Below are 144,179 nucleotides of genomic sequence, written 5' to 3' on the forward strand. Positions count from 1 at the left end.
GAAGTAGATGAATAGATGAATGGAATTAGTCTTATCAATTTTCTCTTTACAAAGGACAGAATTCTGGCTATCATACTTAGTTTTCAAAACATTTCTACCCCGTTAGCTATTGCAAATACCTCAATGAGAATAATTGTGGTCTGACACACCTAGGATCTGATTAACGCTTGTCTATATTATTATATATTTTCTTGATTAAATTACAGCCAAATATGTCTTATCACCTATTTCATTGACAGATATTAACTTGGTGATGATAGTAGCTGTAGATCTATAGTAGGCATCATTGTCATCATTTATTTGGGTATAAGTGTAAGGATTGTTATGACCAAACCATTCCCTTCTGCTATTTCTTCAACTGGCAAAGTTGTACTTACCCTTCTAGGTACAGTTAAAATGTATCTCCTATGTGAAGCCTTCTTCAGTTCATTTAGGCAAAATTGTTTCTTTCCTTGGGCTTTTATACCTCTTTTTGTGCCATTCATACATATAACATTTATTATATATGTTTTATATAGTACATACAGATTATATATTAATAACATATTAGATATTATATAGATATCTCTAGAATTTAGAAATTTGTATTACATTTGTTTAATATTATCTCATTCTCTCTCTCAGTACCTACATACACAGGTCATACCCAAAGACATACACTGTGAGCCCTTTAACGACAAAGACCGTGCCTTAGTTTTAACTTGTCCTGCTGACGTGTGAAGAGCAAGTTTTCTCATTAGACATCTGCCAGATAATATTTTGCATCTCAGGGCCTAGCATAGTGCTTATCGCATATACAGGCAGTAAAGGTTTGATGATTTTAATTAAACCAAGCCCTCAGTACATAGTATTAAGCAGGGACTGACTAATCCCTTTATTTTTGTTTTTTTTTTTTCCCTTTTTTTGAATGTAAAATCATGTACTCTGAGGTTTATGGTTTTTGTTGTTTTTAAACTAAAATTGACCTTCCAGGCCATTGGTTTTCAGCGTAGGGGCTTATATATTATAAAGCATTGGATTCTGGTTGTTTCTGTCAGACTAATGGATCCAAGTGGTTCATGCTGTGCCTGTCTCTTGGGTGATGAGAAGTCTGCAGTAGTCATTCTGGATCCCTGCCTGGTCCTGACAAAGATATCAAGTAAACTTCAAAGAATTAAGGTCCAAAGAATTTGTCAAGAAGCTGCTTTCTGGACTTCCCTGGTGGCACAGTGGTTAAGAATCTGTCTGCCGATGCAGGGAACACGGGTTCAATCCCTGGTCTGGGAAGATCCCACATGCCGCGGAGCAACTAAGCCCGTGGACCACAACTACTGAGTCTGCGCTCTAGAGCCCGTGCTCTACAAGAAGAGAAGCCACTGCAATGAGAAGCCCGCGCACAGCAACGAAGAGTAGCCCCTGCTCACCGCAACTAGAGAAAGCCCGCATACAGCAACGAAGACCCAACGCAGCCAGAAATAAATAAAATAAATAAATTTAAAAGAAAGAAAAAGAAGCTGCTTTCTTTGCTTACCCACAGACACTATTTTAACTGCCAGATTCTATAAACAACTGGCATCCTTTGTTTTTGCCTGGTTCGCATGCTTTTGACAAGACCTTTTTGCATTTACAGCCATGGAGGTGGTCAAACCCTGTAACGCCAAGTGATCTATACTGAGTTATTTGTATTTAAAGAACCTGTTTTTTAGGAGGAAGTGGCTATTTTTTTCCCATCTACTATGGGCAGAGATTATCTGAAGCCACATAAGTTCTTGCTAACTCCTGTAAGCCTGTGATGTTTGGAGAACAGCATCCCCCTGCCCCATCCCGGGAATTTTTAAGGATCCCAGCTTTGTTTTCCACAGAAAGCTAGGAACAAAAATCAAAGCAAACATAAAACTGTAAAGATTTCAAAGCTGACACTCTCCTTGGAAATGTTTAGGAAGATGTCTTGCACCATTGTCTTTGTGGAAGAAATATGGCAAATTGTCATATCATGTATTTTTCAGTGAGTTGGTCTGAATGCTGGGGGCCAGATTTCTTCTGTCCATCCTAGTGGGAGAGATGCCCCCACTGGATACACACTTCGCAGGAGCACAGGCAATTAATAAATAAAGCATGGGAAATACTCACCTGTGATGTTTACCCCTTTTGCAAAGACGTTACTAAATATAATTGTGGATATTCACTTTCTGACTTACCTTTGTGTAAGAAGGGAATCTTTCTCAAGCTCTCAGATGAAGGGAAGTACAATCTGTTCCCAAGGCTCTGGGTAAAAATGACTAGTTTTTGTTTAGGCCCTATTATGTACCAGGTGTTTTGAAAGTTACTTTACATGTATTATTTCATTTACCCTTAGAAAAACAGTGAGAGGTAGGTCTTATAACCCCCATTTTATTGATAGTCTTTTGAGGTTTAGTGAAGTTCCAAAGTTTTCCAAGAACACATGGCTGGTGGTGGAGGAGCTAGGATATGAACTGTCTGCCTGCAAAGCCAGTTCCCTCTTTCTTATTCCTGACTGCTTTCTCTTTATCCAGTTTTGAAAGTAGAAGGAGGGTAAGCTCATGGTTTTGAAGCTGGTGGGTAAATTTCCGTGCTAGGATATTAACTCTCTTACTGCAACTCTCTAGGGGTACAGATAATCAAGAATTGGCTGCAATATGGTTTTCCTATAGATGAGAGCTGTGTGTTTCCTTAGCACTGCAGTTTCCACATTCAAGAGACGTTTTGTGTCTTGAAACAGTGGCAAAGTCTGAGGGAGGCCTTTGGTTTAGTGACTCAAATTTCCTGCTTTACCTACACCTTTCTCAGATACCTGCATTACTCTCACTGTTTCGTACCTAGAAGAATGATTCTTTTTCTACCCTCTCCGTTTTCTTTTCTTGGCCTACTTAGAAAATTACTTCATTCCAATCAGACATCTTACATATATTTTTAGTACTTTTTTACCCTACATTTTCAAGGCACTCTTCTGAAAGAAAACGTTGCCAGACAGAAAAGTAAAGGTAATCTCTTGCTTTTGGAGGAGGTGAAGGAACCTCTTTCACCCATGGAAATGCTCACACAGATATGAAGTTGTCTTTCTTCTGAATCAGGTTGAGTTAGGTAAAACAGTGAGAGAGGCCTAAAGTGTGCAAATGGGCCTCCTATAAAACACCCTTGGCTCCCAGGTTTTAGAAATTGTCTTCAGAAACTCAGAAATCGTCTTCTGAGATTTAATATAACTGCATCTGTACTTGCAGTAGGCCAGCTGGGGAGGAAGCAAACACTCAGCCTTTAGAAACAGGCAGATTAGGTTAAAATTCCTGATTTATTGATACTATTTACTAGCTTGGTATCTCTGGGCAAGAAACTGACACTTTGAGCTTATTTGCTCATTTATAAAACGGGAATGCTTAGCAACACTTGTGTGAGTGGTTATAAGAATTTGAAGTAACATATATAAACTACCTGGCACAATGTCTGGATAGGACTTTGAAGTAGGGCTTTAAAACCTGGTTGCTCTTATGGTCTTGGCATATTTAAGAAAAAACTGACATTGCCTTATAAGAAGCAGCCTTCTATGCCCATTGGCTTTAAAGATAGTTTTTTGCTGTTTTACTGAGTAGTGAAAGATAAGTTGAGAGCTCTGTAAGCCTATTCATCTACAGAGAAGTTTTAACCTAAAAAACAAGCAAAAAACCCAAAGTGACCAGTGCTTTAAATTGGTTCTCAAGGTATAGGCGAGACTGCTACTTTACAAGAGATAAAATTTTTCCAGATTCAGAGAACCATTCTTTCAGATTTGAGGGACTAACAACTATAGAAAAAATTTTACAGTGTACAATGTGATTTTACTAACCTACATTATGATTTTTTTTTTTTTCTGCAAGCAAAATCTATTTTGTCCCTTAGCATTGCAGGTGAGCAAATCAAGGTAACACACCTGGGAAGTGTAGAGCCAGTTCATCAGACTCTACAGCCTGTGCTTCAGCTGCTTTTATATAATGATTAAAACTGCTCTTTCTGTTTCTCAGGGAAGAAGTTACAGAAGCTGTATTAGTTGTTTTCAGAATTCAGAGGTTTCCTTTAGAAAGTTACAGCTTCAGTGAATTTACTAAAAGAGCCCAGTTCCTGAGCTGGCCTGCCCAGAAAGACTGCTTCTGCAACCCAGCCACCTCGCATCCTGGCCCTCAAGTAACTAACAGAGCCTCAGAAGTGCCAGCTGTGTACCCAGAGATACCCAGAGAATCTACCTTCAAATGTGTTTAATAGATGTATACGTGGTGATGGAAAAGGAATCAATTTAACTGTGGCCAGAGCTTGAAGAGAGTGGAATTAAGTTTAGAATGCAGGATATTTTACTCTCTTTAACTACTAGCTTAGACAGTCTTCCTGGAGAGAAACAATTGCTGTAGCATTATTTAAAATACTCTTCTTCTTCATGAAAGTCATTTCTTTGGATTCTTTTTAAATAGCTAAATCAATCTGCAAGTACTCTCTGGGTTTTTTGATAGAAAATGAAAAGACTGTGTCTTTACTTTTCTTCGTATCATTTCTCAGGTCTATTACAAAGTTGCACACATTTACCAGTAGTTCAGTGTACATTGTGTTTGAAAAAGAAAAGCACCAAGTCTCTCCCTCTCCCTCATTCCAGCAAGACTTCCTGTAGAGTGGGGGCCAGTGACTGTACAGTGAGGGCCAGTCATGGTTTGCAGGTGGCACAGCAAGCAGGTGTGTGGCCTCTCTCCTGCTTTATTGCTGGTGGACCCTATTATTGTTTAACCCTATTGGCCTACCCTTTTGATGGTAAGCAACAGAAAGGCAGGTATTCTCTATTGTTCTCCCATTGTTCACCCAGAACTTAACACACTGTTTGGTACATAGTAGGTACTCAGAATGAAATTTTTAAAATCTCTGAATGATTGCAGAAATTCACTTAAAGTGCATATCTTTCTATCATCTTATAAAAGTTCTCATTATATTGAAACATATTTATTTTGACTTGGTTTATACCCTATATATATATTGGTATAAATATATTCCTATGCAATTTAAGTAGGAAAAGTTTTATATATACAAAGTTACAGGAGTTGGGTTTAATTTACTATAAGAATTATTTTTCAGGACTTTGCCACATTAATTGATTGAGTGAATATGACTACTGTTAATTTGAAATTCATTGAAGAAAGTTTAGTAGTAAATTAGGAGTAAATCTTTACAGTTCAAGTTCTTATAACAACCTGAAAAGGAATCAATCCTTCTTAACACCCCTACCCCACAATTTCATTCTTTGACAAAAAATGACATTTCTACTTCACCTAATTGGAGTTGGTATTTATTTAACCAACTCACTTAGAATTTGTTATTTGCAAGTAATGCTCTAAGAATTTTATGAATACTGAACAATTTAATCCTCATAATAACCCTATGAGTTTGGTACTTTCATTACGAATAGCAAGATTAATCCCTTGCCCGAGGTCATCCAGGTAAGAAGAAGTAGAATGGAGTTTCCAACCAGGCAATCTGACTCTAGAACCTTTTAAAATATGCTGCCTCACTGAAAAAGCACCCAGGAGGGATAAGTCAAGGTGAGGCTAATGTGCAGGGTACACCAACTCCGGAGCACTTGAGACTTGCTGGCTCCCTTGCAGTTTGGAGCACTTGCAGTTTGCTTCATCATTAGGCTTTGAACAGGTTTAAGGATGGATTCAGAAGATCAAAGTAAAGAGCAGCTGAGAAGAGCATCTCAGAGAGGAATCAATAGTAGCTAATACAAGCTAGCAGTTATTGAGTGCTCACTACGGGTTAGGCACTATTCTAAATACTTGTGTGAATTAACTTATTTCATCTTCAATATAACTCTTTAAAAAAGGTATTATCATTATCTTCATTTTACATATGGTGAAGTTGAGGCACAGAGAAGCTCAATAATTTGCTGAAGAATGGGCAGCTGAGAGGCAGAAACTGGTGTTCAAATTCAGGGAGCCCTTAAGACCTCATCCAGCTCTGCCAGTTCAACCTGTTTGTTATCTTGGTTCCCCTACCTGTTTTCCCACAGAGAAGAGTGATCACAAGTAAAAGTCTTGGAATTTTTTTTGAAATTTGTAAACTTTTTCAAATTTTATTTTTTATTGAATTATAATTGATTTACAATGTTGTGTGAGTTTTAGGTGTGCAGCAAAGTGATTCAGATATATATATTCTTATATATATATATATTCTTTTTCATTTTTGGATTCTTTTTCTTTTTTAGATTCTTTTCCCTTATAGGTTATTACAAGATATTGAGTATAGTTCCCTGTGCTATACAGTGAAACTCTTAGAATTAAAAGAGCTCATAGGCTTATCTTCAGGAAACTAATAGAATGAGAGGTGATGCGGGATGTCAGGCTGGAGGGAAGGGGAAACCCAAGGAGGACGTGTAGTGAGCTCCCTGGGAGAGAGAGTTACACTGATTCCAGGAAGGGAGTGAATGTATCCAGATGAAAGAGCTCAGAAAGCTCTGGTTCTGGGGAAGAACACTGGCATTGAGCAACCAAAGGCCCACCTGCAGCCTCGAGTAGCCGACAGACATTAGCCTACAAGTCCAGGAGCATGGGGTTGGAGTGTTAGTAGTGAGCCCCATGACTTCATTGTTACCTTGGAAATGATTTGTCAAATGCTTCCACATACAGTTTAAAACCTTGGGGTCAAGTGAACCTTTATAGTAAATATTAAAATTGTCAATATTGAAAGTTAACAACAGCTGTTATTTGTTTATACTTTATTTATAGAAGGCTTAATGATTCCTTGGTTTTACAAAATAAACATAATCAAAAGGTCACTTTTTAGCCGGAAACAGATATTTGGAATATGCCACAATCATATTGTCATTTTCAAAACATGAAAAAATATGTTCAGCCCAAAAAAATATCAATGAAGCAAAAAATTATGGCTAGTTGAACAATTTCCAAAACTGATATTCTTTCTTAGATTTACTCTAATATCAGAATAAAGTGTCAAAATGAGCAACTTTTTCCAAACACTAGGGTCTGGGATACAGTCATTACAATATTGGTTTATTAAAGGAGGAAGCTCAAAGGAATAAGAAAGGACTCATAACATGCTTGATAGAATAACTAAATTAAAAGCTCAAAGAGAGCTAAAACCTAAAGCTGACTATATTCATGCAGATGCCATCTAAGATCACACTGGGTAGTTTCAGATTTTATCAGTGGTCCTCAGGTTGGATATGCCTGTGCAGTAATGGAGGTCCTTGAGTTAGCATCAATATTTCAATATAAATATGCTGGTGGTAACATCCAGCCAAGCTAATGAAGGCATCATGTTTTATCTTGGAATTCCATTAGTAGAAAGCTGATGACACGCTGATCAGAAACTCTTAAGTTGCTGAACACATACACACAGACACACATGTACATGCACAAATATGAAAACAAATTATTTCTCAAGATAATAGAAGTTCTATCTTGTGATAAATTATGAAGTCTCTAAAATTTTTGATTTCCTCTGTCCCTTCTAGTTCATACTATAGTTCTATGATTTAATTTAAGCTAAATTTTGTTATGGGTAAAGTATAGACATTGGAGCCAGATAGACAAAGGGGTATATGTGCCATCATTTTGTTGTTTTTTTACCTTAAGTGATCGCTCATCTTAACTTCTTTGAGTCTGAACTTCTTCCCTTGCAAAAATGAGAATGATGCTTATTTTGTCACGTTGCTGTGGGATAGTGCCTGGCACGTAGTAGATACACTCAAAATACTGATTTCATTTCTTCTTCCCATCCTTTCAGTGGTGCTAATAACCACTGAATTTTAGTGAAAGTAAAATTATCTATGTATATTTCTTTTTCACTTTTCAGCTGGGGCCAAGGACATACCTGGACTATGTAGGAGGTTAAACAAAGGTCACAACTGATGTTCTGTTCATTTTTATTACTCTTGTTGAAATTGCTTATTCGTAATCTGGCAGGATTTCAAGACGATGGATTGAACAAGCACATCTAATAGTGAATCAAAATGAAAGTGGAGGTTAAAGCTATTAAAGATGAAATCATCCAACCAGGCAAAGAGATTTCCATTCTAGTCCTCTAAGGCAAACATAAGATTGAGAAACTAGGTAGAACACAGTGTAGTTAAGAAAGGCATTGATGTCATTACCAGAGGCTAAAGGAGCTTCATATGGACATGTCTTAAATTTTTAACTTTTTCTAAACCTCACAAAAATTTGGAGTTTTTCTAGGAAATACGATAAGAATAAAATTTGTACCTCTTCCTGTCCGTGCTCTGAAGAGCCTGCATTATAAACCAGAAGTTTCACACTAAAGTCATCTTGGGCCATGGACCTCAGATCTAAACCAGAGTAGAATCACTGGCCACAGAGAGAGGTGAGGTGTCTGGAGAGTAGTGTCTCGCACTTTTTCCTTCGGCATTTCTTTCCTTTGAACCCAAATTTCCTTCAACAAGAAGAGATGAAATCATCTTTTTCTGAGTGTTGTCTCCCTTAGATCCCAAGCAGCTGGCCTTACCCCTGCCCCTGCAGTGTCGGGTTTTAGTTTCTCATGCTGTTTAAGCACCTGCACTTCCAGAGATCCATGTGAATTCAGCTCAGTTCCTCTGGGCATTTATCAAGCCCCTTCTCTGTGTTAGACCCTATGGGAGATACTGAAAATTCATTAGTCAGTGTTATAGCCACTGCTCTTAAGTTGCTCACTGTCTAGCATCAGAGCCAGGTAATTAAACAGTCATTCAGTTCAATATGAACCATATTGGGATAGAGCTATAAACCACATACTGGGTTCCAAGGAAAGAATTATCACATAGCCTGGGGATTTGGGGAACTCTTTATAACCTCCTTTGTAATGCTTGTAGGTGAAACTCTTTGAAACCTTCTCCAGGTGGCCTTCTCTGACTCCCCTTGTGGCCTGTCCTTTGACCTTCAAAGCCCACTGGAGCTCTCTCTGTTTGAGCACTTACTATACTTCTGTTAATTTGTCCATTCAAGTGGGCACCCCTTGAGATTAGGAACCCATGCATGTGTCCATGCATGTCTTGGATATCATTTGGAGTACAATTTTGCTAATCCTTGTGGTTGTAATTATTTCTGGGCTACTTTCCCTAAAGGCTCAAAAGTTGTATCTGAATCTTTGATTTTCACACACATACATTGACACAGGCAACTCACTTAGTTGTTCAGCAAATGCCAGCATAGTTCTTCCCATGCCTTTAGTCCCATCTTAGGGGGAGTTACTTACCCCCCTCAGCTTCAGTTTCCTCATCTGTAAAATGAGGGAGATGATGGAGTTCATAAAGGAATTAAGTGAAATAATGTGGGTGAAGACTTACTTTAATGTCTGGAATACAGTAAGTGCCTTTATCTTTGTTTTTAACTATCAAGTTAAGGTTCTATACAAAATAATGAGAGAAGTGTATAGTTGGAGGGAAAGAAGAGAAATAGTCTGTCCTTGTATATTTATAATTCAAATCATCTGTGTAACTAACAAATATGTATTCGGTATTGATTGTGAGCAAGGTGCTCAAAGTTCTAAATGCTTCAGTTTTCCATGAATGCTTGTACATTCTTCACATTCCTCTTTAAGCATTTGCTAGGCAAGAAATTAAGACCACAGTGGATGTGGGGTTTTCAGGTTAAAGGTCAGATGTGGCAAAGTGTATCACTGTTGACCCCAGAGGAGGGTGGGTGTAGAACAGAGAATGGCTCGCTGTGCAGCCCTCATGAGAGAGGTTAGCACTGGGCTTTCTGCAAGCAGCTGCCCGATAGTCCTTTTCATACAGGCTACATCCAGGCTGTGGGTTTTGAGACTGAATATGCTGATCTGTGTCTTCAATTTCTGCTTCCTGGGAAGAGCCAGAGAAAAGTTTTTTTGTATTTATTTTCTCTGAAGAACTTATTAAGAAAACTAAAGCTTTGTTTTCTTCAAAGGATCAGCTTCTCGCTCTGTGCAGAGGTCCCCATTCCCATCTTCCCCTCCAGTGGTTCCTTGAATTGTTATGACCCTCCTGTGAGCCTCTGGATGGCTCCTGTAATCTTCATCTATCACCTTTTCATGTCCTTGTTGGTTTTGAGGTTTTTCAGCATTTCTCCATTTTCTACTCTGATGCTGTTTCATTAAAGGGCCTGTGTAAGCGGATTGAGAAAAGAGTGGGTTCTGCTAAAACTCTTAATGCTGGTGAGACATAACCTTAGCTTGTAGCTCACTCTGCAAAACTCAAAAAGCAGCCAGGGAAGGAGATCGCCATTCATTCATTTATTCATTTGACACATATTTTTAATACTTTCTGTGTGTCAGGTGCTCTCCCAGCAAACGGTATCGAAAGAGAGCAAATTTTTAAACCAAAAAGGATGTCAGAGATCATCCGAGAGGAAGAGAGAACCAGGGAGAGGAAGTGGCTCATCCAGGGCCACGCAGTTGACTAGAAGCAAAGCTAAGTCTCAAACCCAGGTTTCTGAATTCAGATCTCCTGACACACTCTTCATAGGTGTTTTAATGATTAAGCTGCAAAAAATGCCTTAAGTGCAAATAGGGCAGTTGTGCAGAGCTTTTTTGTTTTATCTATCTATCTATCTATCTATCTTTCTATCTACATTTCTTTAAGAGAATATGGCTAAATGTGCCAGTGAGCTGGGCCTCCCCACTACACTACTTCAGTTTCTGTGGTGAGGCAGCACACTGCTCTAAGGTGACTTGCTTTCCTTTTTAGAGTTGCTTTTGTTATCCCACTTGATCCAGATCCACTGGGACCACAACAGTTGAGACAAGGCCAGTGTGTGTATGATTTACTCAGCTCCTGTGTACTAAAGGTGGCCCTAAAGTTGTATGTTTCTAGTAAATAAGCCTGATCCAGAACCAAACATCCATCCATCCATCATTCAACAGTAACAATGAAAACGTAATGAGCATCTACTAAGTAACAGTTTCTATGTAAATATATAATGAAGAATAAGGTACAGAACCTACCTTTAAGGAACTTATTTCTTAACAGATAATTACAATATAGGGTGAAAAAAATGCTATGATAAACTTTTACGCAATGTTGTAGGAGACTAGAGGACAGGCCCCCCTATTGGTATCTGGGGAGAGAGGAAGAAAAGGTGGACAGGAGTATTTTCTGAAGTAATGAATGAGCTGTATCTTAATAGATGAATAGGAGATACTTAGACTAAAAAAAGAAAAATGTGTAGCTGTGAGTTGGGATGGTGGGCAGAGGAAGAATATCCCGGAGAGAGGGAGAAAGATGGAAAAAGGCACACAGCAGAGTCATGGTAATGACCAGTAGTTAAGTGTGGCTAAAATAAGTGATCCAGGAAAAGAGGAAGCATTGCAGATGTTGTTGGGACCAGATCAAGAAGAGCTTTGTATAATATGCTGAGAACTCTGAATTTTATTCTAAAAACAAAGATGAGCTACTGAAGGATTTCAAACAGGGGAGTAATTCAGTCAATTATACATTTTAGAAAAATTATTCAAGCTGCAGTATGGAGAATTGATTGGAAGGAGTTCAGAATGATGACTGTTAAGTAGTCCCAGACTTTCTCTAAGTGGATGCACTGTTCATGTATGTGCATCATAAACATTATTTGAATTCTGCACAGCCAGACCGTCTTTCCACCTCAAGAGTAGAGTCCCATTTAAGGCTTAGGAGCTTGCCCAAGGGTGGAGCTGTGGAATTGCTAAAAAATATTTCATAGTTGCTGGTTTTTGAACAAAGTGTACATTTATTCTGTTGTTTTATTTGTAAATCAAGATAGATTTTTATTATCCAGATAGGAATCACCTGAAATAAAACTGAAAGAAGTGAAAATTTGGGAGTGTTGTCTTTTCTGAGCTAGAAGAAACTTTAAAATATGGCCAGATTTCTAGTGGCATCTAAAAAGGTTAAAGGAAAAGCCCAAGCCACAAAGCCTAAAGCTTGAGTTATTAAATAATTTCAACATTTACCTTCAAGGATGGCTTAACTGGGTTAGAAGAATGATCTGAAAATTTGCTTGGATGATCTGTCCTCACTGCTAGACATGATTCACTTAGTAGAAGTGGAGCACTTCATTAACATTTTAAAAAGTTTGTTTTATTCAAATAGAGTTGATTTACAATGTGTTAATTTCTACTGTACAGCAAAGTGATTCGGTTACATATATATATATATATATATATATATATGTATATACACACACACATATATATATATGCCTTCTTGTTCATATTCTTTTCTATGATGGTTTATCATAGGATATTGAATATAGTTCCCTGAGCTATACAGTAGGATCTTGCTGTTTATCCATTCTATATATAATGGTTTGTATCTGCTAATCCCAAACTCCTAATCCATCTTTCCACCTCCCAGCCCCTTGGCAGCCACAAGTCTGATCTCTATGTCTGTGAGTCTGTTTTGTAGATAAATTCATGTGTCATAGTTTAGATTCCACAAATAAGTGATATCATACGGTATTTGTCTTTGTCTGACTTATTTCACTTAGTATGATAATCTCTAGGTCCATCCATGTTGCTGCAAATAGCATTATTTCATTCTTTTTTATGGCTGAGTAGTATTCCATTGTACATACGTACCACATCTTCTTTATCCACTCATCTGTCGATGGACATTTAAGTTGTTTCCATGTCTTGGCTATTGTGAACAGTGCTGCTATTAATTTAGGGGTGTGTGTATCGTTTTGAATGTTAGTAGTTTTGTCTGAACATATGCCCAGAAGTGGGATTGTTGGATCATATGGCAACTCTATTTTTAGTTTATTGAGTAACCTCCATGCTGTTTTTTCTTTAGTGGCTGCACCAATTTACATTCCCACCGGAAGCTGGAGCACTTCAGATTGAAATCTGACTTCAGGCCTTATTATTGTAAACGTTCCTCTTAGCAACATTTGTAAAACATATTCCAGGGTATGTCTTCCTTTTCAGAGAGCTTCACCTTACTCTGAAAGGGAGAACTCTTTTTTTCTAGGTCAGTTGACTTCAAAACCAGAAGAGTCCGTTGAGGCTCGTATTTCTAATATTTTTTTCCTTCAAACATGATAAAATAACCTGTAATTTTAAAGATATTATTTGAGAGAGTTAGAGCTACCTCTGTGGAATGTCTTGAAAAAGACTTTGATATGGATGTTGGTAGGATTTCCTGAGTCTCTGCTGTTCTCGATGACAAGTGCTAAGCTTTTGATAGACTGAACTCCGAGTTCCTGTATTTGAAGTCTGGTATAAATATTTCAACAGCAAACTTCTGTTTGGCAAGTTGGCATTCAAGTCTGATAGTGGGCAAGGCTTTAGGCAAAATTGTTGAATATGAATAATATACTCCTGTCACTGGTTCAGATAGGGACTGGGGTGTGACATCAAGGAAGGGTAAGTGAAATAATATCTATTGAACACCTAGTATGCCAGGGCAGTTACCTCTTCTTTTCTTTTTTTAATATTTGAATTTTATTTTATTTTTTTATATAGCACGTTCTTATTAGTTATCAATTACCCCTTCTTTAATTTAATTGTCATAATAATACTAAGGAGCATAAGTTGTTAAAAAGAATTTTATCAAAGGAAAAAGTGTGTCAGAAAAGCAACTTGTCTAAAATTATACAGCAAAGAAGTGACAGAACCAAACCGTGTGCCCAGGTCAATCTCCCAATCCGTCTTCTTTTTACTATTTCATGCTGCCTGAAATAGTACCAGCTGATACCTCATCTTCCTGGCACCCATTTAAAAACTTTCTTTTCAGTGAAGTTATTTTTTTAAATTGTAATTGCTGTCTTTTTATGTGTACGTGTTGCGACTGGGAGCAGGGCGGTTGGTAATGAAGCACGTCCTATTGTAACATAAACTTCGAACTTGCAATTGGTTATGGTCTCCTGAGGCCCTGGGATACCTTGAAGTTCTCGGTTTCTCTCATATACTAAGCTATCACCTCATTTGATCACTGTAACAAATCTATGAGGACACTTAGTTACTGTGACTCTTTCACAGACAAGAAAGCAGGATCAGTAAAGTTGTATTGCTATGGTACATATTAAAGTGGATCTCTGACTAAATCCTACATTGTTTTCTCTATAGTATATTTCATTCTTCCCCAAACTAACGTAACTAGGTCAGAAAATGTTATTATTTTATGTCCCGTCTCCTTAACTGCCTTTTTTACGTTCATTCACTTCAGTTTCATTCATTCAACAGGCATTTATTGATGAATTGAATGTCTTTTATAGGCCAATTGCTGGTTTTGGCCTGAGACAAATAAGAATGAAAAAGATAGAGAGTTCCTACCCTACAATGAACACACGCAACTTAGTGGATTATTTGCAGTATGCAACCTGCAGTTACTTTTGGTAGCCTTGATACTCCATGAAGATAACTCATAGGAGAAACAAAACATGTTTTTGTGAGAGGAAAGCATTTGAGAAACACCCAGACTGAGTTCACAGGATTGGCCCCATATTTCCTAAATCCAACAGACAAATCAAACAAATGATAAGGTAGCACTTGTGACTGGCTGTCACCCTATATCAAGAGAAGAAGGAACAGTGAGTGCAGGTGTTGAAGAGAACAGACAGTGAAGCCAACCGCTGGAGACCCAGAGCTTTCTTCACTCCCTTCCTCCTGACCCAGAAATTGCTAGAACATGGAGAGTTAAGCCAGCAGAGTTATATTGAGGTGAATCTTTAATGAAAGAAAATTTTCATAATATATCATTCAGTTAAAAATAGCAGGTTAGAAACTATGTACATCATCTTATTCTCAAGACAATCAATATATGTCTCAGGGTATATAAGAAAGACTAATATAGTATTAGTGACTATCTTTCAAAGATAAGATTTTGGATTTATTTTTTTTAATTCTCTTTTTTTGTGAAGTTTCTATAATAAAGTCATTGCTTTTGTCATATAACAAATGCACTTTATTATAGTTTAAAAATTGTTATAAAAATAAAAGCCATGCAGTTAAAAGTTCTGCAAATTCCAAAGTAAAATGTACCTGGATTGAAAATTAGACTGAAAATCATAGTAACAGCAAGAGCTATCCAAAACCTAATCTCTGGGCTTAGAAAGGCAGTGAAGAAACTCTTCCAAACAGTTTTTAAAGGAACCTGCTGCTACTTCGAATTATTTACTCAGACCCTGGTTCTTACAGTCCTTGCCCCTGCTCTGTGGACTGTAAGGATAGTCCTGGGTCTGCCTAGGCTGAATAGATGATGTGAGCATATACCATGGCTATATGGTCATGGCGTGGCACTAAGGATGTCTTGATGGGTCAGTAAGGGAAAGGGTTGAGGGTTATCACTCATTCCCTGAGGCTGATAGCCTTCTCAGATAGGACAAGACACCTTGAATGTGTCACTTTCTATATGACTCCAGTTGCCCTAGGAGACAGCAACGGTCTGAGAGGGAACTTTGTCCTCACAGTAACTGTAAGTGGTTTGAACTTGTTTTGTTTTATTTTTAAGACTCTGTGTCTTGTAAGGTTATGGGGAAAAGGTGTGAGGAACTTGATCTCCCTTTACTCTTCCTCTTTGTCTCCCTCCATTTTTCTTCCACCTCTCCCTGTCTCCCCCTCAGCAGCTCTCCCTGTAACTTTCTCTCTCTCTCTGTTTTTCCTCCTTTTCCTTTCTCTTTCTCAACCATGCCCTTCCCTCCTTCTTTCCACATGCCTTTTTTTCTTTCTTTTTTTTATTTTTGTGAGCACCTACTTTGTCAAGTTCTGTTAGGTACCAGGGACACCAGTGAATAAGACAGGCCCAGTATCTCTCCATAAAAAATAGAGAATGACAAAAGGGTTGTCAGAACACTTGCAAAATTTTAAAACCCGAGAAAGAATTTGAAATCTTCAAAATTTTTTGCACGAAGAACAGAAACTTTTCCCAGGCACTTCTGCCAGTGTGATCAAATGAAGTCAGCTGTTGAATCTCTCAGTTGGCTTCTAGGAGCTGTCGGCTTTAAGAGCTTGAAGATGCTTCTTCTCCCCAGTGACAGCTCCTAGCATTCTCACAGCTGCTCCCCAAAGCAGGCCGGTTTTTACTATCCCATGTGAATAAGGAACAAAGGGGAGTATTTTTTTACTCTGAAATAATTTTTTAATAATGTTATAGTACCTTTGAACTCTAGTCAGACTCCTCTGGTTTTTTAAATAGTTTTTACAAAAGGGTTGGGGCAGAGGGACTTGCTTTTAAAGGTCAGAATATCCTGTGTCTCAGGAATTAGGAGATTCAGGAAAAGACAGAGGAAAGGTGACACTATAATTAACAGGCAGTTGCAGGAAAGGAAGGATTCATGCTGTGCAGTATGTAATTTGGAAACCAAATGTTCTTGTCAGAGAAACCTGGCCTTGTGCAGAAAGCCAGGAGGGCTGTTCCAGACAAATGGGCTGAGAAAACCTGCTTCGTGTGCTGGCGAACCCCAGTCACCGGTTCCCTTTTCTGGACAACCAGGCCATTCATTATTAAATTCAACTCTTCATTTAATAATTATCGATCATGATCTATTCACCAGACACGCTGCTGAGTATAGAAACACAAAGATAAATCATAAAAAAATCCTTGCCATCAAGTAGGTCTTTATTTTATAGAGGAGACTGACAAGCATACTGACGTCCTCCTCTCCCACCACCAATCAAGTGACTTCTGAGACAGAAACTTATACAGGTAACCACAAAAGCAGGGAGGTAGAGCTCTTCAAATTGCCCAAGAGTTTGGAGAAAGCTCCTGAGAAAGACTTGAAGTATATCCAGGAAGACTTCCCCAGGTGAACCTGGAGGGGAGAAACATTCTAAGCAAAAGATGTAGCATATGCAAAGTCAGGAAGATGAGCAAGTACTCATAAAATTCAAGGAAATCTACGCAGTTTGTACAATAAGAGTGCATGATAGAGCCAAGAATGGTAGAAGATGGAGCAAGAGATATTTCAGGACAAACTGGAATACAGCCAAGTTAATTAACTTCTATATTGAAAGACTTTTAAATCAACAATTTGTTCACAGGTCAATTTTGTTAAGAAGGGTATAGTCGAAATCCCTCAAGGGCAGAGATTATATAATATTTTCTTTGCATAGCCAGCATGTAATGTAGTGCTTGACATATCGCACTCAGTAAATGAAGACCTTGGGATAATCAGAGCGTAATCCTTGGCAATGTTGAATTATTGATTCTAAAGGAGAGAGGGAGAGAGAAAGAGGGATATTGAGTTCTTACTGTAGGCCAGGCCCTGTGTTAGGAGCTTTACATATATTTTGCTAATTAATATTCACAATAGTCTCATGAGGTTTTTCATATATATATGCATCTATATGTATATACGTATATACACACATATATCTCGCCATTTTTCAGAATAGGCATTTGAAGCTTTGGGAAGTCAAGTAATTTACCATGGTGCCATAGCTAATGTATAACTAGAGGCACGATTCAAACTTAGGTCTGTCTTTCTCTACAGCCTACATTTCTACTTTGAGGTGCAAACCTTTACTGAAATTTCTACTACCATGCTTTGGGGAGAGTGCTGCAAAACGTGCTCATTTATAATAATGAATAATGCGAACTTACACAACCAGTTGATAATTTAATTTTTCTAGTAAATGTAAATTCTGTAGAAGTTCAGAGAAATGGAGTTGAAAATTAGCTTTTTTCCCCTGTATTTTGTAGGTTCGAGAAGCTTTATATTTAACGTACTACTGGTAAATGATACATGAAACAAAATAAATGAATAACAAATGAGACTGTTGAATAAACGACTGTGCATAGCCCTGTGTTTAAAGCAAATGCTTCCGAAGTTGCCAATGTTAGATTGCTTGATGTACTGTGTTCTGGATATGTTAACTGTGTAGTTGATGACTCATTTGGCCTCCAAAGAGAGTGAGAGCATAAATATAACAAATGTGGAGGAGAGAGCGCTTCTAGAACACTGCTTGGAAAACCTTGGGTAGTACTAGCTTGGGCTTACTGCCCTGGTAGCTGCCCCCCTCCCATAGCTCCTTTCCTGCCAGTGTAGTGCTGGCCTCCTATTTCCACACCCTGCAGCTTGTTGCTGGTTTTCTAAGCAGCATCTTTTTCAAGTTTTAGGGTTTATAAGGATGTGATCTTTTTTTCCTTCCTTTTGCTCTCAGTTCAGGCCAAACGATTTTTTTCAGCCTTACCTGTCACAAAGCTCTGCTGCCTTCAGACCTCTGACTCGTGGGCAGGGACTGACTCCACCAGCTTTCCGCCCCAGGTCCCACATGCTTCCAAAAGTGCACATTTGCTGGATGAATCAATGGTGTGGAGGAGGATTCCAGATAGAGTGGACCTTCCCACTGCTGCGCGGGCTGCCCACGGCTTCTCTCCCACCCCAGTCTTCAAGGTCCTGAAGTGTGGTATTTCGAAGTGAAGAGAAATCCTGCCCAGGACTTTGTTGCCAGCGGTGCCAGAGAGAAGGGCTCCCCACAGAAAATAATCTGCCTGCTACTCCCCACCATGTAAATTTGGAAACAGTGATGAATTATACATGTGTTCTTTTAAGACCTCCTGGTATAGTTGAAAGAGGGACAATATTTAATATGGGGGCAACACACCTGCCTTCTATATTCATAGTCCTAAAATTAATGCATCTAAATCACCCAAACTAGTCCCAAAATAATTCATCCCCAATAAGCAATAGCACTTACCATTGTAATTATTATAAAACGGATGATGGTAATGAAGACAAAGTAGAGTATATTCTGTGTTTGACATCTAATTCTTTATCCCTGCCCTAAAGCTTTTACTAAATTTCACATTTAAAATGGAAGGGAAAAGAGAATATATTGATATGATTAGTAGATTTTGCGGTAACGCAGCTGTGATTATTCTCTTATAATCTAAATCAGTATGTAGCCTTTCCAAATTGCATGATTTTCTTCCACATGTTAAGCTATGGTCTGGCCCATCATGGGAAAAACACAGGGTTTAATGAATTAAGAAAAATAGTCAAAACTTTGGATCATCTCAGACTTCAAATTGTCTATGTACTGATATTTTTAGGCAAATGTCTGCCATTTGAGCCTTAAGTGAAGGTAATCTAGGCCAAATGTGTTTCTGTCTGAAGTTTTAGTACTTTTATAATTTCCTTCCAAAAGAAATGGGGTCTGGCTTTCAGCTGGAAGATCTATTTTGTGGATTATAAGATTGTATTCTCAGAGTACCTGGAAGTTATGAGCAGATGTTCTGAGAAGAAACCCCAGGCTTGATTTGACTTCTAGGTGACACTTACAGAGTAACCTTGAGTAGGGAAACTACATAATTAGCCCAGTCTTGATGGGAAGTAGGCATAAGTAATACAGAAACAGCTTGTACAGAAAAATTGGAGCAGACAGTTTTGTAATTCAGCCCAGTTGCTGCTTCCTGTTTCTAGTGCAGTTGCCAGGAATGAATAAAGTAGACTCTGGTAAAGAGTGATTTGTGTGGAGTGGTGTCTTGGCGACATGTAGTGGCTTTGGGGGTGTGGGGGTGATATTAAACTTTAGATTTATAATTCTCAAAATTGTTAAGGGCTTTTGCCTTGGATGAAACATGGATCCCTTCTGGGGGGGGGGAAACTACATTGCTTGAGGATTTTATTATGATATTCTTAAGATGGGGCAGTGGTGTGAGTCAGAGGGGAGTACATGTACTATTTGAACTATGACGGTCCTTGGAAATGCTTACGATGAATAAGAGGCAGGATGCCACAGGGAGGATCTTGATGAGCAAATCTTGAGTCCTTACTTTCTGTCTCTGTTAAATGGGAATGGCAATGAGAACCTTGTGGGATTATTGTGAGGAATAACAATAATGGATATGATAGATCTCATACAATGTCTGAGCAATACGTGTTCAATACACGGCAACTCATGGTAGGAGTGATAGCTACAGTGGTCACATTCTGATAGTTGTTCTAATAGTGATAATAAAAATAATAGAAATAAAATAAGAGCAATCAATTGTTCTGTGTTTGCTAAGTTGGAGGCAGTGTGTTAAAGCTTTATATCCATTATTTTAATTATGGAAATAGCCCTTTGAAGTACGATGCTGTTATCATCCCATTTTAGAATTACTTGTAGACATAGTGGTGGTAGGGATGGTGGTAGTAGTAATAATAAGAATGTCCTAATAGAATTTCTATCACCTCGGTGGTATAGACATAGGCACAGTATAAATAACAAGACTATATGCACACCAAACTTTCCCAAGCTCTTTCAACAGCAGTACAGTTCTTAGAACCTCGATGTTGTCTCCTGATCTCTTTACCAAATCTTTGACCCAAGTAGAAGAACTGCACATGTGAATGTCTGGTCATAGTCACATTTTTCAAAGGTTATCTATCAGACTTCACCATTCTAGTAAGCATCTCAACTAATGCTCCTTAAGTGTCTACTGTGTGCAAGCACTCAGTATACGGTGGTGGTTGGGAAAAAGCCAGAATTTATTTCAGATTAGTCATTTGAAATAGGTATATTAGCAGGACATTTGTTTATTAAATACTATGTGTATGCATTGCGTTAAAAACAGATAATCAAGATAATAATCATCAGAACAATGTATGTAGGGAAAATTCCTAAGGATTTTCTGGATGAGAATTACATATGGGGTTTAGAACGTGATATTTGGAGTCCAAAGTTCCATGATTAACACTAAGTCACTAAAACTCTGATTTTCTATTTCCTCATCTGTCAAAATGTAATAATATTCCTACTCTACCTTTGCCATACTCTCACAGATTTAAGTGCTACATAAATTATAAAATGCTATGTTAACTTGCAAGTACTATACAAACACTAGGTGTTTTTATTATATGTATCTGGAAAGATGAGGGAAGATTTCATGGAAAGATTTTTCCTTAAACTGAGCTTTAATGATAGGATTTGGATATGGAGAGGAAGAGCTTATGTTGGGGAGATAAGAAAGCATTCCAACTCCTTCTCTTGCAAAGGGATAGGGTCGTCACAGTGATTCTTCTCCACATGGTGAAGGGAACGGCATAAGTAAATACAGGTAAATAGGAAAGCTTAGGATTAAGTTAGTTGGGATATGTCTAGTCATCAGTAGGAAGCCATTCAACAGCAGGCAAAAGAGTAACATAACCAAAGAGCTGTGTTTTGGAGAATATTCTGTCTGTAGTTGATAGGATGCTCTGAAAATCAGAGAAACAAAAATACAGAGTGAGTTAGAAGGCTGGAGTTAATAAGAGCCTGAACTTGGTTAGAGGCTGTAGGAGTAGAAAGGAGGAAGTGGATATAAGAGATAGTACAGTGATTGACCATCAGAGATTGTTTTATCGCTCAGACTCCTCTGATAGACCACCGTGGCCAACACTGATTTGAAAGCGCTTTTGAGGAAGTATCATAGTGGCTGATATCCTCCATTTCCTGCAAAATAGAGCTAGAGCATGACATTCAAATCTTTCCAAGTTCAGGCCTTGGTGTGCCATTTTGACCTTTTAATTAATTGTACGCTATTGCCGTAGTAAATTGTCCGTTCCTCATTCGATGACCCAGTCTGATATCTTTCTTATGCTCTCTCCTCTGCCTGTAACACCAATTCCAACACACGTTGGAATGCTCTCATCCTTCAGTTGGAAGCTAAATAGTCATCTTCCCTGGTATATGCTCCCCGCCTCCACCCCCAGCAGTTAGAATTCCTGTCTCCCTCCTTGAAGCAGCGAACATGTTGCTACCTTCACTGGCCAGAATCAATGTATGCAAAAGTTAGGTTTTACTCTGTAATCAGTACTGATGTTTAAAGTTTTCAATCCATTGTGGGATCAGATTCTTATGAAGGAATCTGATAGCTTTTGGGTTCCATATTCCAGAACCCTTGTGATCAGACCGATCCCACTTATGATACCTAATATCCGTGAGCCAGTGCTGTTGTCGGAGCATGCTGTTCAATCACACAGTCCTGTCAAGAAAGACTATTTCTGGTGACAGACTGAAAATTATACCAAATTATCTATCAAAGTTGTTAGACAAGAAAAAAGTCATTCAGAATAAAGTTACCTTCAAAATACCAATGTTTTTCTCTGACACAAAGGAAGGCACTTCTCTGCCCTCAATCATGCTGGCTTTTCCAAAGGTTGCTTTTGTAGCAAAGTCCCTAAATACAAAGCAGCCCATTCTCTGAAGATAAACCAGTAAGTGGCAAATTATATCAAACAATGCCCTCTGATGTATAACAGGGGAAAGAGGGGTCCCTACCTTTTCACTTACTGTTGGACTTTTAAGAGTCTAATAACAGCTTTAAAAAATCGTTCTATTAATGCAAAATTTCAACAAGCAACTTCCTATGTTATGGGCTCCTCATGCTTCCTGGTAGGTAATTAGGATTGTTTTCTACCACTATATGTTGATAGCTTTTGGCTTGGCAGTTTTCTAATCAGACACCCCCTTCCCCCCCCCCCCCCCATTATCCCACATGCACACACTGTCTCTCCTTCCCTGTTCCTAGGACACAGTTACCACCCGTACTGGTGAGTGTAAGGTCTGCAGCTGCCCACTTAGACTGACTTTCACTTTTGTCCAGCTAATTGCAAATGCTTATTAGTACGAACTGACCAACTGGGCAGTGAGTCAGCCAGCAGCCCCTGCTTTCAGTGCTCTTCCAAATTTCTTGTGTACTTATTTCCCATTTAGCAGGTGTAAAATGTCATTGAGCATTTTGCTTTACTTACTTTGTGTTTTCTGGATGAAGAGTAGTATTGAGGATCTTTTAATATGTTTATTTAGCATTCATGTTTCTGTTTCTGGGAAGTGACCGTTCAATGCTGTTTGCCTATATTTTATTACATTGCCTTTTGTCTTATTGATTTATAGGAGTATTTGATACCTTGTACTGATTCACTATTGATATAAGTGTTGTGGATAGCTTCTCCCACTTTGTAGATTAAGCTCTTGATTTTAATGTAGTCCGATATATCAATTCTTTCTTTATAGTTGGCACTTTCTCTGTCTTGTTTTAAAAACATCTTCCTACCCCAAGATCATAAGGTTATCAAGCTATAACTTTTGTCTTTTATATACTTAAGTATTTCATCAATCTGGTTTTGATTCTTGTGTATTCTTTTTCACAGATAAATAAATAGTTGTCAAAGCGCTATTTATTAAATAGTCTTCCTTCCTTTTCCCTCTAGTTATCTGCACTACTCACTCTGACCTATATTATATTTCTATACTATGTGGGCCTCTTTCTGTGTTATCTATTCTGTTTCATTGGTCAATTTGTGTATCCCTGTGCAAAATCCACATTATCTTAATTAAGATTCTTTATAATTAATCGTGATGTCTAATAGATCAAATTCTTCTACCTTGTTTTGCTTCAGGAGTGTCTTGGCTTTGTTTAGGTTTTACTCTTTCATGTGAATTTTAGAATGAACTTGGAAAGTCCCACAGAAATCTTTTTTGAGGTTACCACTGGAATTGCCTGAACCTCTAAGTCAATTTAGGAAGATTGATCTTTGTCTGATATTGAGTCTTCCTTCTATAAATTTGGATTATTTTGCATTTATTTGGATCTTTTGTGTCTTTCAATAAAGTGTTATAATTTTCTCCATAAATATCTTACATTAAAAAAATATCATTAACTTTGAAAAACTTTTGTAAGATTTTTCATCAGGTTCCTTTATTGTTACTGATAGTATCTCTCCCCCACCCCTTATCTATTGAAAGGAGCATATAATTTTTCTCCCTTACCCTGTTCAAGTGACTAATTACATTGACTGAGTTATAAGAGTTCAACCAACTTTGTATCCCTGGTGTAAGATGTTTTCCTTTTCTTTCTCCCTTCCTTCCTCCTTTCCTTTTTTATTTCTTCCTCTTTTTCTATTTTTGCTTTAATTTCATAATTCTGCTCTTACTATTATCATTTTTCTTCTGCCTTATTTTAGGTTTACTCTGTTCTTATCTTTGTGAATGCCTAAGATGGATGATTAGCTCACCGAATCAGCCCTTTTCTTTCATATTAGCATTAAATACATTTTCCTCAAAATATTTTAGGTACATTGGCATCCCATCACATTTGATATGCAGTATTTTTATTAACATTCAAATAAAACTTTTTATAAAAATTTATTTTATGATTTCTTTGAGCCAAGAGTTATTTAGAAGTTTTTTTTTTCCTTTAATTTTCAAAAATATGGGGATTTTTTTCCTTTCTATTATTGATTTCTAATTTGATAAAATAATGTCCAGGAAAAATTGTATAAATAAATAAATATTCTTTTAAATTTATTTTAGCCTAAAATGTGGCCAACATTTTGCCAGTGTTCTCTCTTTACCTGGAAAAATGTGTTTTCTAATTGTTGGATGTAGGTTTCTAACTATATTCAGTAGGTCAGGTTTGCTAGTTATGTTTTTCAAATCTTCTATACCTTTGCTAAATGTTTCCGTATATACCCTATCAATAAGTCAATGTGATCAGCTTATAATCTCCCTCTTGGATAGTGGATTTGTGAATGTTCTACAATATCTTCTTGTGTTTCTTTAAACTTTTCACATAGTCATTTTAAGTTATGTATCTGATAATCTTAATATCTGAAGTCCTTGTAAGTCTAAATCTGTTCTTGTTTCTCATGGTGGTCTGTTTCATTATGTCTCCTTAATTGTGACTTTATATTTTTGCTGAACTTAAATAATGGGAATTCTGAGGGTCAAAACTGGGGGGTATTTTCTTCCAGAAAGGATTAGACTTTGCTTTTCAGTAGAGCCAAAGAATTCTTTGGAATTGGGAGTACTTTGGTTTCTTTTGAGGGTTCTTTTAATTTTAGATTTTCATGTTCTGTGATCTCAGACCTGAAAACATTATTTTTCCTCAGGCATCCCTGGCTTTCATTTTCCTACAGCCCACTTTTCTGGTTTTGGTTGACAGGATTTTACTTGATGCTTTGTTATTTGTTTTGGTCTTGCTGATTATTCTCACATTCTTGTGTGTCTGTGATTCATTTAACGTGTGATGGTTAGAATTTATTAGACACAAATGCATTGCAGCAGGAGGCCCACTAGAGTGAGTGCCTTGTGTACAATACTGATGGAAGTGGGAACATTTTAATGCAGATTTTGATCGCATTGATTTCCTGCTTAAAATCCTCCAGTAACCTTCAGGTTTAAGTACAATCTCTTTAGCAAAAACATTAAGGCCCCAAGGTCATCTCTCTCCCCACCTCTCTTATCGTCTTTCCTTTTACTTACCCATATGAACCTGTACTCTTCTATACCAACATCTTCATAATTTCCTGAATATGACACACTTTTTAAAGACTCTTTCTGCTGCTTCAGAGGCTTTTTACTATTTATCTATCAGGATACTTCAGCTTTTGAGTTTCAGTGCACAGATCACATCCTTTTTTAAGTGTTTTCTAAACCCAAAGACTAGTTGAAGTGTCCCTCTTCCAAATTCCCATAACCTTTATTTTAGCTTTTCACACTTTTTTTTTTTTTTTTTTTTTTTTTTTTTTGCGGTGCGCGGGCCTCTCACTGCTGTGGCCTCTCCCGTTGCGGAGCACAGGCTCCGGACGCAGGCTCAGAGGCCGTGGCTCATGGGCCTAGCCGCTCCGCAGTGTGCGGAATCTTCCCAGACCGGGGCACGGACCCGCGTCCCCTGCATCGGCAGGCAGACTCTCAACCACTGTGCCACCAGGGAAGCCCCTATTTTAGCTTTTATAGCACTACATTACTTTCATTGCTTATTTTTTCTATTTTTTCCATTAAGCTCTGAGAGAAAAGGCTGTTTCTTGTTTATTCCTCTATTTCCAGTACATAATATTTAAGGTGATCAAATACGCTAATCTCTTAGTTCTGACAGCTATTACAGAATACCATAGACTGGGTGGCATATAAACAAAAGAAATTTATTTCTCACAGTTCTGGAGTCTGGAAAGTCCAACGTCAAGGCACCAACAGATTCACTGCCTGGTGAGAGTCTGCTTCCTCTTTTATGGATAGCAGTCTTTTTATTGTGTCCTCACATGGCAGAAGGGGCAGGGGATCTCTTCGAGGGTTCTTTTATAAAGGCACTAAACCTATTCATAAGGGCTCCACCCTCATGACCTTATCACCTCCCCAAATCCTCACCTCCAAATACCATTACATTGGGGATTCAGTTTCAACATACGCATTTTGGAGGAATGTAAATATTCCATCTGTGGCAGCTAGGTTACCCAAAAAAATCCTGGCTTTCATCTCTGGTTTTCCCAGGGTAATGATTAATAGTACTCACTTTGGTTTTTGAAAGTGCCCACTTTGGGTGTGGAATTATATTTTTATCCTAATAATATCGTTGTTGAACGAATGAAAATATAAAAGAAAGGGAAGGAAGGAGGGATACTTAGAACTGGGCAATGAGATCTGACTCACCTTTCTAGCTACATTTCTTTGTAAAAGTTCTTTAACTCCTTTGTGCTTTCATTTACTCATCTGCAAAAAAGGGGAAAATATCCCCCATCAACTTCAAAGTGAAGCTAACAATAATAAAAACTCTAATGTCTTAAACTTATGTAGTTATTTAAGATTTACTAAGTACCTTCACAAATGTAATTTCATTTTTCTTCTAATGATAGTGCTAGATAGTGAACATTTCCATACTTCCTGAACTAACACTTAAGGTGACCAAGAGCAGTAGTTAGTGGGTGTTCGACGGTTCTGATGACTCCATTTGCTTTCAATCTGCATTTATTGAGAGTCTACTATGTGTAAGGTGCCTGTGCTAGGTACAGAGCTATTGAACTCATCTAAGGAAACTAAAGCTACACTTATTTTTCATTGGTCTCTCCACCCCAGAATTACAATCATGACGCCTAACACCTTCCATGTTATGTAACTCTCACTCAGAGCAATTAGAAATGACAGAACTAATCAATGGGGAAATATTCCATTGAACTGTATCATCCTTATGAGTTGGGTGCTTGCTCGAGTGCTTGGTTGAGTAAGTGTGGCTTTCACTTAAGAGTTCAATCAGTTATGTTTATTTTCTTCTTATTGGATTAACTCATGAAAAATTAAGAATCATGGCAGGGCTCCTATGGCTACTTTGAAAGTCCTGTAAAACAGCAAATGTACATTATAGCACAATAGATTTAACCCCTGTAGCCGAACTGATTGTCCAGAAGGTGAAAATGACAAGACAGAATAACAGTGATCATTATACATCTCGCATTATGTGGTGTTCTTCATCTTATAAAACTTCCACTCACATACTCTCAAGATGATTAAACTTGTTAAGTAGACAGGAAGGTATTTTAGAGATAAGGAAAGAAAAAAATTATTAGTTAGCACTTGTCTGAGTCCAAGCTAAATGGTCTCCCTGACGACAGTTTACTGACACGAGATTATTCTAAATGCAAATTTAACCTGCTTTCTCTATTATATAAAACCAATTTCTCTACATTGTTATGAGTTAAAATTCCAACACTGTAACATTTGTCTACAGGCATCTCATGATCTAGCTCCTCCTTGCCTCGCCAGCCTTAATTTTAATCTAATTTAACTTTTTCTTTCACCCGTTATTCCTTTTTACCCCCCACGAGTGTGTCTGTCAGGCTTCCACACCTTCCGTCTTTACTCACACTCTTTCTACTGCTTGCTTATGTTCAGTATCAGCTCAAAACATTACCTGCTTTTTTAAAGCATCTGCTGACTTTCCTTGCTTTTCCCCAAAGAACTTTTTTCTGTGGTCTCCACAGTCTCTATAGTTCTCTATCAAAAGATAGCACTTACCTTTTTATAAATCTGCTTCTCTTAGCTGGACTCAGTGCCCATTTGTTTCTGTTTTTCTAGCATCTGGCAGAGTTTCAGGCATATAATAGGCACTCAACACATATTTATTGAAAAAATTAATACATGAATGAATAATATATAACGCTATTTACGCTACCTCACTTTATCTGAAACCACTGTTACATATTCATAGTTCTTCACAGTTGATCAAAAGTGTTCATGCCTCTCATTCCATCACAGAAATAACATGAGATGCATAGGCAGGCGAGGGCCTAATTTACAGCTGTGAATAGGGAGGCTCAGGAAAGATAAATGTCTGCCTCCCACTTGGTGACCATATGATGTCACTTCAACCTGAGAATGTATTCTTGCTGCGAGTGCTCTAAATCTGACCATTTTAGCTGTTCTTGGGCAAGGGATTTCCACCATTGATTTAAATGACCGGAGGTAGGAAAGCTTAGAATAGCAGGTTCTAAAAAATCTTGAAGAATTCCAGAGAAGGATTAAAAGCTTTTATTCTGTACTCTTCTCAGCTCATCATTTTATCTGGGCATTTAGGCATTGAGTCTATGGCATTGACGAAAAGCATCAAAAACAATTGCAGAAGCAATAAGAGCAGTTGTTATTCACTTACTTTCTGCAGGGCATCATGCCGACTGTTACATGCCTTTTCTCAACTCTCAAAACCAATTCTTTTCATAGGTACCCTTTTCCTCGCTTTACAGTTGAAGAAGTCGAATCTCAGAGTGAATCCAATACCTTGCCCAAGCCAAATAGCTGGTGAATGGCAGAGCCAGAACTCTCCCCTCTGAAGGGAGCTGGCTAACATCGTTAGCCTAGTATGAAATTTTAGAGGTTACTTGCCAAGAACTGAGCTTCTCTTTGATGACTTAGATCACAGAGAGTCTTTTCCTAGCCTGACTTTGATGAACTGCTATCTGGTGTTTGTAAGCTGCCTAATAGTATATATCAGATATAAAATACCAATATTTCCTTCCTGATTTGGTTACCCTGAACATTGTGTGAAGTCTTGGTACCTCAAGAGAGATCAGTTGTCCTGATAGTGTTGCTTGGAGGAATTCAAATTAGATCAAGCCAGTCCCCAGCGTGTCGCACTGCTCCTATTCAGCCTGGCTGCCCCACAGAACACTGCAGTGCAAACTTGTTCAACAGAATCTCATCACCTTGTACTTGCATTCAGGAATTCATAATGTTCCATCTGTGTCCTCCGTTTTATAAAGATATATGATCTGGTATACATGATTAAGGATTTGAAAGGACAAGACTTTGTAGCCAGATAGTTTTGGGCTCAAATCACAGTCCTGCCACTTACCAGCTATGGAGTATTAGGCAAATAACTTAATCTTTCTATGCCTCAGTTGATTCATCTGTGAAACTGAGCCGATATAATTATCTCATGAAGTCACTGTAAAGACAAAGTAGTGTAGATACGGATATAGATCTATCTCTCTCTATATATATATTCCCACATATAGTGGGTGTTTAACAAATATCACTACTCCTCCCCTTTGTTTAAAAATATTTTAAACAATATGAAAATATTAGAAAACTTTTACAAATGAGAAAAGAAAATATATTACCTATAGTCCCACCACACAAATTAAAAAGCCACTCTAAGTTTTAGTGTATTTTGTCATTACACTAAATTTTCTTGTCATTTTTCATATGGCTATGTTTAAATCCTGCCTTTTCACTTAGTATTACATTATACGCACTTTCACAGACATCATCTACTAAGCAACTCAGTCATTCCACTCCTACGTATTTACTGAAGAGAAGTGAAGCCATATGTTATATAAGTCCATAAAGACTTGTACTCTAATGTTTATAGCAGCTTTATTTTTAATAGCAAAATTGTGCAGATACCCAGATATCCATCAACAGGAAAATGGATAAAGACATTATGACATATCCGTACAATGTTATACTACTCAGCAACAGAAAGGAATAAACTATTGATACATGCAGTAATGTGCGTAAATCTCAAAATAAGTACTGTATGCTAAATGAAAGAATCAGACAAATAAGAGTGCTTACTAGGCAATCCCACTGATAGGAAATTCTAGACAACTCAAATCAGTCTTCAGTGAAAGAAAGCAGAAAAGTGATTGCTTAGGAATAAGAAGAGGTGGAAGGGAAAGATTACAAAGGTGCACCAGGAAACTTTTTGGAGTGATGGATATGTTCAATATCTTAACCGAGCTGATAGTTTCACAGGAATTTATGTAGCTCAAAAGTTATAAAATTGTATACTTTAAATATGTGTAGTTTAGGGGCTTCCCTGGTGGCACAGTGGTTGAGAGTCCACCTGCCGATGCAGGGGACACGGGTTCATGCCCTGGTCCAGGAGGATCCCGCATGCCGCGGAGCAGCTGGGCCCGTGAGCCATGGCCGCTGAGCCTGCACGTCCGGAGCCTGTGCTCTGCAACGGGAGAGGCCACAACAGTGAGAGGCCCGCATACCGCCGAAAAACAAATAAATAAATAAAAATAATAAATATGTGTAGTTTATTATAAGTCCGTTCATACTTTAAAAAAACTGTAAAAATAAAAATTATATATCTTGGGGGAAATCACAGTATAATAGTGAGACTATCCCCACTCATTTATGTTCAGATGGCTTCCAGGATTTTGCTGTTAAAAACAAAATTGCAATGAAAATCTTTGGCATAAAGCTATTATACATTATTTGCTTTCTCTTAGAATCAACTAATGGCAAAATCATCTTTCATTGGGTGAGAATGACACATAAAAATCTTTGTAGTTCACTCCTCATTAGTGTAGGTGTTCTCATGAGGGAGTTACGTGTACAGTAGATTCACTAGCTACTTTGTTTTTTAATGATTGTTATCACTGGTTTCCAGGTACCACCACTTGGGCCACTGATAAAAATAGAAGCATAAGGGCACACAGGTTACAATTAGAGTTGTAAAACGAGGAGTCTCAGTCAGGAGACCAGTTGTGATGGAATTTTGAGTTTCTCTAAGCATCTGAGCCCCTCAGGATTTCAGGGGCCTCATCAACTATCCCTATTGATCTGTATATACTACCAACCATTCTGTTCAATAGTCAACTACTCTGATCTCATCCAGTCACTTCTAGGTGCTTACTTTCCTTGTTAGTCAGTGGTGTTTTCTCTATAGGGAATGTATAAAGGTGCTGCAAGGACCTTTTACTTCAACATTGACCATTCATTTATTCATACAAAAAAAAATTGCTGAGCTTGAACTACTTACCAAACATTGGATTCATACTGAGGAAAAAACTATGAATAATATATAATTCCTGGCTTCAAAAGCTTATAGTAATTTTTGAGAAACCAGTAAGTAAATAATAAATTAGAATACAGGGCGATTGGCCCAACCCGAGGCATAAGCCATTGGGGAACATCTAGCAGATACATGTATCCCAGCCTAAAGCATTAGGATAGACTTTCTAGAAGAAGTGACACCTCGGCTGGTAACTGGAAAAGGAAGAGTCAGGCAGAGAAACTTAGGGAGAGAGGGAGGAGGATGTTTTAGGCAGAATAAACAGCATGTAGAAGATACTAGAGGAAGAGGAGGTCTGACAGTACTCTGTGGGTATGTCTATGACTCTGATGCTGGTGTGGTAGTGAATGACCAGGGCTACATACTCGAGCTGCTGCCCTTGTCCTAGGCTGCCCTATTCAGAAGAGATTGGCAGGTGACGCTATAAAGGCAAGATTGGCAAGATTAGGGAAGTTAGAGTAAGGATTGCAAGGGCATTGTCATCAGGCCTGGGGCCAGGCCAGAAAAGAGTTTGCCACTGACCCTGTGGCTCAGGCCTCCCACCACCAGCTGACCTCTTCCTCCCTTCCCTTCTTCATCAATAGTGGAGTAGATTTCATGTCTTTTAGTTCAGAGCCTAACAAGCCACCTGACTTTTCCCCCAGGTTAGTTCTGGTTTGGGTCACTATCTGGGACCTGTCATGAACTTATGATGATGACCACATTGGTAAAAGGTTTTGGTTTTTGGTTTTTGGTTTTTTAATGTGTGCTTCCTATGAAGGACTTGTAAGAAGTATCAGGGGTAAAAAAATACTACTAAAATATTCTGTAAAGCATTTGTTTTCTGATTACAAAGGTAATAGATGCTCATTATAGGATAATTATTATTATCAATTATGACTTTTAATATGTGTATTATAGAAAAGTTGGAAATCACAAAAGCATAAGGAAGAAAACAAACATTACTGAAATATTCAGAGGTGGCATAGTTTAAAATTTTTCCTTTTAGTATTATCTATCTGCACATCTCATTGTATCTAAACCCTTATGTATTTAAAATACATAAATACTGTTAAGTAATGGGTCTGATAAATAATGGGTAAATAATGGGTCACTACTGATAATCGGTCACTCCAGCTTTTTCCCTTTACAATTACGACATGATAAATCATATATATTAGCATATAAGATTTAGTGACATAAAATAAATTTATAAAGGTGTAATTGTTGGGATATAAGGCAAATGTTATAATTTTAAAGGAGTGCATAAAATAACATATAGTTGATGCATTTAACTACCCTGCCTCCTATTACTGGACATTTTGATAGTCTCCAAATTTTATTCTCATAAATAAGTTAAAAAATATCCTTAAGCCCTTAGGTGTCTTTGGGCCTGTCAATTAAATGCTGCCAGTCATGACACGTTTCAGGTTGGTAAGAATGCTGGAGTCTGGTAAAATCACTCAGTGTCCTCCAGTAGTATAGCCCGTCATACATATAAAGGGAAGGCAGGGACTCTGGTAATTTTATTTGCGTATTGGCCAGGTTTCGGTTTCCATAGTTTTATACACATTATCTCACTTAATTTTCACCTCAACTGTGTCAGGTGTGTGTTAACCCATTCTACAGATGAAGAAACTAAGGCTCAGGGTGATTAAGTGACTCTCCCAAGTTTTGGGGCTGAGTTGGAGGTGAGACTTTAACCAGAGTCTATCACATTACCAAAGATCATATTCTTCCATCTATACGTGTCTTCTCACAAAAATCAATGAGAATTATGGTGTTTCTTTTGTAACCCAGAAGCAAGAGAGTATCTCTTTTTTTTTTTTTGATAGACGATAATAGTTAATCCTTGATCGTTACTATGTGCCAAATACTGTTCTGAGTGCTTTATAGGTGTTAACTTATTTAATCCTCCAAACTGAATGACATAGGGTCTATTATTATACCCAATATACAGATGAGGAAACTGAGGCACAGAGAGATTAACTACGTTGCCCAGAATACTTGGTTTATGGGCATATAATTCAGGATTCAAGCCAAGCAGTCTTCTCTGGAGTCAGCATTCTGAACCTCCACTGCATTGCCTCTCAGAAACAATTGTCAGTTTCTGCCAGAAACCAAACAATAGATGTCGTCTTACTATATGTAGTAACATTACATCACATTAAAAGGCAGTGTGAGGATCAAGAGCACAGATTTTTGGAACCAAACTACCTCTGTTTGCATCCAGGATCTGCCACTTACTAGCTTCATTGCCTTGTGGCAAGATACTTAAACTCTCTATTTCTGAGTTCTTCATCCATAAAATGGAGACAATAATAGTCAGCATCTTATAAGGTTGTTATGGGAATAAACATTTGTACTATACTTTACATAGTGCTTGGCATATACTTACCACTATTTGAGTGTTGTTAAATAGGTTGTAGTTTTTATTTCTTCCCTTCTGATTCCTCTCTCACAAACCACACTCTAGTAAACGGTGATCTCAATAGCAAAGTGAGGTGACCAGACACATCCACGGCGTCTGGCTTTTTCAAAGGCCTTTCCCACTATTGATGGCCCAGCAAAGATCTGGGCCCCGAGGCTGCATAGTATCTTATGTTTCTGTGAGATCTGTTTTAAAGGGAAGAATCAGCCTTGCCAACTTTCCAAATTTAGCCATAACTGGGTCACCTAAAAAAGTAGTGCACTGTTCCCTCGAGTAACCTTTTGCTTATGTTAATTTTATATGAAGCGTTTCTCACCAAATCTTAGCACGTTCTCAATTTCATGAGTCACTGCTTTGGCAGATAAGTGTGTGAAGAATGCCTTTTCAGGACTGTTAGCAGATGTGGTAAAGCTTGCTTCTGCCCTTGGTCATGTCTGTATCTCTAGGGACTGCTACTGTGGGTGAAAACAAATGAACAAACAGACAGGATCAGGTATGATTATTTTATTTTGGTCTTTCATACTGTAAATTCTCCAAGAAGGAATTTTGCTTTGAATGCGTTAAACTGAATCCCTAATATTGCTCCCTGGCTGGTGCTGGGCTCTGTGCTAGGCTCTGAGTACAAACAAGAATTTGATCCTGGTCCTGCCTTTAAAGACAGCACAGTCTCCTGTTGATCAGTCTCTAGAGAAATGCTTCTGAGGAACTGTCTTCAGTTTGAGTAAGAGGTTGATTTTTCCCAAGCCTAACTTGACATAATCACACGAATCATTATCTGACAGAGGGCCCTCTCCTTATACCTGCTGACTGGGGGAAAAAAAAAAGGTGTTCAGAGAGCTCAGCGCTTTGAGTCACATGAAAAGTCTGCAGTGAAGAACTATTCTCTTCCCAGTGGAGAAAGGATGTGTGAGAGGAAGTCCACTAACACTTTGAGACAGCTTATCATAGACCAGGACCCATGTTAGAGATACGGTTATCTTAAACCTTAAGTCAACCCTGTGGGGCGATTGTGTCTTTCAGCAGATGTGGGAACTGATGCTTATTAATAAACTCAGGTTAGAATAACCTGATAGGTCCAGAGCTAGGAAGAAGTAGAGCCCAGAATTTGACCTTAGATCTGTCTGGCTCTAGAGTCCATGTATTTCCCACTCTAGGCATTATTTCCTTAGAGGGATCATTTTAAAGAAAAAACTTGAATTCAGTATCTTAGAAATCCTAACCAGATTCTTTCTTTAATAGAGACAGTGCCAGAGTGAGGGATTTTAAAAGTCCACTGGCATCACCTTCCTGAAGAAATGGCCTCTCTTCTTTTATCATCAAATAATCTTACTCACACCTTTCCTTCTGAGTGCATTGCTATAGCCTATTTAGTTCAGCGAGGTTATGCATCAAGAAGTTGAGACTTTTATTTGCCTGTCTCAAGGGGACAGGGTGGAAGAAAGGAGCTTTGGAGGCTTACTGAGCTGAATTCTATCTGTATACCTGCTGCTGACTCTCAAATGGAGAGCATGATTTGTTTGTGAGGTTTGTGAGGTTGGCATGACATATAAAATCATTATTGTTAATCAGCTAGACTATAGTCATGGCTTAATAAATTCTAGTCCCCTTCATAATGAGACATTTTGATTACTCACTGTCTGGGTGAAAGAAGCTCTTCTGAAGATATTTGCTGTGCACCCACAGTGTCTTACTGTTTTAGGTGATTGGAGAACTAAAAGTCTAAATGTCCTACCCTTGATGCCCTTGGGTCCTGGATATAAAGAAAGGATAAAAAGTAGAAATAATTTAGAGACAAATTAAATGCTTTACAATGTGACATTTGCAGTAAATAAAATAGAATCCAGAGAAAGTGGAGACTGGTACTAGTGAGGCTTTAGGGAAGGGCTTCTGGCAGGGAGGGGTTTGAATAGATCTTGGGGCAGAAGGTGGGGGTCAGGGATAGAAGCTACACAGGCAAAAGGGAGAACTTAAACCATCAATTTTTCCTACGACTTTCCCCTTCCCTTTTTATTTCCTTGTTTCCACGGCAAGAACGTAGAAGTCATTTTCCTTTTCATCCCCATTCCCCTTCCCTTGTACCTATGCAGCTGTTTTACTTGATTATAGAAACATCATATTTTTAATTATTTCTTTAAAGTGGAGTCTTGGATGTGGAATAAATAGAATTAATTTTTTTGGTGGAATTAATTATTTATTTTAGAGGTATTTGAGCAGCTGCTGTCTTCCAGGTACTATGTGAAAGGTGGCTTTGGATAACCAACAATCTAGTAGGAAAATTAAGACAAATAGAAAATAATCAATATTTTAAGGAGAGAACAGGAAGAGCACTGAAGAATTTTAGAGAATTTATGATTGGAGTGATGAGAGAGTTCTCATGAAGAGAAGCAGAACTTGATGCTCAATATCACTAATAACGAAGGAATGAAGATTAAAGCAATGCAAGATCATTTTCACCTATCAGATTAACAAAGATTTTAAAAGATTAATAGTGGTTAGTACTAGCCACTAACAAGTAAAAAATAGGTACTGTCATCACAGATGTAAATTGTGCATACTTATGAGACTGGAAATTGGCATAAATTTGCTGGAAAACAATATGGTAGAATGCACCAATATTCAATACATGCATACTTTTATACTTGGCCGTCCTACTTTTACTAATATATCTATCCTAAGTTCACAACTGAGCAATACTTAATATATTGTACATGACATCGACAGTAGTATGTTATCTAACATTATAACATTAGTAGCAACTGAAATGTCCATTAATTGGGGTATCTTAAATAAATTATGGCATAAACTTTGGACAATATGCTTGTAATCGTGCTTTTCCAAAAGGATGAATTAGTTCTGTACTAACTTGGAATGATGTTCATCATATGCTAAAAAACAAACCAAACAGATATCAAATAGTAACTCTGATCTCATTTATGTGAAAGCAGAAACTTCATATGGAAATAATTATCAAGAAGGATGTATACCAAATAGCTAATAATGGTTATCACTTTAGAGTAGAAATAAAAAGTAATTTCACTTTCACTTTAAATCCATCTATGTTTCTTAAATGGATGTATAATTTATAAATAAAAATTTAAAGTATTTTGATAAGTGGTTAAGAAGAGATTATTAAAAACCTTGTTTTAGCTACAGATTTGAGTATAAACCAGAATGAATATCAGGGCAAAGATGAAAGTCCGTGTCCTCTGAGACACCTTTCCATATCATCCAGTGTTGACCTCGTCATTTCCTATCACATTATTCTGTTTTCAGTCCATTATATTGATAGTAGTTAGCAATGTATCTTACCTTCTGGTTTATTTTTAAAATTATTTTGCTGAGATTAAGGACCTTCTTATCTTGTTCCTTGCTGTATCTCCAGCACTTAGAACATCACCCGAATGAAAGTTGTTTCACGTAAATGAGTTGAATGAAATCAATGCCTGTTGAACAGCTATTGCAATAGTTGGCTTTTAAAATAAAATCTAAATACCTTAATTACAATTATAAGTCCCTACATAATTTGGCTCCTGACACCCTCTCTAACTTCATTATCTTATCCCCACCTCCATCCCCTCCAGGATCTGTACACATTGAACTTTCTTCAGTTATCTTAATATACCCTTCTCTTTCATCTCCAGACCTTTGTACATGTTATTCTTGCTTCTTGAAAAATTAACTGAGTTCTTCTCGTTCTTACCCCTGTTCATTCCTCTGGTATCAGAATAATTTAAGCAGTATTTTGGCTTAAGGTCACGGGCTCTGGATTTAAACGTCAGATTAGTTAAGAAAACCTTAGTCAAGGTTTGTTGTTGTTTAAATATCCTCATGTGTAAAGTAAAAATAATAGTACCTCTCTCATAAGGTTGTTGTGAGAATAAATGAGATAATACATGAAAAGCACTTAGGACAGCTGATGCACAGTAGCAATCTATTACATGTTAAGATGATGATGGTGATGATGATGACAGTGGCTTGTGGTGTGGTAGTTGTAGTGATACTGATGTCACCTTTTGGGGAAAACTTCCTACCCCAGGATGAGTTAGGTGCCATTATTCTTTAGTGAAAAACGAATTATTGTGTATCATTGCCCATTTATTTGGATCTTGCTAGAGTATAAGCTCCATGGGATCGAAGACAGAGGTCATTGTGTTCACCAGAGTACCCACAACACCGTGTCTGGCCTATAGTAGGTGCTTAGAAACTGTTTGTAATAAAATGACTGAATTGGATAATCTTTGCATAAAGCAATACAGTCAAGCTAAGATACAGTGTAGGAACCTAGAAGACAGATCTTGGCAATGGAGTAGAGTGAGAAAGAGTGAGAGTCAAGGATGACTCAGGTTCAGGTACTGGAGACTAGAAAAATGGCAAAAGCATTAAGAGAGGGGAATAAAATGAATGACTGGTCTTGGCCCTTCCTGTTGACACCTAAGAATTATTTTTTGTCTTTATGCTTTCACAGCTAACCTAAAGGGCTCTTAGATTTATCATATTCTTTGACATCTAAAACTTTATGTTGTAGGCAAAACAGATGTATATCCCCTTCTACCAATAAGCAAATTGAAGTTCAGAGGTAAATGGTTTGCTTGAAGTCATGTTTGAATAGAAGGAAAGTCCTACTCCACATAGAAAAAATGTAATTTTATTTAAATTAGTCATTTGCGTATTTAGAAATATATATGGAAGGTCTACAATGCACAGAGCATCATGATCTGGGTATACAGAGATTTCAATGAATTGACCACTGCCCTTAACAGTTCAGTACTTATTGGTAAAGACAGTTAACAAGTTCAAGACAGACTGATAGGCCTTCTTAAGGATTCAGATAATATCCTTTGGGAGTACCATGAACAGAGCAATTAGTTTTCAGTAGCAGACTTAAAGAAGGTTCTTGGATGATGTTACATTTGACCTGGGTTTTTATGCTGTTCACTTTTCAGAATTTTACTCCAATATATTTCTTTCAAAGATAAGGTATACTTTGGTTCTAAACTAGAATTGTCTAATTTTCTCAATGTATTCATAAAAGAGCATTATCTAATGCATGTCTATCATTTAGCTTTGGATTTTAGGTTTCTGTAAATTGTTTTGCACTTTTTCTTTTAATTTAACTCAGCAACAGTAGCTCTCTGTTGTGAAGAAACACCGAATGCATTAATGTTTGAGGTGACAATTTTCAGCATACTTTTAAGATAGTCTGCAGAGCTGATAACATGTTGAGGAAGCGACTTCTTAAAGCAAAATAAAAGGTAGAATCCAAATGAGAATATCAAAGAGCCTCAGCTTGATCACTTTATTTCCCCACTGCATCCTCAAAGGTACATGAAACCAAAACTAAATTACACCTGAATCTTGGTGATAATAGGACAATAGACTTTTAATATATGAAGAAGAGATGTCACCGGTATATGATCTAAGGAACTAAATTTAGATTGAGAATAGAATCATAAGGTTTATGAACTGAAAAGGAACGGATGGTAATCTAGTACAACCTTTTATTTGTCTCTACCTTATTTAGAAACTGATAGAAAGATTGAATTGAATTCATTTCAGTTCAATTCACTGAGGCAATTGCTTGATATTACTAGGTTATCAAATTGCTTACTATTGCAAGGTTTCCATTACTTAATATTTTTCCATTACTTAATACCTTTATGAAATTGGGCAAGTCATTCAAGATCACTGTCTTCTTTTTTAACCAATAAAATGGGGAAATGTAGAAAATAATAGGTATCTCATACAGATATTGAGAGAAATAAATGAGATAATGCATGTAAAATACTGATCTGGACACTCTGTTGTGGCCCACCCTACTCCCCCACCTCTAGGAAGGTATTAAGATTGAATTCGTTGCGATACAAGCAGCTGGCCACATGTGTTTCTCCCACCACAGTAATTCCAGTGCCCTGTACCATGCCTGACATCTAGTAGGCACTCAATAATTCTTTCTTGAATGAATGTATGAAGTTGACCTTCTTCATGTCTTTATATTAACTGATGGACTCCTGAAGGTGTTTAAATTCTAGACCTGTTAAATCTAAGCCACTTTTTAAACAAAAGGGTAACTTGAGACCCTAAGTGTTAAAGAGTTGGCTTACAGTGACAAAGATGAATAACTACAGTGGCAGATCCACTTGGGACTCAGGCTTTCTAACCTCTAGTCTAGTCTATTCTACCACAGACTTTAAAAATATTAATAAACACTGTGTTTTCCCAACATTCTAACTGTAGTTAAGTGTACTCAAGACAGTTTGGAGAATACACTTGTGTAGAGAACAAAATATAGTTTTATTATTTACTTATATAAACAATGTCCCACGCACATATGGTCACCTTATCTTTGATAAAGGAGGCAAGAATATACAGTGGAGAAAAGACAGCCTCTTCAATAAGTGGTGCTGGGAAAACTGGACAGGAACATGTAAAAGTATGAAATTAGAACACTCCCTAACACCATACACAAAAATAAACTCAAAATGTATTAAAGTCCTAAATGTAAGGTCAGACACTATCAAACTCTTGGAGGAAAACATAGGCAGGACACTCTATGACATACATCACAGCAAGATCCTTTTTGACCCACCTCCTAGAGAAATAGAAATAAAAACAAAAATAAACAAATGGGACCTAATGAAACTTCAAAGCTTTTGCACAGCAAAGGAAACCATAAACAAGACGAAAAGATAACCCTTAGAATGGGAGAAAAGATTTGCAAATGAAGCAACTGACAAAGGATTAATCTCCAAAATTTACAAGCAGCTCATGCAGCTCTATAACAAAAAAACAAACAACCCAATCCAAAAACAGGCAGAAGACCTAAATAGACATTTCTCCAAAGAAGATATACTGATTGCCAACAAACACATGAAAGAATGGTCAACATCATTAATCATTAGAGAAATGCAAATCAAAACTACAATGAGATATCATCTCACACCAGTCAGAATGGCCATCATCAAAAAATCCAGAAACAATAAATGCTGGAGAGGGTGTGGAGAAAAGGGAACACTCTTGCACTGTTGGTGGGAATGTAAATTGCTACAGTCACTATGGAGAACAGTACGGAGGTTCCTTAAAAAACTAAAAATAGAACTACCATACGACCAAGCAATCCCACTACTGGGCATATACCCTGAGAAAACCATAATTAAAAAAGAGTCATGTACCAAAATGTTTATTGCAGCTCTATTTACAATAGCCCGGAGATGGAAACAACCTAAGTGTCCATCATTGGATGAATGGATAAAGAAGATGTGGCACATGTATACAATGGAATATTACTCAGCCATAAAAAGAAACGAAATTGAGTTATTTGTAGTGAGGTGGATGAACCTAGAGTCTGTCATACAGAGTGAAATAAGTCAGAAAGCGAAAAACAAATACCGTATGCTAACACATATATATGGAACCTAAGGAAAAAAAAAAAAGGTTATGAAGAACCTAGGGGCAAGACGGGAATAAAGACACAGACCTACTAGAGCATGGACTTGAGGATATGGGGAGGGGGAAGGATAAGCTGTGACAAAGTGAGAGAGTGGCATGGACATATATGCACTACCAAACATAAAATAGATAGCTAGTGGGAAGCAGCCACATAGCACAGGGAGATCAGCTCGGTGCTTTGTGACCACCTAGAGGGGTGGGATAGGAAGGGTGGGAGGGAGGGAGATGCAAGAGGGAAGAGATATGGGAACATATGTATATGTATAGCTGTTCCACTTTGTTATAAAGTAGAAACTAGCACACCATTGTAAAGCAATTATACTCCCATAAAGATGTTAAAAAATGTCAAAATTTAGGCATACTTCTTTGGCTCTCTTTCATTTAACATTAACCTGAGTAATTATTTTGTGACTAAATATTCTTTAAAAACATTTTAATGGTTTATTAGGGTTCAATTTGACAGAGATACCCAGTCTTGTCATTTCTTTTTGCTGTATATTTAATTTCCAGTTTTTCACTGTCATAAATAATTCTCTCAGACACCTTTTTGCAAAATCGTCTGTCTTGTTTTCTGATTATTTACTTAGAATACATTATTGGATGTGAAATAATAGCTGGATCAAAAGTTAGGTCCATTTTTAAAGCACTTAAATAATGAGTATTAGCACTATATTTCTTTCCAGAAGACTTCACCAATTTCTTTCTCAAAAGCAGTATCTGTGGGTATTTTTCTTGATGCCTCTATTACCAGAAAAATATGTTAATATTAAAGGATAATTTATTCCTTTTTTTCTTTTTTCCAAAATAATTCTTTCAGGGGCCTATGCATCACTACAGCTTCTAGAATAACATGTCAACACCAACCATCATTCCTCATTGTCTTTTCTTGATAATACATGCTAATTACCAGTGTACAATCTCCATAAAAATAACAGAGCAGAGACAGCTTCAGCATAGCTGAGTCACTACCTTTGTACACACATTCCAAGCATAATGAAGTGAGCAAAGGTCATATTTTAAATAGTCAAATATAAAGATTCTCTGTGATAAGAATAGTTTTCTTCTGTTAAGCCAATGATTATTTGGATATTTGAGCTTTGAGCATTTGTAGCAACCATTTGAACATTTCTTGAACACCTATATCACATACCAGATTTGGAGGATAAATGATAAAAGGCTATGCTTTCCAGTTTTTTTTTTCTCTCATTCTTTAATGAATGATGGTAAGACCTGGTTTTATTTGACAGATTTCTGTGTTTCCTGTTGTTATTTGAGAAACACCCAAGAATACTAGACTAAGCTAGGAATAAAGATACTCAAAAGTTCTGACTAACTTTTATCAACTGTGAGATGCTGACATTGAACACCTCCTATGGTACTTGTACATGATAAATTCCCTTTTCACCTTCGTGAAGAACGGGTTTCACAAAATAACAAACAAGGTGCTTGTTCGAGTTATGGCCTATTCACCAACTTGTATTATAGAACAAGTTCCTTAACCTCAATAATCCTGAATAATCTATAGAAAATAACAATTCTGCTGACCCCACAGGATTATTGAGAGTATGGGTGGGGGAGTCTAGCAGGTAAATGATAAAGAAGACACTAGAAATGTACAAAGTAATAACAGATACTTAGGGTTTAGGTTGTAATTTTTTCCTAAGGATGGCATGATAGCCAGGGACCAAGAAATTCCCTATGCTTGCTCTGCACCTCAAACCCCTTTTCATGAGATTTCTGATTAAGGTACCTATACATTAGGCATAGAAGCTAACCTAGCTTCTGAGTACCACTTCATAACTGAAGATTAATTCTTCAGTGGATTTTTACCAATGCACAGATCTGGTAAAAAGTAAGAAACCATTGTGGCTTAAACCTGAAGGTATAAGATGGGTATCCTGCTCTTTCCTTTATGAAACTGAGATGTCTGAATGTGCCACTCAAATTCAGATATAGAGCATCTAAAATAGAAAGAGTGAGACCTAAATGGGTCTGCCCACAGGGCCACTGCTCAGTTTTGCACAGACAGGAAGCACAACAGCAAGAAAAAGGAGGATGGCCCAATATGCCTGGAGAAAGCTGACTCTACCTAGGTGAGCCTAGAGCATGGAAGCAGAAGTAGAAGATGGAGCTCCACTTACAGGTGCTATCCTGTGAGGCAGTTTTCCTAGGCCCTACCAAGCCATGGCTTAGTCCATGTCCTAAGCTCTGACCTATCAGATTATTAAAAATACATACAGGTACAGTAGTGGAAATGTGGGTAGAACAGGTAGAAAATTCCTCCTATACACTCGTGCTTTGGTTAGGTCTTGTACCTGGGAAAGGTTCTCAAAATTCAGTGATGAATGAGATCAGATAAAATGGGAAAAAGTGGAATGGGATTAGATGAGTAACTATCACAACACCAGTGTCTCAATCTTGGCTGCAAAATGGAACCAGGTTGGGGGCCTTAGAGAATATTAATTTCTGGGCCACTCCCAGGGAGTCTGACTGAATTGATCTGTAATGCAGTTTGAAGTCCAGGATTCTTTCTAAAGCTCCCCAGGTGATTCTAATGTGAAGATAAGATTAAGAAACACTGATGTAGGAGATGCTTAAATATTCCTCACCTAAACAAGAATGAAACTTAGAAAATGGATAAATTTGGTCCCAGTTCCTTACACTTTAGGATCATCTTTTGCCTTCAAACTGATTTTTCCACAAAGTTCCCTTCAATTTCTATTTTCTTTAACGCATTTGGAGCAAAGTTACATTTATACCCAATTATTCAGAGATTTAACCATAAGCTTATTTACTTGAGTACATCTATTGCCACAATCCATTGATTGCACAGAGACTTTCAATCCATTGAATCCCATCACTTTCTAACTACCCATCATACATTCTTGAATTCATTCTTCTTGTCCTGCCAAGATTCCATCATCCATTACTATCATCACTTCCTTTGCTCTCAGCCAAAGACTTTGCCCCCTACTTCACGAAGAACGACATCTCCTTTGAGCTCCCTCATCTTCTCCTACCAATCCCACCAATGCCTTTTCTTCTTTGCCTGCCCTTTGCTTTCCTCCTATCATTGAAAGAGGTTCACCTCCTCTACTCATGATCTTGTTCACTTATGCTTGGAGTACCAGCTCTTCCTCCCCTCTCAAAAATGTTGTTTTCTTATATGTATGTTTACAACTTTGACCATGACTGAAATAATTTTTAAAATCAAGGTAAAATGAATCAAAATATAAAATAGGTCTTGTACTGAGAGTCTTTTGAATTATCTGACACATTCAGACATCAGGCATTCCATATCACTGTTATTTTCATCTCTCAGAAGGTGCCTCTACACGCCATTATCAACACTCCATCAAAAACAAGTCTCTAAAACCTCACATTGGTTTTGGTTTTTATTTTCAATCACTTGTTGAAACTTGGTCTTGTGCTCCATGTACCAACTTGTTTTTGAATCTCTCAGCTTTTTGGAATTATGAAGAGTCTTCATATTTACAGCTAAAGATTTTCTCTGGTGGTTGAGTATGAGAACCAGACATAGCTTCCTATCACCAAGGGAAAGTGTTCTTTAAAAACTTTTATTATGGAAAATTTCAAACATACCCAAAAGTAGAGAGAATAGAATAATCAACCCCCATTTTCACATTCATGTTTCATCTACCTGCTCTTCCCACTTATGTGAATATGCTTGCTAGGATAATTTAAGTCATATAATTTTACCCATAAACAGCCCAGCATGTTTTTCTAAAAGATAAGTATTATTTTAATATAACCAAAATATAATTATCAAACTAAGCACAATTAACAATGGTTCAGTAATAATGTCTAATATTTAGTCCATGTTCAGTATTTCCCAATGTCTTAAAACTGTTTTCTTTTCCAGCTTTATTGAGATATAATTGACATATAACACTTGGTGTACAGTGTGATGATTTGATAGACATGTTACAGAATGATTACCACAAAAAAAGCTGTGTTTTTAACAGTTTATTCTAATCAGGATTCAGTCAAGATCTGCAAATTGTATGTGATTAAAAAGCTCTTGATTAAATATCTCTTAATCTATCAGTTTCCCCTCTCTTTTCATCCCATGCATGTTAAAGAAGTCAGGATACATACCCTGGGTAATACTCTGGAGCTATCTAGCACTATTCTTGTGTTTTCTTTTAATTTATTCCTTTTCTCCTACCCCTTTTCCTATAATTTGCTAATTTGGGTAGAGGCCTGACTAGATTGAAGATTTTTTGTGTTTTGGTTTTGTTTTCTGTTTTCAAATGGCAGGAATACTTTATGGGCAGTACTGGCCACTTCCTTTTGCCTCACATCAGGAGGTGCATGATGCCTTGTCCCTGTTTTATTGATGCCATAATTGATAAATGGGTTCAGATGGTGTCAGCCTAATTCATCCATTATAAAACATAAAATTCAAGGTTTTAGAGATAGGTTTTCTTTATTTACACCACAATAACTGACTGCTGCTCTAACGGTTCATGGTTGCCATGGTCGTATCATCTAGACTTCCTCTTGAAAATCATCTGCACTTTACTAATAAATTAATACCAAAACTAGAGTGTACAAGAATGTGTATATCCATTCATCTCCTTTCTCACCGTAATCTCCATCACCACTGGCCTCATTGTTCTCATTAAGACAACATTTTGATACAATTTGTGGACTCCAGCATTTGTAAAGCTCAGTTGGAGAAAAATGGAGTGCTTCAAAAACAGTATCAATTTTTCAGGAAAAAAAGAATGTTCCTGTAGCAATAATGATAATAGTTATAAGGAAGAGAAATACATGTGCTTCCCCTGTCGTCAACCTTCCTTATAATTAATGTGTGTCTGTCTTCCGAGTTGGACTCTAAGCTCCACAAGCACAAGACATTCAGTCTGTTACTATCACCACCTTGCATGGAGCCTGATACATAGTAAGCCTTCCAGAAATCGTATTTTTACTTAATGATTAGGAAAGTGATGGATTTCTTGCAATAGGTTTGAGTTCAGTCCTCAGTTTGATTTTCTTTGAGAATATATCATCTCAAAATCAAAAAGGTCATCTGGTTCATATATAATGCTTTCTGAGGCAGCACACACTGGCCCCTTCAGCAATGAAGGACCCCACACTCCCTCTCAGTTGCTGCATATTTCATCTAGCAATGGTGCTAATTGCTAGACATGTCTTCCTGAAGTTGAGCTGATATTTGGCACCCAAATTTCATCCTTCCTTTAGGAATTTCAGCAGAGTAAGGCTGATCATTTTTCCATTTGATTAGAAACATTTGTAGTTTACTTAATAAATGTCTTCACCCTAAAATTAGCCAATGATAGGTGTTCATGTAGAAAATTTTAAAAAATTAAGTCTTTTTTTTCTTATAATATCTCATTTAAATTCCTCAGACATTGGCCATTTTTTTCTATATTAACATTTCTTGAACTCTTACCCTTAAGATGCCGTATATTTGTTTTTGTTGATTTCTCTATACTGTACTATCTGGTTATTTAAAAAAGTGATTGTTTCTTTTAAAGTAAGCTTAAAAAATCAGACCAGAGAATGGTTATACCTCCCTGCTTCAAAACCAGTCTTTCATATATTACCCAAAAAACAAGAAAGTATCAGGAACGTTTGCATGATTTTGTGCCATTTCTTCTTTTGTTCTTTCATTTATGGTTAAAAAACATATTAAGCTTTCATCAACAATCTGAATAAAGCTTGAAATCACTTCAGGAAGAATTAAAACAGGAATAACCTGTGAAGTCATTACTACCTTGAGTGGAAAGCCAAACAATGTTTCCTCTTTGCAGAACTAGTCTGTGCAGATCTGGGAAACTCCTCGTGCCTGCATGGCTCTCCCAAGGGGCTGGGCATGGTAAGGTTCAGCTGCTTGTGTACTGGTTCCATTCAAATAAGCAGAGAACATGTTCCCTTTCTACAAAGGGGCTTTACCTCTTCATGAGGTAGCTCTGATAATTGCTAAACCTTTCATTAAGATGCAGTTTGTGGTGTCTCAAAATAAAACCCAGAAATAGAAATTTTTCCATCTTAGCTATACTTTCAAGTAAAGTATGAGACCCAAAGAATAAATCTAAAACGAGTATTATTTTAAATCTCCATTTTGCAAAGCGCTGTTGTGATTTTTTTTGAACGACCTACATTTTGTGATCTACTTTTTGCATGAAGGGTGATCTCATGATTCCAAAGAACTTTCATAGCAGCAGTTAACTGAAATGCTGAGTTTATATTTTGGAAACATGCCCAAGAGTCCTGAGGTAGGAGGTTTGCTTTAAACCAGTAAAGATCACATGATGTTCCATACTCTGTTACTAATTCTCTATTCATAGTTGTATCCATGGAAACCTGCAATGGTCCCATAATTGCAATCGGCTCAGAACTGCCTGCTTTGCTGCAGGTTTCTCCACCTCCAGTCTATCACTCACACTGCTGTCAAAGTGTTTTTCTGTAAGACAAATATAGCACGGCATTCCCTATTTTATGTCTTATATATGCCAAACTTGGCCGTGCATGTCCTTTAAAGCACTATATATGGCCCAGTCTAATTTTCCAGCCCCATGTCCTATCAGTGCACCCCATATTTTAGCCACAATCTCCTTTATGGTCCTACCTTGCTCTATCATGCTCTTTTCTCATGCTTTCTTATGTCTGCCATCTTCTCTCTTTTACTCCTGGTAACTTCTCTGCGAGCCTTTGAAAAACCAACTCAAATGAAACTTCTTGGTTGAGGTCTTTGCTGGACCCCAGATGGGGAGTTACCTCTTCTCTGTGTCTCCAGAGTATTGAGACAGTTTATTTATTTAGCAGTTGCTAAATAAATGTTATGGCATCTTCCATTTCTCCCTCTCCAGAGTCTCCTTCCTTTCATTTTGCAAATATGACTGGAGTCTTCCCTTTTTCAAAGATATAAAACCTTCTCTCAACTCTTCCTCCCTTTCTCCAAGCTATATCATTACTTGCACTTCCATTATCACCTAATTTCTTGAAAGAAAAAACAAGTCTGTATTGTCATCTCTCTGTAAAATTATAAGTGTTAGACGGGAAAACATAGTGTTTTGAAGTCACGTAAATTTAGAGAATATTGAATTAAACAACTGTAAACAGGGTTCTTTGTTGAATGATTGCTCAGTCTTTAATATGCTAATGCCACCAAAGGGATATGTTTCCTAACTTAATTGGCTATAGGGAGAATCTCAAGAGACTAGCCTTCTACTGGTGTATACTTGCTTCCTTGCACTTTCTCACACTTATACTTTAACTCAGTGAGCTCTAGTTTATGCCTACATCACATACCTTAAACCAGAAAGGTTACGGTAACTCACTGAACCCGTAAGTCAGTGGGTTTCAATCCTGACCACCCTTTGCAGCTTCTGGGGACCTTTAAAATTATTGTTGCCTGGGCCCCACCCCTCAGAGATTCTGATTTAATTGATTGTGGGTGCAGCCTGGGCATGGGGATTTATAAACCCATCCCAGGTCATTCTAAATGCAGCCGAGGTTGAGAACGATTGCCCTTTGTCTCAAGATGTTAGTTCATTCTTTCATTCATCCTAAGTACTCAGCGCTGAGGATGAAGAAATAAAGAAGACATGGTCTTCTCCCTGGTGAAATCTTATGGAATACTAGAAAAGGACAAATATACATGTGATACAGGAACAAAGTGTAGCAGAGTTTACATCAAACATCTTAGAGGATAAGAGGAGCACAAACAAAATTGTAGTGAGTTCTATTTAGGGAATTGGGATGGCTAAGAAAAGTTTTGTGGAGAAATGCCTATATGTGGTAGGCATTTGTCAGGAAGCTGGAGTGCCATTTGGGGAAGGTCATTTTAGGTTGAGGGAGGTGTCAGCATGACAAAGGCATAGAGTATGACAGTGTGGTTTTCAGGGTAATTGCAGCAATGCATCAGAGCTGCTGACAAGATGGAGGGGGAATGAAAGAAAACAGTAGAAATATAGATCAGGCCTTCAACCTGGAGAGTTTTGTATGACACTAATAAATGGTGAACTTTATTGTGAGAGAAATGAGAAGGGTTTCGGTGTCTGAATCAGAGAGTGGCATGATCCAATTTGCATCTTTGATTTGTCATGTCAATTTCTTACTAATTTGTACTCCTCAGGAGGGGGCCCATGTCTTAATTATCGCTCTGCCCCCATCACCCATCATAGGCTTTAAGTCTCTGTGCTTATTTGGTTGATCGATGTATATCTTCCTCTCAAAAGATTTATTGTGTGCTCTATGAGAGAAGGACTCTGGCATTATTCACAGCTGTACAGTCCTTAGGAGATGCTGGGTAGAGATGCAGCATCTGTTGAATGAATGCAACAGCAATGTAAAGATAATGAATGCCTTCACCTTCTAAAGTACAAAACTTTGCCAGTGGCTTAAATCACAAAATTTGTAATTAGATCTTTATTTTCTATTTTTCCCCTCCATGCCGTCTCCTCCCATCCAGCAAATAGACAGCAAATATTTACAAGAGATTGCTTTAAATTTTGTTATTCTGGGTGCTGTCAGATTAATCAGTATGTGTTTACTGAGTGCCTACCTATTCTATTCCAAAGCATGACAGCCTGTGCTGTCAGGAATTTTTAAAAAGTTCAAGATACGTCTCCTAACCTCAGAGCTTATCTAACTGGGAGAAGAGAGGTACCAAGCATAAATGATAGCTTAAGAAGACAAAGAAAGAATTGTGCTAAGTATCGTAATATTTTTGAGAAGAATGGGCTCTCTTGGGACTTGCTGGGCAGCAATAATCACGGTAGATTTTCTGCCATCACCACGTTTAGACGGTAATTCAGAAGCTGATCCCAACTGGACAGTGTTCATTACACACTAATTATTATTTGCCCTGCAGTGATTGTTATGTGTGACAGTGAGTATAAACTCAAACCTACATGCTTACCATTGCCCTTCCAACAGGGAGAAAAAGGGCTGATTATAAAAGTTGCCATACCTAAGTTATTCCCCTTTTTCTCAGATAATATTTAGAGGTGAATGTTTCTAAAGTGCACGTCCGTGCTTGGGAAACATTTGACTCTGTATACATATTACAGATGGTAGAAAATCATATGCTTCAGCAAGAAAACACTGCGATATTTGGCTTATATACGTGTGGAAGTATGGGGAAAGACCTCCAATGAAATGTATTCTAGGAGATGAGATTTTAAAATAAATTACATTTCTGCAGTTTATTTCCACGTACATTTGGTCATTTTAAGAGTCGTTTGATAAAGATTATTGAGCTCTTATGGTATGCAAAACCCTGTTCCATGACCTAAGGTGACATAGATAATTAAGATGACCCTTGTCCTCAAAGAGTTCAGAATTCAGAGGGGCGAGGTAAATAGATAATTATAGAACAAATCGATATGTGTTATGATAGAAAAATGTGTAACTTGTAAGGATATTACCACACAAAATCCGGTGTGCATTAAATATCATATTTCTTTATTTTCATTTCTGACTCTTAGCCTTCAATAGTGTTGAGGAGAATTCTAGACTTCTAGCCCATCTGGGAGAATTGTTATTCTCCTCCCACCCTCAGTATTATGCAGAAGTTTTGAGGACCTTCACAAGACTGACTTTTCACAGGATGGAACCCTCTAGGGTGATTAGTAAACAGTGCACATTGGTTTCCCTGAAGACATGAGTACTTTGCGTGAACCTCCACCGTCTCTTTGGTTCTCATGCCTTTCTGCTTCCCTGACACACATGGGGCATGGGCAGCATTGGTGAAGATGGGAATCCCACTCTCCAAGACTTGGCTTGTCTACAAGCACCTCGCAGACCTGTTTCCATAGACCTCACAAACCAGAGCCACAGACTTCTATTTCCTTCTCAAACTCCTGCAATCTCCCCTCCTCACTTCCCAGAATCTCAAAGACACTCCCTTTCTTCTTTACCTTCTACTCATAGCCCATAATCTTTCCACTCCCTCTCCAAAGCCAGGACACCTAGAATAGTTCTTTCAAGGAGCCTATAACTTCAGGGTGATTCTGCTGCCAGCCTTGTCAGATTCTAGAGGCAAAGAATAAAACACCTGTTAAGAGTTAGGGAGAAAGTAAAAGCCTAATATTCTAATTATCCCGCCATCATCAAAGAGATACTAGGAGTACAGCAGAATGAGTGATTCATTCTGAAAGTAGGTGGTTAGCGAGAGCTACAAAAATGAAAGTGGTGTTTGAGTGGGTTTTGGAGGATTATTAGGAGTTGCTAGAGGGTTATTCTAGGCAAGGGGAAACAACATGGATTGGGGGATGGAATTCCATCTTCATATTGTCTGAGCCCCCAGTGTTTGGTACATAGTAGGTCCTCAATAAATGTAAGGAGAACTGGAATGGTGAGACATGTTAAGGAAATGACAATAGGTTTGGTGAGCCTGGAACAGCATGTATGCAAGGAATGAGGGAAATGAAACTGGGATTAGGGGTTCCCTTAAGCAGCCTAGCTATGTAGGTCATCCTTAAATATTTGGACTTTATTTTGTACGCAGTGGGGGATGCATGGGCTTGTTAAATAGAGGAGGGCTGTTATCAGAATGGAAAGTGCACTGGAGAAGGAAGTACCTGAAAGCCAAGTCCAGTTATGAAATGGTTGCCATGGATTGGGTAAGCTGTGAAGAAGGTACGAGGTGCTGGGCTCCAGAGGAAAAGAATCCCAATTTCTTTACAGCAAGGTCATTGATTTTTCCACCAGTTAGAAGAGAGCTAAATAGCAAGGACTGGATAACATGATGGACTACATTTTCATGGAGTTCCTTAGACTCATGGGAGTGGGAGCCAAATCTTTAGAGTATTTTGCCAAACGCTGCAGGAGTGAATCTGACCTGGGAATGAACCTGCCCACTCAGTGAAGTTTGGAGCTCAGAGCAAGTCAGCTATCAGATGTGCTGGGGTCATTCAAATGCCAGAACTGCATTTTTAAAGACCAGGAAAAGACATCTGTTTAAACCCCCGTCTAGAATAAATACATTATTTTGTCTCTGAAACAATACTTTATGAGAAAAAATAAAAGTCATGAGAGAAAAGCATCTCTGTATTAGGCTACACATGCCATTAAGCTTAATTTACTGTTTTAATACAAAATTAAATTAATAGTAAATTTAATAAAATTTACCCACTTTTTTGTTATTTTTCAGACTTCATTATACATATGTTGTTAAACATCATATATAAAATGACTTCTACAGGACGTGTTCATATAAATGTTGGCTCAGGGAGCATGATAATGTGAAACAAAGGTATCAGGGTATAATGATAGAATGAGAGAAATATTGGGTACCTTCTTTTCATCAGAGGTTCTCCCATAAAATACCTACAAGGTAGAGAAATGAACATAATCAGTGACAGAAAGACTCAGCTCAGTTAAAGCCAGAACACATAAGCCAAAGAAAATAAACCCAGGATTTTCTTACCTTGCAACTCTACTGCCTTTTACTATATTCCAATCACAATAGCTGAAAGTGTTTTTCATTTCAAACTGAACAGAAAAAACCTATCACCTGGATATGTGCTTCCAGCAGTATAGCAGAACAACAGTGACTTGAACTAGAACAGGGAGCGTGAACCATAATATATTGGGAGGTCAAAGTTACCCTGAGGAAAATGACTCAAATTTCTTTACAAAAAGGTGATTTATTTTTCTGATTTTACTGATAAGACTTGGAGCCCCAAGGTGGAAAGTCAAATATGAGATTCCTATATAAACCTGAGAGTAATTGGATTTTGAGTCTTTGTATTGTGTGTGTGTGTGTGTCTGTGAGTGTGTGTATGGGGGGTGCAGCGTTGTTGGTTTAGATGCCAATAAACTTCACATTTTAAGTTATGAATGCATGGCCAATTTTAATAAGTAACTATCAGAAGATCACTAATAGTATATGAATGTCAAACTACTAGAGGGATAAAATGTAATAAAAGAAAAATAAATTTTAATCAATCAAAAAAGTCAATAAAGGTTGAAAAGCAAAAAATAAAATAAGAGAAACACAAAATAATATAGAAAACAGTTTCAAATATAACAATAATCACAAAGATAAATAGATTAAATTTGCCAATTAAAATAGGAAAATTAGCATTTGAATAATAAAAAAATCCACCTAACATGCCATTTGATAAGAGACACTCCTAAAATATAAGGACACAGAAAGTTTGAAAGTAAATGAAAAAAGTATGTACTATGCAGATGCTAAAAACAAGAAAACTGGAGTAGTTTACAAATAGACAAAATTGACTTTGAAATCAAATGGACTATTAGAGCTAAAGAAGATCATTATATGATGATAAAAATGCTTATTTCATGAAAAAATATTCTAAACTTATGTGCACTTAATAAAAATATTCTTAACATGTGGCAAGCAAAACAAGGTATAGAGTAAATTAATAAATACATCATCATAATAAGAGATTATAAGATACCTCTGAATTATTATATCAAGAGGTTAACAATTACTATTTCTAGTAGTACGGTATACCACCTCCAGCAAAAATACAAATAAAACCATTAAAAAATTAGGTGCTTAAGAGCTAATTAAACAACATATATGCAAAACTTTTATAGAAAAAATTGTGTATTGACTTTTATTGAGATGTATTAAACGAGACTTAAATGCAGTGCACGCCATGGCATGGATCTAAAGATTCAGTAAAGATGCCATTTCTTCCAAATTGACCTGTATAGAGTCAATACAAGTCCTATAAAAATCCCAACAGGATTTTTTAACAAGCTTGACAACCTAATTTAAAATATCAATGAGAAGAATAAAGGATAAGGAATAGCCAAGGCACTCCTGAAAAGAAGAGCTAGGTGGGGTTCTTGGTCTACCAGAAAACGAATACTGTATACTAAACCAATTCCAACGAAGACAGTGTGGAATTGGATAAGCATAGTAACTAATTAAATAAACAGAGGGCCTTGAAACAGAAGTTAAGGGTACCAATTCTTGACCCAAGTTACTAACTCATCCATGCCTCAGTTTTCTTATTATTAAAAAAGGAATGAAAATAATACCTACTTGATAAGGTTATTATGTAGATTTAATGATTTAATTGAACACTTAAAAGTTTTACTTTGAGTTAAAACTCTTAAAAGACTACCTGGGACATTGTATAAGTATTTGTTAACTACATGGAAATGGCACTGCGGAACATTGAAGAAATGAGGACCAATTAATAAATAGTGAAAAACAAGACTGGTTAAATACATAAATGAAAAAAAAAACAAGGTTTTCAACATTTTAGAAGAAATATAAGTGAATATCATTACGATCTTGTCATTAGGAAGTATTTCTTAAACAAAACACAAACCCATAAATGAAAAGATCGTTGGACTCATTTACATTAAGGTAATTCTGTTTATCAAAAGATACCACAAGGAAAAGGAAAAGCCGGATCCCAAAATGAGAGAGAGTATTTGCAACAGAAGTAGCCAACAAAGAATTCTATCGAGAATGTATAAAGACCTCTTACAAGTCAATAAAAATAAAAACAACCAGTATAGCGGAAAAAATGGTCAAGAGACATCATCAAACATTTGAAAAAGGAAAGTAAACAAAAAATGAATAAACATGTAACAAGATACCAAATCGCCCAAGTAATGAATTAATATAAATTAAGCCCAGTTCCATATTATATACATTTATATGAGCATAAAATTAGGAAGCCTGACACCGCCAAATGCTGTTACGATTGTTTCTTTTACACTACTGGACAATTTTAGAAAACAAATTGACATTGTTTTATGAAACTGAACATCATGACTTAGCACTTCCACTCCTGGTTATATATGATAAACTCTTGTAAATATTCATTGACCATGGCAACTTTGTTCCTAAAAAGAAAAATAAATAAATAAAACTTGGAAAAAGACAAATGTATATCAACAAGAGGATACAAATATAATTAATTTATGGTATATTAACACAGTGGAATAATATAGAGCAATACAAATGAATGAATGTAGATGAATCTTTGGAACAATACCGAGTGGAAAAACTAAATTAAAGAAAACTGATATAATATTTGCATGAAGCTCAAAAACAAGCAAATCTGAACAATATCTTTTTGGGTAGATTCATATAAAATGATAAAAGAAGTGCTAAAAATATTTAGGATAGTTGTTAGAGCATAAGGGATATAAAAATACAGGATTCGTAACAGAGAGTATAGTACAAAACTATCAAATTCTAGTTTCAAAGTTGGTCTTTATTTTATTACTATACTTCAAAACTTCCCTTTATATTACATATATTCTTTTGCATATAAAAGCACAGTATAGTCAAAAATTTTGAGTTACGTACCCTTAGGGTACATTAAGGTGGAAAGTTTTCCTTTTAGACTCAACCCTTAAAATAAAGATGGACCTGTAAGGATTTCTGTGTTCATTGCACTGGTGTTGCCTGAAAGTGGATTTGAATTTTACTTTGAAGAGATGACAGAAATGAAATGCAGCTCTTCCAAACAAAGCAGTTGTTCATAGTGACATATCTTCTGCATCTGTGATAGCAGATGCTTTTAAAAGCAACAGAAAGAGGGAGCAGTAGTGGGTGGAATTAGAAGCAAATGCTTATTCATATGCTGCATTTGAAGCAGATTGGCCATGCTTCTTTCAGATACACTTGAGAACAATCTAATCTTAGCTGAAATTGAAATGTCTGGGACTGTTGAATTATCATTGATAGGAGTTGGCTATTTTCTGAGTTTTTCAATGATGAAATGAAGCATAAAACCACAAAATCATCAGGCTAGAATAGACCTTTCAAGGAAGCTTGCAGTTCTTTTTTTTTCATTGGGTCAATGTAAGCAAAACCATGAAACTGGTATTCTTTATTCTTGACAACCACTGATATTAGGCAGCTCCTTTAGAAACAGAATCAGGAGGATACCTAGTCCTTAGCTGAGCTGCTTAGAGCAAATGTACTTGCACACCTGTCCTAACCCACAAGGATTTCTAGAAAGGGATATACTATCATCGCTCCAGGTCAAAATCATTCCCCTTTCTTATAAACCTTGTATCCAATCTAAATCCCTGTTTCTGCCATTCAAGACTCTTTTCTTTCATCTTGACCTTACAGAGGAGAACAGCTAGTTTCATAATTTAATAAACATTCTTTCACTATAGTTGGAAGATTATAAAATTACTCTTCAGATTTTTACTACCATGATTCACTGATAGATATATAGATATAGTTATAGATCTAGATCTAGATACAAATATATACAATTCAGACTTGGTCCATCATTCACTGCCATATATAATTATATAGTTCCTTAATTCTAATTATTAGTATTTGGGATAACACTGACTCCTCCAACTTTTTTTTTTTAATGTCTTATCTTTGCCCCCTCCAAACTTAGTATAATTTTTATTCCTGCAATCCAAGTCCCTGATAATGAGTCCTCCTAAAATGTAATTTTCATTACACTGCCTTTTTTACTTAATGCAACTACGTTGATTTCCGAATGTTTGTCCAATCAAGTTCAGCTTCTCAGGCTAGAATTTAAAGCTGCATTTCATCCCACCTAACTTTATCTTGCCAGCCTTTTCTTTCTCATCAGACCTGAGTTTGAAGCTTGGTCCTACCACTTTCTAAATGAGTACCAGTTACTTCAACTCAGAGCTCCAGTTCCTTTACTTGTGAACATGAACAATAAATAAATGTTGATTTTTAAAAAAAAAAACTGTCTCCACTTGAAAAAATGGATAAATCACTTTTTAAAAATGGTTAATAGAATTCCTTGTAACTATTATAGATTTGGCATGAGATACACGATAAAATTGGAATTGTAATGCCTATCATGTCGTAAAGATTAAATTAGATTTCAGCAAAGCTTAGCAGAGTTGTCCCGTAAGAGGTACTCAGTAAAGTTAAAAAAAAAAAAAAGCTCCCTCTTTCTCCCTTTAGGAAAAAAAAATATTGGCTTAATACTGGAGGAATGATCATGATAAGAGTGACTCATAGAGGAAATAAATATAGTACATGGTGATGAGATTTTTCCTTTACTAAGAAAGGCCTGGCTGGACGAGGAGAATGCGAGAGAGAAAAACCGACTCTGTCAGACTTCCAAAGATGGAAAGTCCTTTGCATTCATGTCACAACTTACATCATGGGTCTCAGATGTGAAGGTTTCTTATTGAAAAAAGACCCCAAACTTCTCATAATTGGTGTTTGCTGCAGTGCTCCTTCTGTTCATTAAATATTTGTAAAAGAAAATAAAATGATAAGTTCTACCATCAGGAAGGAACGAAGCAGCTGTTTTAACCACATATACTGCAGTCGTGTATAAAGACAGGATGACCTTCCCATGCTTCTCAAAAACAGAAGAGCTTCACTACCTGATTTTAGCACTTTTAAAGATACCTTTTCTTTTTTGTACTGAAACTTTATTAGTTTTGGATCAGTAAATGCTGAGTATTCTTTACATTGAGGCTACCTGCTAGTGAAAGGAATTTTTTTACACTTGGTATGATGTATTTTGGGAGGCAGCAGGTGACAACTAAATATGAAAGAAGCATCTGACCTCTTAGCAGGTAATGTGTAAAGTGAATTCAAGGTCTGTGAATGAGTTGTCTTGCGTAGAGTATGAATAAAATTGCAGCCCTAAAATTGCAACCCCAATACTATATTCACGCCAAAGTACTATATTCACTCCAAAGGAACTATAAAGTCCAAATAGCTTGCCGTTTCTTTCCACGTGTCAGCGTTCAAGGATTCTTTCCGTCTTTTCAAAACACGAGGAGACGGAGCTGAGTGAGAGCACAGCAGCAGATTGCTGCCTTTAACTCGCAGCTAGAAGGTGTGTCAGGTTCTTCCAGGCTGACCTCTTGAATGGGCTGCTCACTGGGACCCGAATCACACAGGGCCTGTGAACTGCTTTAGTGCGGTCTTATTTAAGTTTCCACCAGAGGACCAGAGACAGAGGGGGATGAACACACGGCTCAGGGGTCTATGGATGTAGTATGAGATTGTATGTGCAAGTCACAGAGCCAGCAATTCATTTGAAGACTCGGGTTTGATCCTAAAAAATCCTTGCAAATTTTACACTCCAGACCTTAATATATTCATATTTGTTTTAATATGCATTTTTCTTCATATCTATAAGTGTATTTATAACCCAGGACGATCTCTGTGGTTTCATGAAGGCCCTGGCGTATTACAGCAGATCCCGTGTACGCTGCAGAAGGACATAAGCAATTAATGGGTTACTGAGGCTCTCAGGTGCCCATAGCACCTCTACATTTGCATCTCTAGCGCACTTCCTCTCCCTGAGTTCCAAAAGTCCGCAATAAGACGTATTCACCTTACTACGACAGGACCTTGAACGTCACATGCATAAAACTTGCTTGGCATCTTCCCCTCCTCTTGTACTCATTCTTATGGTGAGTGGCACCTTCCAGGCACTCAGCTGCTTAAGCCAGAAACTTGGGAGTCATCCCAGACATCTCATTCTCCATCAGCCCCCACCAAGTCCTGTCAAGTACGCCTCCATCTGTTATTCTCTCTCTGGACTGACATTGCTTTAATTTAGCCCTTTCTCATCACTGGCCTGAATTACTATTATAGGGATCACTGACTGGTCTGTCTGCTTCCCTGCCTACTCACCTACTATATCCCTAGTTTATGGCTGCCATTACTTTAAGATCCAGTCCAAATTCCTCAGTCTATCCAGCTTTTTATGATTTTGACCTATTCTTGCATTCTTAGCATCATGTCCATATTCCACAGATTCACTTTGCCAACTTCCCCGTATTCCTGCCACACTAGCAACATATTCTTAGGATCTTCACACTGGCCATTCTGCCTATGCTTTTGGGCCTTTCCACATATATTCTATTCTTAGAGTGTCCTTCCTCCCTTCTCTTTTCCATGTGGTTAAGTATTACTCATCTTCAATTACAGTTTAATGATGGAACTGCTGAGAATTTTCCCCCCTTTAACAAAATCCCAGTACTATTTTTTCTGCCTTTTCTCATAGGAAACCACAAGCTTTTGGGCATTGTATATTATTGATTTTTGAATGAAAGAGGAGTTGGTTAAGGTCTTATCGGAAAACTATATTTCTCCTTTAATATGTGATTTAAGCAGGGTAGTTTCTTTTTCATGGTATCATAATTATCTCTATGAGAGTACATCTCTAAAAATATAATTTAAATCTACATAAAATGTCAGACATGTACATCATTTTCAGGACAAAAAAAAAAAAAAAAGCCAAGAATAACATTGTCCAGAAAGTTTCCCCTGGTTCTTGCCTCCATTAGATTAACTGTACCTATTTGTGCTCATAAAGTACTCCAGGATTACCCACAGTATAGCACCTAATCCCTGAGCTGTGATTGTTTCTTTCTATCTGCCACTGGACTTGATAGCAGGTGTTGAATTTCATGTCTGTGTCTCTAGTCCTTAATACAGTGTCTGGCACATAGTAGGTATAGAAGTAAAATAAGCATATGTCTGAATGAATAAAAACATGAATGAATTTCTAGAAGAGCTATTATTTGCTAATAGTCTTTATGGACAATACTATGGGCATACTACTAGGGCATACTACTAGTATATATATGCCCTACACACTGCTAGGGCATACTACTACGATGAACACAAAAGAAAGATCATGAGGCCCTTTGTATTACTGGAGGTTAGCTATAGGAGGGTGGAAAATACACACACAGACACACAGTTGAATAATAATGGAAGACACATATGAAAACTAACAAGTATATCAATGACAGTAGCTCAAATAGATTTTAATATCATAAGCATATTATGATATTGTAATCATAATATCATACGATGATATAATATCATATGATGAGATATATATATATATAAGGATGAGATGCTAAAAATATATGTTGATTCTCCATAACATTGCAGAAATGAGTTAATTTTCTAATAATAAACAAATTATTGAATTTAGTCAAAATTCATCAATCAGTCTTTTTACTTATGACTTGCCCACTACACCCATTCAAAATGGTCCATGTGCTTACTCTTCTTAGTGTTCGTGCCATTCCCTCTGCCTGAATTATCTTTCAGTGTTAATGAGACCTTATAGAGTGACTACAATGTGTTGGACTGTGAGCTTGGTCCTTACCAAGACACTATTTATTTTAATAACTTACTCTCGGGGCTTCCCTGGTGGTGCAGTGGTTGAGAGTCCGCCTGCCGATGCAGGGGACACGGGTTCGTGCCCCGGTCCGGGAAGATCCCACGTGCCGCGGAGCCGCTAGGCCCGTGAGCCATGGCCGCTGAGCCTGCGCGTCCGGAGCCTGTGGTCCGCAACGGGAGAGGCCACAGCAGTGAGAGGCCCGCGTACCGCAAAAAAACAAACAAACAAACAAAAAAAACCACGTACTCTCTTTCTCTGCCTAGAAAGTCCTTGAAGGCTCAGCTTAATTATCTCCTCCTACATGAAGCATTTCTTGATTCCTAGGGGCAGAATTCATCAGTTCCACTTCTACAGGCTTTCATAACTTTTGTAAACATCTCTTTCCATTCAACCAGAGATGGCAAATAGAATACACTCATTTATCTATTTAAAGATAGGTAGATAGATACTAAACAGCTACTATGTGCCAGCCACTAATGCTACGTTAGTGAAGAAAATAAGTGATTCTTGCGCTTGGGGAGGCAGGCAATAAACAATAACCATAATTAAAAGTGAGCTATATATATGCACCACCTCTTCTTTACCCATTCATCTGTCGATGGACACTTAGGTTGCTTCCATGTCCTGGCTATTGTAAATAGTGTGCAGTGACCACTGTGTTACAGGACATGGTGGGGGAGGGAGAAGCTGGGGCGAAGTGAGAGTAGCCGCGACATATATACACTACCGAATGTAAAATAGAGAGCGAGTGGGAAGCAGCCGTGCTTTGTGTCCACATAGAGGGGTGGGATAGGGAGGGTAGGAGGGAGGCTCTAGAGGGAGGGCATATGGGGATATATGTATACATAAGACTGATTCCCTTTGTTGTACAACAGAAACTCACACAGTATTGTGAAGCAATTATACTCCAATCAAGATCTATTAAAAAAAAGTGAACTGTAGAACATGGCAGAACGATATGTGCTCTTTAAAAGGGAGAGTATGCGGGAAAGGTGTTACCAAGTTTAAATAGAGAGATCAGAGTAAGCCCCATTGAGAAAGTGATGTCTGAGAAAGACTTGCAGAAGGAGGGGGAGTGAGCATGTGAGAACGGCTTTCCAGGCGGAGGGAACAGCCAGTGTAAAGGTCCTGAGAAGTGTGTCTTGTCTGCCCCTGAGATTCTAATTGGTCTAGAGTGGGACCTGGCCATAGGTATTTTTAAAAGTTTTCCCAGGTGATCCTGCTTTTAGCCAAAGCTGAAAAACCCTATGCAGGATGTAGGATAACATAAATCATCTCAGGTCTCAAGAAACCTATAGTCTGTAGGAGATAGGCATGTGAACACGTATACTTGGCAGTTTAACGTGAAAATTGCTGTAAGGAACTTGTGCACAGAGTCTTGTGGGAGGACCTACTTCTCTTTATCCATCCTGGGAGTTTTAAAGCTTTCTGGAGGAGTCTGTCTGAACTGAGTCTTGATGTATAGGAGGTAACTAAGAAAGGAGTGGTTGGGGGAGAGGTAGAGTGTGTGACTGCCCCCTGGGGGGGGTATGCACATGAATTCCATGTGTCAGAAGGAGCGAACTGTAAATAATTCAATAAATATTGACAAATGGAGATTTACAGGAGATGAAGCTAGAAACGTGGAGAGGACTAAGATCTCAGAGAAGATTGTGTACACTGCTAAGGCACTCTGATTTTATCCTGAGTGCAGTGACACACTAATGGTGTCTCAGAAGCCAGTGACAGGATTTGGTTAGCTCAAAATGGCAAATCGCTTCAGTGACATGACAAGAAATTTTTGGGAAAGGACCCAGCTTAAAATAGGGCAGCCAATCACAAGGGTGTTAAAGTAGTCCAGAAGAGAGCTGATGGTGGTCCTACACAGGAAAGTTTTGTAGAGATGGGGAAAATCTCAGAGCCATATTAACAAGGTGTAGTTGGGCAGAGTTATGATCGATTGGCTGGGTGGAGGCTCGTTGCGGGTGGAAAAGCGGCAATGGAAAGGGTAAGACAGTGCCCAAGTTTTTGACTTGGGCACGTGGGGGATGGTTATTCCAGTCACCAGGATAGGAAACCCAGGAGCAAGAGCACATTTCAGGGAAGGAAGGGGCTTCCTGGTTGGAACATGCCACAGTTGAGGTGCCAAGAGCAGCGGGCATGAGGTGATGACCAGCAGACCGAGAGTGTAGAGTGTCTTGGGATTCCACATCTTTTACTATGGTACCAGGCACAGGAAAGCCTGTGCTCACTTGAATTTTCTTCTAGGTGGATTCATGAGTGTTAACGTGTTCCTAAGATCATTATAGACAATGTTCAAAGCTCAAGAAGATATTTAAAAGAGCTTTAGCTTGGCTCCAATTTTTTTTTTTTTTTTTCGGTACGCGGGCCTCTCACTGCTGTGGCCTCTCCCATTGCGGAGCACAGGCTCCGGACGCGCAGGCTCAGCGGCCATGGCTCACGGGCGCAGCCGCTCCGTGGCATGTGGGATCTTCCCGGACTGGGGCACGAATCCGTGTCCCCTGCATCGGCAGGCGGACTCCCAACCACTGCACCACCAGGGAAGCCCCTTGGCTCCAATTTTTTAAAATAAAATAACAAAAGTCTAATTGGTATAAGGCTCCCAAGTAGTAAAATTTAGAACATATTGAGATAAAGCCTGGTCCAAAAAAGAAGAGACCAAGCAGGCGAACATGACACCAATTTGTTAATTTGACATTTCTGTTTAAGAAGTTTAAGGTGTTTTGTTTTTGTTTTACTACTCAAGGGAAACATTAGCTTAGTGGAGTAATATGTGCCCCGTAACATTATCTGCAAGATAGGAACTCTGCAGCAGTAAGCATGTAGATACCTTTCTCTCCCCCTTGCTGAGGAAAATCAGTTTTTGGAATGATACCTGCACTTTCCTAAATCCCAGTCTCTGCATCACAGTCAGTTAGGCTCCTTCATTCAGTGAACAACACAGAGGGAACGGGAGCGCTGAGTCACAGAAGAGAGCTGAGCCGAGAGACAAGAGACCTGGAGCCTCCACGCAGTCACTACTGACTTGCTGTGTGACTGAACAAGTGATGCCCCTCCCTGGTCCTCACTTCCTTTTCTGTGAAATAAAGGAATCGGTTGAGTAGTTGATGAAGTCCCTTCCCCACTCTCACTGTCTATGATTCTCTCATCACAGCTGCCTTTCAGAAATCTTCATATTCTTCTCAGTCATTTATAAGGAGCTTTGAGAGTGACTCAGAGCTTGACAACTTGCAGCATGAAGATGAACCATTATTGCAAGCCAACATCTTCACTCTGAGGAAATGCCTGGAGAGGGGCAGTGCCGTTATAACACCTGGGTTCATGGGCTGCTTTTCCTCCCTGCAGTCTCCGCTTTTCCTTGGATGTAATAGAAACTGAACGTTTGCTTTTATGTTAAAGATCCTTCTCCTGTTCCAACAGAATGTTTGTAGTTCCAACCTAGGTGCCTGTGGCATTTGGTTCTTTGCCTGGCTGCCTTTATTTGAGGGAAAGACTCCCTTAAGTATATATGATTCAAGGCAGAATAACTTTTCTTCTCAGTAGTATTTGAAGTGTAAGATCATTCACAATCTACCAGCCCACCTTAGCGATATGGTGCATCCCTTTTTTGGGATCCCATCTCTTTCAATAAGGAGCAATATGGATTTGTATAGTGATTCCTAAAAGTAAGTCATTTAGGTTCTGTCATGATGGTTTTTTCATATCTAAATACCACCTTTATTTATTGTTAACGATTTTCTTTAGATCAGTTCACTTTTTAATTTAATTGTATACATGTACTAGAAATGGAAACTGGCAAAACTTGCTCATCAGTAGGTAGCTGTAAATATAGCTAAACATTTTTAAAATAGCTAAAATTAAAGGAAAAGTTTTTATTTAACTCCTAAAATTATCTCCGTCCATTTGTGGATCACTTACCCCATAAGTGATACTGGCAACACTGGCTTTTTGTCCCAGAGGGAAACGTTACCTCATCCTTCAAGTTTGCTCACTGCAAATACAACCCTGAAAAATGGCCCAAGTGGAGAGTGGCCAGGGTATTTCATTCTTTGCATACCCAGCAAGAACACGCAGGAGCTTTCAAGGCTCACAGTGAATTTCTGCTTGCAATATTCTGAAGGCCAGCAATCTGGGCTGGGCTCAGCTGGATGGGTTCTGCTGATCTAGGCCAGGCTTGGCTGATCTCACTTGGGGACTGCTGGGCCTGAAGTGTTTCAGTTGCAATGGATCGTCTCCTCTCCGCATAGTCTCTTTTTCTCCAGGAGGCTAGCTCAGGCTTGTTCATGTGGCTCTGGTGGCAGGTGTCACAAGAAGGAGAGAAGTGAGGCCTCGTGAGGCCTCTTGAGGTCTGGGCCCAAACTGCCACACCATCGCTTTTGTTGCATTCCATTGGCCAAAGCAAGTTGTGAGCCACCCCATTTTCAAGGGGTAGATAATAGACCCCACCTCCTAATAGAAGATACTACAAAGACTTGTGGCTAATTTTGCAATCTGCTATAACATCAGATTCAAAAAGGTGTAGATTTAAATCTAAACTCCACTTAATCTCTCAGAGTCTCAGTTTCCTCTGTGTGAAATGAGGATAGAACATGTTTACCTCATAGTGATGTAAACATAAACTGAGAAGAAGTAGAGGAAGAACCCAGAGCAGTGCCTGATACATAGTAAGTGTGCAATCCATAAAAGTAGTTGTTATTAAACCCCAAATGTCCACATGTTCATTTAACCAGCTGTGGTTTACTGTACCTTCCATGATTGTTTTCTGTTCCCTGAAATGATGAATGCATTTGGAACCCCAGGCATTCCCTCCCTCCACACCTCCACCGCTCATTCATTCATTCTAGATCTATACTATTAACTGTAACTGGAATTCTGAGGCTTCTTGCATCTACATGTCACTCTCCCGAAGCTCTGTGGGAGAAGAATGTGCTGTTGGTCCATGAGTGGGGAAAAGGCATTGAGAAGAAGGATGTACACATGGGCACTTGACATTGGTGAACAGAGGGAGGGGAGGGGGCCATGCTGAGCCACCAAGAGGAAGATATGGTAGAGACCAAACTGGCCTCTTCATAAGCAGTTCATTGTAAGAGTTCTGTTAGTACACATCCCTCTGAAACGGGCATGGTATAGGTTTCTTCTGATTGCAAGAGGAGGAGGAAAAAGAGAAACAGAAAGAGGAGGAGAAGAAGGAGTAGACAGAGGCAGAGATGTTGAAGGAGAAAGAGAAGAAGAAGGAGAAAGGGAAGAAGAATAAAGGAGTAAGGGGAGGAGGGAGAGGAGAAAGGTATCCCAAGTAAGAAATAGCTAACCCATCAGCCGAAAACTTGTATTCATGACAAAACAGGATTTCTCCTTTCTTTCCATGTACTCTCCTTTATAGTGTAGGCCTGTGTGGCCCAGAGGAACACAGAGTTGGGCTATTTTGAACATTCATAAATGTGAGTGGCCTCATCTCACTATTAACTAGAAGTGCTAACTAACTGTTCTCTAATTTTAGCACATATCTTTTAAATGTCAAAAGACAGATTTTCCTCCAACCCCCTTTCCTAGTCCTCAAGCTTTGAGTCACGAGGATAACTTCACTCTGTGAAGAAATTGGCAGAAAAGAATAAAATGCAGAGGAAATTTTGGGACAAATTGATTTTAAAACATATTTCTAGTCCAGTATCTGGCCAAGTAGACACCAAAAATATATTTTCTGAAAACTAAATTGATAAAGGGGAGGAGAAAGGAGAAAGAAAGATGTCCTCAGAGACAAGGGTAATGAAAATCAAGGAACTGTCCATCACAGGATTCAGGGAAGATCCAGGCTCTAGGAATTGACCAGCAGTAGATTTTAGAGCTTTCATATTATTGAAAGCAAAGCTGATAATGGGATGGGGTACCTATGCAGTGCTTATTATTTTCCAGGTGACACCTACTATGTGATAGACATTGAAAAACATACCTGTTTGAAATACAAAGCTATTCTGTCTTTCAAGAATCTTAGAGTTTATAGAGGAGAGATAGACAAAAGAGCAAATGATTACAGTTGTGCAAGATTAGTCAAAAATATGCCCTGGGGACTATAAGTGAGCACAGGTGAGATACCTAACCCCAGGAAGGGAGTGAGGAGAGCCTTCTTGTAGGAGATAATACCTGAGCTGTGTCATATAAAGTCAGTCATATAAAGAAGTGAGCAGAGGTCAACATAATCGGTGACAAGATGGCATGAAACTGCAAGGTGACTGATGTGGGTGATTATCAGTAATTGGGTGGACTTGGAAGCTGGGAAGTGAGGTAGTTCTAGAAGACCTATGGGCCATGACATAGAATCCATCTTTGTTTTACAAATATAGATTTAAAGTCCTTAATGAATTTTTCAGTCATTACTTATCTGAAGGTCCATCCTTCCATACATTCATACATCCCACCATCTAACCACCAACTCCCACCTCATCCATAACTGAGTTGAGAACCCAAATGTTAACAGAGGTGTTTAGTTGGGATTAGGCACTGCTTCCAGTTGACAGGAAACCAAACTAGCAGTAGCTTAACTGGAGCGGAAGTTTGTTTCTATCTCATAGCACAGCCCAGGTATTCAGTGCAGGGATAGGTCACTACTGTGTCAGTGACCCAGTCTTTTCCCCTGTTGCTGATCCACCCCAGATGGCCTCAATCTTAAGTCAAAATGGCAAGACAAAGAGGAATTGGGAAAGGGAGCATGAATACCCTATCTTTAGGAATATTTCCAGAAACTGCCACAAAATACTTCTGCTTACATTCTATTGGTCAACATTTATCACATGACCACATGTAGCTGCAAAGGAGGCTGTGAAATATAACCTTACTTTGTAACAGTAATGAGTAACGAGCATTATTCTGTAGCAGTTATGAAAGATAGGTAGAAATTCATGAAAGAGTCATCACTCATATATAAGCAGCTTTTTAAAAACATAACACAACACACAAGACTTATTTTAAATCCAAATTGAGCAATATGGCCTCGTTTCTCAAGAAACCTCATTTCATACCCTACTGGAATGCTGAACAGGGTTAGCAGTCCTTGGAAGCTTATTTTCCTACTTTCTAGGATTGTCTGAGCTCTCTTAGAAGAAATTTCCTCTTACCTCTTTATATTCAACTAAAAAGTTGAAGTTTTGTTAATATAGTGGAAGAGGAAAATAGATATTGTGAGATAACTCTGGCCAAAGTCAGGCCATGTATCCATTTTATACAGCAGGTCAGTTGTGTGGCCATTGGTGGCTATGGAAGCCTGGAACTCAGGGCTTCAATCCTGAAGCAGTCCAGCATCAGTGTTTAATTCCAACTTTCAGATTTAGCAGATACCCTTTCTTGTAACAGTATCAAGCACAGCACCTGACACACAGTAAGCACACGATGAAGGTGTGTTGAATTGTATTTATTTGCACACTCTAGCAATGAGGTTGAACACATAAAGACATCTATATTTTTATCAACCATATGTTTATTCAGATTGATTAACTCATTCAATTAACATTTATTGAGCTCTTAAGGTCTTGCATGATGCTAATTGCTGGGATAGGTAGGAAAATGGTCAAGTTATACCCTCTACTTTTAAGGAGCTCCTAATATAGCAGGAAGGCAGATGTATACACAGCTAATTTTGATAGTTTGGTAAGTGCTACACAACACCAAGGAAATGCAATGAAGGTGTGTTATTTCAGCCTGATTGTTGGAAAAAGACATTACACAGGAGGTAGTACTTGAACTCAGCCTTGAAAGATGAGTAGCAATCCACCAAGGAGTCATCAAATGTATGAATAGTTCCTTTAATGCCACGTTGAACCAAGTGTCTGTTCCAAATCCTGGTTAATCAATACAGCCTCTCTTTCCCAGGAAGCCTCATTCCATGCCATGCTCAACAACTGTCTAGTTATCTACCAGTATACTTTGCAGCTGCTTTTCTCACTGCCTAGGGTAGTTTGAGTTTTCATATATACCAAAGAAATCCCTTGTCGCCCTCTAGGTATCAAAATCATAATCACCCATAAACCAATTATTCAATACTCTCCCTCATCCCTTTTTTCCATTCTTCTTTTCTGTTCTTCAGTAACATGCATGTGTCTAAGTTAAACGCTACCATTTACACCCCACAGCAAATAAGACATTCACTTTGTCTTATTTTCTGAGGTGAAATCAGTTTTTCAGCTATAGTGAGTGCGCCTCTGGAAGTGTGTCACTGCTGCTCTCTCTTCACCAGCAAGTATTTTCTGTTTTTCATCACAGAGTAGTTATGTGTTTCAGGCTTTGAGCAACATCTGAGTTTCCACCAGCTGTGTTTTGCGTTGTCCTCATTTTGTATAATTAAGAAAAACAGGAAGCCAATCACTTAAGTAAAGCTGACCCTCTTCATTCTGCAGACCCGAGAAAGGACTGCATCAGGCCTTTTTATAGTACAGTTTTCACAAAATTTATCCTGCAATCTGCTTGAAAGTGGAATGAGGCTAGAGGAACTGTGGCAGTGTGGTGGCCTTGCTCTTGACAACAAACAGCTGTGCTTTTCTGAATCCACACGGTCTGGTTTAACACTCATATAGTTGTCGATTGTCAACTCAGTTTGTCACATCGTGACAGAGGATTTCCCCTGCCATTTTTTACACCAGTGAAATCTTGGGGGACAGGGGGCCTTTTCACTTAGCCCTTAAATTCTCTGTGCCTCCAACTTTAACCGTTTTTTGACCTTGATGTCTATAGATACTTGTGAGTGAGTTTCTAAGGAAGCCCTAGGCTGTTATTTGGTTTTACTAAAGATTAAAACTAATAATGTGTATATGAGAAAGCACTTCTGCTTTTATTTGATTAGAGTTTCATTTTCTTATATAGAAGAGAAATACAATTATATCATCATGTGAAATTTCATCTAGAAACAGTGGTTATGTTAGGGGCCAGCATTACTCAATTAGATTAAATATGTACTGAGTAGGTCATATTTGATGATCATTATGGTCAGTATGGAGGATGTTAAGATACTTAAAATGTAGACCCTGCCTTCAAGGAATTCATAGGCTCATAGGGGAAGCTGGCATCAGGACAACTAAACGTAATTTGTAGCAATATGTTACATGATCTTGGTCCTATTCTCATAGGAGAGAGATCACTGTTTTGCGATCAGTTTCATCTCCTACCTACATAAATCTGAACTAGCGCATCAATGCCTATCAAGTGACCCTTCCCAGCTAGTATTTGAATGTGAGTAATAATCATTCATTCATTGAACAGATGTGTTGAGCACATGCTGTGCTGTAGGCATTGTGCTGTATTTCTCAGGGTTGGAAATCTTCCTTCAGTGGCGTTCACAGTGCTTTGTGTGCCTTACAGAGCTGGCTAACATTTATTAGACACTGCTCTGTTCTAGTCAGTTTATTCATCAAATAAGCTTTATAAGGTGGGAACTTTTATCCCTTCATACAAGTGGAAACTGATCATGAAATTAATCTCCCCAGTGTTGTACAGCAAGTGATGAGTAGATTTACACCAAATTCCTACAACCGTGCTGATTTCCCCTTCTGCTACTTTTGACGGCCCATGCTTTCAGCTAATGGAGACATTTTATGGGTATTTTAAGTGCATGGTACTGGTTGAGAGAGGACTATTTTATATGTCAGGAACCTCTACTGGAAACAGTGTTAATACCTATGTATATGGACAGCTGGCTACTTAGATATTCTTTTAATTTTATCTAACAAAGATGGAAAAATTTTAGGTTTGCTTTGGAGTTTAGAAGAAAATGCTTTAAACATATACATCAGTAATACATCAGGAACCATTAATACCAGGAAGAACTTCAGACATGGTTAAACAGAAATGGTGACACAAGAGAAGTTGCAGAATCTATCTCTAGAGGTCTTTAAAATTAGAATGCAATTTTTTATGTCTCACAAAATCATGTAGACTAGATTATCTCGTGAGGCCATTTCAATTTAAAAATTCATCACATCACGTTGCACTGTGATGTTATCACTGAACAGGATTGAAACTGCAAGCACAACTAGAAAACAGGAATGACTTCCTGCTTTAATAAATATAGTTCAGGTAGCTGCCACAAGGTGGCAGTAGTCATACACTCACATCTCTGCTATTTAAGAAAATCACGGAATCAGAGGCAAGGGGGCCTTAGTCCAAACCATTTGAAAATTTGACACCTATAACCATGAGTCAACGTAATTCTGTGAGGATTGCTTTTTATTAAAGAAAAATCTATATAAATATTAATTAAAGCACATTATATGCAGAATAAAAAAGAATTGGTGGAGCTATTTATGGTAATATTTAAAGTGGGATGTATTTTAAGCTTTTTTGAGTTCTTTACCTTACTATTCTTTTCCAACCAGCCCTCCTCCAGTCTCACCAAATTATGAAAGAGTACAGTACCCTCTTGGGTAAGGTTCTTTTAGGAGGCAGATGTCTTCCTTTAGGGACATTTGTGGTATCCCCAGTGACTCTGCAGAGCCAGTCCCCTGAGGTCCACTCTGTTCCAAATTGCTGCAGCTCAGGGCTAGCAAGGATTTAGCCAGCCTCTTGCCCACTGTTCTCAGCAGTTTTTCTTCTATGGCAGGCAACTCATTCCTATCAACATACCCAAGTTTTGATTAAATCCCTCAAAACATTGCAGAGAAAGAGAACACTGCAGCCACATCTTATTGTCAAAGCATCAGTTAGGGTTCCTTACAATAGTTCTAACCTAGATAAATAGCTGTGCTTTCTTCTAGTTGAATTTACTGTAATCTGGCTCCCTTCTCTTCCTTTAAAGCAAAAACACCAGAAAGCAACTGAGTGAGATCTGATGTTGTAGCCTCTGAAATCTACTCTCCCTTTTCTCAGGTAAATGATTTACAATCACTCCATTAATAATATCAGCATACCTGCAGTACTTCTCACATGTGACCATGACACATCAGTGTAACTCCCCAGCACAACAGAGAACCGCTGTTCTAACCTAGTTCCCTAAAAAATTTTGTATGAGGCATCTGTCTACCAGAGAAGGAAAGAGAAGACTTTGCTGAAGTCACATGTCTGCTTAGAGGCAGAGCCAGGACCAAGGCTTCAGAGTCATTGTAGTCATACTGTGTTCATTTAGCTGCTTTACAGAAACTTTCTGGAGCTAAGAACTCTGGAGTTACAAGGAGTTGTAAGAACAAAATTGATTTTAGGGTCTGCCTTTTAACTGCCTCTACAGGGATAGCATCTGAACCCCATCTGTCAGCTATGTCACCTTGCCGTGTGCTAGGACACATTTTGACCCTTCCAGTGAGCCTCCAGAGCTGCTGCCCACAGCAGAAACGCCAGGTTCTGGAGAAAAGCATAATTTCTTCCAGCTCTGGGGATTGTTGTCAAAAGGTCATCCAGTCTTTACTTCTCACTAATTATGTTAGGAAAAGGCCTCAAAAAATGTCAGGCTTTTAAAAAATGTATCAACATTTATATCAAATATAATTAAAAAAACAGATCACAATAGTATTATGTGTAGTGTTCCCTGCATGCATGGACATGTGAATGTGGATTCATTCACTCATTTACTCATGATAGTCTTTGGGGACAGCCCACTGTTAGATGTAGCTAGAAAGGCCACAGTTGTCAGTGGAGTCTTCCTTCATTCACTCACTCAACATATATTTATTCAGAGACTGTTATAGTCTAGTCACTATGCTAGGCACAAGGAATGTGGCCTGACAGTGAGTGGATTTTTATAGAAATGTTACCCAAGATAAACTCATTTATATGGAATTGAATTGTTAAAAAAAGTTGTATTTTTTCTTCTAAGAAATACATTTTAAAGTTTTTTGCATCCTTATTATAATAGTTCAAAGTGCAGAGATTATTCTAGTTGCTTGGAGGGATATCGAGAAATGTAAGACAGGAGTACTGCTAAAATTAATTTAGTTGTAAGGTGGAATGCATACATCTCTGAGATTCTTACCTAAATAAATGATGAAAGCAATTCCAAAATACTGTAGTTTGATTTCAAGCTAACTATTATAAGTGTTGAGTGATAAAACATAGAGGGAGAGAGCACTTTCAGAGGAAGCAAACCTGGAAGGCTTCACATAGGCCTTGGGAATTTGAATTGAGTTGGACTCTCCCTCAGAAACAAGTGATTTGTCTCGATTCAGAGAAGGAAATAGGAAGTGACATTTTTTTTCTCTTTCTTTTTTTTTTCTTTTACATTTAATAGTGTTTTAGAGGGCTTCCCTGGTGGCGCAGTGGTTGAGAGTCCACCTGCCGATGCAGGGGACACGGGTTCGTGCCCCGGTCCGGGAAGATACCACATGCCGCGGAGCGGCTGGGCCCGTGAGCCATGGCCGCTGAGCCTGCCCGTCCGGAGCCTGTGCTCCGCAACAGGAGAGGCCACAACAGCGAGAGGCCCGCGTACCGCAAAAAAAAAAAAAAAAAAAAAAAAAAAATAGTGTTTTAGAGCCTAGTATTCAGCAGAGTATAGAAAGGAAGTCATAGGAAGAGCTCACATTGGGCTGGAGTCAGGAGACCTGGGTGTGGTAGTCATTGTTCAGCCTGTGAAAATCATCAGGCCTGAGCAGGTCAGTCCTCCCTTAGGCAGGACACTGAACCAAAGGATGTGTCAGAGTCCCTCCAGCTCCAGGGTCATTGATTCTAGTAGACCTTGCTTGATATTGTAAAAGTGTGCTTTTTCAAAGCACGTTTTGTCCCATTACAATTAGCACAAGTCAAGATTGCAAAACAAGTGCCAGGCTAAATCATCTAAGTGGATTCTCTTTGGTTGAAACCTAGTTGCTATTTTATTTGACATTTATCATGTTCATCAACACAGGAAATAAAGAAATTGCCTGTTTTAAATCTTCAAATTAATATGTATTGTGTACCAGGTGCATGGTCTATTCTAGATACTAATATTCTAGATGTTAATGAACAATTTGCCCTTCAAATACGTTCTCAGTAATTCAAATGAAATGCTATCTGTATTTTCCAATTTGTGTTGCAGTCTTGCTATAGACTATAAAAACAAATTTTATTTCACTCAACAATGATTCAATAAATATTTATTGAGTATCTATAAATATCAAGCACTGAGCTTACAAGATGCAAGGGATATAAAAATAAATTAAAACAGTTAAAACTGAGTCTCCTTCCTCAAGAAGATTATAACCTATATAAATAGACTAATTACATATTGGAGTTTAAACCAAGAGTATTGAAAAGCACAAAAGAGAAAACATTGGCTTCCTGGATAGACTTCATAGACAAGAAAACATTTAAACTGAGTCTTAAAAGAGAGATGGCAACATGACAGCCCTCAGGCTATTACCAGCCCCTTGTTGAGATACGTTTGGTAGCGTCTGGCATCATGAAGTCCACAGGGCAGAGTCTCATCTGTGACAGGAGGTTATCTGATTCTTATTCACACAGTCGTTGTGAAAATAAGAAGTCATGCAAAGTATTTAGCATAGTGCCAAGAACAGAGTAGGTGATCAGTAAAGGGAAACTATCATTTGTATCATTATCCAGACCTGTATGCATTGCTGGTTACTGGTACATACTCCAAATGTCCAGTATGCTTTTTCTTCATGGCTTTATTATGGCTATAATGAAGCAGTCATCTGTACATTTAATACCCACCTTCCCTACTAGACTGTGAACTCCATGGGGACAGAGGATCAAATTGTTTTGTTGATTATTATATTCCTAATATCTAGGAATAGCTAACAGAGTGCCTGGCTCAATAGAGATGCCTAATAAATATGTGTTAAAATAATATGTAGTGATCGGAAAATAGTAGTAAGGAATGGATTATTATTAAGAAGATGTAGGATCAAGTCATATAAAAAATGTGAGTACTCTAACTGCAGAATATCAATTTATTAATTTCTTTCACAGCAAGGAAAGGCACCCAGAACTCTTAGAGGAGTAGGTGCTCTGTCTGGAACTCAGGTTCAGCATGGCCCTCATTTTCTTCTTTCAACCCTCCATTACTCTCATCCATAAATTGGCCTCAAAGTAAACAGTCCATGGACGGCCAGGGAAAATAATGCGATTTCTCTGGTGCTTTTGGCACCAAGCTGTAGATTTAATTCATTTTAACCTCCCCACAGCCCTTAAAACTATAAGAACACCCCTCTCCTCCTTCAACCAATCTGCCGAGTGTCATGGAAAGTTTAGAGGAGCCCTTTCAGATCCCCTGAGGCTTCATTACTTTCCAAAGCCATGATGAAGCATTATTCTGAATAGAATTAAGTTCTACTTCTTGCAATTAACAGCAGATGATGAAACTGCCTGCCAGTTCTGTTGCCTTTCAGCTGGGTGTTTTTCTCTTGCTTGGTCATTTGTAAAATGTGAGCCCTCCTAATGGGAACCTAGTTATTCACTTGAATTAATGAGTTTCAGCTGAATTAATAGTGCCCAGCACACTGTGGGTATTCAGTAATAGTCAACAGCAATTTATATGCTGACTTAACTTGCTCCATTTGAGAATGTTGGCTAAAATCAATATAATGTGGTTTTCCTACTAGATTTGACTTAAGGAAAAAAGATCAAGTTTCCAGATTTGGGACCCAGAATATATATAATCTTTAGCAGCTATTCCCTTTAAAGAATCTGAAAATTTTAGGCAAAAACTTTTAGGATGAACTTCTTTCTGTGTATTCCCAACAAATAGACAAGTTCCTCAAGCATACTAATATAAATCTTTGATACTTAGATTCTTACTCCTAGAAGAATATCTGGCACAGAGTAGGCCTTTATCAAAATAATAGCTAAAAATAAATAGGAGTGTGTCAGTGTGTCACAAGCAATACGTTAGGGCACAGCCTATTTCCTTCTATTCAGTCAGTGTTCCATCACCGTCGATATAATTAATTTTCAATTAAAATTGAATAAAAATTCTAGTATAAGTTAATACAGAGAGGAAATCTTCTAGGTCTAAACACAAGAAGATTAAATGCAAAATATCATTGATCAGGAAAGAGTTTATATTCACAGGACCAAAGAGATGAAGTTAGGTTTGGATTGCAGTGCAGCATATGGTACCTAGTGCCTTATGGTACATATTTGCCTGTTGAAGCTTTTAATTAGAAGGAATTACAGTTCCGCTGAGATCCTTACAGCAGCTCTGGACTGAGACCCTTAAGAAAATCAATATTATGTGTTTGTTAAATTGTAACCTTTGTGGAAAATCAATAATATGTTTGCTGAGAAAAATATTTGACATGTCAACTGAATTAATGGCAACTTCTCATGCCAGTGGCTAAACCCAATAATTTAATCACATTTATTAAGTGAACTACTTTACTATATCAGTATTCAAAACTGATTCACATGTGTACTCATTGCCTGGGTCTCTGTTTTCTGAGCTATGCCATCTCCCCAAGTCCTCCTGGCATAGCTCCTGATGGGCAGAAGCAGCATCTTGTTCACACCAGCTCAGTGTTTGTTTACTTTTAAATCATTTTAGTTTAATAAAAGAAAAATAATAATAGGTAGAAGTTCTAACAATGTAAACACTGTGTTAAGTACTAGACATACTGATGGAAAATATAAATCACTCAAAATTACAATATTCACCTTCATACAATGTTCATTCAGCAAGCTACTCAACATTCATTGAGACCTATCAGCTAGGTAGACATAGTGTAAGGCCCTAGAACAGAGTCAGAGAAAAATCTATCATTGTCTCCCTGTTGGTAAGTAACAAACATTTGGGGAGCGGTAGACAAAAAGGTAAAAATGTCAGAACACAGCAAGACAGCTTTAATGGTCATATAGAAAAACGTTTTAAGGGGCTTAGAGGAGTGATGGATCACTGCTGGAGGAGACCTTGACCCCTCCAGAAGGTGGTGTTGCAACTGAGACTCATATTTGAGTTTCAGTTGAATAGGTGGAAAAGAAATAGGAGAGTAGTCAAAGTCAACAGCCCTCACCATGCCATGGAAGTGTGAACAGCATGGTACAGATCTAGGAGGAATCTGGTGTAGCTAGGTCATGCCCTGAGGCTGGAATGTGCAGAGACAGAGAAAATAGTGTGGAGTGCGTTTGGAGTAAGGGAAGTGAGAACGCAAGTTCCAGACAGGTTATAGAAGGTCTTACATGTCAGTCAAGGAGTCTACAATGCACGCTGTAATTAAAGGGAATCAAATACGGATGTTAGCAGAGCAGCAACAGGTTCAGAGTTAAATTAAAAAAAAAAAATAGTAAAAAAGACTTCTGATCACTCCTTTATAGAAGAAAGAAAGTGGTGAATACGAAAACATTACAATATGCAAGAATCATATGTAGTATATCCATAAAGAATCTACGGAGGAAAGAATTCTTGCTTTATAAACTTTCTGAGTCAAGTTCACTCAGATCTCAGCATTGTGCTTTAAATTTGAAGATGCTTAGCTTGCCACCTTGTGGCTGAAGGAAGATCCTGCACATAGGGGACGTTTAATCTAAGACATAGACCAACCCCAAACCAGTTAGCGAACTAAACAAGTGTATGTTCAAGTTTATCACAAGCACTTGAGATAAAGAGGAAGGAAAAAAAAAAAAAGAAAGAAACTCAGAGAAAATATTAGTTATTACAAAAGCCAAAAATCTGAAAATGATCCTTGACTCCTTTTCTCTTTCACTCTCATATATAATGCCTCCTTAAACCCTGTTGATTCAGTTTCCGAATAGGTCTGATATCTGTCCTTGTTAGAAGTGTTTTTATTGATAATTTCAGGTTTTACTGAGAACACAGAATAATCGTAGCTGTTACATATTAATGGCAGGGTGCAAATTGGTATATTTCTGATGATAGATACAACCATTTTGGAACAATTTAGTTATCTAGGAAAACTGAAGATGCATATACTCTATCCAGAAATTCTCCTCCTAGCCATATGCCCTAATGAGATTCTTACATATGTATACCAAAAAAGTATACATGAATGTTATAGCCATGTTGTTATAATTGTGTTATTATTCCAGAAAGGAAAAAAAAAATAGTCTGAGTGCACTTTAGCAAGAAAATGGTGCATGTGGTGTCTCATACAATGACATACTGTACAAAATTTAAAGGAAATGAACTAGACCTATATACACCAACATGAATGAATTTCATAGTATTGCAGAAAAAGCTGCAATATGAAACTGCTTATTTAAAGTTTCAAAAAAGACAAAATCTACACATTTTTTAGGGATTCCATATTAGTCAAGGTCCTACCACAGAAACAAAACCAGTGTGTGTGTGTGTGTGTGTGTGTGTGTGTGTGTGGTGTGTGTCTGTGTGTGTATGTGTGTATTCAAGAATTTTTTTAGGGAATTGGCTCATGTGATTGTGGGGGATGACTAGTCTGAAATCCATAGGGCAGACTGACAGGATGGAAATTCTCAGGCAGGAGCTGCAGCAACAGTCCACAAATGAGATTTCTTCTTCTCAGAAATCTGTTTTGCTCGTAAATCCCTTCAACTGATTAGACCAGGCCCACCTAGGTTGAGGTTTATCTCTTTTCCTTAGAATCAATTTATTGTAAATGTTAACCATAGTTACAAAATTCCTTTAGAGCAACACCTAGATTAAATAATGGGGTACTATAGTTTAGCCAAGTTGACACGTAAAATTAACTTTCACAGACGCATATCTATGTAGTGAAACCACTGAGAAAATCAGGGAATTGTGAACACAGAATTTAACCGTGACTTTTGAGGAGAGGGAGATAGATACAACTGGGGATGGGTACCCAGCAGCTTCCACTGTGTTGAAAATACTCCACTTCTTAAAGCTGAGTGATAGATACAAGGGAGTTTATATTCTTTATAGCTTGTATGGCTGATACAAATTATTGTGTATTCATGAAAGACTTCAGAATGAATTTTCAATATGATTTTTATCAAAATACAAAATAATTATTTTCTAAGAATGTAGCAATTCCCCCTGTATAAGCTGAGGGGTTGGGCTCTCCCCTCTGCCCTTGTGTGCTTTGGCCATTTAGGATTGCTGCTATGACCCAAATCAGAAAGATGAGTCAGGAAGAAGAATGTCTAACCTGGAGTTAGGCCAATGCTCAGGTTTGTTAAAAACAATGAGGTCATTTTTGGTGGGAGACTCTGACACAATATCTAATACCCCAGGCAGAATAGATAACAGTTACTTCAAGTCCATCTGCTACCTTCAAGTCACAAAGAATTCAGAATGGTGGAATGGTAGACTGTGGGGGATGGAGTGGGCAAAGATGGAGAGGTAGGGAAAGGAAGGGTAGGGAAGTGGTAAGAATGCGCTTGGAAAGAGAAGTAGGAGGCAAGTGCAATATTCTAGGGAGAGGAAACAGGGCCTGATGGGGCAAAGGGCAACGGAAATGAAAAAAGAGAAAAGAACAAGACTCCCTGCTGAAGTAGAATGCATTTAACCTGTATTAGACTTGTTCACTTGGTAAAATGACTAAATCCCTCCTACACGCTAGAGGGGTCCTGAGATGGCTACAAATATAGCATCACTACCTTCATCAGATTCATTTTGGCCTTGACCTTCATATCAAGTGTCATGTTCTGCCAACTGAATTACATTGATCTTACTCTGGAAGTCATGTGAAGAAAAGAAGCTGAAGGATTATCTTCATCTGTGGAGTTTTGTATTTGGGCGACCACAGAAATGGCAGTATCATCAACTAGGTTATTTCTATTTATACTTTCTCTCAATGGTATTCTATGTCTCTGCAAGGATAAAGGGAAACTTCCAGACCTTGACTTTTTTTTTAATTAAAAAAAATTTTTTTTTTTTGGCCGTGCTGCACTGTTTGTGGGCTATTACTTCCCCCACCAGGAATCGAACCCGGGCCCTCGGCAGTGAAAGTGTAGAGTCTTAACCACTAGACCGCCAGGGAATTCCCCAGACCTTGACTTTTAAAGCAAAGAACCAAAGTATCTACCATACACAGAAGAAATACTTGAGGGCTTCCCTGGTGGCGCAGCGGTTGAGTGTCTGCCTGCCGATACAGGGGACTGGGTTCGTGCCCTGGTCTGGGAGGATCCCACATGCCACGGAGCGGCTAGGCCCGTGAGCCATGGCCGCTGAGCCTGCGCATCCGGAGCCTGTGATCCGCAACGGGCGAGGCCACAACAGTGAGAGGCCCGCGTACCGCAAAAAAAAAAAAAAAAAAAGAAATACTTGAGTCAGAGTTCTCTGCTAGTTGTATGAACTAGTTACTTAATACCTAATTTCTCTCTGCCTCTAATTTCTCATCTGTAAAATGAGAGAAATAAAAGAGTAACTAATATAAGTTTGTTGTAAGGATTAAATAAATAAATACCTGTAAAGCATCAATATATACACATGCTATCTTGTAGCCAGTCATCTGAAAGGTGGTACTGTCAGTTCCCAGTAGGGCATCAGGACAAGCAAATGAGAAAACTTTCTAGGTTTTCTTGATTTGGGGCTTACATCTTAAGGTTGTAATAAGCACAAAACAACATTCTACAATTGTGTATTCAATTGTATATTTAAATAACCTAGATTAAGTATAGAAATGACTTCCCAAGGGAAGCATATCTTATTTGGAGATTAAACCACCATAACCAAGCATGGATTATGAAACAACTTTATTTGAGGAAATATTAATATTTTTATGACAGTATCTGGTTGCCAAATAATCCTCTTTGACTGGAACCCACTGCCAAAGAGGCCAGAGTCAAGGCCACACCTTTTGTCTTTGATCTTTCACCTGTTCCATGTTCCAGTGTCACTAAGAGCAGCTTGTCATGAGGGGCTTGGGGACAAAGGCAGCTGGATAAGAACAGCTGGATGGATCAGTCCCACTTGGGCCACCACCAGAGACAATTTGGACTGGTTGCCCACTTAGACCACCTGGCATCTTTCCATGGAGAACACACCTGTTCATGCTTGCTTTTGGGTAAAGGAAGCATGATGAGGGGCAAAAAGAAAAGAGAGAATTCAGGAAAAGTGCTATATTACTTAATGTAACTAAAATTTAAGAGGTCATATATTTTTTTACTACTGTATTCCCAGCACTTAGAATTTAGTGATTAGTTTATAAGGTGCTTGATAAATAGTTTGTTGAGTGAATGGGTGATGATGCGTCTTATTAGGAAGGGATTTTACTCTCTCTGGTGTCAAAGAGGAAGCACGTGCAGACAGGCTGTCCAGGAAAACCCAGGAGCAGGCACACGGCCGGCCTGAAAGAATCCAGAAGAAGTTCTAGTTTCAGGTGGGCAAGTGGTCTAGTCTCGGGAAGTCAGATATGGATGGAAGCGTTGGGCAGGTGCCAATTCCACAGCAGGTTCTAAGGTCCAGAACCTCAAATAGGTCAGAAGGGGAGTGAGAGTGGGCAGTGGTAGCACGTTCAGCACCTGTGTCTGAGACTGTTTTCTCTCTGCCTGCTGGATGGAGATGATACTCATGGACAGAGGAGGCCACGAGCCTTGCCCCAGGTGGAAACATTGAAAGGGTAAGATGTCCTCACATACAGAAGAGAAGCTGAATCTTGGAGCATTGGAGGCAAGGCCTTTGCAATTCAGTCGGCCTCCCTCAGGGGATTCGTGCTCATCTATAATGCTGCTGGGATGATTGCGAAAGCATGGAGGAAACCAGTTCCCTATAAAGTGGTAAGGTTGAATTGAATAGGTACATGCGCGTGTGTGCGTGTGTGTGTGTGTGTTGTGACCCTTCTGACGATACTTGAAATGATGAGCATATGACACGTACAGGAATAGGAAGAGGCTTAGATTTCCTGAGCATCAGTCAGGAGTCAGGCCCTATGCCAAGACATTTATGCATATTATCTCATCAATTTCGCATAGCAACACTGTTATGAGTATTATTAGCCCCATTTTACAAATGAGGAATCTGAGTTTCAGAGAGCTTCCACATTTGCCTGAAGCCGCATTGCCGATTAGTGACAGGAACAGAATTTAAACGCAGGAAACTGAGGTGCAGAGGGTTGGCGTCACTTGACTAAGCATTCTGCTGAAATAAACATTTCATCTTTTCTGGGCACCAGGCACCCTCAGCGGAACACAGCAGTGAATGACTCTCACAGATGCTGCAGCTGTGGCACAGCTGGTGGATTGAGTCAGACAGTGACAGCCCACAGGATCTTACTGCCACGGCTTGAATCCAGTGGCAATTATCCCTGGAGCATTACTCAGACAGTATTTGAAGTTGTGATTCAAATGGACACACTAATTGTTGAGTTTGTTCCCAAATCATTGCTTTGGTTTCTTGGGAACAAAGCAATTTGACTTCAAGCTTTCTTCCTTCCCAGCTCCTCCTACTTCATTTGTCAGCTGCCAGTCATCCTGGCATCCTTCAGCCAAAGTTAGCTCAACCAAATCTGTATAAACCGTTTCCAGGGCTGGAGAATTTTCCCTCACCATAAAGCTGGAAGTCCACTGGACCTTCTCCATTACAACAAAGCAAATACTTGATCATCTCTTACATATTCTGTTTTGTTCATTGTTTTTATTCTCGAAGTAAGACATGTAGCTCAAAAAATGAAATTAATGATTACCCAGAGACAACCACTGTCAGCGTAGCGCGCATGCTTCCAGAGTTCTTCCCTGCCTTGCATACACTTTAATATATTCTACTGTGCTTATCAAGGTTGGTGCACTCGTCTTTGTGCCAAGCTGCTGGCCTGGGGTTTAGAGTGTCTCAGGTAAAATTACTTGGGGTGGCCTCATTGATGTGTTGTGCTTCCTTAGTTGCTCTAACTCAATGCTGGCAGACTAGGGGAGAAGAGAGAGGTCCCTCAGTTCCTGTCTTGCATATTATAATTTTTCCTCCTCTCATCTCCTTGCTCCAGAAAGCCACCAGCCAACACTCCTTCCCACGTGTCTCACACCCAAAACTTGAACAATTCAGTTTAACTGAAACCTACCCCACTTCACTACCTGTGCGACACAGTGAACCAGTTTCTCATTTTATTACTCAAAATCTGACAGGGTGATGTTCCATAATCAGATCTCCTATAGCCTCCAGACAGGTTTCTTGAGTACATGCTATTTTTAGAATGTGCTAGGCATGGTGGAATACACAAGAGTCCTAGAAATTTACATCTCCACAGGGTGTAGTTCAGTTCAGAAACATTTCTTAGGCACCTCAGGGTCCCAGGCAGAATATTTGCTGCCGATGTTACAATAATGAATGAAGAAGTCTTTATGCTCCCATGAGAAAAGCAGATGCATACATGCTTTTTTTCCAGAAAAGAGGGATTCTCAGGGTATCAGTTATGTGAGCACAGGAAAAAGGCACAGCCAAACCTGTGTGTCCAGGGAAAGCATCTCTGAAGAAATCATACATGAGCTAAATTTTAAGATTGAGCAATAGCCAGGTGAGAGACAGTTGGGAAGGTTATTAGAGGAAGAGAAGACATCAAGAACAAAGCATAGGGAGGGGATTTGTCTTTCTTGTTCACTGTTGCATCCCTAGCACTTACAATATCTGGCACATAGTAGGTGCTCAAGAAATTCTTTTTTTAAAAAACAGTGTTATTGGGCTTCCCTAGTGGCGCAGTGGTTGGGAGTCCGCCTGCCGATGCAGGGGACGCGGGTTCGTGCCCCGGTCCGGAAAGATCCCACATGCCGCGGAGCAGCTAGGCCCCTGAGCCATGGCCGCTGAGCCTGCGCGTCCGGAGCCTGTGCTCCGCAACGGGAGGGGCCGCAGCAGTGAGAGACCCGCGTACCAAAAAAAAAAAACAAAAAAAAACGGTTTTATTAGCTACAGTCACCATTGCTGTACACTACATCCCCATGGCTTATTTATTTTATAACTAGTAATAAATTCTTGTTAAGTGAGAGGAGAGAGCAGAAATAGGAGTTGGAATGGTCAGAGCAGACTGAGTTGAGTGGAGATGGTTTAGGAAAGCCTGGAAGGTTTTCAAGCTTTCAAGATGACATAAAAGAAGGTTGAAACGTCCTTCGTGGGGTCAGGAGAGCTGCGAGATTGGAGCACAGGTTAGAGTAGTGTGAAAAGTTGTAATTGTATGCTTTGAAGAAATGGAAAGCAAAAAAATAAATTAAATAAAACTATATTTTTTTCCTTCAGTTAGTTATATTTTGTATTTCTAAAGTCTAACAGACAGCACTAACAGTCTGAAGAGTTCACTCTTAGGCACCAGTTTTTGTGATGCTAGACCCGCAAAGTGCAAAACTTGACAGTTCCAGAAAGGAGAGCATTAGGGTTGATCGAGCAGCTACTACGTGCTAGTGATACAGTGTCTCATCCAATGCTCATATTTCTACGAGGTTGATCCTGTAATTCCCAGTTTATAGCTTCAGTCACCTGAAGATCAGAGATACCAGCAACTTGACAAATGATGCAAGATTTGAGCCTGTATTTCTAATGCCAGAATTCATTCACATTCCGCTGTATTGGGCTGCCTTTTGGACTCAGCTGGCTATGTCGGTTTGAAACCCAGCTTTGCCATTTGTTTAACGCTTTGGAGACTCTCTGATCCTGTTTTCTCATTTGGAAATCAAAGTGATAATACCTTCTTTTTCCAATTCTTAAGAGAATTACTTGAGACAATGTTTCTGACAGTGCTTTGTAAGTTGTAAATAGCAACCCGCATGTGTGACATCTTACACAAATTCATTTTACAATTCCACACCCATTATTTTCCCAGATCATAGGTCTGTGGTCCCATTCTGACTTTTCCAGAGACCTTCAGCTGTCTAATCCTACAGTGACCTCTCCTGGGTGAGCCTGGCCTTCCCTGGGTCTCGGGCCTCACTCTGAGTTTTAGGAGGGAAAGCTTGCCAAGCTCCATTTTCTGCAGCTTCAGTTAACAGATGGAGGGCAGCACTGAGCTAAAGTCTCCTCATGATTATTTAAATCATCAGTTCTTTAAAAAGGATCTTAAGATTCATTAAATATTCATGAAAGCATTCTTCCTGGCAGCTCCCTCATTGTAGGTACTTACAGAGGGTTTAAAATATCTGACATTGCTTGGAAGCACACACAGCTCTGTCAGTTGCAAGCAGAGAGCTGATTTGTAATTTAATTAACATCCTGGCTTGTCCTGTTCTTTGTGGCAAAAAGTGGGAAAGTATTTCCTTTCATTTGTGAGTTTTGTTTGAAAAAAATTCAAATGGAGCACCTGGGAGTGCTTTTTATCCCTCACATCTGTCCTGTTACTTACATCCTGCTGCCTCTTCGAAAAATTCCTATTTCAAATGTCCTTTGGGCCAGCTGTATTGCCGATTGTGGGTCTTTTTTTTTTTTTTTTTAAGGATAACTTCACTTGGGGAAGATCTGTGTGCAATCAGCCAGCAGTGAGCTTTGACACACTTTTATTAACTGTTTTGAGTAGTGGATTTTGGAGAGAAGTTTGGCCACAGGCTACTATTTGTTCAATGAATGTTGAGAACCTGCCATGTAGCAGGCACTAGAGGTCAGTAGTGAACCAAGCAGGCAGGGTCCCAGACCCCGGCAGAGGTTTCAATTTAGTGGGGGAGGCAGACATTAAGCAAATGATCACAGAAATAAATGTAAAATAAAAATGCGACGAGTTTTATGAAAAATGAACACACGGTACCCTGAAATCCTGAGAGGCAGGGAGCAGTGAGATACGGGGAGGAGAATCCCCTAATCTGAGAAGCCAGGAGGGTTCCTTGAGGAAGTAAAGGGGGAAATTAGGTATTTCTGTCTGGCCCTTCCTCCTCCCATTTTCCTCCTCTCTAAAGCCCTCTCCTCCAGATTTGCAACGTGCCTGCTACTGTTCTGGAGGAATAGATTGGGATAGTGGACAAAAAGGATGGAAAGGGGAAAGAGAACCCTGCGCTAGCCAAAATAACAGAGAATTTATTTCAAATCAAAGAAATGAATATAAATACTGATCTGATCACTGCATTAACCATTCTTTTATCTTCTCTTGTTTCTTTTATCCATGTTTTCCCTCCAGAAAGGGAGGCAGTGGGTTAGAGAGAGGATGCCGTAGGTGTGGCAGTGGAGGTGGGTCACAGGTCACAGATAGGCTAAGACATCATGCAAAAAGGAAGCAGCTGGAAAAGAGAGCTGGCTGGCTACATACTGCCCGAGTCTCTGGTAAATAAAATTCCGGTAAAGGAATAGCGAAGTATTTAAACAAAATATTTTCCTCAAAATAAGATGGTGGCTGGCAGGGCCTGGATGAGAATAGCCTGTTTTGAAAGTTAAACGTATACAGTCTTGAGAGGAAGTGAAAACCCTTCATTTCCATGTAATTCATTTTTCAAGACTGCTTTCCGGCCTCTTTGGGTTTTTCCTGTTTTCTGAGCTGCATTCACTTCTTTCTTAGGGATCATCACTCTTTGCAAGTCTGTTATTTATTTTCAACTTTCTAAGTGACTTCATGCTTCTCCTAAAGTCTGTGCTTCTCTTCTGCCAAAGCACATTTTTAAAACTGAGAGACTTCCTTCCAGCGGCAGCATTGTCAGCCGGCTCCATTGGACACACTCTCTGTGGCCATTGTTCTGACCTGACACTCTGCGGGAGACAGAGAGAGATGGCAGGGACTCCTGGCCTCAAAGAACTTAGATTCCAGAGGGGGAGATAAGACTTGACGCAGAAAATGCTATTTGTTGCTATAGTAACAGAAGCCGAGGAACTAAGAGGTTTTGAGCATTTCCTCAATGTCAGGCTTTGTGGAAGAAACTGTAATCCTTCCTTAATTTTGTACCTGCTGTATAGTGTTGCTGTAAGTCTTAAATGGGATATTTTCTATAACACTGTTAGAAAAGCGGACAACATCCACTAACTGTTAGGCATTATAATATTACTTACTCTTCAAGAGCACCAAACATATTCCGGTTCTCAGAGTTTGATTTGTTTCTCTGTCTCATCAGAACAGTGCCAACTCCTGCTGCAAGGGGGAAGCAGAGCACTTTTTATGCAGAAGCAGAGATAGATTCAGGTTTTTATTTATGAGGCCTTGAAAGATTTGTGACTTCTCCCTCAGCTGGTCTACACTGTGCCCATGGTGCAGCACCATCTTCCGGACTGTGCAGAACATCCAATGGTGGATCAGATGCATGTAGGCGCCTGCGTTTGAATCCTAGGTAACTCAGGACGGTTCTGATTCATACAGGCATCAACAGAATGTGGTGAGCAGAATCTGGTTGAATTTCCCAGTCTTTGGCCATCCACATGGAGGTCCTGTGGTAGAAAAGGAGTACCGGTATGATTACTTGCAGGTTCAGCTGGGAGGGCTTTTTGGTCAAATTTATTGCTCAAATGATTTAAGTTTAGTTCCGTTAAAGTCACATTCGTTGGTCTCTGACTATGTATCTTACTATGGGGCACTGGAGATTGAGGTGAATATGACTCCATCTCTGCTCAGAGGCTCTCATGGGCTAGTAGGAGAGATGGGCACACAGATCATTGTGGTAGAGAGTTGTTGCTATTCAATAACGGGAATCCATGCAGAACACTCTGGGAGCGTAAAGAAAGGACATCCTTTTAACCTTAGCAGTCAGAGAATGCTTACAAGAGGTGATGACACCCAATCTGATTATCAAGGACCTGAAAATGTTTGCCTGATGAAGGAGCCCCAGGGGTAGAGGCTAAACTTCAGAAGGGGGGAAAGGGATAGGATTCCAAAGTCAGGGACAAAATGATCTGTGACAGGGGACGTGAATAATAACCAGTCTTCCCTGTCCTGAGCACTTCTGCCTCACTCCTCTTAGAGCCGGGAGAGAAGATATAATCTGTTTACAAAAGTTCTGTTGCTCCAGAGTCCCCTCCAAAGGACCAGGCTGAGGAGAGGAAAAGAAGAAGACACAGGTTTCAAAACAGAGGCCTTCCTCAATGGCCCTCCTTTTACAGGCAATGCAGAAACCCTCAAAGATGCCCAGTATGGCATCAGTACCTAAGAGACAAGCCCTGGAAATGAGAGAGGACTCAGAATTGCCCAGAAAATTAGAGCTGATTCTTAAATCAGGGTATTTATAAACAACTCTGTGGAGTTGTTTAATCTCCCTTGTTAGATGACTCTTGAAGATTTCCTAAGAATTATGTTTCCTGAAGATAAAGTTAGTCTCTTAAGATCTTTGAGTCCTGATTAGTTTAGAAGAATATTTAAGTGCTCTAGCTCTAGAGTCAAACTTGTGTTTGAATCCTGGTTTGCCACTCACCAGGTATGTAAGCTTGGAGAAACCTGCCTAACTAACCAAGCCTGAGGAGAGGATGATGAGAACACCTATCTCACAGGTGTGATGATGTGTATAAAGCATTTAGCATAGTTCCTGGCACATTAACTGCTATTATTATTGGTTTTAATATTACTATTAGTGTTAGGATTAGTATTTCTGTTAATAGTGTTAATATTAATAGTAGTCTTAGTATTACCAAAAAAATCATTTTTGGTCCAGCCGAAATTGAATCCAAGCAGAGAGATTTTACTAAACCACATCAGGGTGATTCCTCTGGAGGCTCATGTTTCAGTTAAATATGGTACTTCTCACTGGTTCTTGTCGTCTTTTGCTTAGTCATCTCTTGGAGAAAACTGCAAAAATAAAGGAGGAGGAATACCTGGCTTTTACCAGGAAGAGTACTCTTTAGGTCTCTTGGATGGGCCCTATTGCCTACAATAGATAGCAGTCTGCCTTTCAGCCTTGTCTCCTGCCATGCTCCACCTCGCATCCCATTCTTAAACATCAGTTCACCAGAAGCAAACCTAAAATGGGTAGTAGTGTACATATGATTTCTGGAAGGCAGTTCCCAAGAAAGGCCCTTAAAGGAGTAAGGAAAGCTCCAAGGAGTTCTGCAAGAATGTAGGCCCAGGGGCGGTCTAGCTTCAGACTGATGCTATCAGGTGCTTTGGAGGGTAATTTGCAGGGCATTTTGTTTCAGTTTGAGGGGTGGAATTTGGGGTTTCTAGTATAACTCCCAGACACATTTAAGTGAGGAGGCTTTTTTTTTTTTTTTTACGGTACGCGGGCCTCTCACTGTTGTGGCTTCTCCCGTTGCGGAGCACAGGCTCTGGATGCGCAGGCTCAGCAGCCATGGCTCACGGGCCCAGCCGCTCCGCGGCATGTGGGATCTTCCCGGACCAGGGCACGAACCCGCGTCCCCTGCATCGGCAGGCGGACTCTCAACCACTGCGCCACCAGGGAAGCCCAGTGAGGAGGCTTTAATCACGCAAGGACAATCTTACTGTGAAGTATGCAGATGTGGGCCTTAAATGCATAGAAGGGATTTCCGTGGATTGGGGCGGGGGCAATAGCATCTGCTACAATCTACTTCAAGACCTCCCTATTCCCTCAGAACATCATCCCCTCTTATTACTTATCTCCTCTGCATATATTGTTGTCTTTGCTTAGAATTTCCCTTACCTCCTTCTGTTATCTTTCTAGATCCTATTGCAAACTTGAAAGCCTCAGACAGAGTTGGTGATGACCCATTTCTGCTCCCACAAAACTCAGTTTATGCTTAGTCATTACCACTATGCATTGTGACTTACCTGCCCATATGTATACTCACTTAATAACTTATGGTCTTCTTAAGGTCAAGAACTGGTTCATAGCATATATTACTGAAAGGAAAGATGTGGTGAGAGATATATAATACTTAAGAATCTGGTGTCCTTTAAGATTGTGTCAAGCCAATGATGCGGTTGTCTTCTTTTGCTTAAACCTGAGTTCATAATGTTTCACGCAATGAAAGAGGTTGCATCCAGCAGCCAAGATAACTTTGTAGCTTGAGCAAGTTATACCCATTTCATCCATTTGTTCAACTGTCACTCATAACTTTATTCAGTGAATAGTTATTGAGCATATGTGCCAGGCACTTGGCTAAGGACTGGAGGTACAAGGATAAACAAGACCAAATGACCCCAGTTCTCACAAAACCTTATAGTTCACTGTAAAAACTCAAAATATACACAATCATATAGCATGATAAAAGTTGTGATTTGGGGAGTATATAGGGAGTATGGGAACACCCACAAAACCTCAGATTTGCAGTTCATGAAAGCTTCCCAGAAAAGGTAATGTCAGAGTTGAGGCCAGAGGACCAATGTATGTTAAAATGAACAATTTTTACTAATAAAGCATTAATTGAGCATCAAGGTTGATTTTAGAGTCTAATTGAAGCCTCTGTCAGTCTTCAAAATGGGTTATAATTTTATGAAAATAAGTAATTTATGTAAGTTCTTTGAGATACCATGTAAGTTTATTATCTGTGTCCTGATAGTTATTTCTGCAAACAATTCAGTGAGATGTCTATTTTTTTTATTTTATTTTATTTATTTATTTTAAATATTTATTTTGCGTACGCAGGCCTCTCACTGCTGTGGCCTCTCCCGTTGCGGAGCACAGGCTCCGGATGCACAGGCTCAGCGGCCATGGCTCACGGACCCAGCCGCTCTGCGGCATGTGGGATCTTCCCGGACCAGGGCACGAACCCGTGTCCCCTGCATCGGCAGGCAGACTCTCAACCACTGCGCCACCAGGGAAGCCGAGATGTCTATTTTTAATGAATGAAATCTTTCTCTAAACCAGCTGAATCCTACTGCGGGAATCTTTGAGGAGCTTCCGTAATCATTTTAACTTTGCAAAATTTTACTTTTGGTGCTCTTGGGTCTTTATGTTTTAGAACACAAGCACTTCCTGACTGTTATGAGTGACATGAATATGGCTTTACATATGTTAAATTTTAAAAAGCTTAAAAGAATTCCTCAAAAAACTAAAAATGGAATTACCATATGATCTAGCAATTCCACTTCTGGGTATCGATCCTAAAGAATTGAAAGCATAGTTCCAAAGACATTTTTGTACGTGCATGTGCATAGCAGCATTATGTACAATAGCCAAGAGGTAGAAGCCATCAACTGCCCATCTACAGATGAATGAATAAGCAAAATGTGGTATATACATAAAATGGGATATTATTCAGCCTTAAAAAGAAGGAAATCCTGTCACATGCTACAATATGGAGGAACCTTGAAGGCATTATGAAACAAGCCAGTCGTGAGAAGCAAATACTGTATGATTCCAGTGACATAAGGTATCTAGAATAGTCAAATTCATAGAAATAGAAAGTAGAATGGTGGTTGCCAGGGGCTGGAGAAGGGAAAAATGGGCAGTTGTTTAATGGGTATGTAGAGTTTCAGTTTTGCAAGGTGAAAAGATTCTGACGATTGGTTACACATCAGTGTGAATATACTTAATATTACTGAACTGTACACTTAAAAATGGTTCAGATGGTAAATTTTATGTTATGCATATTTAACATTTAAAAAAAATCTTTATATTTATTCCATAACCCTGAGGTATATATTTATATTTATATAAATATATATATTTATATAAATATATATATTTATATAACTATATATATTTATATTTATATAAATATATATATTTATATTTATATAAATAGGTTTATAGGTTTATATTTATTCCATAACCCTGAGGTAAGAGTGGTGAGATAAAAGAGTTTAGAAGTAGTGGGGACTCAGCTCATGTAGTGGTGTTGGGAGGTGGCTTATGGCAGGATAAGGAAGCTGAAGGTTTGTCACGTGGGCAGTGGGAGCCACTGAAGGGTTTTGAAGAGAAGGACTCTGTCAGTTTGAGATCCAGAACGCCAGCTCCCTGGCATGTCGTACAGGATGGATGGGAAAGGGGCAATCTCAGCAGCAGTCTAACCAGTCCAGAGGCTGTTGCTGTGGTCCAGCTGAGAGCTGAAAACCTGAACGTGGGCAGTGGTTAGTGGAGGTGGTGGGGGATGAGGATGGGGTAGACTCAAGAACTATTTAAGATATAAATTAGGCAGACTCAGTGATTTAGTAAATTGACAGATGGTAGGGGGTGGTGAAAGAGAGGATGGAGTCTCACTGACTCCTACTTATCTGGCTCGGGTGATTGCATAGATGGTAGTGCCTCCCTGAGAGAAAATTGAAGAGGGGGAGGAGATGTGGAGGGCAGATGGGCTGAAAGCCAGAGACACTAAAATGGGCATATGTATGACATTAGTCCACTTCCAGTGAGCAACACATAACGGATCAAGTATGAATGTTAAACTGGATTCATGTTTCTGAGGCAGATTACCTTCCCAAATTATTCATAGAGTTAGGAAAATGAAAGTATGGTATTTTGTACTTCACGGAAATGTTCTGACCTCCATGAAGGTTGTTGTGTGTTCTCCATGAAGTGTTTTATACCAAGCTGCTGATTCTGTTATCAGGCTTGGGCTTCATCGCCTTATGTGAGTAGAGGAGGGGATGATGAGAGTAGAAAGAGGATTCAGATTCAAATTATCTGGACAGCATCCCAGCTCTAAGGACCACTAGTTAGGGGACCCTAGACAAGTCTCTTAACCTCTCTAAATGTTAGTTTTCTCATAAGTAAAATGGAGCATCATAGATAAGAGGAACTGTAGTGAAAGAAATAGATGAGCGTCTTTGCAAACTTCAGTCAAGATATTTTTAGCTGAAATTTTTGTTTTGAAACTAATATTAAGCTTGGAACATTGTAGAAAGCCTCCCTGGAAAATACAAGTAATGATAATCAACTTCTGAGTAAGAATGGACATCAGATTGAATTACCAACCCTGGGTGGTTCTTCTTGTTACTGTCAGTTTATGAGTCAGACAGAGAACCGATGTCCAAGAAGTCATATTTTTCACCTACAAATGAAAGAAACATAGGCATGATTTTGTTAAGAAGATGTGTTGTTAGTAACCTGATGTGATAAAAATAACTGTTGGTGATGATAATAAATGGGCAGTGGGATGAGGTTAGACATCACAGGTAAGCCCGAGGTAGTGTTATGACAGTGTTTGGACCATTGCCCCTAATATCCCTGTGCCATTCAAAGGGAACAAAGACAAAGCAAGGCAAACTAACATTTTATTAACTGGGTTGGGGGTAGGATATAGAGTATTCCCTTTTTTCTTTCGCAAGTAGACCAGTAGCCTTGAAATAATGAGACTCTAATGGGACAGGTCTGAAGGAAAAGGGGTGAGAAGCAAAGAGAGACAGAAAAGAGGGAAACCCAGGCCAACGCTGAAGACGGAGGTTGGCCCATGGCCATGTCTACTCTCCCACTGACCATGCCTTGTCCTGACCCTTTTCCTTCTCTGCCAGCTTCCTTAGGTCTGCTTGGAAGACTCAAAGCACGGCCTTTGCCAGAGGATGCTCTTACTATTATAGGCATATAGAAGGAAGACGACAAAGAGGAAAAGGGACCAAGAGAGAAGGAACTATTATCTCTTTCCCCTCAGGGAATCATATCAATATAATATAGCCAGACCCTTTGCCTTGATTTTTAAGTCCTTTAAAAGAAAACTCCATCTTTGGAAATTGTGATCTTTTGTCCTGGAGTCCAACTAACCCAAATCAACACTCCTCTTCCTTGGATATGAAAGTAAGAAAGGATTGTCTTCCTTTAAAGCCAATACAAAAAATTCAGGTAGCAAAAATTTTCCCTTATTTCCTAGAGAACTTAAGGCTTAGACATAATCTGAATCAAAATTAGGTTTCCTGAATGATTGTATCAGAATTCTGTCTTCTCTCTCAGTACTTTTTCTTTTCCATCCTTGACCTAGAATTTTTAGCACATATTTAGCTACTCTGGTCATTTGGAGGGTTACCTCCTCACCTACTTAGGTAAACAGTCTCAGTCTTATTTGTTATCACCCTTCTGTATTTTATAAACAGAGATAGTGCATTATCAAGCAAAAACAAGCATTGGTTGGTATTGATGATTGGTTCAGTATTGCTTCCACTTGACTTGGTTAATGGTGACCCCCAAAAGAGACTGCAGCAAAGCCTGTTTGGTGATGTCAGCAATAGGTACACACTGTGTCCTGTCAATGAAATGAGAATGTGACGTTCAGAATTGTACCCTTTGCAAACGCTAATGCTTTTCTCTTTCTTGTCTTTTTTTCCTAGAAGTATCGCTATCAAGATGAGGACACTCCACATGATCATTCCTTACCTCGACTGACCCACGAAGTGAGAGGCCCTGAACTTGTGCATGTATCGGAAAAGAACCTGTCTCAAATAGAAAATGTCCATGGATACGTCTTGCAGTCACACATCTCTCCTCTGAAGGTCAGTTCTTTTGCTCTTAGAGCTGGCGGCAGTGACTGGTTTGCATTGCTAAGGGAGATGTTTGCTGGCCTTAAGTGAGGCTCTTTTAAAACGCTACAGTGAGGCATGGTTGCCAAAGGGTCTTTCTGTGGTTTGGAGGCTTACTGGGAATTCCTGACACAGGGAAGTTCTTACAGTTATTTGTTGAAATGTCTGGCAAATCCTTTTAGTTGTTGAGAATGGGCTAAGGAAAGAGCAAACAGTGAAAAACTAAAAGGGAAAATAAGCTGACCATGCATTTACAAAGTCCAGGAGGACATCAAGTTTTGTTCAGATCTATCTCTCCATCTTATTCTTGGCTCCAGATAAAACAAAGGAAGTAAATATAACATGATGACACCTAGTAATTGCCTTACCATGTAGACTAAAAAGGAAAATGTGTGAGTTGGTTCATCAACAGCTCTATTTTATATTTCTTTCTATGTGGTGTCATACTTTTCCAACATTTTCTACTTTTTTTCTTTAATTTAAAACAATTGCTTGATAAATGCTATTTTGACAAGAGGGACAATGAAATGAGAGTAAGGATTTTCTGTGTTCCTTGGGTGCAGTTTACTCTGTCTTTTGCTTTGCTGATGCTATGGATTTTGTGTCTTGGATAAAAGCTTATAAGTGTTGATTAAAGTCAAAAAAGGAAAAATGGAACTAGAGTCAGTGATGTAATAGAAGACAATTGAAATGTAAAACAAAACAAAACAAAAAACTACCAAATAACCCCTTGATATTGCTAAAAGAATTTTTCTTTTATTTTGTTAGCTACAACATTCACTTCACTAGCACTTTCATATAGCTGTGTTGCAATAAAAAATGTAGCCATGAAGGGTGACCTGATGCCTTCTGGGACCTTATTATACCTTCCAGAACATCAAAGAAAGGCTAAATTAGGTTTAATATAGCTCCAAAATTTGGTATAGTTTAATACCCTGGCATCCTAAAACTGCATTATCAAGTAAACTAGTGCTAGTTACCACAAATTAGTTAGAATATTAGGCTAATTGTCAAATGCCAGTAAATATTTTATAATATGTAGAAATATGTAAATATTTTGCCGCTGGAATCCATGGTTCAATTCTTCCCAGAGTCTCTTTGGAAATCATTGACTGATGGATGGAAATAGGTATTTTTAGCCAGGAGAAGAGTAGATTAAAGGTTGGAGAACAGGAATTTACCTTCTTATACTTAGGGCTGTCATGTGGGAAACTCCATATTGGTGTGCAGAAGCAGAACCACTGTGCATAATTAACAGGAAGGTATATTTGGGATCATTATAAGACCACAACTTCTGACAGCTAGAACTACCCCCAGAAAGTACTACTTTGGGAAGCAGGAATTCCCTGTCCCTAGAAATCAGGCTTGCATGATGACCTGGCAGTGGTATGGTGGAAAGGACTCCTTTTTCAGCAGGAGAGCACACAAAATTATCTCTAAGTTCCAGTCTAACTCTAGGAATCAATGATTCTATCCTGTGGCCAGATGAATACCTTCCTGCTTTAAGGACCTTTCATCTTTGCAAACAATTGCTCATCCTTAATCTGTGCTGACCAGTGTAAACTGAGAAAGGGCAGAGCTGGGAGACTGGACTGCACAGAGAGTATTTACACTTCAGATGTTTTTCTTTCTAACCGGATGAAAGAACCCCTGTAAGAACCTCCACGAAGCCTCCCTTCCTTTTTGGCCTCCCAACTTGTCTTTCCCCGCTTCCTACCACTTCCTTTTTTAATCAGCTCTAGAGCATAGCTCCCAATGGCTTTAAGCTGAGAAGGACAATGGAGACTAGTCTAAAGCTAGCCTGGCAACAGTAAAAAACATGAACAAAATAATAAAAGCACTATCAGATCTTCATGTTGTATATTAAATTTTTAGCATATACTTGATAATATAATTATCTGAACATCTACAGTTTGGTGATTATACCATGTGTTATGCTACTCCGTGCCTCATTTGGAAAATGTCTATTAGAGTTGAAGGAAATTTTGCTTTTGCTGAAGATCGTATCTCAAATATAAAGGGCTCTTTCCTATCTCTCCTTTATCCCTTGATTCTAGGAATCTCAGAGTTAAGTGTCTTCCACTTTGATGGCTTTTCCTTAGCTTAGGTTTTCTGTTTCTGTTGCTCCCTGCTATCTTATTTCTTACTATGTTCTTTAAAAAAAATTTTGGTTTTTATGTTTTTACTATAGTGATGTCTTTTATCAAAGGTTTCCCACATCTGCTTTAAAAGTAGCCACCTGTGAATAATAAATCTCTGATATGAAACATCAAGGTTAGTATAGGCTTTCCTTCCTTTTTGGAATCACCAGCTCAGTGGTGTGACCCCCCCCCCACACACACCAGTGTATTGTGAAGAGAATGGAAAGGTGACCTCATCCAGGACTTCTGCACCCAGGCTGTGAGGTAGCTATTTTGGGGCCGGGACTTTTCCCTCATGACCCTCTAGAGGTGTTGTTTGTGCTCAACAAGATACACTCTTAGATCGTCTTAATGGAGAGACTGTGTACCTTTCTTCTACCAGCAACAATGATAGAGATAAATGTGCACAATTTTTCCAGAAAAGAAAACACCCCAATGTGTTGAGTTTGCCAATTTCGTGGTGTAAACACACCCATCATTGCTGATTTCAGGCTACCAACCTGAAGCTACTGAATATATTTGCAAAGATGGGCCCATGAGGCTCTCATGAGACAGGACGAGTTGGCCCAGCACAGCACTGCACTATCAGGCTCAAGCACGTGTATTTTTGTAGCAACAGGACACATTTCCTAATCAAGTTGTTAAGAGGTTATTATATTATCACAGTTCAAGTGTTTGGCAAACCTGCCATGATTAAAATCTAATGTGTTATTTTCTCATAAAGGAAGCCTATTAAAGTTATAGAAATGCTAAGAGGGTACAAATTCTCCATTAGACCTGGCATGTTTTCAACGTTGTTGCTTCTTTGATCTGTCTGGTGCTCTTGGGTCAAGCATTAAAAGGGGGAAGAGTGAGGAGGCAGAACACGCAATCATATAGCGCTCCCTGAATCCTACTTAGAAGACAATGGGGTTCTCTAGTATTAATTAGGAACTTACATGTGACATGCCTGAACAGAGTGTGAGATTGCTGGAGAACAGTTTAAATGTCACATTCAGCGGGCTCTGAACTATTAGCTGAGTAATCTCATTGTTGCAGGTTTGACAGTCATTTCTTCCATCACCGCATAGCACCTGAAACCTCAGTTCTAAGATTCATCTGCCTTTGGAGGACAACGGCTGCCTGGCTGATAGATGGGCTTGCTTAGCCTGTTTTCATTAGAGTGGCTTGGCCAGTGTGAAGTATGGGGTTGGAAGGAGAAATGCAATTTAGCGGTTTACTTTCCTTGCCTCCAGATGGGGATGCTTTCTCTTCAGATGCTACCTTAGAATCTTCCACAAAAGAAATTGGCCTGTAATAAAGGCCAGTTTAGATCAATTCAATAAGTATTAATTGACTCTCTACTAGGCGTATCATGATAGGTGGCGGGGAAACAAAGGGCAGTAAAACATTATTTTAAATATGCACATCATTTGCAAATATTTTCTCCCATTCTGAGGGTTGTCTTTTCCTCTTATTTATGGTTTCCTTTGCTGTGCAGAAGCCTTTAAGTTTCATTAGGTCCCATTTGTTTGTTTTTGTTTTTATTTCCATTGCTCTAGGTGGTGGGTCAAAAGGGATCTTGCTGTGATTTATGTCATAGAGTGTTCTGCCTATGTTTTCCTCTAAGAGTTTTATAGTGTCTGACCTTACATTTAGGTCTTTAATCCATTTTGAGTTTATTTTTGTGTATGGTGTCAGGGAGTATTCTAATTTCATTCTTTTACATGTAGCTGTCCAGTTTCCCCAGCACCACTTATTGAAGAGGCTGTCTTTTCTCCACTGTATATTCTTGCCTCCTTTCTCAAAAATAAGGTGACCATATGTGTGTGGGTTTATCACTGGGCTTTCTATCCCGTTCCATTGATCTATATTTCTGTGTTTGTGCCAGTACCATACTATCTTGATTACTGTATCTTTGTAGTATAGTCTGAAGTCCAGGAGCCTGATTCCTCCAGCTCTCTTTTTCTTTCTCAAGATTACTTTGGCTATTTGGGGTCTTCTGTGTTTCCATACAAATTGTGAATTTTTTTCTTCTAGTTCTGTGAAAAAATGCTATTGATAGTTTGATAGGGATTGCATTGAATCTGTAGATTGCTTTGGGTAGTATAGCCATTTTCACAATGTTGATTCTTCCAATCCAAGAACATGGTATATCTCTCCATCTATTTGTATCATCTTTAATTTCTTTCATCAGTGTCTTATAGTTTTCTGCATACAGGTCTTTTGTCTCCTTAGGTAGGTTTATTCCTAGGTATTGTGCAAAGGAAGCAACTGACAAAGGATTTATCTCCAAAATTTACAAGCAGCTCATGCAGCTCAATATCAAAAAAAAAAAAACAACCCAATCCAAAAATGGGCAGAAGACCTAAATAGACATTTCTCCAAAGAAGATATACAAATTGCCAACAAACACATAAAAGGATGCTCAACATCACTAATCATTAGAGAAATACAAATCAAAACTACAATGAGCTATCACCTCACACCAGTCAGAATGGCCATCATCAAAAATCTACAAACAATAAATGCTGGAGAGGGTGTGGAGAAAAGGGAACCCTCTTGCACTGTTGGTGGGAATGTAAATTGATACAGCCACTGTGGAGAACAGTATGGAGGTTCCTCAAAAAGCTAAAAGTAGAACTACCATACGACCCAACCATCCCACTACTGGGCTTATACCCTGAGAAAACCATAATTCAAAAAGAGTCATGTACCAAAATGTTCATTGCAGCTCTATTTACAATAGCCAGGCCATGGAAGCAACCTAAGTGTCCGTCGACAGATGAATGGATAAAGAAGATGTGGCACATATATACAATGGAATATTACTCAGCCATAAAAAGAAACAAAATTGAGTTATTTGTAGTGAGGTGGATGGACCTAGAGACTGTCATACAGAGTGAAGTAAGTCATAAAGAGAAAAATACTGTATGCTAACATTTATATAAGGAATCTAAAAAAAAAATAGCTCTGAAGAACCTAGGGTCAGGACAGGAATAAAGATACAGGCATAGAGAATGGACTTATGGACATGGGGAGGGGGAACTGTAAGCTGGGATGAAGTGAAAGAGTGGCATGGACATATATACTGTACCAAAAGTAAAATAGATAGCTGGTGGGAAGCAGCCACATAGCACAGGGAGATCAGCTCAGTGCTTTGTGAACCCCTAGAGGGGTGGAGTACGGAGGGAGGGAGGGAGACACAAGAGGGAGGTGATGTGAGGATATATATATATATAGCTGATTCACTTTGTTGTAAAGCAGAAACTAACACACCATTGTAAAAAAAATATACTCCAATAAAGGTGTTATAAATAAATAAATATGCACATCACTCTCCTGGGGAACCTCAGTTCTAATTATGTATGACTTATCTTCACTCTGCAGTAGGATTTCAAATTTCTGAATCTTAGGTATTGTGAGACCCCAAGCATCTAGCAGAGTACTCTTTACAGAGTATCTGTTAACTCTCTATCTCAGGTTCTTCATCTGTAAAATGAAGGTACCAATAATATTTATCTCATAGGATTTTTATACTAATTGAATGAAATAATACATGTTTAGTGAGTATCTGGCACATAGTAAGCACAACCGAATGTCGCTTTTGATCTTGTTATTATCATCAACCTGCTACCATGACAAATACTTCAAAATCATTTATTTTATTTATCTCATTTGACCTCTATGAGATATTATACCTGATGTTAAAATTAAATAGTTCCCTTCAACCACAGAACTAGTGAATAGGAGTGCCAATATTTGTGTCTCGGGTCTTTCTGGATACAAAATCTGTATTCATTATCACTCCTGTGTTATATTACCTTCCTCTAAATGGTTCTACTATTTTTAAAGAGATCTTAATGTCAAATTTTCCTTCCTTGGCTCCAGGTGTGTAAAATTTGAAGGTCATTTTTTTCATATAACCTTATTCTTAAAAGTTAAGCAAATATAAAATGTAAGCAAATGTGTAAGACATTTAGTTTCCTAAATGAGAACCATGAAGTGTGGTGACAGATGGGAGCATGATGAGGAAATAGAAGGAAAATAGGTTCTATCTTTAAAATATTTCAATTCACCCAGTAGTAAACTCCCAAGGATTATGTTGCTTTCCCATGACAAAAAGTAGTTATTTGGGAGCTAGCTCCCTTTTGAAGAATCCCTTGAGATTGTAAGAATTTGTTTCTCATCAAGGGAGGCATACTTTGTTTTGAGCAATTGGAGCGTTTTCTGCATTGAGATACAGTCCTCACACTAGGTGAAGAGAACCCAGGTAAGTCCACACCACAACCCTCATGCTTCTCCTTCCCAGGACCTGGCAAGATCTCTTTCTGTCATTTTTATTTGGTTATTCGTCTCTTAAAATGTTCATTCCAAGTGTGTTTAATTTTATAAACTATCTTATAATTTTCAGAAATGAGCAATGTAGAAGTTACACGTTCAAACATTGATCAATAAATGAATAAAGCTACTCTCTATGCTCTGTTTCACATTAACATGATATTTGTTAGACCACAAATCCAACCAGTTGTTTTGATTCTACTTTTATTCATAACCATTAGTTTTGTTTTAATAAATTTACTGTCAGTATATCATCATTATACGAACGCCCTCAAGGTCAGGGTGTATGTTGGTTTTACTCATTATTATATTCTCAGTCCTTCAACACATACTTTGTTAAATTTGTTATTTGTAAATGGCAATATGAACAGTTATGAATAATTGCCTTCTGGGGGATTAGTGATATTGATATTAAAATAAGCAAGAAATTAAGGCACAGACTCTTGTTTTTCTCTATCTGTTGTCCCCTAATCATTGATACGGAATTTCATCAATTTTAAACCTGATATTTCCTCATGTATTACATATCTGAAATCTGGATGTGTCCTAAAATCAATGATATCTTGCAATTAAAATTGGCAGCATCTCCTAGGGTGCATAAAAAATGGTATGTCTTACAGTCAAAGTCAGCAATGATTATTTACAAGGAAGATTAAAGGTTTTTTTTCATAGATTGGTGTGAATTGCTTTAATCAGATAAATATGATTTTCTATCTTCTAATTCTCATTGAGACCAGAATAAACAGTTCTGGGAAGATTTACCAAAAAGTGAGAATATAAGAAGTTAGGATAGACTCTTATTCCGTTGAACAACTGGGCATTTGTTGAATATATATGGAAAAACAATGGAGAATCTGGAGGCAGTGCAAGTTTGGGGAAATTATAGGGGGTGATTTCTCACAAATGAGGAAGCTAATATACAGAACTGCAGGCAGGAAAAATAACGTGTACTTTGTTGCACAACTATTTTCTTAACAGGGTTGCCAGAGCCTGCCTTATAGGAAAGTATGTTTTAGCCAACAGTACAATGGATCTTTCTTCGTGAAGTCTTTCCTATTAACTCTTGACCGACTCCACTTGGTTATAATGTCCTATGACAGATGGAGTTTGCATAGTTAGCTTTTTTATATGCACCTTATTCTATCAACCTAAATAATTTTGTGGAACTAGGTATTGTCCTTTCCTTTATATATTCCATTTATCTTGCTCCTAATAAATGTGTAAGCTCCTGTGAGCTGGACCACATCTTATTTTTGTTTTGTTTTATTTTTCTTCTTTCTCCCTCATTGACATCTACAGTGAAACTAAACCAGGGTTTCCCAAAGTGCGTCTGGTGGGATTTTGTCAGCATTATAAAGAAAATAAAGAGATGAATGCTGAAAACATTTGAGAGGTTAAGTCCATTAACTTATTGAATGATTTCTCGGGCTCTAATATGATAATATGAAATATAAACCTCTAAGATGGGGATGTGGTTAACACACAGTATTTTCCAAACGTGTTTGGTCACGAGACCTTTTTTCCCAAATAAAATTGTTTTTTGTTTGGACACATAGACTTCTGAAAATACTATAACAGACACATATATGATGACGATTACAACCAATAGAAAAGTTTAACATAAAAATGTATTCTGGCCTTGGAAGCAGCCTCAGTCAGATTGAGTACCTGGTCCTCTACTTACTGGCTGTGTGAGCTTGCTTATGTTTTTTTAACCTCCTTCAGCCTCAGTTTTTTTATTTGTAAAATAATGGCATTCACTCATATGTTTCTATAAAGTCTGAGCTCTGTAAAAAGAGCTCAGTGTTTGACACATAAGAAATACACAAAAATGGCAGCTATCCTTATTGCTATTGATGTTTTGATATTAGTATGTATTAGTATTATTTTAATTTTCTAAACTAGAAACATTTATGGATTTTTAAATTTTAATCTCTCCTTTGTTTTCAAATGTCTTAGTGTTCTCATCTTCCTCTCTTTATCCACAGCTATTATCCCTGTTCAGGTTTTCATTACTTTCAGGCAGAAAGTAGTGTGGTTATTGTAAAACCTCATGGACTTTGGATCCAAAAAAATAAATGTTTGAATCCTGACTCTGTACTTTCTGGCTGGGTAACCTCAGGAAAATCATCTAGCATTTCTGAGATGCAGTTAAGTTTAATATGAACAGAACCTCTTATGTGTATTGATTGATTCATTTATTTATCAGTTCATTCATTTGTACAGTAAAATCTCTTCGACCTTCTCCTGTATGCTGGGCTCTATGTTATTCCCTGAAGATACAAAGAGGAATATGCCTTCAAGTTGCTTACAAGCAATAGTTAGATTCACAAACTTGGAGATGTATACATTATAACATGTCATGTTATGTGCAATAAAGAAAGTAGCAAAGAAGAGGAAAATGCTCCCAAGACCTAGAGAAATGGTTTAATTTTCTCTGAGCTGGAGATCTAGGGACAGGTATGGTCAGAGTAAGCATTATAGGGGAGCTTATTTTGACTTGAAGGAAGTTGGAGATAAAGCAGAAAGGTCAAGTTTGTCCTAGACTCCAGCAGTTGTCTATCAGTATGGAAGAACTCTAGAAATGGCAGGTTATTTTTATTTATAATTGAGTAGGGCAGAGGGATGGAATATAAGGATTAAGAAGGGGTATAGAAGTGGGTCCAAAGCATGCCATCAAGCAAGGGAGATAGATGGGAACAGGTAATGAAGGGCCTTATGTAGAGATTGGACTTCACCTTGTAGGTAATGAGGAATGACTACGCAATTTAAAAAGAGGAGAGACCTAGTCAGATTTGCAAATTAGACCATTAGTCATGTCATGTAGCAGAGTGGAAGAAAAACAAGAAAAGGGTGTATCACAATCAAGGACATCAGGCAAAATGCAACAGGTGGACAAGCTCTGAGATACAGCAGAGACATTGGGGATGGAGGATGGAATAAACTAGAAAGATTATTGAGGAAAAGCTATCATCAGGAACTTGAGAACTATTAAGTATAGAAGATAGAGGAGAGAGAAATAGAGGTTAATCCACACATTTTTTATTTGACCAGTTGTGTAGAGGAGGTATCGTGAAAGGTAGTCAAGACTGCTAAAGGAAGAATAGATTTAAGGATGGGGTGAAAAGATTCTGAGGTTAGATCTGAATAACTGAGTTTGAAATATTGATGTTGCACTCAGGTAGAAGGGTTTAACAAGCAGTTTGAAATAAAGATCTGGGAATTTAGAGAGATCTGATCCAGAAATGGAGACTTAGGCATCTTCTGTGTAGTTGAAGCAGTGTGGATGGGATTGCTCAGGAAAGGAAGAGGAGGCTGCTGGGGACTGAAACACAGGGAACAGTACCACCATGTTGGGGGTTTTATGGCCACAGAGGACCACTGAGGAGACCATGAAGCAGTGAGTAATTTACTACAATGTTAGTAGTAGTAGTAGTAGTTCCCTTAGTAGTCTAATGTTTCTATTTTTTAAACTGTTATACATTTCTAGTAAAAGAGGATCATATCTTATACATTAAAAACATGTGGCACCTCTGTAGTGCCTAGAATTGAGTTGACCAAACACTAGATGACTTTTTTTAAAATTTAATTAATTATTTTTTTTGGACTGTGTTGGGTCTTCGTTGCTGCACACGGGCTTTTCTCTCTAGTTGCAGTGACTGGGAGCTACTTTTCATTGCGGTGCATGGGCTTCTCATTGTGGTGGCTTCTCTTGTTGCAGAGCACGGGATCTCGGCACACAGCTTCAGCAGTTGCAGCACGCGGGGTCAGTAATTGCGTCACATGGGCCCTAGAGCACACGGGCTTCAGTAGCTGTGGTGCACAGGCTCAGTAGTTGTGGCTCACGGGCCCTAGAGCACAGGCTCAGTAGTTGTGGCACACGGGCTTAGTTGCTCCATGGCGTGTGGGATCTTCCCGGACCAGAGATCGAACCCACGTCCCCTGCATTGGCAGGCGGATTCTCAACCACTGAGTCACCAGGGAAGTCCCTACGTGCCTTGTTACTTGATCACAAATTTTAGGAAGGAGGGAAGGAGGGAGGGAGGGATGGAGGAAAGAAAGAAGGAAGGAAGGGAAGAAGGAAAGAAGGAAAGAAAGAAAGGAAGGAAAAAAGAGGCAGAGGGTGAGAGGGAGGGAGGGGAAAAGGAAGGAAGAAGGAAAGAAAAAACCTTATGAGATATATTTGACTCCAATAGTCATGGGATCTTGACCATCAACTGAAAAAATGTATTATTTTTTTCCTTTCTAGCCATAGTGCCTTTAGTAATATTACTAATGAGAAAACTAAGCTGATTTTGCTAGTTTAGTAAAAAAGTAATTTTCAAAAATGTAACCTTCATTCATTTCAGTCTCTCACCACTAGATGGTAGAAGCAGCTGACCTGATGGTTCAGGAAGCATCTGGTCTTGGGGGGGGGGGGGAGGGACAGATTTGTGAGGCTAAATTGAGAAGCTCTTAGTTAATAAAAACCTAAGAAGGGTTTGGCAGAGATTTGCATATTTGTGAATAATGCATTTTGTTCCAGCCCCAGACCTTGGTGAGAGGAAAGTGGTTGAGTGAAATATGGCCTTGACAGACATACTGAATCCAGGCACAAAAGCTCCTGGTCAAAATTAAGCAAACGAAACAATTCTTGCTTCAATTATCATTAATTGGAAAGGGTACCAACAGCATACCTCAAATAATCCTGGATATTTAAGCCAGAAGTTGGAAAAAGGGAAGAAGAAAATGGTGGGCATAGGACCTACCACAGCACCTCACAATTCAAGAATGCTCTCTAGAACTAGCCCACCATGGGTTAATGGGTGCCCACCATGGCTCTGGAAAGATAAGTCAGCGGAATGATATCCAAATCTCCTATTTCTCTCAGCTGTGTAATAAATATAACAACAATAATAATGAATTTTCTCTAAGAAATATTAGATTGTTATGTATATTAAAGGCATAAGTTTTTTTAAAAAATGAAGAGTGTTTAGAACAATCCTAACTGTCATTAATGATTATTTGTAGATTTAAGATATTCCTAAAGAGTTAACCCAAGACTCAACACAGTTCTTCTCAAGACTAGGATTACTGCCAAGGCTTTCTATAAGAATTAGAAATAATATACATAAGGCTCATAAAGGCTGCCCATCAGTAGTTGCCCCATTACCAAAAATCGGAGTCGTAACCTTTTAGCAAGCATGTTTTCAATTCTTTTTTATTAGCAAAGGTATATAGAAATTATTTCAGATCTCACACATTCATTCATAAATAAGTGTTGACATTGATTGGGCTTTAGAATTCTCAACTCTTTCCCAGATAATCCAGAAAAGCAATAGCTTACAGGGGAAAGCAGATGGATTTTAGAATCGGACCTACTTATATTCAAATTCTGGCTTTTTTGCTTTCTAGCTGTGCTCTTTAGCAAATCTGTTGACTTTCCCCTATTATAAATAATAACTCACAGGGTTATTGGAAGAATTACTTAAGATAATACATGGGAAGTCTTTAGGATTAGGCACCTAGTAGGTGCTCAGTAAATAGTAATTATTTATAAAGTAGAAAATGTATGTGTATGCAACAGCAAATCCGAATTTAAAATTAATCAGCTCTGTGAACTCTCAGTAGACATGGGCTCTTGTTATATTTTCACACTTGCTGTCCTTAAGAGAATGGTTTTACACTATGGAATACCCCATCTCAGCTAAGCAAAGTTGGATTATCCAAAATTGTTGTCTTTCATATGAAAGTGAATGTCTCTTTGGCTAGTTCCAATAAAGTATAGCAAGTAAGTTTGGAACACAGCCAGGTTTTGAGTGATCCAAACAAGACTGTGCTGAAGCATAAGGAAATGTACTCTGCTTTGTGCCTGGTTTTGGAGGATGTTAGAACACGTGTACAATCTCTCAAGGTAGCTACTTGGAGGGAAGCATTGATTTAGATATGTAATTTTGTATTACTTTAAAATGTATTAGTTAAAAAATTTAAAAGCATTACTTCATAGTAACAAGTGGATATCCAGTAAATGTTGGGTAATAGAGATATTTAACACACTTATTAAATTCACACATTAACCATTTAAGTCTAGAGAATATTATTAACCCATAAAGATGGAAATAGTTTTTGTTCTACGTCTAGCAGTGTATTTATTATCATACTCCACTAATTCTAAATACAGATCAAATCCCACTGCTTTAAACTCAAAGGGATGACTCTAGCACGATTTTGTATGGTGTAATTTTTTCTTTTTTTTTGCGGTACACGGGCCTCTCACTGTTGTGGCCTCTCCCGCTGCGGAGCACAGGCTCCGGACGCGCAGGCTCAGCGGCCACGGCTCACGGGCCCAGCCACTCCGCGGCATGTGGGATCTTCCCGGACCGGGGCACGAACCCGTGTCCCCTGCATCGGCAGGCGGACTCTCAACCACTGCACCACCAGGGAAGCCCTGTATGGTGTAATTTTGTTGTTGAAATCAAGTGTATGTTACCTGGGGTTTTCTTTAACAAGGAGATTTTGGTTATATCAGTAGTTTGTATTTGTTCATTTACGTTTGTTCAACAAAATTACTAGGTTCCTTTGGTGGGGGCTGGCGGGGGAGTACTATGAGGCAGCTGCTAAGGTCTAAACTTCAACCTCATGAATTTTTCTTTCTTCGTATTCATATTCACTCACCAAGTTTTCTGTCTAGAGTTTGTTTTAGGAGAAATAATAACAATATAAAATGTAGGGTTTTTTTTTGTTTTTTTGTGGTACGCGGGCCTCTCACTGTTGTGGCCTCTCCCCTTGCGGAGCACAGGCTCCAGACGCGCAGGCTCAGCAGCCATGGCTCACGGGCCCAGCCGCTCCACGGCATGTGGGATCTTCCCAGACCGGGGCACGAACCCGTGTCCCCTGCATCGGCAGGCGGACTCTCAACCACTGCGCCACCAGGGAAGCCCTAAAATGTAGTATTTATTGAATTCCTAATATATGCTGGCATTATTCCAAATGCTTTACATGCATTAGGTTATTCCATTTAACCACCCTGTAAGGTAGGTTTTCTTATGATTCCCACTTTATGGACAAGGAAAATGAGTGCTAAGAAGTTAGAAAAACTTTTCTACGGTTACACATTGAGTCCTTGATAGATGTGGGGTATGAGTTCAGCTAGTCTGACGTCAGACCCCTCACTCTTAGTCACACTGCTGAATTATTCACCAGCAAATGCGAACCATACAGTTTTAAAACTGAAGGGGATGGTAGAAATCATCAAGTTCAGGGTTTTCAAACTGCAACTGACCCATTAGCAGATGTGAAATCAATTTACTTGATAATTTTAGAATAGAATAAAAGAACAGAATAGAAAATATGAGAGTACATCACAAGTAGAAACGTTTGCTTCAGTTAAGTGCGGGTGTATACTGACTCACAATGTAAAGTATATTTCTTTCTGTAATCAAGGTCAAGAAAGTCAGGAAGCCACTGATCTGGTCCAACTTTCCCATAGTACAGAAGGAAGGTAGGTGGGGAAGAAAACCTTAGGCCCAGAGAACTGAAATAATTTCCTAAAAACATATTGTCAGAAATGGCGGAGCCTGAACTTCAACACTTTATCGTATTGACCACTGCTGTTTTCTCCGTCAGTGTCTGTTGTGGCTGCCATTACTACCAACTGAGACACTTAAACAAGTAGTTCTGAAACTAGGTGTGTATCAGCCCAGCCCCATCCCACTTCACCAATCCTGGACTCTGTATTTTATTTCCTCTCCAGGTGACTTTGTTACTAACATTGGGAACTGCTGTCTTGAACTCCATGATGCCACAGTGTTTATTGAATGACTGCCATGTATATTACCAGGGCTTTACTAAACACCATGGGAGACAATAAAAGAAATAAGAGATAGAGCCTTTCTCTATGAAAAACTTAAATATATTAAGGAAATCAAGATGTGCACAAATCGTTTAGTGAACAGAACTAACCTTACTAAGTTACGAATGGCGTTCCGGGAGGCAATTTTCAAATTCCTCTATAGGCATGGACAAAAGAAGCCTCATGAGGTTTATTTGAGAGAACGTTCTATGAGAAAATATGGTAGAGAACATTGAATTGATTTTCCCCAACTCTCAGAGGAATTGCCAGAGTCAAGTGAGTGAATTTAACCCCAAAGCAGCATTCCCAGGATGTCTTCCCCCAGGCCAACTGACTCAGCAAAATCACTCTGAAGGCAGATGATTTGTTCCTTCTGTAATGGCAGAACACTGAGTGTGTTTGAGCTTGTGGCCGATTTGGAGTCACAGGTAAGTGCATTTAAAATGCACTCTAGAGGCTCTTGTTGGGGCCCCTCTGCCCATAGCACCAGGCAGGACAGCCTACCCCACCCCCACCCGATGGGCCATTAAACCACAGGGCACACGGGGAAGTCATTTCAGAGCTCAGTTTGAAATTCTAGTGATTGAACCTCAGATCGGGTGCTCTAGAGATGTTCCAGTTTTATCTTTTCATGTTATATGTGAGGAAATTTAATAAGTTGTTTTATTGGTGGTTTATTTTCTCAGGGAACAGTAAGACATTTATATAACCAGCTTTTACTTATAAACAAGCAATATAAAACTTAAATATAGAATTTCTTGGGGCTTCCCTGGTGGCGCAGTGGTTAAGAATCCGCCTGCCAACGCAGGGGACACGGGTTCGAGCCCTGGTCCGGGAAGATCCCACATGCCGCGGAGCAACTGAGTCCGTGAGCCACAACTACTGAAGCCCACGCGCCTAGAGCCTGTGCTCGGCAACAAGAGAAGCCACCCCATTGAGAAGCCCGCGCACCACAACTAGAGAAAGCCCACACGCAGCAACGAAGACCCAACGCAGCCAAAAATAAATAAATAAATTCATTTTTAAAAAAACCAAAACTTAAATATAGAATTTCAAAAACAGGCTTCATTTCTCTATTATGAACAATTAAAGCAGAGCTGCCACTAGACATTCAACATATTTATATGAGTCAGAAAAGGGAGTTCCTACTTAGACGACATGATACCCTGATATAACTTAGAGAATGTGCTGCATGGACCTAGGCAATAAATTCCCTAAAGAACCAGATGACCTGGTGTTCAATAGTAAGACCATAGAACTATGGAGCTTAGAACTGAGTGGGAACATGTGAAATAACAGTCTAACTCCATTATTTTACACATAAAGAAACTAAGAGTCAGATAGGTTATGAGATTTTCCCCAGGCAGACACACACTTAATGCTAAAGCCGAGACAGGAATCTGGGTCCCAGATTCCCAGGCCAGAGTTTATTCCTCTACTTCTCAAGAAAAGCAGAGAATCAGGTGTGTTCTACTTAGCAGATCACAGAGGTTTACTTATTCCAATTTCCAGGAAATGTTGCTGGAAATTGTTATCACTAACTTTTTGTTTGTTGATGCCAATTTTCAGCTTTCTCAAAGGGCCAAACTGATGTTGTTGAAAATGGACAAAAATCTCTCTCATCCTCAATCTCTCCAGTGAAATTGCATGTATCAGTTTGATTCAATAAGAATAACATCTGCCTCATCATTAGTTACCTCTGATATGGCTTCGAATATTTGTGTAACCACTGATGAAATAGCTCTTTAAAAACAAATTTTAAAGAATCCATATATAAAAGACCAGTCTACACAGTGGTGATGTTATTGTTTTCTTTTAGCAGGTGCTTTACCAGAGTTGCTGGGTCATGTGGGCTTGGTGTCATTTGGGAAATCACTGAACCTCTCTGAACCCTAGTTTCTACATTTGTATACCGAAGATAATAATAAACACATTTGGGGCAGTTGCTGAGACTAAGAATGCTGTCATTGGCCAGCTTGAATTTTATTACATGTGCTCAAAGCTCCGCACCCTAACTCCCTGCCAGATTCCTGTGGCTACCTCCGCCTTCCCTTCCTGTTTCTCTAGTCTCTATTTTCCTTTCCCTTCTCTTCTCATTTCTACTTCTTTAGAATGATCAATGGAGAACAAATCAGCAACACATGATAAAGAAAAAGAAGCTTGAGTGGTTCAGCGTAAGTCAGTTCAAAGAGTTGTCTATATATGGGGCTCTCAAAAAAGTCAGTGTGATTTTTGGCTACACTATTGCAATTGTTATATCAAGAACAAAGAGGCGATAATTCTGCACTGTTCCAGAGTGGAGCAATAGGGTCTGAGAAGCACATTTCAGGGAGAATGGCAGCAAATTGGAGTGCTTCCAGGGAGGGGCAAATAGGCTGGTGAGGGGATTAAAACCATGTCAAATGGAAACATCAAAGGCATGAATGATGTGGTCCCTGGAGAAGAAACTCAGCTTAGAGGACATGGTCATTCGTGGCTTCAAATTGTTTATAACAAGCAACTATTGTATATAATCTCTCTAGATACTGTGACCTCTAGCGTAAACAATGAGAAGACAGAGTCTATGTGAGCTATTTTTTTTCAGTAGAGCTGTCCAAAGATATAATGGGCTGCCTCATAAGATAGTGAGCTTCCTGTCACTGAAGGTATTCAAACAGAGGCTAGAAAATCCTCAATAAAATATTATGGAGATGATTCACGTATGAGATACGATGTTGAACAACAGTGTTTTTAACCGTTTTGAAGTCATGAGCCCCTTTGAGAAATTGATAAAAACTATGAGTCCCTTTCTCACTAAAAAAAACCCAATAATATATACGCACAAAATTTGGGGGTAAAATTTCAGGGATGATTACTTAGAGGGTGGATCACTTAAAGCCCATCTATGTAATCCCTAAGGACCACAGCCTCAAAGTTAAGAATTTCTGGGTGGAAGGAATTTCAAGCTCCCTTCCATCTCTGAGAATTTATGACTGTCATTTCTCTGCCTCGCAAGGAATGCTTGTTCTTCTCAAGAAGACATCTTTTGTAAGTGTCAGAAAAAATAGGAGGAGGCGGCCTCTTTTTGATCTGGTCTGTCAGTGAGGCACCCCTGATTCCACAGCAGCTCTCAGCAACAGGGATCAACAGGTTCCCCCAGACAAGGAGGAGGACTGAGGGTCCATTTGATTCAGGAGAGTGCTCGAAATGCAGGACTTCTGCTTATGATCCCATTCCGATTAGTATTTTTGATGTACAGTCCGAAGGCAATTTTCTATGTTCGTTAGTTAGTATCACAAGCTTTTCCCAGTTATGCAAGCCTAGAGCTATAATATCTTGCCTCTCTGAATTTGAGTTTTAACTGTCATAAGATTGTTTTCTTTATGCTTAATGGAAGTTGCATCCTAGCAAAGAACTGATTTTAAATTACCCCATCACCTTGCTAAAAAGATAATGCCTTTTCTATACGATTCAGGCACAGAGGATTTCCGTTACGTGGCTAGACTATGGAAATGTCAGTCTTGAAATGTGCACTGGATATTTATTTTTTCATCAGGGTCACAGAAGTGCACTTGAATGGGATTCTTCCTTTTCTCTATACCATTAAGATATTGATGGGTTCAGAGTTGCTGGGCTTGAAATTTTAAGAATAGCTAGCTCATAACATTTCACTTTCTGCTTTAGGGCAGGGTGAGTTGCTTATAAATCAGGCTGCAAATGTGATGAATTGGATGTCTCCAACTCAATTAGCTTAATGTAGGTAGGAGGATTTCCAGGTTTTGCAGCCTCTGTTTTACTAATCCTCTGAGCCGACTGTTACGTAAAATGTGGCTGTGTATTAATGCCTGAGCCTCAGAGAAACATGGTTGGTATTTTTCATTTCAACATCTAATGTCATCCTGTATTTCATGGTTTTGATTTGGATCTGAAGCCACTGAGTGATGGTTCTTAACATGATATATTGTTGCAAGCCTTACCTTGTTACCTTTCTGCCTTCTGACCGAGTTAAGAAAGTAGCGTAACAGAATTGCTGCTGTCACTGAGTGATTTAATTGGTGTGTGTGTGTGGGGGGGAATCTCAGCAGTTTAAGGAAAACTGTAGAAGCTGGAGCTGTTCCTCTGTCAAATCAATGATCAGATGAGATGGGCCCCAGCAAAGCAGGTGCTGACAGTTTCAAGAGCTTTCAACATACTCATCACACTTTGGTAATGAAATTTGTTGAAGGAATTGATTACAGAGTTTGTTTGCTTTTTGTTTTCTTAAGGAAACTATATTGAGGCCATGAATGTTCGTTTTAAAGAAAATATGTTAGATTTAAATCCATTTTATGCCTAGGAATATTATTTGCTATCTTCTCTATATTGCCTAGACGTTAGCATCCATGAGCTGAGGTATTATCCTCTGTATTTAATTCTCTTTCCGCCTCTTCTTTTTTAGCTCCCCACCCCACCCTGGCAGTTCCAGCTCTGTTCTAGCTCATTAATTGTTAAAGACAGAGACTTTGAAATGATACCCACATGGTTAGTCCAAGCTCTTCCATAACTCTCTGTGTGTGACCTTGAGCAAGTCATTGGTCTCTCTAGGTTTTGCTTTTTCATGTATTACATGATAATATTGTAACCACCTTATGGGGCTGAAGTGAGAATTCAGTGAAATTGAGCACTGTGCTGCTGTGTTCATGGTAAATTAAGGTTCAGGTTAGTTGTCAAACACTGAGTACTTACTCTGGGCTAGGCACCGTGATAAATACTATGCACTGGGTAAGATGATGATGGGACATAATCCATCTGCCTTGTATCCGTATATGATGTTTTACGGTTTACAGGGTGTTCTCACGTGTCTCCGTTCAGTAGTACAACAACCCTGTGAAATAGATGGCCTGCTATTATTACCTACATCTTTCAGAGAAAGAAACTGAGACCAAATGAGATTAGTCTATTTGCTTAAAATCACATAAATTCGTTCACAAATTCATAGTACAAACATATTGTGCATTTATTATGTTCTGCCCTGTGCAAACCCCTAGAAATCCAATGACAAACAACCCCTGTTCTAAAGGAGCTCAAAGTCAAGTGCGGAAGATAAACACATAAATAAGTTAAATAAAGTGGAAGCTCACAGGACAGAGTAGTCCCTTTCCCCCTCATATTCTCTCATACCTGATGTTTTTAAGACACTGCATCCTGACAGTTGGATCTACTTTGCCTACAGTGTTCTCTGTGCACCTAGATGTTCTTGGTAAATATTGACATTGTTTACTCAGAAATCTGAGGACAGACAGGAGTTCTCATGCAGAAAAGCTAAAGAAAGGTTAGTATAACACAAAAGGTACAGTGGTGCTCCTACTGGGAGGGTACAGGCAGAGCTGTCTCTATTACTAAGAAAAGCCTATTACCTTTGGAAGTGCTGCCTGGCACGTTGCCCATATGTGAGAAGGAATAGCAATAATCCTAAAGCCCTTTGCTTGCCTTGGCTGTAAAAAGAGCTTGCCTTTGTACTCAGGGGCAAAGGCATAGACCCTCAAACAGCTGATTTTTTTTCTTGTCAGACTAGAGCAGAGTTTAAACCAAACGAGACCCACTCCATTTCTGACCACAGTTACTCTCTGCATTCTGGTCCCAGTTAAGTTGGTTGGAAACTGGCCTCACTTTGTCCAAGGGCCTAGTTCGAGGGCATTCACTTCACACCTTCCTCAAGTTTGAGGAACAGCATCATCTGAAAGCCTTTTGCTTGCCTTAGCTGAGAATGTCGGACAGTAGACTTGCAGGGTTTGGGGTATGGAGAACTAATTTCGAATCCTAGTTCTGTCATTTGCTAGATGTGTGACCTTGAGGGAGTCTCAATAAATTCACCTCATTTACCTCAAAGGGTTGCTGTGTGGATTAAAATACTGTTTTTGTGTGTGTGAGTGTGTTTTTCTTTTACCAAATATTACCTAATCATAAGAACCATCCTTTAAAAAAATCTACAAACCTGAGTCCATTTAGACTTACAGAATCAGAATTTCCAGGCAAGGGCCTGAACTGCATTTTAAACATATACCTCAGATGATTTTTATCATTAGGCAGTTTTGGGAATCAAAGTATGTAAGAGCCATCACTGCTGCCTGGCCCTCAGCAGGTACCATACACACTCCTTAACGGTTACTTAACATTGAAGATTGTTGTTGATGATAGTATTCTTATAAGCACTGGGCTGTCTAGGTCCTGACATCCTTGGCTACTAGCATACTAGTTCGCACTTCAGTAGTTGTCAATCTAAGTTATCTAATTAACTCACTTACTAAACACTGGCATTATTCCAGATGCTGTAGGAGAGACAAATTGTATATAAACTCTGATATAATCTGAAGTAATTTTCAACAGTTCCCGGAGGAGGAATTTTTTCAGTCTGGAGTCTAAAGAAAACAGTACGGCAACCATGCCAAAGATTGTGTTCATTTTTATTATTCATACGCTTATTCATTTCACTTGATTATTCCTACATTAGATTGAAGGGAGAATGACATTATAGCTTAAAAAATGTTTTAACAACAAATTTAGAAAAAAAAAAAAGTGTTTCCACACTGTACATCAGGAAATTATAAGCTGGGGGTTTTAATCTTCTTTTAATGCATTATCATTTTCCTGGCACACCCATCAAGCCCATGTGATAGATGTTATTACCTTTTTTTTTTTTTTAATCCAGAGAACATTTCCTGAGAAACAGACATATTTTTCTCCTTCTGGAGTAGAGTACAGTAAGTGCCTAGCCACTGAATCTTAAACATGAGGGCAGATGTTGTTCCATGTAAAAAGTTTTCCTGAGAACTTAAATTTATTCTTTAAAGTTTTACAAATTACCACTTTTGATGGGAAATTTTCTAAATGGATTACTTGGCTGTTCCAATCTTAGAGAATACCAAAGTCTAACCTTCTTTTATTGTTCCATATTCAATACTATGAACATAAATTATCATACTTTAATAATTCACTCAATGTTAGTAAAATTCCTATTATGTAGGATTATAGAGAACAAAAAATGAATAAAACATGTTGTCTTCCTAGAATGAGTGACTGCCAAATGTCATAATTAACTTTTATCAGTTAGCTATAATGAATTAATTAGCTATAATTAATACAAATAGCTAGCATTTACAAAGTATCCAACATGTGCCAAATTGTATATTACCCACATACGATAACTATTCCTCACAACAATCCTATGAGGTTAGTACTATTTTTACTTCCATTTTACAGATGAGAAAACAGTCTCAAGCTATAGCTTCTCTAAAATTACACGACAAAAAAATTAATTAATTAAAGTTACACAACTAGTTTAGTAGCACAGCTATGTGGTTTTGTTCTGTTCTGTTCTGAGTTCTTGTATCTGTTTAGTGTAATTTGGGGCCAAATCCTCAGGAATTCTGACGCTTTCATTTATCGATAGCATGATTGGGCAAGATACGTATGTCTGAACTCACTTTCACATTTTTTTTTTTTTTTTGCGGTGCGCGGGCCTCTCACTGCTGTGGCCTCTCCCGTTGCGGAGCACAGGCTCGGCACGCGCAGGCTCAGCGGCCATGGCTCACGGGCCCAGCCGCTCCGCGGCATGTGGGATCTTCCCGGACCGGGGCACGAACCCGTGTCCCCTGCATCGGCAGGCGGACTGTCAACCACTGCGCCACCAGGGAAGCCCTCACTTTCACTTTTTAAATAAAATGTGGTTAATATGATCTTGAGGATTCTTGGGTATTAAATTAGATAACACGTTTCAAAAAAAAAACTAACTTAGTATCTGGCACACAATAGTTACTCATCAAAGTTAGCTTTTCCTTTCCAATTTTACCAGACTAACAACAACTAACACTTCTTTGGACTTCCAGAATGGCAACTTCACCTTATTTAATTTACTGTTTCTAATTATTGTGTGATAAGCCCAATAAGAGTAAATGGACCCGGATTAAGTTGTGATTGTCTTTAAGGTTTTCTTTTTATCGTTGGCAGTCTGCAGTTTAACTAAAAGGTGCTTAGAACTGAATTTATCTTTCTTCATGTTGCTTAGAATTTGATATACTTTTTTAAACATGAAGATTCATGTCTTCCCTTGTTTTTTAAAATTTCCAACCATTCAATCTTCCAGTATTGCCTCTTCTTCACTCTACCACCTCCTTCTGAGTAGATTGTAAATCGAGCTGCTCATTCTATTCTCCATATCCCAATCTGTTGCATATATTTCATCACGTTTTCTTCATAGTTTGTATTCTGCATAATTTTCAATTCACCAATTCCCTTTTCAGCTATGAAAAATCTGCTGTTCAATTCACCCACCATTTTGTCATTTTAAACACGTAAATTGTGTACTTCCTCCCAAATTATCCAGTTTTTTTTTTTCTTTCTTTCAGATTCTTCATATACTAATCCTTCCATTTGTCATGTGTGCTGCCTCTCCCTCCTGGTGGAACATTTCCTCATGTAGTTTGTCATTTAATGTTGTGAGTTCAACTTTGGTAGAACTGTTTTGTTAGTGGTCATTACTCTTGCCATGAGCTGAAAGCTATCACTAGAGAAAGATTGTGTTGTTACTTCTGCTGAACACTTCACAGGTTTCACTTGTCCAGAACCACAGTTTTTTACATTAATTTCTCAACTCAAGAGCGTCTCATACTACATGGGAACTGTAGGTTTGGAATACACATCCACAGGACAACCTGGCTTGCAGATTCAAATTCTTTCAATAGACATTTTTTTTTTTTTTAGTTTAAAGCAGAGACCATCTTTCTTGTTGCTTTCTTAAGACAAGATCAGATTAGTTCTCTTTATCTAAGGGGCAGCTTTGCAAGAATTCAGACCTCTGCAAGGGTCACGGTTTTAAATCCATGCCATATCTCCTATCCACAGGTGGGCATTAAAACACCAAACTATTATGGTTTATATAGTCTATATATATATTACTGTTGGATTATAAGCTGACTGTTCTGGTTTCAAGTTTCTGCTCCATTTCTGGTACCTAGGAATTTCCAGTTCTTGAGTTTGAGCTCAGCTCTGTATTTAAAATATTTATTTTACATTTTATCCAGAATTTTTTTAAATTAATTAATTAATTTATTTTTGGCTGTGTTGGGTCTTCGTTTCTGTGCGGGGGCTTTCTCTAGTTGTGGCGAGCAGAGGCCACTCTTCATCGTGGTGCGCGGGCCTCTTACTGTCGCGGCCTCTCTTGTTGCGGAGCACAAGCTCCAGACGCGCAGGCTCAGTAGTTGTGGCTCACGGGCCTAGTTGCTCTGCGGCATGTGGGATCTTCCCAGACCAGGGCTCAAACCCGTGTCCCCTGCATTGGCAGGCAGATTCTCAACCACTGCGCCACCAGGGAAGCCCTATCCAGAATTTTTATACATTTAGTAGGGTCAACCATTTTGTAGGGGTCCATGTAGTCTATATACCTACATTAAGTCAGCAATAAACACTTATTGAGTATCTACTTTATATCAGTCACCAATGAAGGCACTAAAGATAGCATTGGTAAATAAAACAGAAGTTCCTATCCTCACAAACTTAATTATAGTGGAGTAGACAGACAATAAACAAATAAGCATATAAGATAATACCAGATGGTGGTAAATGCTATGAAAAAAAAGCAGAGTAAAAAAAATGGTGATATGGGGAAGTGATTATGGGAAGAATGACAATGAGAGACTATTTTAGATAGAAGGATGAGGGAAGAAATTTCTGTTAAGATGACATTTGAGCAAAAGCCTAAGAAAATAAAGTTAGGTATGCATATAATGGAGTAGCCCAGTGAAAGGTAACAGCTAGTGCAAAGGCCGTGAGGCTAGACCATATCTGCTATGTTCAAGGAACAACAAAAAGGCCAGAATGGTGCACTGAACAAGAAGAATGATGGTGGGAAGTGAGGTCAGAGAGGTATTGTGGAAGCTAAAATGAATGAGGCAGGCACCTCACATGTGTCTTATAAACCAAAGTAAGGACTTGTGGTTTCATTCAGAATGAGATAAGAGACCAGTGGAGGGTTTTGAGTAGGAGAATAAAATAATGCAATTTATATTTTGGAATGTATCTTTTTGGCTGCTCTATAGAGAATAGACTATCTATGTCTATATTACAGAAATCAAATATTGTCTCCTTGCTTGCTAAGCATGAGCTAGTATAGAAAAAGAATTACCTAATAAAGTTTAGCTTTCATAGATCTGGGATGATCTTTACAAACCAAACACATTTCTAGTCAAGAATTAAAATACCTTTACCTTCTCCCAACCACATCTTAGGATTTTTATTTGAAGCAGTGGTATGTAGAGATATAACTGTTTCTAATAAAATGTAGAGCAAGTTTGAATTTGAGAATAGAATTAATGTAAATTCCAAATATAATCATTATACTAATTCATCCTATTTCTTATGATACATTTTTAAGGTTGAATGACTTCTTTTGAAGTCTTCTTTCCTGGCTAGGAAATTATCTGACTCCTAGAATAATACATAGTGTGAGATTGTGTTTGCCTTGAATTGAACTTGAAAGAACTACAGGAAAGCCAAGATCTGATTATCGCTAAAAGGTTCTTACATTTTACAGTGTGTGTGTGTGTGTGTGTATATATATATATATATATATATATATATATATATATATATATATAGTTATACGTAAAGATATGTCCAAAATGTCAGAGAGGATGGGTGTTCCAACAGAGCATTCTACACTCTATTATTATTTGTTAGCATTTAGTACATCAGCTTTGTAAAAACAGGAGCTCAGTTTTGTCAGTATATCCAGAAGTGATCAGGTTCAAAGTATTGATTCATGTCAACCAAATTAATAAGATTTTTAATCTCAGTGTACACATCACTTCTCTGCAGAGCCTTCCCAGATCCCAGGAATCTAGATTAGCTGTCCTCTTGGTGCTTCTGTAATATCTTCTATTTACCCCTGCCTTAACACTTACAACACTGCACTGTAATTATGAGTTTATAGATCTTCAGGCTCTTTCCCTTGTCAGACTGTGAACTCTGTGAGGGTAGGAATTGTATTTGATTTATTTCTATATCTGGAACAGTATCGTGTCTGACAAATAAGGAGGCTTAATGAATATTTGTTGAGTATATGAGTGAGTGAGTGAATAGAAATCTGATGCCCACTAATCAATCTGCAGTGAGGGATAAATCTGCCAAGTGAGGAGAAAACTTTATCGGCAGTTCAGTCAGTCTTTCCAGTAGAAATGTCTACTTGGGAAGCCAAATTATAATAAAAAGTTTATAGAATGAACCCAGAATTAGAGCAAGGGAATTAAAACGAGTGACTTGGACCACTGGTACCTTTTTTTCCCTGATTTTATTATTTTCTTTACTTTCTTATAGTTTATATTAGTTTCATTTTGTAAAGATAATATATGCATTTTATAGAAAATTAGAAATTTAGAGAAACATAGACATAAACAAAAGTCACCCATAATTCCACCACCCAGAAGCAATTTGTGTTAACATACCAGTGTATTTCATTTAATCCTTCTGTAATGCATTTGTTCTCTCTGAGATCTCACTGGGGGTATAATTTTTCAGGCTGTATTTTCCCCTTCTCATCATAGAATCAATATTTTCCATGCAACTAAAACCACTTCCTGAACATCCTTTTGCATGGTTGTATAGGCTTCCACTGTGTACTCACCTGACTCTCTTAACTGTAAAACAAAGATTTCTCTAGAAAAACAAAAAAGCTTCCATTCTTTTCCTGGGGAGAGAAGAGGCTGGGAGTCACCTGCATTGCAGGGGCTGTGTGTGCTGGCTACACGCTTCAGACAACGACAGTAGCACAGGTTTTAAGGCATAAAAGCATTGTTAAAATATAGCCCTAGATCTGCCCCCTTAAGGCAGCGGTCCCCAGCCTTTCTGGCATCAGGGACCGGTTTTGTGGAAGACAGTTTTCTACGGGCAGTGGGTGGGGGGATGGTTTAGACGGTAATGCGAGTGGTGGGTAGCCAATGGGGAGCGATGGCGAGCAGCAGATGAAGCTTCGCTCTCTTGTCTGCAGCTCACCTCCTGCTGTGCGGCCTGGTCCCCAACAGGCTGGGGACCGATAGCAGTCCACAGGCTGGGGTTTGGGGACCCCTGCCTTAAGGAATAGACCACTGATACCCTTAATCCATGGTTACCCCATGTCGTCATCTCCACTAAGGATAGACTAGCTGAAGGAGAAGAATAATCGTCAGTAGTCTGCTGGTGTATCATTTCCTCTGAGAAGTTTTTGAGGTTGCAGTAGATTCTCATTATTTTTCTCTCCTTCCTCAGATTTCAGTTAGATCAACATCATTCATATTATACTACCCATAACTGCTGTAACTAGTTACCACAAAATTTGTAGCTTAAAGCAACATAAATATGTTTTCTTACAGTTCTAGATATCAGGAGTCCAAAATGGGTCTCTCTGGGTAAAATTAAAGTGTCCACAGAGCTCTGTTCCTTCTGAAGACTGTAGGGGGAAATCAGTTTCCTTGCATTTTCCAGCTTCTAGAGGATACCTGTATTCCTTGGCCTCTTCTCCATCTTTAAAGCCACAAGCATAGCATCCTTAAATTCCTTTCTGATTCTCTTTCTGTCCAAGCATTCTTTTCTGACTTTTTTAAGGGACACTGTGATTATACTGGACCCTCCTAGATAATCAAGGATAATCTTTCCATCTCAAGGTCCTTAATTTAATCATGTCTGCAAAGGTACTTTTGCCATGTAAGGCAACATATTTGTAAATTCCAGGGATTAGAATATGGGCATCTTTGGAAGAACATCATTCTGCCTACCACAACCCTGACAGTCTGTCTTTAGAAAGTTAAGCCAAGATGTAACAGGTTAAACTGTAAAGTATACTGTTCTCCATTTACATTCTATCCTGCAACGATACCCAGCATATGTTTTGTTCCCCAAATCTCTCCTCTTCTCATGATTGCTGGTTTTTTTTTTTTTTTTTTTTTTTTTTTTTTTGCGGTACGCGGGCCTCTCACTGTTGTGGCCTCTCGCATTGCGGAGCACAGGCTCCGGACGCGCAGGCTCAGCAGCCACGGCTGTGGGCCTAGCCTCTCCGCTGCATGTGGGATCTTCCCGGACCGGGGCACGAACCCACGTCCCCTGCATCGGCAGGCAGACTCTCAACCACTGCGCCACCAGGGAAGCCCTGATTGCTGGTTTTGATATCATGTTTGTGTGGGGATGATTTCCTACCTTTACTTTATGATTGCCTTTACCGGTGAGCTTCCCCATTTGTAATTTTCTTGATTCTATTTGTGGCCTTTACTTTTCTACCTAGAGAAGTTCCTTTAGGGTTTGTTGTAATGCTGGTTTGGTGGTGCTGATTTCTCTTAGCTTTTGTTCCCCAAATCTCGACAAACGTTTACAAGGTGTCTGAAAATAATTCACAATTTTTTCCACTGTACTCTAAATAATAATAATAATAGTAATAATAATAAACTACAATCTTTATTGCTGAACAAATGGGGAACTAGCCTAGAAATACTTTATCCCATTTAGTACCTACAGCAATTCTGCAAGTTTCCTTATTTTCTGAAGTTGAGAAAAATTTACATGCTTTCTCAAAGCCATTTAACCAATAAATGATGGAGCTGGAATTCAAACTGTCTCTTTCAAAACCTGCAATAATTTTTACAAAGTCTGGAGTCTTAGACATGTTTAGATTTTTATGAGGTTTGGAGTCTTAACCTTTCTAAGTCTCAGATTGCCTAACTACCAATGGGAATAGTACCTATCCCACAGGAATTTTGTGAGGACAAATGAGATGCTACATGCAATGTATGCAAACGTTTAACACAATGACTGTTCTATAGTACATGCTCATGGAATGTTACTTTTTATTTAAAAACAAAATCTTAAATTGTATCCCCTACATCATGATATTTTCTTAACATCTTTATTGGAGGATAATTGCTTTACAGTGTTGTGTTAGTTTCTGCTGTATAACAAAGTGAATCAGCTATATGTATACATATATCCCCATATCTCCTCCCTCATTTCATACTAATTATTTTTTATTTTTGTTTTTTCGTTTAATGCCAGCTTTCAAGGAAGGAAGACTATGTCACTTTTACATACTCGTTCTGTTTAAAACCCATCCAGATGTCTCAATGGGCTCTGTCAGGAGTGGGAGGGTCCCAATGGCTGCTCCCCAAAGCCAGCAGATCATTTACCACTGTTCCATTGCTCCATGTTACTCATTATGTGAAATAAATAGGATATGTTTTTTTTGTTTGTTTGTTTGTTTGTTTTCCGGTACGCGGGCCTCTCACTGTTGTGGCCTCTCCCGCTGCGGAGCACAGGCTCCGGACGTGCAGGCTCAGCAGCCATGGCTCACGGGCCCAGCCGCTCCGCAGCATGTGGGATCTTCCCGGACCGGGGCACAAACCCGTGTCCCCTGCATCGGCAGGCGGACTCTCAACCACTGCGCCACCAGGGCAGCCCAGGATATGTTTTAATACAATCATTTCACCGTGGTCAAAATTGAGGTATAGAAAGATTGTCATATAGGAAGACACCAACAGGGCCAGTTCTCCTGAATCCAAGTGCAGCGCTTCAACCCACTGGCAATTTCAACTAATGTGACACAGAAGAATATGACACTGAATGGCAAACACACTCTCTATAATATTGCATAGCAGTGAGAACTAATATTTCTATTATGTACATTTCTATACATGCAGGTGGAGTCACCTGTAAATAGATAATTCACCCAGTCTAAGAACAGCCACATTTTAGAATTGACCCATAGATGTTGCTGCTGAAACATAGAATCAACATATTGAATGTTTTTTTGTTTTCAGGTAAAGCTCCTCAAACTGTCAGCCTCCATTATCTATATATGACGCTTTAGGTCATCAATTATATTTCTAACAAGAAGTAGTGCTCTGTGAAGATTTTGGTGTTAAAAATGTCTTTTTAAAAAGGTTGATTTAAATGCCTGGAAAAAGTTATTACACAATTTCTTACTTTACCATCTAATCAAGTTTGGGTTTTAGGGGAAAAAATAAAACCTGAAGATGAAAAAGAATTGTTGGAAATCAGGTCAACACGATCTCAGAGTTTATCTTTGAAGTAAGGCTTAAGTTGTGTCTTTGATAAATAAGTAATGAGGTTCACATACTGGACTAAAATATCTAGTCGTAGCAGTGTTTGATAATAAAAGGGATGCCATTAATAATTGAGAATCGATAATACTCAGAATGGCTTCTGCTGAACCAAACATTTAGTAGGTAGGATTTGGCCCAGCAAATGCAAACAATTGTGTCTGTGATTTCCCTGATGTAAGTTAGTATCTAAATAGTTGAAACTTTCTAACCTTTCGTAAAGGATAGTGGAAAGACCAGGGGCTTCAGTGTCAAGCAAAGCTGAGTGGAAGCTTGGGCTCTTCCTTATATCTCTGAGCTTCCGTTTTCTTATCTGTAACATGGGTGTGCAATGCTACTACCTCATAGGATTACTAAATGAGATAACACAGGAAAAAGGCCTAGAATAGGGTCTGGTACTTAGTGAGTGCTCAGCAAATGGCAGAAGCTCTTTTTCTTGTGTTGGCCTGAAACAGACTGACAGATATGTCTCCAGCAATGATGGTTTTACTTGGGATCAGCAGAGAATTGCGACTTGGGGTCTGCAACCATGACAAGCCACGTGCAAATCCCCACACAAAAAAAGGAATGAGAACACTTTTATAGAGGGGAGGGCTAGAGTAAACACAGTTCTTGGCTTTTCATTGGATGAATCCTTGCCAGGAAATAAGAGGAGTCTTTCTTCTTCCTGTTGGGCTCTGCTATCATCACAAGGTGTGAGACCTTTCTGGTCTCCCAACTCAATTTAATTGAGGTTTTGTTTATTAATTTTTTAGTTATTATTTTCATCAATAATATTAATAATCATGTTGGGGGAAAATCTGCATCCATATTGCAGTTATGAAGAAGTTTTCAAATTCACACTCAAATTCACACTCAAATGCCATCAGAATGCATTATAGGGAAAAATACATAGTGATCTCCTTACAGAGTGCTTGTAACGTTAAGAAGGAGTAAACATTGAGGAGTCCCAGAATTTAAAGGTACCTTACAAACCTAACATGATGTTAAGAATGATGCAGCTGTGCTTATGGGATAGTATTTCAATTGCTTCACTGAGATCTGTTTCTCGAGTATTTCTGGGTTTTTATTAAAGTCCTAAGATAAATGCCTATACTATTGAACCCGCTGAGTCAGACTTTTCTTAAGGACCATCTATCACTTTAACTTATCAGGCAGTCTAGCCCTGAATCTGGAACACGTGGCGAAGACAGATTGCTTAGTTGGAGATGAGGACGACTTGGCCACAAAGGTCTCTCATCTCATCTGTTCTCATGAAAATATCTGTGACATTCTCTGAGGAAAGCCAAGAGACTCTGTTCTAAGAAGCACACAGGCTGACTGCCCTTCCAACGGAGGACCTAGCCATCCCAGAGAGCAGGCTGTGTTAGCGGAAGGTCCAAACTTTGACATTCTATTCCCCTGCTTCAAATAATCATCATCCATTTGTTCCACTCTTTACTCACTAACCTCTCCCCAAAATATAATTCAGAGACATTTATTATGTGTCTACTCTGCCATACTCACTGTTAGACCCTTTGCACATATTAACTCATTGCATTCTAAGACAACCCTGTAAAATTGTATGGGGTATTCAGAGACGAATAAAGTTGTTTCCTTATCTTTGAGCAGTTCTCTGTCTACAAAAGGAGACCACTGCAAGAGGCCTCTTCCCTAGGCAATTGTGTTTCGTTTGGCCCTAGCTTTTTCAACCAATTACCCCTCTGCTCTATACCACTAACATTTACTCTTATCCTTCAAGTCGTTATTGGAACCACCACTTCCAGGAGGATTTTTAGAATGTATTGTGGGAGACTCTATTCAGTTCCACTTTGCATAGTTCAGTTCTGGTCAGTTCTCTGCCTTTTTCTTTCCTAACCATTCCAATGAGGCACTTATCCCTGACCTTCCTCCCCACAGAGGATTTCTCCTGAGATGTGAGTGATGATACACTACTTTTCTGTCTGGTTTTCTTCGAGTTAAGGTTTTTGTGCTCCTTTTCTCTCCTTTACATGTTTACCTACGTCTGTGTTTTCCATTTTTAAGAGTAAGATCCTTAGAGGACTGGATAGCTTATAGACCTCTATAATAAAGAAATAAACACCCGTAGAAAATGTTCAGAGAATTTTAAGAAAATCGTCTAAAATGGTGTAATTCAGTGCCTTCATTTTACAGATGAGGAAAATTCAAGGTAAGCAGATTGCTTGGGTTTATAACCTTGGTTGGGGGCAAAAGCAGGATCTGAAATAAAATCTCCTGGGAATCAGTATATTTAAACTTTAAAAAGAAGTCCTCCACTCTTATTCTAGTGGTCTTTCCACTGTATCATTTATTTCTTCTTAACAAATGACTCTTATAGTGACTTAATAAGGTAATTGTATCATTGAAGACAATTTTGGAAGTAGAATATAATTTAGAGGACATTAGTTCAATTTTTATCATTACAGAAAATAAAATCCCTAACATATACATTGTGCTAAGAGTTTACAAAAAATTACATACACTTGTTTCTCACAAAATCCACATGCTGTAAGCAAAGTATTTTTATCCCAGTTCCATAGATGAGGAATTAAAGGCAAAAGTACATGCAAAAAAGAGAAAAAATCATATATTGAACTCCTTTTCCCCCCATTACTCAGTTACAACTATTATTCAACTATTATTAGCTCTGTCCGATTTCCCCTACTTGCTCCCTAATCCCATGTATTTTACCATTTCTTCTGTAAACATGTCAGAATGTTTCCAATTAATAAGTGATTATTTTGTATATATTTTGAAGGTTTCCTAATTTATCACTTTGAAACATAAATTTTACATCTGGGGATTTATGTTTTCCATGTTGGAGTAGTTAGATGGTTAAGAAGTCTGAGAGTTGGAAACATCATGTTTATATCCCAGTATTAGTAACTTCTGTATGAGAACCTACTATGGGGCAAACAAGGAAGGAAACTGGGTTGGGGGAAGGAGGGGAGGGTGCACTTGCCAAAAATCCCATTGTGTAGAGTCAGATGCACTGAATTCAATAGATATCAACAGCATAATTAAGTAAGATTTACTGTAGGGTCTTTTAGAAAGTATTTGTGAATTGCTATCTGTAATTCATCCGAATCATGGAATAAAGACCTTTAAACTACTGTACTTTAGGACAAGCTCCTCTCTGCCTGGAAAAGTTGGTTAGCATGAGAACTGTTCTCAACATTAGTACTATGTTGTGGTGTGGTTCATTGGCTTTTCAATTGTGGAAAAGCAGATACATTTTCCAGTTCCAATGTACCCTGGACCTTGAATCTTATTAAAGTATGTGAGAATTGAGGCCTTCAAATGGCCTTTGCATAATATCCCAGGTTCAAATAGACAAGAGTACTTCCTTTGATGCTCTGGGGCTGCAAATGCAGGTGCCCTAACCTGCGTTAGGCAGTGTGCTTAGGTGACCCAAACTAGATCACACTTCCTGGCCAGACTGGAGTGAATGCAAAGATGGGAAATACTCTGAAAAGACATTAAGCAGTTCTTTGTATTCATACCCCCTACAGGCTTTGTTTTTTGTCCATGTGTTAACCTAGTTTTCCAATATTTCATTGATTCTTTAAGCTATCCAATTTTCTAGCAATAAATTCCTTTTTTCCTTAATTTAGCCAAAGCCATTTGTTTGTTTGCTTTTTGTTTTCCCTTGCAACCAAATAACTCTGGCTGAGACATCATCTGTGTGTGAATAGAGTTTATTGCACTCTTGGGTGAAAACTGTCAGTGCCCTCTTCAACCCCAAATTAGGGGGGAGCTGAGACTCGAGCAGAGTGATCTTCCTCTAGTACTCTGACTGGCTCCTTCTCATACTTCACATTTCTACTCAAAAAAATCACCTCCACAAAGAGGGTTTATTACAACCACTCAACCTAGTAGTCCCTCTCCAAATCAGTCTATCACATAACCATGTTTGTTTTATTTTCTTTATCACAATTTTATTTTATTGTTTGTTTATTTTTATCTCTGTATTGTGTCTTTACTCCCAAAATGTAAACTCCTTGAGGACAGGGACCTCATGTATCTTATTCATCTCTGTATCCCTAGAAATAGTGACAATGCTGGGCAAATAGTAGGTCATCAGCTAATTGTTTTAAATGAATGAATGGGTAAATGAATAATCTTGCCCATGATCACACAGCTTTTAAGAGGAAGAGATTGGATTTACAGTGAAGTAACCTGATGTCTCCATTCAGCCTTTGTGGGAAGTTTAAAAGCAAGTAGTTGACGTGTACGTGTGCACACACATAGGTGCATGAAAAAAGGAGAGAGAGAGGTACACAGACACAGTGAGAGAGAAAGAAAGAAAGGATGTTTAAGAAAATGGAAATATCTGCTTCTATCTGCTAACCTGGCAAATTGTTTGCATTTAGTGCCAACCCAAAGCTCTTAACTAAGGTGAAACTGTGAATCTTGGCTTTCTGTTTAAGCCAGTAAAGCATTTTCATCTAAGATATCCATTAAGGCGGCAAGTGTCTTTTAGTTTAGTGCAGCAGTTTTGGTAGTAGCAGGGTTATGAGCCTGTAGATTGCACAGAGCCTCCCACTAGTAATATATAACACAGAGCTCGTGTTTTAGCATCTCTTTGGAATAAAGGTCATGGGATGGGGTTGTGAAAAGTATGGCATTTCTGAGTCCCCGGATGAATTTGAGCCACTGAATTGTCACTGGCCCTACTGTTTAGTAAGTGGCCATTCCATCTAAAGTCTGCCATTATCCAGGATTACATTAGGCACTTAATAGACATTATTTCACTTAATCTGTACCACAGTTAGCCTGTGAGGCAGACATCATTATCCCATTCTACAGTTGAGGAAACAATTCAGAGAATTTAAGTAAACTACCTAGGCGGTGTCAGTAAGCATATTCGGCGTCAGGTTTGGGACTCCCTAGTCCAAATTCTTAACCACTCAACTATGTTTAGAAGAAGATATTAAAATCCTTGAAAAGAAGCGTCATTTATATTTAAACAACTTACTAAGGATAAAACAATAAGTAAGATTCACTATCTGCAGTGGAAGCAGCCTGGGATTAGGCATTACTAAACGTAGGTTCTGGGAGTAGTTTTGATACTGTGTGTCTACATGATACTAAGCAGCTCATCCTGTGGAGTATTGGGAAAAAACCTTGTACCGGCCTCTCAGATGCCTGCATCCAACCCCAGCTTTACCATTGCCTGTCTCTGTTGCCTTGTACAAATCACTTTATTTCTATCTGCTTCAGTTCCATAACTGTAGGATGAAAAACTAATACCTGACACATGGAGCTTAAGAAAGATAATATGTCAGAAAGTGTTTAGAAAATTATAGTGCCAGGGATTAGGAATTTTAGATCATGACTGCCTCAGCATTTAATAGATATTATTTTTTAAAATATGGCTTTCTCTTAGCACAAGAGATTATCGCTTTGGTGTTTCAACCAAAATTTCCATTTACACCTTTTTGCTTTGTTTTGTTTTATTTTTTTTTGTTTTTGACCAGTAGCTTTAATAAATTATTTAGGTGATGAATTTTTTCTACTGACATACTCTGACTGTCTCCTTAACAGAGCTTTAGAAAGTTTTAGTTTTGTTTGTTGATGTCTCAGAAGATGGGTTTCATTAGGATGAAGACTGAGGTTTATTCATCTGCCTCCCCTGACCCACACATAATACCTGGCACCCAGTCAGCCCCTTGTCATTGACTGAATTAATGAAGACCTGTTACTTAGCCTCTTTGGATCTTAGTTTCTTAATCATTGCAGAGTAAAATAGAAAAACAGTGTAAGCATTTCAGAGAATTTAAGCCGAGCCTAGGAAATGTTGAATATCATGCCAGGACATTTCATAACTTACTTACTGTTGCCCATCACTAGTTATCACTTTCAGTTTTAGTATCAGAACACACACTAAGCTGATAGGCAGGGAGTGAGTACCCCAGTCTCCACACCACTGAGCACGTCTACCTTTGGAAACAATCTGTGGGAAGCTGTCATGTAGAAAATGATTGTCTCTTCATGTGGGTTTGTAGTCATTTCTTTTCTTACCATGAATGCCTTAGTTCTGTCATCTGGTGTAGCGTGCATTTTGATTGCCAGTTGGTTACAAGCCACAGCTCCATCAGTGGATACCTTTTAATATCTCCTTCCTTGAAACCTGTGTGGCTGCCTGCTGTCAGATCAAAGCAATATGGATCCATGACAGACCTGAACAGAACTGACATTCAGTGGAGGTGTGATGGCATTTGAACGTCATTGATAAGAGATGATTAGTTGCTTTAATTTCCATGGAGGTTGACATGTTTCATTATGAAAAATAATAAACATGTTTTGTATGAATTCCAAGGTTCTCCAATTCATGACATGAGAATTCTAATTAGTTTTATGTGAGCCATACAGAGGGCAAATGAGCTTATAATTTTGCTTAAATTAAAATTTCAGCGATTTCCTCAGGGGTCTCCTCTGAAGATAGCAATATGCTCCCAGGGGAATCTAAGGAAAACTGGATGTCTAACTCCTTGGTCCCAATCTCTCTTACAAAAATCACTGCCTTTCTGATTGGGTAGTGGGATAGATACTCAGATCTAGGATGTTTTAGGTAGAGCCCCAGCTCTGGGGCTTTAGAGACCAGGGGATATGGTTGTAATAGCAGTAATCTAGGATTTGGGAGAGTTCAGAGCCAGCCCCAGTTCTGCCTCTCATTAGCTATGTGACTTCAGGCAAGTCATTTAATGTCTTAGGACCCTCAAGTTTCACATATTAAAAAAATGAATATCATAATTCCTCTGAAATCCCATAGCAATTTATTTGTTTCTCTCCTGTGAGAAGAGAAAGGAAGAGATCCTAATATTAATTGAACATCTTCTATCTGCAAACCTTGTGCTTAACACTTTCACATCTGTTATTTAATCTACGTAACAAGTAATAAATGCCATTATTTGTTAGAAGCAGTGGATATAATGACCTTCCTGATCCCTAGTCCCTCTCCTTACTTGAGCCCCACCTGTAGACCCAGCCCTGCTCTGCACCTTGGAAGCCACCATGACCTGGGGGAATATGAGGAACAGCAATTCTGTGGCTCAGTGGAATCAGCATCAGGGCATCCTTGTTTCTTTGACATTGTGCCTATTCACTACCCTTCATTCATTCTTCAAACACTCATGGTTGCCTACTGTGCACCACATCTACTTGAGTGAGCAAACCTGAGTCCAGGACCTTACAGAGCTTGGAGAATAGAGGGGGAGACCATGTAAGTAAAGAGGTCATTCTGCCCAGTGTGAATGTGTTTGGTGCTAATATAGAGATTAGCACAGGGTATTGTGGAAGCACAGAGGAGAAACTCAACCAGTTTGAGGGTGGTCAGAGAGTCTCCTTAAAATAGGTGATAATTAATCCAGGGTCCCTCCGCAAAATGTTTCTTGTGTGTGAAAGGGGAAAAACAGAAGATAACACGTGGAGTTCTAACTCTTGCCTGGAAACAATGTGCAGCCCACGCCCTTTGTCTGGGACCACTGTGCACTTGGTGATGGGGGAAAGAGAGGAAGAAGGTAAAAAGCGCTAAATAAATACCATACCATTTATTCAAAAAGATTTATTGAGTGTCCAGCAGTCACTATTCAATGAACTAATGACAGAGCAGTAAAGTGAGCACCATTAAGTCCCTTGTCTTATGGAAAGCAGACATGCTAATTACCATCAGTTTGAAGGTGATGTTGAGAGCTGTGAAGGAAAATAAAGAAAGAGAAGGGGAATGATGGTTCAGGCTTGTGTGCTGAGTGGGGTGGTACATTTGTGTTAGTGCCGTCAGATCAGGCCTTTAGAATTCTGAGGTAACATATTGAGCAGAGCCCTGAAGAAGATGAGAAAGCAAGCCAACAAGATATCTAGACACAGAAAACCAAAAGGCACAAGGACCTTGAGACAGTAACTGCTGTGTCAGAGGAACAGCAAGAGTGACCAAGGGAGAGAATGGTAGGAAGTGAGGTCAGAGATGGCCTGGGGGAAGATTACATAAACCTTCTAGATCACAATGGGACTTAACTGGAAAACTGTTGGGGGATTTTTGACAAAGGGATGTCACAATTGGGTTGTTTTTAAAGGGGAGTGTACGTGTGTGTAAGCATGTGTGAGTATGTGTGTATGTGTGCTTCAGTGGTAGCAGGAACAGAGAAGAGTAATGGGAGAAAAACTTGTGGTGCTAAACAATTTTGGAATTATTCTCAGGGCAATGCAAAGCCACTGAAGGGTTTTAAAAGGAGTGGAAGTTGGAGGCCAGGACACTCCTTTGGAAGCTGTTGCAGGAGGTCAAGGTTGACCTCTCGATATGTTCTGGATAACCCAGCCAGCACTCAGATCCCAGGTCCCATGACTCTGCATGGCTCCTGCTTCTTCCGTCATAGCTGAGGTTTTGTACCCATGTCCAGTGTGCCTGCAGCTAGTCCTCTGCTGGGATCACTGCTTTTCACCTGGCCCTTGTCCTCGAAACCAAATTTATCTGTCAGTCATCTCCCGGGACTTTGTTGTGGCAGGTCACCTGCCTAGGCTGCAGCCCAATGCCTTGCATAGTCCTAACTCTGAACTCTTCTCTGTTTGCCTGGGTCAATTTCTAAGCCCACGTCCCTCTCTCTGTGGGGTGGCCCAGTGTCTGAGGTCTCAGGCCTTCCTGATGTGGAAGTCCCTGAGCAGCCAGTTTTGGAGAAGAAAGGGTTAGATTTTAGTATTCTACTTGAAGTCAAAGTATGCTGTAGACAAAGGTAGTCTTTATTGTCACTGCCCCTTTCAGAGCGCTTTTTACCTTCTTCCTCTCTTTCCCCCATCACCAAGTGCACAGTGGTCCCAGACAAAGGGCGTGGGCTGCACGTTGTTTCCAGGCAAGAGTTAGAACTCCACGTGTTATCTTCTGTTTTTCCCCTTTCACACACAAGAAACATTTTGCGGAGGGACCCTGGAAGAAAATTGAGGGCAGAGTATATGCAAATGTTGTCAGTCTTCGAAGATGGGTGTTCAAGTATCTAAGAGGAAGATGATTTTGAGCACAGAAGTCTCTGCCTTTTACACACCATGACAGTGGTGCCTACTGCCCACACTATCTGCTTCTAAAGCACCTCACCTGTACCGACCGAATCCATTCATGGATCTAACTACACTAGACTGTGACAAAGCTCTTGAAAACTTCTCATTAATTCTGTTCCAGGCCAAGATGCTCACTCAGAAAAAATGATCCTTTCAGACATCATGCTCCTGATAAAGTAAATGAAGACATGTTAAGCATCAGTAGTCGTTTTATGAAACTTCTATTTTTTGAATGCCTATCGTGTGCTAACCATTGTTATAAGCACTTTGTATACATTATCAGGGACCTAGCAAAGTAGAGCATGTAATCCCCAATTTAGAGTCGAAAGCCCCACCATGTCCTGCATGGGCCTGTGTATTCTTCCCCCCGGATCAATTGTGACCAATTGTGAGTGGTTAGAGCTGGGATCTGAACCCAGTTTGAGTGATTCTAATACTCACTCACTGTTTCTTTAGACACCTTTGGCAGGCCATACTTCTGCCTACCCCAGTATCCAAGGACCTGACCAATATGTAATATATAAAAACACATCAAAATAGGAGCCGTTATTGTGAGTCAGGCAGGGGTTAGCTGGAGAGGATGGAGACTGGGTGGGCGGGGGAGGCAGTTGATGAGCGAGTAGGGGGAAAGTTGCCTCACATACCAATTCCAAAACCCACCACTCCTTAGATTTAGAGAAGGAGGGACTGAGAATTGCCTTTGTTCTTCTTAGAAAAACTGATTTCTCTGCTTGGTAATGGCAAATTAGTTTTATCTAGATAGTAAAATACATCAAAAGTCTGGACCTCTGCCAAAGGTAGAGATTCCCAATGAGCCAGTAGTAATCAACTGGCTGATATTTGAGTCTGACCTGATTAATTCACCATCATACCATGTCCCCAGGCTGATGGACATTTCAGGTAGGAAAGGGAATGTGACTAGAAATCATGTCTTATACTTCTCGAATCTAGAAGATAAGGATGACATCATGATGATGATGATGGTGATGATGAGAATAGTGATGATGACAGAAACAGCAACTAACAGTTTTGAATTTGCAAGGCATTGCACTAAGCATTTTACATTCATTATCTTACTCTTCACAGTTTTGTGAGTTATGTACTGTTATTTTTACTGGGGAAACTGAAACTTAAAGGGGTTAATTAAGTATCTTGTACATACAGCATCTAACAGACATTAAATGATAGAACCACTATTCAAACTCAAATCTGTCTACTACAAAGCCTGAGTTCCTAACCAGGCTACTTGCAATATTCCAGAAAGACTAATCCAGTAAAACATTGGCTCTACAAAAGTCTTGTGTATTCTAAATAAAGAAACTGCTTCCTTTGCTTTAGGCTGGAGTTATATCACCCACTCTGCTAACAGTGATTTGTTCAGCCTGATTGGAAGCTTGTTATGATGGTTCCAGACATATTGACTGTAGTTTTGGTTTTTTTTTTTTTAATAAGGATCAAATCATCACTTACTATATGCAGTTGTCTTGGTAGGAAAATTCTTCAGTGCATGGAAACTATGGGGTAAAAAAATAAATGGAAACGTTTTATTGATACTGGAACAGTTGGTGCCTCTGTTCTGAAATGTAAGATATTCCAGCCTAAAAAGCCTTAAGTTTATATCTCTGGTGTGTGAAATTAAATTAACACCCTATGTTATAAATTCTGTTGTATCATAATTTTTTTACTTCATGTTTACTTAAAATGTCTTTGACAGTCATCCAAAACACCATAAACCTTTTCTTTAGCAACCACCTCTACAATAGAAAAGGAGACTAGTAAACTTCTTGCCATAGCAGATGAAGTCAAAAGATTTAAATGTGGATGTGGTTCTTGGAAAAGGAGCTGAGTCAGGGATCAAGCCAGAGCACCAGGGCAACTGAATGAGGTGAAAACCCTGTTTGACCCTGGCAATGTGAAAGTTTTAGAGACAGTTATGGCAAGAAAAACATTTCTGTAATTTTTAAGAACCATGGAACTTCATGCAAGTGGGAGTTGAAAATATTTTTAGAACTTTGAGGTAGGCTCTGCAGGCCATGAGCAAAGCTACCACTTGCTTTGGCCGTCAGAAGTGGTCCAGAAAACACTTCTCAAAGATGGCTGCTTTATGGCAGCTGTGTTAGAGCCAAAAGGAAGACTCGATTATGACAAGCAAGGTGTGGTCATACACCTATCCTCCTTCTCTGTCCTGGACTAGGGCTCCATCTTGGTAGTATCTGCCACTAGCATCAGATTTCCCCTGATATTGGCAATGTGTCCCGACATTCTGTCTCTTCCCACGCTTTTGCTTTTACATTGAGGAGTAGCTCTGGCATCTTAGCCTTGCTGATTTCTCTCTGCTCACTCCTCCGGCAATTGGGAAATAATTACTTTTGTATGTCATTCAAAGTGCTTTAATCATTATTTATTCACTTATTCATCCAGTCAATTAGTCAGCAAACATCTCTGACTATCTATTAAATTCCAGGCACTGTAATAGGGATGAAGACATAGATCTGTATCCCAAAGAATAAGAGAGAGAGCAAAATAGATTGATCTAATAAGGGAGACAAGGAAGGCATTATCAGTATCCATTATGTACAGATGAGAAAAGGAAGACTCAAAGATTTTAAATCACTTGTCCTATTGTGGTTTACCATTAGCCAACTCCACCTTTAAATCAAGAGTCACAAACCGTCAGGTACTGGGTGAATATTTACTGAATGAACCTAGAATGGAAACCAAGATAGAGTCTTAGTAATGGGTTGGTATAACTCAGAGGATGTCCTCTTCAGGATCTTCTGACTTAGATATGGCAGGGATAAGTCATGGGCAAATGCTTCTTCTCATTTATTGTGTGTGTGTGCCCTGACTGAGAAACATAAAAGATAGAAGTAGAAAAGAAATTATGTATCTCTACTACTGAGGTGAGGCAGAGTGCAAAAGATACCTCTTAATGGTTTAGAGCACAGGACTGGAGCAAGCCTGCTTGGCTTCACAGCATAGCTCTACCACTAACTTTTAGACCACTTCAATAAATATTTTAATCTCTTTGAGTCTCAGTTTCACAATATGCAAAATGAAGATAGTAACAGAACCCATCTTAGAGAGTGGATAAGAATTAAAAGAAGTGATACGCGCGCGCACACACACACACACACATACATACATACCCACACCCCATTTAGACGATCTAGTGGAATAAGCTGTGTCAGCTGTTATTATCCTTACTCTCCAGACTCCAGAAGATAGAGGATGTCAAAAGAAGAGAACTAGGTTATTTATACTGGGTTTTGAACTACATATAAGTACATATATTTCTTGTCCCTTTCAGGCAATTCTCATGACTTTTTCCAAAGCACCTTTAGATCTGGTCTTTAAATCTGAGCTTCTTCTGCTCAGGCCTCTAGGCTTTTTGCTGACTCCTGTTGACCGACAGGAAGTTGCTCTTCTGCTTGTTTTCTGTCAAGATATCAATAGCCTATTTCTAGGGACCAAAAATTAATATCCACTGAAAGTCATCTAGAGCTGTGATTAAACAGATGCCAGTAGGTTATTAAATCAGGACTCAGTTCTCCACACTTTTCACTTAATAATATTAATCAGCCCTGACTGCTGCCCAGCCCTCATTCAGTTTACAGTATGGAATTTGGAATATACACATTTCAGCTCTTCTCCTGATTCCCAGCCACCATCTTCCTACTTTAAGAGAAATGGTAAAAATCATTTCTCATACTGTGTAATAGCAGTTTCAATTTATAGAACTCAAAATCATATGCCAGATTCTATCTTAAGCACATCACTAATATAATCTTACTTCTTCCTCACAACAATCTTGTGAGATAGCTACTACTGTTATTTCCATTTAACAGATAAGAAAACTGTGCTTGCCTAATATGACAGATCTAGCAAATCAGAGAGCTGGGGCTTGAACCCATTCTCTCTGACTTAAGAGCTCATGTTCTTATTAACCACTGAACATTCTGCTTTTCCAAGATTTGCTAAAGGTTGCCTTTTTCATACTCCTTCTTAATAGAATTCCTTCAAACACTTCTGAAGACACCTTCCATCTTCCTCTGTCTTTTCTTTGATTCTTCCTCTTCCTCCTCTTTCTCTTTTGCCAACTTACGTTTTTTTCTCTCCTTCTCCTCCACCTCTTCATCCTCACTTTTCTCTTCTTTCTTCTCTACTTTATCATCCTCTTCCTCCTCAGGCAAAAATAATGCTTATACATGATAGAAAGCATTAAGAGTTATGAAGAAAAGATATTTTGAATGTCAATGGTTAGGAAGCATTCGTGGAGGAGGTAGTTTTGAGGTGGTGATTAAAGGCTCAGTTGCATTTGGGTGCATGGACAAGTTCATGCAAACCGTTGCAGAAGGAAGGAATGGTATAAATACAGGCATCCTACTAGCATTAATGTGGAAGGGTAGAGTCAGCGTTTTGGTTTGGTTGAAATGAAGGGTGACTGAGGAAAGTTATTAGGAGCTAGATAATAAAGTGAGGCTAGGTTGAGGGGAGCTTGATATTTCAATGTGAGGGATTTGGACTCAACTCTGGGTTATGGGAAGCCACAGGACACTTTTAAGCATGGACATTATATTTTCAGAGAATTGTCCTTTAAGAAAAATGATCTTCTGGCAGCATATAGGATGAATTAGAGGAAAAGGAAATTGTAGGTGAAGTGGTAGCTTGACTATTGTTGTCAAACTTGGTTTCTGTCAAAAACCGAATGAAGGATGACATTGACATCCATACAGACCAAGGATGTAACCTGGGGAATGTACATTCAGCATTTCAATAGCTGGAACTCTACCCCTTTCTCTACTCTCAATAAGGTGTACAGATAGGGATGCAAGTGAGTTAGAATCCTATTATTATGAGGATGGACTTAGATTTTTTTCTAATCTATTTTTTAATAAAATTATGTCCAAATTTTGCTCTTATTAATAGTAACCAGTTTCTTGAAATCCATCTCATTACTCTTTGCATCATCCAAGAATGTCAAAGCCTCATGTCAAAATGCCATGATTAAAAGCAACTGGTGTTCATTAGGGTCGTGGTAGTGGGAAAAAAAGAGGAGGTGGATATGAGAGAAATTATAGAAATATAATTGAAAAGAGCTGGAAGCTTATTATGTTTCGGACAAGAAAAGAGGTTTCAGCAGAGCTCTTAGGGATTCAAACTGGGGTAATTGGGCAGATAGTGGTGCTAATGAGGAGTTAGCAAAATAAAAAGAGAAAAATACTACTGTGCAGTTTGTTTTATAGTATCATAAATTTTAAAATATCTTTATCCTCTACGTGTCAAAGATAAAGCAGTGGAGGATGGGTCTGTGGTATTGTGGAAAGGGGCAGAACAACTGATTTGAGCCTTCTCAGCAACTTTTCAGGTATATAATTTTGGATGAAGTTATTCAATATTTGTGAGTCTTATGAACTGCTATTATTACCAAACATTTGAGCAGTTATGGGGGATCAGGCCTCATCTTTGCATATTCCAGTTAATATACCTTACATGGGTACTCTTGAAGAAGAGGAATCTTATCTTTATCCCTTAGGTGATACTTAGTTTATTGGATCACAACTATAAATATTAAGTGTGCATTTAGATGTAAAATCTTAGACCTTTTTGCATCTCAGATAAACTACAGTATCTGTTACTTCCACCAACCTCGTCAGATATCTTGATTATTCTTCTTCACCTTTGTAATAGGTTTCACCATTGTCTAGTCCCTTTAAGATACCTGAAGTGAAAGCCCTCTTTCACACAGTCACCGCTCTATTGTATTCCAGCCCACTTTCTGGCTCAGAGGCAGTGAAACAGTGAAGGGGAAGTGGAGTAAGCTGTCTTCCAAGTGTCCTTGACCATGGGAAAATGAGGGGTGCTGGTCACACACGGAAGAGCAGTTAAGACAGAAATCCATCCAAGTCCGTGGGCCGAGGAAAGGGATCCTTCTGTGGACAAGTCACAGTCTGGAAAGCCTATATCCTACAGCAAAGAGACTAAAGACTAACAAGGCTCAGTTGGCACAGCATCCTGGCTGTGACCACAGCCATCAACAAAGGCTTCCCCCAACTCTGGCCAGATCTGGAGGTCATCACCATTCCCACTCCACCTGTAATTACCTCTCAGATCCCAGGACTCTCCTCCAGTAAAGTCACTAGTGAGGCCTCTTTCTGTCTCTAATTCTCTTTCTAATTCCTTTGCCATTGCAGAACTTCCCTTTGTTCCCTGATTTTGACTTTCAATAGCTTGTTTTGTAATTCAGAAGACTAAACCCTGGCTCTATCTGCCTTATTTGTTTTTCCTTTTGGTTTCTGAGATGCAGTGGCAATGCTGGAAGTTCCTTTCATGACAATGAGGGAGAGAGACTACAAGTATAAAGATAGTATTTCTTGATACCTACAGATTTATTTAGCTTTTTATTCTGCAATTCAAATTTATTTCTAATTTGGTTTAATTGTGCCTCTCTAGCCATACCTTCCAACAATCCCTTTTCTCCAGTGAAGTGGGATTATCTTTCTGGAATATATTAGATGCTTTTTGCCTCCATGCTTGTTCATTTGGAATATACTCCCGCTTCCCCCAGTTGGTTAAATCTCCTTTGTCTCAGCCTGTTGAAATCCTCCGATTTTTCAATGCCATTTTAGTGGTACCTCCTCGCTGGAACCTTTCCTCATTTTCCAAGATGTGCCCTTTATTGAATCTCCATGGTTTTCCTTAACTCTCCTCTGGCCCAATCTCATCATAGTTATCTGTGTCTTTCTCTTAACATTCTTACTAGTTTGTAAACTCCCTAAGCACTGGAGCAGTATCTTACTGTATTTCACAGTATCTCACAGATTTTATATTATCTTTCACCATACTTCTATTTGGAAAAAGTTTGAATTGAAAAGCTTTCAAAAAATACCCACATTATTAAGCCAGGCTGAAGTGAGTAAGCTTTATATTATTTTAGAAATGTGATAACAAAAATATATGTAACATATTCCACCTGCTGATTGTAAGCTGTATATCCAAAGACATTCTCTGTCCCTCTGTTATTGTTGGGATTGTGATAACAATGCAAATTCTTGTGCAAATATAATCACAGTGGCTAAATTTTATTGAGTATTTTATTTATACCAGGCAATATACTAAGTATTTTAAAATAAACAATAATTTTATAAGCACTGAGTTTGTGGTTTATCTTGAATTACTTAGATGAGTTTTATTGCCATTGGAACCCATATATTATAGAACCAAGAAAACATAATAACTTTCAGACAAATTCAGAATCTGAAAAGGAAAACTATGTTGCTATCGATTAACCATTCAGTGCATTTTCCCAATGTTTCTCTTATGTCTTCTGGTTACCTCAGCAACTAGATAGATGAAGTCAAGTATGACAGCTAGATGTTTTTCCCAAAATCAAAAAGTTTCTGTATAATTTTCCCTAAGACGCTCACTCCCAATTGGGTGGTGTAGATTTCTTATACTGAATTTTCTTGGCTTTTCCAGGTCAGATGAAAAAGAATCTACATTCTCTTTATGTAGGGACTTCTTAATTGTACTACAAGATGTACTACATCATCAGCTTATCAGGAGGCACGTTTTTCATTGCTATGAGCCTACGGAGAGTAGTGTCTTGCTTATCTTTGTATGTCCAGTGTTTAACTTAGTGGCTGCCACATAACATGTACCAAATAACTGTTGAATGAGCTATCGAATAGATAGAAAGATGTTTCTGTACTTTATCTTGAAGCTTCTGATTTTTTTTAAGCCAATGGTAATGAGCTTCCTTAGTGGCAGATGTTGCTCTTTCACTCCAAGGATGTTCATAACATACTGTTCTGCCTTAGCTGAAAGGACTTTTTACCTTCTTTTCTGTCTCTGGGAATGAAAAATGTTATTTTAGGCAGATCTTCACACCTATTTTTCAATAGATGGAATTCATCTTCTCACTGGCATTGACATATAAATAATTAATCAGCGATTCACACCACCTTGCAATTTGGGGACTTTATTTTGCTGTACTCCTAGGAAGGACCTATCAAAAAGCAGATTCAGCAAGCTCATTTGGCAACCAGCTTGAACAGTCCTCTCTGATTTTGGACAATTTGTTCAGAGGAAACAAAAAGCATCATATGTTGGTTTTGGCCACTCTTAACTGAAACCCACTGACTTTGGGTTAAACCTGAGCTGAGGGAATGATCTAATGAAACAGAGTCTTCAAAATCTAAGTTGTCTGAGCCTTGCCAAAGATCTCTTAGAAGGCCTACTCACAGGTAATATTTGTATCACTAAATATCTTATTGAGATCTACTTCTTATATAGGAATAGAGAAGAAATGGCAAAGAGAGTGGTGTCACCTGACCTGCCACTCTTTATTGCTTACCCCTTTGTAATTAGAATGAGTCATATGAATAGTTCTGGCCAATAGATTGTGCGAAAAGTGATATGTGTCATACCCAGGCCTAGGCAATATCAGTGTATCTCCCCTCCAGTATGTTCTTCTTCTGACACAGAGATGGTGTAGCTACAAAATTTGGAGTCTCTTATTCTAGATCCCTGAGCGGTTATGTAGAGCAGAGTGCCCTGCTGACCTGCAATGATGTCGTGTGAGTGAGAACTAACCTTAGTTTTATTAAGCTACTGAGATTTACTGTATTCTTACAACAAACCTAACCTATACTGACTAACACAGAGGGAGAGAGAGTAAGAATTAACACTGATTGAGCACCCACTATGTGCCTACACTGTACTAGGACATTCATATGGTCTGCTGTTTCTGTTGTTGTTTTATTATTTTCCACAAAACCTCTGGAGGTAGTTATTATAATCTCCATTTTACTGATGAATACATTGAGGCTGTAAGATTTGATGACCTTGTGGATAGCAAAAGATAGAGATGGTCTGTCAATAAATTTGTTTGAGTCTCAACCAATGGGGTTTCTCCCAACCCCATCCTGTTTCAGTGACACCATGTTGACTTGCATTAGCATGTACTTGCTAACTTTTAAGGCCAATAGAAGTTTTGAGCAAGCACAATTGAGGCCTACAAAATCTCTTTATTCCTAAGGAGGGAGCCGGGACAGTAGGGTGTAATGTGAGTATAGGGTGTCACCTAAAATGGGGACCAAATGCCCTGCAGGCATGAGCAAGGGATAATTCTCTGGTCCAGACTAAGGTCCTTTGGGTATAGAAACTGCTGTCAAAAGAATCTAGCCCAATGATCCAAGTTAGAATTAAGGTACTAAGACCAGAGCCAAAGCAGTCAAGGTTGGGGGTAACAGAGGACACTGAAAAATACAGAGGCAAAGTGCTATGGACAACTATGTTCACAACTGCTTCTACTCTCCCTCTTCTGTCGTAAAGCAGAAATATTACAGACCTGCCTTCTGACAGCCATACGTATTGCCTACTTATTTAAGAAAAATTAATATTGATTAGGTGAGTGATCAGGGAGTCAGGGTAAGCCACTTTGGAATGAGTTAAGCATATTTGTGTCATAATGCATATTCAATTATCATCCTTTAGAGTTATTTGGGTGTTTCTTGTAAATTATTGCATATGACTCACTTTGGCTCCGTAGGGATTATGTTATTTAGTCTCATTATTGGGTATTGTTCATTCTTGCTAATGAATAAAATGAAAAAGAGAAGTATTGTGTATTCAAAGTATATCAAATTAAGTGCCACAGAGAGAGGGTAAATAGGGACGTGTTCACCAGATCCTTGCATGTAGGAGATAGGAGGCTCTTTTAGCCGAATGATAAACATCCAATAAAATTCTTTACAGTGTATAATGACTTCTGGACTTAGAGCCAGAATAACTGGGTTGAAATTCTGGCTCCATATAAGCTGTACAATCAGATTACTTAACTAAGCCACTCCTCTCTAAAGTGAGTATAGGTCAATTTACCTTACATGGTTGTCATGTAAGAAAATTATAGAGCAGAATACGTATAAAAGCACACGTGATCTGGTGCATTACAGATGCACAATAGTGTTAGACACTCAGTTTGCCCTTTAAGTACATGGAATGTATTACCCCAGTAGGTTATTCAAGTTTAAAACATCAATGACTATTGTTAACGCTTCTAATAAACAGGCACGGGCATAGCTTAGATGTGCCCAAAGAGCCACCTGGCTTCAAAAAACCTTCAAAAGGGGAGAATTCCCTTGGTGAACTCATCAAGCTCCAGGGTCAGGCTGTTTTGCAAGCCCCAAAACTCTAGCTCAGCAGAATGACAGTCAGTCAAACTCAGGGATACTGATCCATATTAGCAAATCTCATAAGATACTGACGGAGATGAATAGATACTTATTGGAGTTTATTCATTTTAATGAGAAAAAGTTTCTAAGCTGACTAAGTGCCCACATACTCGAACCAGTTCATGAATCTGTTGCTACAGGAATTGTAAGGGGGAACCAAATGATAACGGTAACCTTACCTGGGTCTGAATAGGCTAGATTATGTGGGAGAGACAACCACAGAATCTGTGTCTTTAAACACCAAGGCTCACTGATCTCTCAAACTTCATGTTTTGTGATGGGGGTGGTGGGATATTTGACTTTAACATCCTTACTCAGGAACCCAGGATGACAGATGCTCCACTTCATGAAGCTGCTACAGCAAAAGGGAAGGAATGCTAAGGACCTGGCAGTTGTTTTAAAAATGCAAGAAATGACACATAACCTCGACAAGAAATGGCACATTTCATTGGCCAAAGTAAATCAATACGCTATACTTAAGTTTAGGTCACTCTGGTCAGCTAAGCAGGCCAGAGTACCTTTCTGCACAGTCATTCTGACACAGAAGGATGGGAGAGCACATGTTAAGTAGGAAGAGGACCTCATGCCCCCCCAAATATCCATAACTAGTTTCTAATAATCTGAAACAGATGTATCACTGTGAAGTTATTCAAAACCTTTTTGAATCTGTAGGAAGTACATTGTGGGAGGGGGAGGGGAGAAAGAGCAGTTAGGTACCCCTGAACTGTGAAATGAAGAAAATAAGATTAACCTCAGAGTTAACTTATAAAATCAAGCCTTATTAGATCTGGATATGTAGGTTATCTGAGAGAGACTGGAGGGCTCCCAGGTCATCAAGACCTGAGTGTCATCTAAATGAGGGAATTCATGGGTATAAATAAAATATATCTATGAGAATGAGGTTGGTCAGCCAGCAAAGAGGAAATAGAGAGTCACTGAGGCAAAGCTTGGCAGTTCACATCCTATTCTATTCCAGGGAGAAGGTGCTCTGCCAATAGAACTTTATGAGGCTGTAGGCATCTGGCAACTACACCTTTATGTGGCCAGAGGGACAGCAGGCTTATGGGCATTATGGCATTAAGCATTCAAAACTTAGAATGAGGGCTTCCCTGGTGGCGCAGTGGTTGAGAGTCCGCCTGCGGATGCAGGGGACGCGGGTTCGTGCCCCGGTCCGGGAAGATCCCACATGCCGCGGAGCGGCTGGGCCCGTGAGCCATGGCCGCTGAGCCTGCGCGTCTGGAGCCTGTACTCCGCAACGGGAGAGGCCACAACAGTGAGCAAAAAAAAAAAAAAAAAATTAAAATGAAACCACCTTTGGTCTACCTACCTCCTTTACCAAGTGTACTCACCAATATCCAGTTCCCCCCTACTTTGGGGTACATGGGATGATTGTACTTTGAACAGTTCTACATTTGTCAACCATAGTCAACATTTTTCTTTTCTGCTAAAATCCTTTAACAGATAGTGTCCTCAAGTCAGAAGAATAATTTATTTATTTAACGTTTTTGTTACTTATTGCTCATTTATTCCATTCTTCGTCATTCTTTCATACATTCAGCAGACTTTAGAATACCTACTATGTTGAAAGCCATATGCTTTGGGAAACAAGATGAGGAATGAGATAATATTGCCTTCAAATGACTTCATTTTGGAGAGACAGAAAAACATAGGCCCAAATTGTCAGAAGTATTAAATGAAAGCAAGAAGAGTACTTTGTGCTGAAGTTCAGAACTAGCCAACTTGAGGGCTTTACAATATTTAACCATCCTATTAGATTTATTCTTCCAAGTTTACAAAAAACTTTCTAATAAATGATCTCATGTAATCCTCTCAACAGTTCTGTGGAAGGTAGTGTTACCCTCTTTTACAGATGAGTCAATACAAGTTTATTGGAGTTAAGCAACTTGCTCAAGGTTTCATTATTATTAACTGACATAATCCACATTTTCTAAAATGTCTCATACTATAGGCTTATTTTAAATCCTGTGCCTACAGCACTTTTGATCCTGGATTCCCAACCAGTCCTATTGCCTGGATCATTTGGCACTACAAGTTACAGGAATACCAAGATGTCCTGATTTGGTGAAAGTTAACTTTCATGAAGCTATATTATAGGAAATAAGGTCTGCAACAGAGATCAACACTTGTTTGGATGTAGCCACTTAAAAATTTTTTCATATGGGTTACATGCATGTTTATTCTTTTGTTTATTTACCATTTGAAGAACAAGGTTTTGTTCTGAATTCTTTCTAGAAACATAGGTAGCTTTTATTATCTGTATAAATGAATTTCTCCACATTTCATTGCTCATCTTATAGAGAAATTTGGAAGAATGCTAGAAATGAATTTCTTTTGTAAATAAAAGTGAAGGAAAATAAAAATATAATGTGATGGAAGAGAAAATTTTCTTCAGTAAAAAGACTGAAATAAAGATATCAGAGAAGAAGTCTGTTGAATATTCACTTAAAACTTCAGGGACAGAACCTTGATGAGTTTGTCACAGTCTCTGTCTTATCCTAAGTTGTGTAGAAACAATTCAATAAACCTGTTTTACTGCTTATGT

This window comes from Delphinus delphis, chromosome 8 (assembly GCF_949987515.2).
Source record: "Delphinus delphis chromosome 8, mDelDel1.2, whole genome shotgun sequence".
Taxonomy (NCBI): Eukaryota; Metazoa; Chordata; class Mammalia; order Artiodactyla; family Delphinidae; genus Delphinus; species Delphinus delphis.